General features: G+C 48.0%; 5 protein-coding genes and 1 non-coding gene across 9 annotated transcripts; 2 read left to right on the forward strand and 4 right to left on the reverse strand.

The window, feature by feature from the left end:
- Positions 1 to 402: 402 nt before the first annotated feature.
- On the reverse strand, positions 403 to 8,231 carry BSPH1 (binder of sperm protein homolog 1). Its single transcript, XM_068993103.1, has 5 exons — positions 8,144 to 8,231; positions 7,823 to 7,930; positions 1,981 to 2,010; positions 948 to 1,079; positions 403 to 545 (listed from the first exon to the last, which is right to left on the reverse strand). Exons 1-5 carry the CDS (start codon positions 8,229 to 8,231, stop codon positions 403 to 405), a joined length of 501 nt encoding a protein of 166 aa, XP_068849204.1.
- A 12,310-nt stretch (positions 8,232 to 20,541) lies between these two features.
- Positions 20,542 to 30,967, forward strand: ELSPBP1 (epididymal sperm binding protein 1). Its single transcript, XM_068993454.1, has 6 exons — positions 20,542 to 20,600; positions 21,001 to 21,089; positions 26,331 to 26,468; positions 28,352 to 28,498; positions 29,546 to 29,704; positions 30,810 to 30,967. The coding sequence occupies exons 2-6, from the start codon at positions 21,020 to 21,022 to the stop codon at positions 30,965 to 30,967; spliced, it is 672 nt and encodes a 223-aa protein (XP_068849555.1). The 5' UTR covers positions 20,542 to 20,600; positions 21,001 to 21,019.
- Positions 30,968 to 37,532: 6,565 nt separating this feature from the next.
- Positions 37,533 to 45,755, reverse strand: CABP5 (calcium binding protein 5). 2 transcript variants are annotated; one of them, XM_068992750.1, is made up of 7 exons: positions 45,693 to 45,743; positions 45,074 to 45,076; positions 43,959 to 43,989; positions 43,312 to 43,455; positions 42,291 to 42,400; positions 39,664 to 39,811; positions 37,533 to 37,558 (listed from the first exon to the last, which is right to left on the reverse strand). In XM_068992750.1, the coding sequence occupies exons 1-7, from the start codon at positions 45,741 to 45,743 to the stop codon at positions 37,533 to 37,535; spliced, it is 513 nt and encodes a 170-aa protein (XP_068848851.1). The 2 variants fall into 2 exon arrangements, with proteins under 2 accessions (XP_068848851.1, XP_068848850.1); XM_068992749.1 differs by lacking the exon at positions 45,074 to 45,076 and having other exon boundaries at positions 45,693 to 45,755.
- Positions 45,756 to 49,721: 3,966 nt separating this feature from the next.
- Positions 49,722 to 75,975, reverse strand: LIG1 (DNA ligase 1). Of its 3 annotated transcripts, none has more exons than XM_068991767.1 (28): positions 75,900 to 75,975; positions 73,007 to 73,074; positions 71,635 to 71,724; positions 70,284 to 70,422; positions 69,081 to 69,207; positions 67,985 to 68,080; positions 66,455 to 66,559; positions 65,917 to 66,033; positions 65,627 to 65,699; positions 62,969 to 63,049; positions 62,614 to 62,670; positions 61,659 to 61,831; positions 60,870 to 61,036; positions 60,398 to 60,474; positions 59,629 to 59,720; positions 59,328 to 59,427; positions 58,722 to 58,807; positions 58,040 to 58,155; positions 56,964 to 57,059; positions 54,683 to 54,793; positions 54,103 to 54,174; positions 53,570 to 53,714; positions 53,323 to 53,405; positions 52,464 to 52,616; positions 52,301 to 52,354; positions 51,587 to 51,730; positions 50,053 to 50,145; positions 49,722 to 49,895 (listed from the first exon to the last, which is right to left on the reverse strand). In XM_068991767.1, the coding sequence occupies exons 2-28, from the start codon at positions 73,021 to 73,023 to the stop codon at positions 49,812 to 49,814; spliced, it is 2,748 nt and encodes a 915-aa protein (XP_068847868.1). In that variant the 5' UTR covers positions 73,024 to 73,074; positions 75,900 to 75,975; the 3' UTR covers positions 49,722 to 49,811. The 3 variants fall into 3 exon arrangements, with proteins under 3 accessions (XP_068847868.1, XP_068847867.1, XP_068847865.1); XM_068991766.1 differs by lacking the exon at positions 75,900 to 75,975 and adding an exon at positions 74,098 to 74,218 and having other exon boundaries at positions 65,917 to 66,030; XM_068991764.1 differs by lacking the exon at positions 75,900 to 75,975 and adding an exon at positions 74,098 to 74,218.
- On the reverse strand, positions 72,226 to 72,298 carry TRNAC-GCA (transfer RNA cysteine (anticodon GCA)). The gene has a single exon. It is a non-coding gene; the product is annotated as a tRNA-Cys (tRNA).
- Positions 75,976 to 76,885: 910 nt separating the features above from the next.
- ZSWIM9 (zinc finger SWIM-type containing 9) lies at positions 76,886 to 98,241 on the forward strand. The gene is made up of 4 exons (XM_068993104.1): positions 76,886 to 77,070; positions 77,444 to 77,719; positions 84,468 to 84,780; positions 95,897 to 98,241. Exons 1-4 carry the CDS (start codon positions 76,886 to 76,888, stop codon positions 98,078 to 98,080), a joined length of 2,958 nt encoding a protein of 985 aa, XP_068849205.1. The 3' UTR covers positions 98,081 to 98,241.
- Positions 98,242 to 141,593: the final 43,352 nt, after the last annotated feature.

Below are 141,593 nucleotides of genomic sequence, written 5' to 3' on the forward strand. Positions count from 1 at the left end.
AGGTGTACAGAAAAATTGAGCAGAAGATACAGAGATTTCTCATATAACCCACACCCCCTTACATGAACAGCCTCCCCATAATCAAAATTTCCCAACATTGGTTCTAATCTATGGACCCACATTGACACATCATTATCACCCAGAGTCCATACACTTTTTTAAAAGGACCCAGTTTTACACAATCAGCAAGTTAAAGTGCTGAGGCTGGAATATATGTATCAAAACCTTATGGTCCATAATCAAAATCCCAATTTATTTACAGCCAATCACCTTCCATTCGTATCTCAGATTAAAATTCTTTTAATGAGAGTTTTACATGCTCCTTTCCCAATCAAAATTGTAACGTCTTTCCCATGAGAACTATTAAACGTCTTCATGCCCTCCCCTAAATAAATCTCACTATCAGTCACAGTATTTCCAAACCCTGTCCTTGTTATAATTCCGGGTCAGTGAACACCATGCTTTCCCAAACGAATCCCCGTCCTCGGTACATTCCCAGTAAATGAGGCGTCTGTACCAGAAGGGAAACACACATTTTGCAAAGTCTACAGAGAAGAGAGAATCAATCAAAATAAGAACTCTTTTTATTTTGTACCTGTCTCTGCCATCACACACACACACACACACACACACACACACACACGTGCATGCACAGACGTTCCCACTCTGATCTGCTCTACTCTGTTCCACCATAAGCATATGCAAAACAGTATTGGTGAGGGATTGAGGTTCTGCTGAAAGGTTTCTTTTCAAGGTAACATGGTTGAAGCACTCAGATGCTTGGTGCAATGTGATTTTTCTGACCGTCAGAGAACAATGCATCCCTTATTTCACAATTTAATTGACTGTGAATTCCCTTTGCAGAACCCTCTTGTGATCTCACCCACCCCCTGCCCACGTCCCCAAGACCAATATCACCACCTTGAATTCCAAGTCAAGACTCTCACCTTCTTCAGAACAGTACTTCCAATATCCTTCATAAGTTTCATTCAAGGAACACCACTTGTGTTTTACCTTGAACTGGACACAGTCATAGAAGATTCCATCTCTATAGCGGAATGGAAAGAAACACTTGCCCTCTAGAGAAAACAAAGATTCAGGTCATCCCTTTCTGGGATTGTTCATTGAGAGGTTACATTACTTTCCTGCTGGTGGCTGGAAGGGGGTTTGTACTCAGAATTCAGAATCAGGACCCAATTTTATTGAACATTTATTGAGTCACACAATATAGCGGAGCTGTGGGAACTCTACTAATAAAGGTTTTTTGTTTGCTTGTTTGTTTCATACTCCTACATCTGTCCCACTATTTTCTATGGCATCAACAGTCTTGAAATTTTGCTCAGCATTTAACCCCAGTTCCAGAAATATACCTTAAGCTTAGAAACATAACTGTGGGCATCTATCTATTAAATGATTACCACCACCTCCTGCCATATCTCTTTTCTTCACCCTCTTTCACCATCGTACACCCTCATCCTCACGCGCACACATAGGCACGAACACACACAGCTATTTATACTATTATATTTGTGGTTTATTTCCATACTTGATAATGTCAATACGAGGTATTTCTCACCCCAGCACTATTTTTGTTTATAATATTCCTAATTACTACTGGACATTTTTTTTCTACATGAACTTTAAAATCAGGTATTTTTGTATTAGACTGGCAGAAATTAAAGAGTAGAAACAGGTAGTGCCAGTGAAATTTCAGAGTGGCTTCTCCATCTTGTTTTTGTTTTGTTTCTTGGCTGCACCATGTGGGATCTAAGCTCCCCAACCAGGGATCGAACCCCAGTCACCTGCACTGCAAGGCAGATTCTTAATCAATAGACCACCAGGGAAGTCCCTATATTACACTTTATGAAAGGAGGAAAAAGATTATTTTTTTTAACCGGGAAAATATCCCACTGATTTCCCCATTTTTACAATTTTTTTTTAAAAACATGCTTTTTAGCAGAAGTTTTCCGATCAACTTACCTTTGACTTCTGGGAGATGAGTTATAGTTTCTGCAAAATAAATTTGAAGTCGACAGTTACTTCATTATTCTCACATCTTCCATCCAAGAACACGGCATGATCGTCTACTTTTTCAGGGATGTGGTTTCTGTTCTTCAATATGATTATATCATTTGCTTTATATAAGTCCTGCATATTTCTTGCTGATGTAACCCCAAAACATTTTGTGATATTGATATAAAACAGAATGACTTCATTTTCTATCAGTGTCTAGTTGGTTCTTACCAGTTTAGAGAAAAACTACTGATTAATGGATTAATATGTCTATCTGCAATTCAGTCATATAGCCTGATTCTCTTTCTAAAGCTAGTCACCTACCAGTCTTCCTAAGGACTTTAAGTATACAAGCATGAAATAATTTTGCCTGTTATGTTCTGTAGGCTTACAGATAAGTTCCTTTTGAAAATTGCGCATACATGAGGACCACCTCTTTCCAATGATTTTCATCGGTTCTATTTACAATAGACACCTCAGTGGTTTCCTGGTTTTACTTGGAATGACATTAGGATTAAGGATGTTCATTTCAGCATGGCTCATAACAGTAAAAGAAAAGAGAAAAGAATCCAAAACTATCAATCACTGAGGGAATTTTAAAACAAAATACAGCTTTATAATATCATACAGGCATCAGAAAAGATGAGCATATACATAGATATGGAAACATTTATACTTTGTTTTCAGATGACAAAGGGCATTTTCTGTTTTATTTCATTCTGTAAGATGCTATTTTTGCAAAAATGAAATCATGTTATAAAATTATATGTAATGAAGATATTTGATGATCTAAAAATATTATCAGCAAAGTGTCCAGTAAAATTATGATTTTTCTCTTTTTTTTCCTTAGCTATTTTTAACATGGAATGTCCTTTATCTTATACACAAGCACATAATAAAGCAGTTTCATGAAAAATATGATTTCTTACCAGGAAAAGAAGTACAGTATTCAATTGCTTCACATTTTATTGCAAAATTTTAAAAGACTTTTCAACTCACCCATAGTTGGTAAATATGTATCTGAAAGACACAATTTTAAACAAATTTTCATTTCACTAGAGTTAGCCTTTAAAATAAAATAAAATAAATACTTTACCAAATTATTCTAGTAAAAATAATATTTTAAAGGTAAAAATTCAATGTTTATTTCCAGTGGTGTTATTGTGGGTGACTTCTAATTTTTCCTTTTGCTTTAACTGTACTTTCCAAATTTTGTGAGTGAATAAGGCACAAATTAAAGTTATTTTTGAAACAAAGACATTCAGCAGCAGGCAAAAGTGAAGGATTTACTTTTTCCACCTTCTCTACAAAATAAATCACACAATAATAGGAAAAAATGTATTTTATCATTTCACCATTATTTCTTGTTTTGTTTTATTCTATTTCTTTTCAGTACTGTCAGCAAAGTACAGTTTGAAGCAACCATTTACTTAACTGTCTTGAAATGAGGTCCAATTAGTTTTAGTGTCTATTAAAAAAGGATCTTTTCAACAATTTCTTGGGTTTATTTGAGGATTAAATCAAAAACATATGTTTTGGGCTCTGCCCAGTACAGAGCAGTTAGCAAGCTCTTCGAATATGGTAGCAATTGTACTGCAACATCCTGATTATTTTCTACCATCAAGTGGAAAACTTATTCAAGCTTGCGATGGGATGTGCTTAGTCGCTTCATTCGTGTCTAACTCTTTGCAACCCCATGGACTGCAGCAGGCCAGGCTTTCAGGTCCATACATTCAGTATGCCATCCAACCATGTCATCCTCTGTCGTCCCCTTCTCCTCCTGCCTTCAGTCTTTCCCAGCATCAGGGTCTTTTCCAAAGAGTCAGTTCTTCGCATCAGGTGGCCAAAGTATTGGAGCTTCAGCCTCAGCATCAGTCCTTCCAATGAGTATTCGGGGTTGATTTCCTTTAGGACTGACTGGTTTGATCTCCTTGAAGTCCAAGGGACTCTCAAGAGTCTTCTTCAACACCACAGTTCAAAAGCATCAATTCTTTGGCACTCAGCTTTCTTTATAGTCCAACTCTCACACCCACACATGACTACTGGAAAAACCATAGTTTGACTAGACGGACTTTGTCAGCAAAGTGATGTCTCTGCTTTTTAATACGCTGTCTAGGTTGGTCATAGCTTTTCTTCCAAAGAGCAAGTGTCTTTTAATTTCACGGCTGCAGTCACCATCTGCAATGATTTTAGAGCCCAAGAAAATAAAGTCAGTCACTATTTCCAACCACAGTGCCTCAGACTTTCTTCTATAAAATGAAGACCAAAACTTTACCTACCCCAGGGGACTGTTAAGGGGGTGGCAGAGGGTGAGATGGTTGGATGGCATCATTGACTCCCTGGACATGAGTCTGAGGAAACTCCCAGAGATAGCGAAGGACAGGGGAGCCTGGTGGGCTTCAGTCCATGGGGTTGCAAAGAATGGGACATGACTGAGCCATTGAACAACAAGGAACTGTTAGGAGGAACAGATTATTACGCATATAAAGTACTTAGAATAGTGCCTGAAACAAAGAACTTAATAGCTTGTAATTGCTATTGTTACCCAGAATGTTATAACTATTGAAATATTATCACCATCATCATCATCACCATCATTTCATCACAACTGTCATCATTAATAAGATTCAAGCCAGTGTACAAGACATTGGGTTGGCCAAAAGATTTCATTTCAGGTTTTTGCATAATATCTTACGGGAAAACCCGAGCAGACTTTTGTGGCCAACCCAATACTGGTTTCACAGTATCACCTGTGCTATATAAAAGTTTAATGTGAGCCTCACTGCTTAACGCTAGAAATGTTTTCTTCCACTCACGCAGAAGGGAGAGCACTAGACAATTCGGAAATGCTCGCACGACACAAAGATTTTAAATATTTTTAAAAGGAAACCTGACCTAATCACAACAGCAAAGAATTACGCAGCATTCGTGGTAGGAATGTAAAATAGTACAGCCCCTAAGAAGTTTCTCAAAAGATTCAAAATAGGATTGGCATAGGATCCAGTAACCCCACATCTGGGTATTTATCTGAGAGAACTGAAGCCAGGATCTTGAAGAGATCTTCACTAGCATATCATATCATCGCAGCACTATTTACAGTAGCCGAGAAGGCAACGGCACCCCACTCGAGTACTCTTGCCTGGAAAATCCATGGACAGAGGAGCCTGGAAGGCTGCAGTCCATGGGGTCGCTGAGGGTCAGACACGACTGAGTGACTTCTCTTTCACTTTTCACTTTCATGCGTTGGAGAAGGAAATGGCAACCCACTCCAGAGTTCTTGCCTGGAGCATCCCAGGGACGGGGGAGCCTGGTGGGCTTCCATCTATGAGGTCGCACAGAGTCGGACACGACTGAAGTGACTTAGCAGCAGCAGCAAGACACGGAAGCAACCTAAATGTCCATCGATGATGAATGGGTAAAGACATGGTTTATATACACAACAGAATATTTTTCAGCCTTAAAAGGAAGGAAATCCAGACATGGGCAAAGATGTGGATGAACCTGGAGGGCATATTATGCCAAAAGAAATAAACTAGACCTAGGAGAAAAAACACTGCCTGATTCTACTTTATATGAAGCATCTAAACCAGTCAAACTCATTCTGTGAATGTTGTCACTAACGTTTACTTGCTAAGTTATGTTCTACTCTTTTGTGACCCCGAGGACTGTAGCCACCCACCCTGGAGAGGGAAATGGCACCCCACTCCAGTATTCTTGCCTGGAAAATTCCATGGACAGAGGAGCTTGGTGGGCTACTGTCCGTGGGATTGCAAAGAGTCAGACACGACTGAGCGACTAACACTTTGCTGAAGTTTAACTATTAGTGTTAGCCCGTGGGCGGTCCAACCCCACAGGAGACAGAAATGGTAACAGGCAACAGATGACAATCCCAGAACCCTGGGTTCACATGGCATGTCAGGGTCTGCCCGCCTGGACTGTCCTTCCTGAAAGTGACCCCACTGTCATGGGATCCCTGAGTACTCCTCAAAGCTTGTTCTAGTGGAGAAATTATGCTTTGGCCATGGCAAATTTTTCACCCTGGAACAAGATCAATCGGATGAGCCTTCTGTGAAGTCTGGCCAGGTCAGTCACATGTCCAACTTCAGGACAGACAGACAGGTGATTTAGGTTGTTGTTGGTGGTCAGTTCATGTCCAACTCTTTGCGACCCCATGGACTGTAGCCTGCCAGGCTCCTCTGTCTATGGGGTCCTTCAGGCAAGAATACTGGAGTGGGCAGCCATTCTCTTCTCCAGGGGATCTTCCCAACCCAGGGATCGAACCTGGGTCTTCTGCTTTGCAGGCAAATTCTTTACCATACAGGATCCAAAACCTACTATCTCATCGCTCCTAAGATGCTAAAATACTTGGCTTTTCATGTTCGAACATTTCCAATATCAGAATGCCCCCTTACACATGCTGGCATCTTATTATCTGCAGATCAGGTTGCTATGGAGATGTGATGGTTATGCCTGCACTAAAGATGACGGTCTTCAAGAAGTCAGCGTCAAAACGAGTAGTACGGATGTCTGTGGCTCAAAAGAGAAATCCTCGGAGGCAAGAATAGGCTTTGTTAACTTCTGGGTTACAAGAGGAGAGGGAGGCAGTGAATAAGCAACAGTTTCAAAGATTCAAAGCAGATCACCACTACCTACTTGTTAAGACCGGCTCACTGCCCAGGACCAATGAGTTTTAATTGTTTTATGCATTGTTTCAAGAAATGCTGCCATCACTGAGATTCTGCGCAGCCAAAAGATAATGTTATATGGAAAAATATGACTTTAATAATTCAGAAGGCCAGTCACAACAAGTAGAGAAATTTTAGGAACAGCTTAACTAGCTTCTCTCATGTGTAATTTCCTTCTCATGAATGTACAAAAGTGACATCTTGTAAAAAACCTATGTACAAGCAAAAGTGTTGTTTTTCTACAAGTGTGAAAAATCTAACTGAGAAGGCAGTAGTAGTCATGGTTATACCAAGAGCATCTTTTCCTTTTTTAAAAACATTTTAATCAATCCTATGTTTGACTTGTCTTTCCATGCAAAGATGACCTGAAGAATACTTGAAAATAGTTCGTGCAAGATCATAGTTTTTTGCCACTCCATAAAAAAGTTATTTTGACAACTCTATGTACGTCTCTTCAGACATGTAAGAAATGCACCCATAATGAAATCCCTTCTTTTATTGTCACTTTATAACAGTTGAATGCAACATGATTTTGGTAAAAAGAATTAAATAGTCTTTCCAAAAATTAGTTCCATTTTCAAAAACCTCTCCATAAGGCATTTAAAATATATTAGCATGGGAATTCCCTGGTGGACCGGTAATTAGAACTCCTGTTTTCACTGCCAAGGGCCCAGGGAACTAAGATTTCACAAGCCTCACTGTGTAGCCAAACCCCCCAACCGCCCCCCCTCCAAAAAAAAAAAGCAAGACAAAAGTACACAAACAAAATATATGAGCATGAAAGAAGACACATGGTCATCAAGGAACATGACTTCTGTCAACAAAATTTTCTAATTCACGTTCCGGCTCTTTGTCGAATCATCTTATTAGGAAAAAAAAAAAAAAACAACACCCTAGGGCTTCCCTGGTGGTCCAGTGGTTAAGACTGCATGCTGACAATGCAGAGGTCATGGGCTCAATCCCTGGTCAGGGAGCTAAGATTCCACATGCTGAAAGGATTTTTTTTAACATTAAAAAAAAATACGTTCATCAGTGGATTGTGTCTATTTTATTTTCCAAAAAAAAAAAAAAATACAGAGTATCTTTTTCTTTCTGAGGGAACGTGAGATAAAGATGGCCCTTACCCTTCCTGGCGCCTCTGATTTGATTACACATGGCAGGAGAGGTTTTCAAACATCCAGCCCCAGGCACTGTCACATCGCTGCTCACCTCCATGTTGGAGACCGGCCGCACTGTGGAACCAGTAGACCGAAACCGACAGAAGCCCCACGGGCAGTGCCATGCCCCTCCTCCAAGGAGCAGCCCACCAGGAGTGGACCCTCCCGGGTTTATAGCCACACCGCCCCGTCTCCTTCCTGTCCCCTCCCCTTCGTCCTGCCTCCTCTTTCTCCTTCTTCTGTTTTCGCATCAACCCCCGTCCCCTCCTTCCCCCGTCCTCTTCTCACCTGTCTTCTCTGCCTTCACCTCCTCCTCTTTCTTCACCTTCCTCTTCTCTCTCTCTCGGCCCCAAAGCCAGACCTCCTCCTTTTTCATAGGAAGATACACACACGGACACACAAATAATAATAAGCTGGCACTCAATAAGACAAGGATTAGAAGTCATCACAAGGCATTTCCAGTTGTTTCCATGACAACAAGGATCACGGGAGCAGTCAGAGATTCATCCGAGTCTTGGACCTTACCAGTCTTTGCAAGCCAGGGCTGAAGAATCCCCTGCAGGATGCCAGAGAGGCTGCCTGGGGAAGCAGGTTTGCTTCAGGAATACAAACATCTCAGTGTACACTCCGTGAACCTTCGGTGTGAACCACTGTTCTCTCGTGGCCCTTGACAACCTAGCTAATGAGTCACAGGTGACCTCGCAGTTCTGGGAACAAGCAATACACCGTTTATGGTCACTTACATCCCACAACTCTGAGAAGTACGGTTAATGGTCAGTTATGCAGCGAGCAGTACAAACTTGGACTCGGTTATAGTAATTGTTGCTTTCTCTTCTTGTTCGTTAAAAAAAACAAACAAACTACCGGCAGCGCTAGTGGTAAAGAATCTGCCTGCCGGCGCAGGAGGTGCAAAACACTCGGGTTTGATCCCTGGGTCGGAAAGATCCCCATGACTAGGAAGTGGCAACCCACTCCAGTATTCTTGCCTGGAAAATTCCATGGAGAGAGGAGCCTGGCGGCTACAGCCCATGGGGTTGCAAAGTGTCGGACACAACTGAGTGCGTGTGCATGCGTGCGCGCACACACACACACACTTCCCTTCATTCTAGAAAATTCTCAGGCTCTAGGAGTTTCATTGCCCAGCTGAAACCTGTCCACTTCCTTGTAGCTCCAGGAACTCTGCCTCATCTGTTCATTAATATTCTTGTCTATGATCCCAGCCCCCGCAAGACCCCATTAATATATCCATGATTGAATTTTATGAGCCTCATAGATATGCATGAGATCCCCTTGGGACATCATTAACCATGCAGTTATCCCACCCAAACTCCCCCTGATTGTAACCACTTACAGAGAACCCTCCTCGGGGGAACTGCAGTCTCATCCTACAGACGGGTTGGAGCCAAAACAATCGGGCCAGTCCCCAGATAATCCAGCGATTTTGGAAGCAAAACCTTACAGAAGGCTTGGAAGACAGCTAGGGCGGAAAACGACTCTCTTAAAGGTAAACATCAACCTAGAAACCCAGGAGGGTGTGAGAATCTGGACCTGGGGGCCCCCGCAGCAAGGAAGGGAGGCGTCTAGAGCCACGCTGTCCACTGCGAGAAATATGATGTGAGCTGTTTGTATCATGGTGGTCACACTGATAATAAGAAAAAGAAGAAACAGCGCCATTTAAACAATAATATATTTTGTTGAACCATGATATCTAAAATATCACCTTAACATGTCTTCAACATAATATTGATGAGATACTTTACGTTTTTTTTCACCCTGCATCTTCAGAGTCCAGTATTTTATGCTTACAACCTGTGACGATTTGAACTAGCTGCATTCCAAATGCTAACGGGCCACAAGTGGCCACCAGATTGGACAACGCGGCTCTAGAGCTCTGGAAATGAAAAGCCAGAGAAAGTGGGGGCGGGAGCCTTGAGGGCGGGTGGGGAGTGGGTGAAATCCCAGTGTGTGAACAATGTCGGGCTAAGGAAGGCTGCCTTCCTCCTGACTTTGGGGGAAAGAGACGGAAGAAAAGGAAACTAGCCCGGACAGATTGCCTGCTGAGTTCCTGCTGGTGGACGAATAGCTTCACGGGTCTGTGAAGCTTGGCATTCACGCCTCTAAGGTAAGGTTCACTCTTTCCGTTTGTTGAGGGAGGAAGCTGAGATTCAGAGAGATCTTCCCGAGGTCCTATTTGCCTCTCTCCAAAGGCAGCCTGGATCCGTAATAGAAGAGGGGTGTGTGTGTCTGGGAGGGAGTCTTACGTGGAGGTTTTATTTGCTGCTGAGGAGCGGAAGGACTCGGCATTTTGAAGGTAGTCCATACTCCAGTGGCTTTATGCCCATGAGCTCCCTTAATCCTCACAATAGCTGTCGTAGTTGGGTTATTATCTCCACTTGACAGACGAGAACATTGACAACTGGAAGTCAGAGAGGTGAAATGACCTTTCCAAGGCTACCCAGCAGACAAATGGAAGAGGTGGGCTCTGAGCCCTGATTGGTTGGGTGCCATTCTTTTCTCATTGCTCCACTGTGATATTTTTGGCTTAAGAAAACCAGAGAGTGGAGGCTGTAGGCTAGACTGTTCCCTGGCCTCCCACCCAGCACCTTAATACTACCTGGTGAGGCTATTCTTGTTCTCTACCTTGGGTGATAGATGCAGATGTCTCAGATCTGACTGTTGAAGTCAAAAATGGTGTACAGTTCCTTTTGGTAGTTGCCAAATAAACAATATAAATAGTAGGGTTGTGGAATACTTATTAAATGAATAGATAAAAGGATGGATGAAGAAAAGATGGGGAGATGGAAGGATGGATAATGGACAGAAGAACTGAAGGATGCACGGATGGGAGGAAGGATGGGGAGATGGATGGAAGGATGGATGATGGATAGATGGACAGAAGGACCGAAGGAAGTATGAATGGATGAATAGATGAATGGAAACAGGTGAGCAGAGATTAAGAACACAGACTATCATTAAGTAGGGGAAGCATTTGCTAGACAGTAACATTCTCTGATGGTGACTGCAGCCATGAAATTAAAAGACACTTACTCCTTGGAAGGAAAGTTATGACCAACCTAGACAGCATATTAAAAAGCAGAGATATTACTTTGCCAACAAAGGTCCATCTAGTCAAGGCTACGGTTTTTCCAGTGGTCATGTATGGATGTGAGAGTTGGACTGTGAAGAAAGCTGAGCGCCAAAGAATTGATGCTTTTGAACTGTGATGTTGGAGAAGACTCTTGAGAGTCCCTTGGACTGCAAGGAGATCCAACCGGTCCATTCTGAAGGAGATCAGCCCTGGGTGTTCATTGGAACGACTGATGCTGAGGCTAAAACTCCAATACTTTGGCTACCTCATGTGAAGAGTTGACTCGTTGGAAAAGACCCTGATGCTGGGAGGGACTGGGGGCAGGAGGAGAAGGGGACAACAGAGGATGAGACGGATGGATGGCATCACCAACTCGATGGACGTGAGTCTGAGAGAACTCCGGGAGATGGTGATGGACAGGGAGGCCTGGCATGCTGCGATTCATGGGGTCGCAAAGTCAGACACAACTGAGTGACTGAACTGAGCTGAACATTCTCTGAAAAGTTTGGGAGACAATAAATAACAAAAAGTGAAAGAGAGGAAAGTCATAAAATATTCCCAAAGTAAGTTTGCCTAGTTAACTGATTGTAGCAGGAGTCACTCTGCCAGAGGTCAGTGAAGCGTCCACACGGTCTCTTAATCGCTATGAAATGCTGGCTCTGGAGAAGACGCAGGCGTTGTGCTTTGCCCTATAGATGTTCCGTAAATTTGGTCCCTAAGAGCTACTTTATAAAGTTAATCCACCCTTAAGCCAGCTATCCATGTAGATTTGAAATTTTGCCATTTTAAATTTGTAATTTTGTAGTTTTGCTTTTCTGCAAAGGCTCTTCTATGTTTTCCCTCCCAGTCTTAATTATTTGTGTGTCTGTGTATATATGCACATCCAACATGTATGTATTTGTGTAAATGCATTTAAATATCTATCATGCGTCTGCCTGCAATGCAGGAGACACAGGAGATGCGAGTTTGATCCCTGGGCCAGGAAGGTCCCCTGGAGGAGGGCACGGCAACCGATTCCAGTATTCTTGCCTGGGAAGTCCTATGGACGCAGGAGCCTGGTGGGCTGCAGTTCATGGGGCCGCAGAGTCAGACATGACTGAGCGTGCACAGTGAACGACACAGACTGTGTGTGTGTGCGTGCATACAGCTATATTGTATATGCATACAGATACAACATGCACAATTCTCGTTTTTAATTGAGAAAACCATGTACGTGGCAGATGTACCATATACATCTAAGGTACCAATTTACGTGGGAAAAGTCTCATGTGTCCCCTGGGTTGTTCATTTCCACTTCTCAGAGGTGACCAGTATTAACTGCTTTCTCACGTGTCCACTCAGGAGAATTTTCTGTGCAAGTCCGTGCAAAACACTATTGCAGTGTCTCGTGGAGAACCACAAGGCCCTCCGTGGCCGATGCGCTTTCCTTCCCTCGGCACTCAGAGTGGCCTGGCCGCGTGGACCTCCTTCTGCACCCTAGGAGGGCCCTCTCTGCTGTCTTTGCTCTTACTGTCCCCTCGCCTGGAATGCTCGTCCCCACGACTGTGTAGCTGACTCCAACCTCACCTTGGCTGTGCTCCGAGGGGACATCCCTGATCGCCTAAAGCAGACACCTGTCAGGCACCATCTACCACAGCTCCCTGTTTACTGTCTTCATTGCACTTATTCTGAAATGATTTTGATGATTTTTTTTTAATTGTGGTAAACTGCGGAGAAGGCAATGGCACCCCACTCCAGTACTCTTGCCTGGAAAATCCCATGGACAGAGGAGCCTGGTAGGCTGCACTCCATGGGGTTGCTAAGAGTCGGACACGACTGAGCAACTTCACTTTGACTTTTCACTTTCATGCATTGGAGAAGGAAATAACAACCCACTCCAGTGTTCTTGCCTGGAGAATCCCAGGGATGGGGGAGCCCGGTGGGCTACCGTCTATGGGGTAGAGTCGGACACGACTGAAGCGACTTAGCAGCAGCAGCAGCAGTACATAACCTATAACGAACCTTTTTTTCTGGATGCACCATATGGCTTGAGAGAATCTCAGTTCCCCCACCAGGGATAAAACCTAGCCCTGTGAGTGAAAGGGTGGAGTCCTAACCACTCCGTGTGGACATCCGGAGAATTCCCTACAATGGACCATTTTAAAATGGACCGGTCACTGGCATTAAGTACATTCCCAATAATGTGGAACCACGACTCCCATCTCATCCTAGGACTGGTTTATCATCCCAGACGGAACCTCTATTCCTTTTTTCTCTCTCCCCATCCCAGTAAAATACTAGCCTTTAAAAAAAAGAATCTATGTATTTACAGTATGGGCTTCGCTGGGTCTGTACTGCTTTGCATGGACTTTCTCTAGTCCGGGTGAGAGGGGACTACTCTTTTGGGTGGTTCCTCTTGTTCCACAGGCTCTAGGGCACATGGGCTTCAGTACCCGCACTTCAAGAGCACAGGCTCAGTAGTAGCGGCACTTGGGCTTAGTTGCTCTGCAGTGTGTGGGATCTTCCTGGACCAGGGATCGACCCCGCGTCCCCTGCATTGGCAGGTGGATTCTCATCCACTGTGCCACCAGGGAAGTCTAAAATATCAGCCTTATATGAGCCAGAACTTCACTTGTCCACGTCCCTGACAACCCCGTATAGAGGATGCATAGCAAATGTGTAACAAATGAGTAAATGAACATCTGAATGGATCAAAAAGTGGATACAGAAGTTTCTACATACACTTGGAATCACACTGTCCATTCTTGTCTAGAACTTGCGCTTTTCACTTAAGAGTTTTTATAGCAGAACATACACACCCAACTCATTCTGTTTAAAAGTATCACGGGGTTAGTCCATGTGGGCAAATCAGAATCCACTGTACCAGTTCTCCCACGTTCACTATTCACCTTGTTTCCAGTCGTTGCTATTAGACAAAGTCCAGATGTTTTTGACCATTATGGGCTCCTGTAATTGACGCTTCTCCAGCAAGCTTAGTGAAATGTGACCCTTATTTGAGGAACGAGAGCCAGATTCACAAAAGAATTTGGAGGGATGGTAGGGCTGGGGAAGCTGACAATATTTGAAAGGTCGGAGGTGTGTTGGTTTGGCAGCTGACAACGTCAAAAATAAGAGGGCGTAAGAGGAAGCAAGGTGTAGATTAAGAACAAACAGTTCAATGTGTGATTGAAATCGTAGCTTTGAAGTCAGACTTTGAGCTGCACAGAGAGAGTCGTGATGGTTAGGGCGAGCACCTCTTTGCATCCTCATTTCTTACCCAACCTAAGGTGGTACTCCATTCTCAGACTTGTTTCCCTTCTGCTCAAAGCTGGGCAGTCAGTCTTTCTGGGCTCCAGGCAGAGTGGTTAGTAACAGTCACAAGTACGGTACCTTAAAGTTAAGAGAGTCTTAAAGTCCGAAGTTGCATTGAATCCTCTCAAGAAACTTGGCTCTGAGATAAGTAATAAAACTGGTAATAAGCTTATCTCACAGTTGATAAGAAAGTTATCACTCCCTGACATTATATATGATTTGAGCTCTGGGCAATTTGGAAGAGTTAGGTTTGTGTCTTTATGGCAGTACTTTTATTAGAAAAGAGTCCATTGGCCTTTTACAGGGTATGAATCCCTTTGTCATCTGCCATCGATGCCTTATGGGTTTGGGGGTCTCATTTAAAAACCTTTTCCTGATGCATGACAAGTGTCATTGGTACCCGCTCATTTATTTGTTTGTATTTAGTTTTGCTGCACTATTTAATTATTTTCCCAGCATTTTTTCCCTCCGTACGATTATAATATTCTTTAGTATTAAGCCAAGGCATTGATCATGTATCTGTCTCTATAATGAATTAATAAACTATTTTCCAAAGAGAAAAAAAAAAAAGGAGAAACTTGGCTCTGTAGAAATTCATCCCGTTTGGTTTGACGATGAAGAGCATAGCCTCTTTGCATTGCCTGGTTTGAGTTTTGTGTCTACCGTTATAGGCCATCACCGTATATTTCCATGTCTATTTTTCTATCACACAAAGTAATAATAGTTCCGGCCTCCTGGGGTTTTTAATCGAGTTTTTTACAATTTATTTCTTTATGTATTTTTGGCTGCACTGGGTCTTTGCTGCTGTGCTCGGGCTTTCTCTAGTTGCAGCGAGCGGGGGGCTATGCTTCGTTGTGGCTCATGGGCTTCTCATTGCAGTGGCTTCTCTTGCTGTGGAGCACGGGCCCTAGAGCTCAGGGCTCGGTAGCTGTGGTGCACCAGCCTCGTTACCCAAGGGGTGTGGGATCTTCCTGGCCCAGGGATCGAACCCGTATCCCCTACATTGGCAGGCAGAGTCTTAACCACTGGACCACCAGGGAAGTCCCACCTCATAGGGTTTTGTAATAATTAAACGCTAATTAAACAAAGCACCCAAAGTTACGCTTTGCACACAAGTGCCCAGCACATGTTGACCTCTGTTATTTATTGGGCTCCCATCATGTAACAAGAATTCTGCTTAGGTGGTCTCATCTCATTCTGAAAACAATCCAATGGGGTAGATTTCAGTCGTCCCATATATAGACCAAGACCCTGAATGTCAGTCACTACCCATATCACGCCCAAGATCCCCTGGATAAGCTGGAATTCACGTCTGGACCATCCTTTGTCAAAGCCACAATGATAAATAAATTTAGCGGTTGTTAAAACAGATATCATGAGAGGTGAAATGCTCAGAGTCACAAAGCCAGCTTAGGAGAAGGACTAGGGTTGGAAATGATCTTTCCTGGACATCTTCCAGTATGACTGACTCAGATGGGAACACTGATGATGAAAATGATAACGACTCATGTTTACCAAGCACATTTTATGGGCCAGGTGGTGTTCAAAGCCTTTTGGGTCTGCATTAGTCCCCTGGGGCTGCTGTAAAAAAAAATTTATCCGGCTGAAAACAACGCAGATCTAGTCTCTTACGCTCTGTAGGTCAGAAGACTTGCTGGGCTGTAATCAGGGTGTTGGCAGGGCTGTGTGCCTTCTGGAAGTTCTAGGGGAGAAGCCATTTCCCAGCTTTTCCAGCTTCTAAAGACTTGCCCCTCTGTGGGACTTCCCTGGCGGTCTAGTGGTTAAGATCTTGCCTTCCAATGCAGGGGGGGGTGCAGGTTTGATCTCTGCCTGGGAAAACAAGATTGCACATGCCTGGGGGCCAAAAACCCAAGACACAAAACAGAAGCAATGTTGTAACAAACTCCACAAAGATGATCTGCATTCCTTGGTTCATGGCCCCTTCCTGATGTCACTTGAACCTCTGCCTCCACTGTTCCATCTGATTTCCTGCCTCTCCTACCTCCCTTAAAAAAAAACTTCTTTATTTTTGGCTGCACCGGGTCTTCATTGCTCTACGAGGGCTTTCTCTGGCTGCAGTGAGCAGGGGCTACTCTCTAGCTGCAGTACGCCGGCTTCTCACTGCAGTGGCTTCTCTGGTTCCGGAGGGCGGGGTCTAGACACAGGGGCTTCAGCAGTTGCAGCTCTCCATGCCAGGACCCTTGACTCTAGTGGCTGGGCTCAGCAGTGTGGTGCACAGCCCTAGTTGCTCCACGTGCCGCGGAATCTTCCCGGACCAGGGATCGAGCCCATGTCGCCTGCCTTGGCAGGCAGATTCTTATCCCCTTGCGCCACCAGAGAGGTCCCCGCCTCTCTCTTATAAGGACTCTTACACTTACTGTGAGCCCACCCAGATCATCCAGGGTAATCTCCCCATCCAACGATCCTTAACATAATCAAAATCCCCACTGCAACATATTCACGGGTTCCGGGGATTAGGGCGTGGACATCTCTGGCGATGATGAGTACCTGGGTATTAGCATCTACTAACTACCTCACCCTGACTTTCGGAGGCAGCAGCAATTACCGTCATTGTCTGCATTTTACAGATGAAGAACTGAGCCCCAGGGCCCTGCACAGCTTTCTTTTTCAATTGATTGGGGTATAGTTGCTTCACAGTGCTGTGTTAGCTCTGCTGCACAGTGAAGTGAACCAGCCATGTGTATTTACAATAACAGGAAACAGAAGCAACCTAAATGTCCACTGAAATGGCAACCCACTCCAGTATTCTTGCCTGGAGAATCCCGTGGACGGAAAAGCCTGGGAGGCTACAGTCCGCGGGGTCGCAAAGAGTCGGACACGACTGAGCGACTTCACTTCCCTTCAAATGTCCACTGACAGATGAATGGATGAAGAAGGTCTGATGCGTAAACGCAACGAATAACTTTCTTAACATCGTAAAGGTTCTGAGAGGCAAAGCTTTCACACCAAGTTCAGGCCTTTCACAGCATTCCACATTCTGCCTTTGGGGATATCTTAGTGTATAGGCCAAAAATGATTAATTAAATTTGAACATTGGGAAGGGGGTTTGAAAGGAAAACTCGAGGTGAATGAATTAATGAAGGTATTGTAGGGAACAAGGTATAAAGAAGGTTGAGAAGTGCTTGCAAACGAGACTCTCAACCAGGGCTGAACATTCTTGCAAACGAGATGTTCTGCCCAGTGTAGGGAACTAGGTTTAAGGAAGGTTGAGAAGTGCTTGCAAACGAGACTCTCAACCAGGGCTGAACATTCTTGCAAACGAGATGTTCAGCTAAGAATCCTGTTTGTTCCCGTGGGAAAAGAACATTTCTTGCACACAAGGATGTTTCTCTGATTCCTCAAAAGGAACAGACCCTGGGACAAAACGGATTCTAAGTTGATAAGGAAGTTCCCCAAAACAAAGTCTTAGCTGCAGTAAATAAGTCAAGGTAAAGGGTATCTCGCCCTGCGCCTGCGCACTGTATAGTCTCTGAATCCTAGTGCTTGGCAGCTTGCCCTGTAGGTTGTTGTGCAAGGGATATAAAATAAAGCAGCTGTAAGAAGCAAGTGTTAAAATATAAAGATTTAAACCACTCTGCAGTGTTGGTGTTTCATTCCGTCGCCGGCAGGTATAGATATCGGAGGGTATGGTGAAGCAGAGATATAAGCATGAAATTGTAGGCGGTAAAGAGTTAGAAGAAGTGGTTCAATCTGTCTCTCCCCCATATTCACAAAGGGGATTATCTAGCTTGTACACCCTCCATCATTTGCAAAGTACTTTCCAACATCTATGGCTCTTATCATAAGGTCCTGCGGTGGCTTTCATTCTCCCTCACTTGATGACTGGGAAAACTGCACCCAAGCCAGACTGTGGGTTGACTCCAAGACGCCAGCAGCTCGCATCCCTACCAGCCAACAGTGTGCTGACAGTGGCAGGATGCCAGCCCCAACCACCCCACGGCCCAGGACAAAGTGACCTCCAACGCGTTTGAACGTGCGGGTGCTTGAGGAATCATTTGGTCCTAACCTGAATGTTCCAGACGTTCAGCTATTAAGACTCACTTTATAGCCCATTCCTTGCCTTGAACCACCCCCAACCTATTTCCTATTAATATCCACGACTTGATCCAAGTAGACTCGTTAACCTTCCAGAATGGCAGTCCATATCAACTCCTCGAGTCCACACAAAAATCCTTTATGACACACATGTCTGGTGTCCCATGCAAATGTCTGGTCTGAGTGGGGGCTGGGGGCGGAGCACCCAGGGGAAGAGAAGAGCAAGACCCTGAAGCATGAGCAAGCTCAGCTAGTTTATGCAAGAAACAGCAAAAAGACTAGTGTAGTCTGAAAAGATCAAAGGAGGGGAGGCGAGATAAGGAATGAGCTTTGAGGGGAGCGCTTGGACTGTGAATTAAGTTATGATAAACGTGGTGAAGAATTCTGAATTAATGAATGCTGCTTCTCCCCATTTTAATCCCTCCAGTGGCTTTCAGTTGCATTTTTAAAATAATTTATTCTATGTTGGCTGGGTCTTTGTTGCTGTGTGGGCTTTCTCTGGTTGCAGCGAGCAGGCTTCTCGTTGCAGTGGCTTCTCTTCTTGTGAAGCACGGGCTCCAGGGCATGTGGCCGCAGCAGCTGCAATTCCCCAGCTCTCGAGCACAGGCTCAATAGCTGTGGGGCAGGGGCTTAGTTGCTCCGAGGCCTGTGAGATCTTCCCTGACCGGGAATCGAACTTGTTTCTCTTTCGTTGGCCAGCAGATTGTTTGTACCACTGAGTCAACAGGGAAGCCATCCAGTTGCATGTTTTAAAAATATGTATTTATTTATTTACTTGGCTGTATTAGGTCTTAGTTGCTCCACAGCATCTTTAGTTGCTGCAAGTGAACACTTAATTGAGGCATATGGGATCTACTTCCCTGACCAGGGATCAAACCTGGATCCTTCTCTGCATTGGGAGCTTAGGTCTTAGCCACTGCGCCACCAGAGAAGTCCCAAACTTGCATTTAGAAAACAAGGAAGGCTTTGCAGGGTCCTCTCTATTCACCTCACCAAGCATTCATAGCCAAAGATGTGAGTCGTATCTAGTGACACCACTATATCCCGCTGGCGTGATACAGTTCCAGCTCGTCTTGTTCCTTGAACGCATCTAGCTCTTTTCCACCTTAAGCCTTTTGTCACTTCCTGCTGTCTCTGCCTAGACGAGCCGCAGACACGCAGCCTGGCTCCGCTCATGTCTATTCATTGTTCCCTTCCTCCGGGTCTCAGTTTTCATGTCATTTTATCTGAAGAGACTTCCTCACAGTCAAAACTAACCTTGCCCTGGTTAGTCTTTATCACAGCCTCTGTTCTCCCACCCAACTGCTGTTCTTTGTCACTGCATGTTCTCATTCCTCTGATCCTGAACCATCAAGCCAGACTTTCTGAAACTCAAAAGATGTTCAGGAGACTGAGAAGTTCTTCGGGAATGTGAAGGGGGTCTGCTACACAGAAGAGCCTGTCTGGGGATTGCTCACTTTCAGCCTCCCCTTTTCTTTGTCACTCCTCAAATCTGAGGGGAGTACAGAGGTGGAAAATGGGGTGGGGTGGGGGGAATGGAATAAAGTTTGAATAGAGGAGTTAATGTTAAAGTCAGCAGGGGAATTCGATTCACCAGCCTTGTATACCAGACCGGGAGAGACTGGAGGCCAGTGTATCATCAAGGGGAACACAAGACGTGTTCAGGAGAGAGGAAGTAAAACCCAGACTGTGATCAGTAACGGTAGGGACAGAGAGAGAGGGGTGGACACAGGAGCTATTCAAAAAGTAGAATCACCTGGGTTTGATGACTGATAGGATGTAGGGAGGAGATGGGAAGAGCAAAAGTTTACTCTTGGGGGAATAACTCACGAGACTGGGAAGAATACTGACAGCCGTTGAACCTGCTATCTGTCCCTTACCATCTGTAGTCTTTGGATAAGTTATGCAACCTCCCAAATTCCAGTCTCCTTCTGCAAAATGGAGATGATCACCATGCTGGCTCCTCCGCTTGCTAGAAGGAGTAAAATGGATACAAAGCCGAGAACACCTAGCATACGAGAGGCACCCAGTAACTGGGAGCCAGTGGCAGACATGGCAATAGTAGCCTCAAAGGAAACCCAGCCTGCCAAGGCTAAGACCGGCAGTGTCGTTTCTGCTGAGAATGGCGTATTTTTATGTCATTGAGGAAATGGCATAGAGGCAACCAGAGCCAGTAGAAATTGTGATTGACAGGGATAGAAATGCTTGCTTACTACTGTTAAGGAACTTTTAATAGCCAGCCGAGGAGATGGGTGTGGGGCATGAGAACCTCGTGGCAACAGGAATGTTGAGCATCTAGCCTGGAATACAGTAAGCGCTCAACAAATGCTTCATCTTTCCTTTCCATCACACGCTCCCCTCTATAACGACAGAATCTGTATATGTATATATCTGTCTGCAATGCGGGAGACCTGGGTTCGATCCCTGGGTCGGGAAGATCCCCTGGAGAAGGGAATGGCTACCCACTCCAGTATTCTTGCCTGAAGAATCCCATGGACGGAGGAGCCTGGTGGGCTACAGTTTATGGGATCACAAAGAGTTGGGCACGACTGAATGACTAACGCTTTCACTTTTCACTTTGTAAGAATAAGCCATTTTTTCTTACCCCCTGGGGATAGAGGGAAAATAGCCTGCGTGACATCAAACCTGGGAGTTAGTGGAAGAGGAAGGAAACCCGTGAGAGCCAAATTTTTGTCTTCCTTCAATCCAGAAAGAAGAAGCCAGCCGAGATGAATGGACGGCCCAGTTACCTGCTGGGGTGGATGGCCTTCCTACTCTACTCCTACGAAACAACCGGAAGTGAGTATACTGGGAGGCAGTGGGGGGGGGGGGGGGTGGGACCTGGAAAGGATGAATGAAGTAAAGAGGACTGGGTCCAAGCAGGGAGAAGGTAGCCTAGTAGAAATCTCAGACCGACGGCGGGTGTGGCCCCTGGCTCTGCCGCTTTTTCTCTGCGTGACCTTGGTCATGCCCTGTAACCTCTCTGAAGTCAGTCCTCAGCCTTGAAAGAGGAAAAATGGCATTCACGTCATGGGACGATGTTGAAGCATAAAGAAAATAACAGACACGAGCATCTTTCATAGGCTCAGCACAGGGTAGTGAGGTCGCTCAGTCGTGTCCGACTCTCTGTGACCCCACGGACTGTAGCCCACCAGACTCCTCCATCCATGGCATTTCCCAGGCAAGAATGCTGGAGTGGGTTGCCATTTCCTTCCTCAGGGGATCTTCCCGATCCAGGGATCAAACCCGGGCCTCCCGCATTGCAGGCAGACTCTTTACCATCTGAGCCACCAGGGGAATCAGCGCATGGTAAGGGGGATATAAATATTTTCATATAAAGGGGGGGCGCTCTATGATTCCAGTACCCTGAAAGCGCAGAATCCCTTACTTGAACATTCCCTTTATACTCATTAAAAAAAAAAAAAAAAATTGTAGGGCTTCCTTTTTGGCTCAATGGTAAAGAATCTGCCTGCCAGTGCAGGAGACACAGGTTCAACTCCTGGTCCAGGAAGACCCCACATGCACATGTCTATAGATTAATTTATTCAATACACATTATTATATTTATTTGGCTGTGACAGATCTTAGTCACAGCACTCGGGATCTTTCAGTTATAGCAAGTGAACTCTGAATTGCAGCCTGTGGGCTCTAGTTGCCCAGCAGGGATCGAACCCTGGACCCCTTGCACTGGAAGGGTGGAATCTTAGCCACTGGACCACCGGGGAAGTCCTTTCATTACATGTATGTTGAGTGACTCCGAAGTGCCTGGATTTGTGCTTTGGTCCAGAAACATAACAGTAAACAAAACTCACACCCTACACTCAGAGTGTTTACGATGAATGGAAGTGAGAGAGACATAAACTGATAATATTATCTTAAAAACTGGTGAGTATGGCACTGCTCTATTTAAGATGCTTCACCCACAGGGACCTACTGCAAAGCACAGGGAACTCGGCTCATGCGGGGAGGGGAGTTTGGGGGAGAGTGGATACATGTATATGGATGTCTGAGTTCCTTTGCTGTCCACCTGAATCTCCCACAACATTGTTAGTTGGATATAACAATATGAAATAAAAAGTTTTTGAAAAATGGTAAGTACACTTACCAAGATTGGCCCAGAGTATTATAAGAGCAAGCAAGCGTGTTAATCCAGGCTGAACCAGGTCTTGAGGAATGAGCAGCAGAGAGCAAAGTCGTTCTGGGCAGGATGAAGGACATGAGCAAAACTCCAAAGACAAAGAACATGGAGGAAGGTCAAGGGAATGTTGATCGCAGAGTGAGAACAGAGAGGTCAGCAAGTCTCGGATTATGGAGGGTTTTAACCCAGTTAAGAAGATTAGACCATCTGCTGGACTACTTTACAGATGGCTAATAGTATCTATTAGTGTTGATTTTTGCTAACAGCTCCCAAGGATAAACTTAGTTCTATGTACGCAGGGTACCAGCCTGCCCTCCCCACCACCACCAGCATCCTGTATACTCAGGGGTGTTCCTGGGTGAGGACAATCATTGATGATGATGACAATTAACTTTTGTTGAGTAGTTTCTGCCTGCCATGCAGGAGATGTGGGTTCAATCCCTGGGTGGGGAATATCCCCTGGAGAAGGGAATGACAACCCACTCCAGTATTCTTGCCTGGAGAATCCCATGGACAGAGGAGCCTGCCGGGCTTCAGTGCATGGGGTCGCAAAGAGTCGGACAAGACTTAGCAACTAAACAACAATATCCTTACCATGGTCCGGTGGTTAAGAATCAGCCTACTGGTGCAGGGGACACCGGTTCAATTCCTAGTCCGGGAAGATTCCACATGCCAGGGAACAACTAAGTCCGTTTACACCACAACAACTGAAGCCCTCTCACCCTAGAGCCCCTGCTCTGCAATAAGAGAAGCCACCATGATGAGAAGCCCGTCACCACAACTAGAGAGTGGCCCCCACTCGCCACAGCTAGAGAAAGTCCACGCATAGCAATAAACACACAGCATAAGACAATGATGCATTTTAAGAAGATGTTTAGCAGTATCCTGGGCTTCTACCCAGTAGCTACCAGTAGCACAGCTACCAGTTCCTCCCTCTCCCTCTTGTAACAACCAGAAACGTCTCCAAACATTGTCTGATGTCCCCTGGAGTGGGGGAGGTCATAATTGCCCCTTCTCCATTGAGATCCACCATTCTATGCCCAGCTGGCAGACAGAGAAACAAAGAAGTGTGGAGGGTTGATTGGAAATTTTTTTTGTTGAGCCAGGAAATGATAACATCATTTTAATCCACATTTTATGAGTCATAACTTAGTCCATGGCCCCAGCTAACTGTAAGAGAAGCTGCAGACCCTTCTCCAGCAGTTCGGTGATTAGGGGGTATGGGTTTGATCCCTGATCGGGGTGCTAAGATCCCACATGCTTTTCAGCCACAAAACCAAAACATAAAACGGAAGCAATACAATAACAAATTCAATAAAGACTGTAAAAAACATGGGCCACATCAAAAAATCTTTAAAGAGAGAGAGATAGCAAAATGGATTCTAGCTATGAGCTCAGAAAGAGAAGGAAGCTGGGTTTGGCGAATATATGGAAGCTTTGCCTCACCATCTTTGTAACATGAGCTAACACACAAGCACACACATGCAGGAAGACAGGCATGTACATACCTGCACACACATGCATGCACATATGTGTGTGCACACACATAACCTATCAGAGCATCTCACTCATAGTGACCTATCCGAGCATCTCACTCATAGTGACCTATCCGAGCATCTCACTCATAGTGACCTATCCGAGCATCTCACTCATAGTAACCCATCATTATATCTTTGAGGAAGGGAAAGAGGAATGTGGAGGAGACAGCATAATGAGAGCAAGGGCCGTTCTGATCCTGCTGAAAAAAAAAAAATCCAAGTTCTCATTTTAATCATTGTTGTTCAGTCACTAAGTTGTGTCCGACTCTTTGTGACCTCATGGACTGTAGCCTGCCAGGGTCCTCTGTCCATGGTATTTCCCAAACAAGAATACTGGAGTGGGTTGCCATTTCCTTCTCTAGGGAATCTTACCAGAGCAGGGATTGAACCCATGTCTCCTGCATTAGCAGGTGGATTCCTTACCACTGAGCCACCAGGGAAGCCCACTGTCATTCTACTGCTGCTAAGTCACTTCAATCGTGTCCGACTCTGTGGGACCCCATAGATGGCAGCCCACCAGGCTCCCCCGTCCTGGGGATTCTCCAGGCAAGAACACTGGAGTGGGTTGCCATTTCCTTCTCCAATGCATGAGAGTGAAAAGTGAAAGTGAAGTCACTCAGTCATATCCAGCTGTTGGCAACCCCATGGACTGCAGCCTACCAGGCTCCTCCATCCATGTGATTTTCCAGGCAAGAGTACTGGAGTGGGTGCCACTGCCTTCTCCAGTCACTCTACTAGTTCTGCTCAAAAAAAAAAAAAAAAGGTATTAACTTTAAATCACCCCTTGTATGGGTCCTCATTTCCTTCTCTATGAAACGAAGAATTGGGTTAGCCTAGCATTTCATTTTTATAAGGTGGTTTTTTTTTTTTTTTTGGATGTGGATCATTTTAAAGTCTTTATTGAATTTGTTACAATATTATTTCTGCTTTATGTTTCTTTTTTCTTTTTTTTGGCCTCGAGGCATGTGGGCTCTTAACTTCCCGACCAGGGATCGAACCTGCACCCCCCATGTTAGAAGGCAAAGTCTTAACCATTGGACCACCAGGGAAGTCCCAGAACAGCATTTCTTAAAATGTGTTTCAGGGACTACTCATCGCTAGCACTATTGAGTAATGGGGAAAAAAATTTAAAGGACAACTCGATATACTCTGTTTCACTCTTGTTAATTCAATCCTCATTTGCATATGAACTTTTGTGATGAACCCCATCACTGAAGAAACCTGTTTAACACTATTTCACGTGGTGTTTCCCAAATTAATTTTATTCTGTCAGTTATTTTTTGAGCATCTGCTATGATCAAGTCCCTCTTCTAGGTTCTGAGTATACCTGGTGTAAAAGATAAAGTCCCCATCTTGGTACAGAAGGATAGAAAGGTCGAGAGTTGTGCTTCCTAAACTTTACTCATTCAAGTTCACCCCCTCCATACCCGCCACCACCTGCATGCCATCTAAAGTATTCTGTACTCAACATTTTTCTTTCAACGTGCTTACTCTTCCTGAATACATTTATTTTAAACAAATTGTTAGCATCAGCCCTGTAATCTATAAAAGCACTGCTACTTGACATAAATAGGAAGTACCAATAAAAATAAATACTATGAGAGCAAAAGCCTGTTATTAAATTCTACCAGATACTATTGTCCTAATAGGGTTTTGAGCCCGAGTCCTGCTCTCTCTCTCTTTTTTTTTTTTTTTGTTAAAAAGGGAGATTATTAAGTATTAGAGATATGGTAGCGAAATACTGGCATTAAATTGAAGCTTTTTCTTTTATGTCATCAGGATGGAAAAAGCATTGGAAAACAAAATGTTTTTTAGTCTGAGATTCAAAATTATTTCATGTGTGTCTTTTCATGACCTGATGGAATCTTGTAATTTACCAAATCTTTTTTCAAAGATTTTTTGACTCGGACCATTTTTTTTTTTAAAGTCTTTATTGAATATGTTACAATATTGACTCTGTGTTTTATATATATATATATATATATATGGGCTGCCAGGCATGTGAGATCTTAGCTCCTCAACCAAGGATCGAACCCCCACACCAGTGAACCTACATCCCCTGCATTGGAACATGAAGTCTTACCTACAGGACCCCCAGGGAACCCCCTCACCAAAAGTGTCTTGTGTGACATGTGTGGTAGCCATGCTGGTTTGGAGACATATCTTGGTTGCCTTCATTGTTGGTGAAACTCATCCCTACTACTCTGGGTCCAAACATAAGCTGGAAATGTTCTTGTATGTCATTAGGAAATTAGATGCAAAGGCTATACCTGCAGACTTCAGGCCATCATATGAAGCAGACAGAGTGTCATCCTTGGCTCCTTCTTTGGGACTAATCCCCTACTTTGTCCATCTGTCCTTCAGATAAGAAAGATTCATGCATCTTTCCCTTCACCTACAAGGGTTCTACTTACTTCTCCTGCACCAGAGCCAATAGCATATCCCCTTGGTGTGCGACCACAGCCGTTTACGACGGACGGTGGAGACACTGCTTGACGGAAGGTGAGTGGCGCCATGCCGTCCGGTCGGCAGGCGCCTTCAGCAGATGGACTACAAAAGAGCATGCGCGGGCGTGGACAATGTGATCTTGTTTCTGGCAGACCAAACACGGAGTGTTAATAATGGGTAATAATGCTAAGGATCATAGAGTGAGGAGCTTCCCGGCGGTCTAGTGGTTAGGACTCGGCACTTTCACTGCCGAGGGCCCAGGTTCAATCCTTGGTCAGGAAACTAAGATTCCACAAGCCACATGACATGGCAAAAAAAAAAAAAAAAGAGAAAAGATAATGGTGTTAAAAATAGTGCTTTCCAAGACATGGAAGCAAACTAAATGTCCATCGACAGATGAATCGATAAAGATGATGTGAGATATACACACGCGTGCACGCACACACACACACACGCATGCACACACAATGGAATATTACTCCATCATTAAAAGGAATGAAATAATGCCATTTGCAGCAACGTGGATGGACCTGGAGATTATCACACTAAGTAAATCAGAGAAAGACAAGTATCTCGTGGTGTCATTTATAAGTGACATCTAGAAAATGATACAAATGGACTTACTTATAAGATAGAAACGACCCACAGACACAGAAAACAAACATACAGTTAACAGCAGGGAAACACTGCAAATATTGCAATAACGTGAGTCATATGAATTTTTTTTTGCTTTCCCAGGACATTTAAACGATATGTCACACCGTACTGCAGTCTAAATGTGCAATGGCATTGTATGTCTTTAAAAAAATTACATACCCTTAATTTAAAAACTATCTCATTGCTCAAAAATGCTAACCATCCTCTGAATCTTCAGTGAGTTGCAATCTTTTTGCTGGTGGAGCAAAAGATGTTACCTTGATGTTGATGGTTGCTGGCTGATCAGGGTAGTGGGTGCTGAAGGTTGGGGTGGCTGGCAGTTTCTTAAGACAACAAAGAGGTTTGCGGTATCTATGAACGCATCCTTTCATGAACAATTTCTCTGTAGCCTGCAGTGCTGTTTGATAGCATTTTACCTATAGTAGAATGTCTTTCAAAAGTGGAGTCAGTCCTCTCAAACCCTGCTGATGCTTTATCAACTAACTTCATATAGTATTCCGTATCTTTTGTTGTGTTAACACTCTTCACAGCATCTTCACCAGGAGTAGTTTTCATCTCAGGAAAATACTTCCTTTTCTTGTCCGTTAGAAGCAACTTCTTATCCATAGGTTATGTGTTTCATGGTGCCTCAAAATAATTACATTCACCACATCAAAGATCATTAATTGGGTTTCCCTGGTGGCTCAGTGGTAAAGAATCCACCTGCTCATGCAGGAGACATGGGTTTGATACCTGGTCCTGGAAGATCCCACATACCTCAGAGCAACTAAGCCTATATAATAATAAGAAAAAAAAGAAATCACTGATCCACCATAACAAATACAATAATAATTTCAAAGTGTGGCATATTGGGAGAATTACCAAAAAGTAACACAGAGACACACAGTGAGCCAACGCTATTGGGAAAATGGCACCGACAGACTTGTTCAAGGCAGGGTTGCCACACACCTTCAACCTGTGAAAAATGCAATCTCTGCGGAGCGCAATAAAGCAAAGTGACTAAAAACAAGCTGAGCCTGCACTGCCTCTGGTGCAAAGTCCTCCGCGGTGCAAACAAATCAGGATCAACCGGTTGAAACTGAACTGGAAACTTACAAGTTAATTCTGGAAAAGAGGTCCCCAGGGTCTTCCCTGGTGGTCCAGCGATTAGGACTCCGCACTTCCAATGCAGGGGGCACAGGTTCGATCCCTGGTTGGGGAACTAAGATATTGTGAGTCTTGCAGCCAAAAGTGAATGACCAGCGCAAGGTCACAGCACTCATGGACTTCCTTCTGCGCAGATTACCCACGCTGTGTCTTTCCCTTCATCTACCGGGGAAAGCCCCATAATGGCTGCATCACGGATGGCAGTTTATTCGGAAGGCAGTGGTGCTCAGTGACTTCCAGCTTTGATGAGAAGCAGCAGTGGAAATACTGCGAAACCAACGGTGAGGCGCTGCCGCAAGGAGGGTGTGTTTGGTGGGGGAGGGGACGGCGGCCAGCAATGACTCTCTCGAGGCCATGGGCACCAGGCAGTGGGCACGCGCGCTCCGTCGCTCAGGCGTGTCCGACTCCTTGTCACCTCGTGAGCTATGGCCCGCCTGGCTCCTCTGTCCATGGGCTCCTCCAGGCAAGAATACTGGAGCGGGTTGCCGTTTCCTTCTCCAGGGGATCTTCCCGACCCAGGGATCCGTGCAGGGTCTCCTGCCTTACAAGTCCCCAAGGCCAGCGTGAAAAACCACTTGTGCTGAGGACCAAATCCATGGGCTGTAGTTCTGAGACTGGTTTTCAAGGAGTTCTATTTCTAGAATCGACAATGATGAGTTTCACCCAATGCCACACCCAAACTGCATTTCAAAGCGCCTTACCGTTCGCTCTTACTTCTAGGCCTACTCTTAACTGAATAACAACCTCCATTCATTCTAGTGCCTTCTCTGTGTTAGACCCTGATCCAGAAGCTCTCTATATAATAACCCACTGAATCTTCCCATGGAAGCTGTACCAGATGCTATTTTTCCCCACTATTCAGTAAATGGTCCCAATAAAATGATGGCCCAAGGTGACGTCAGAGTTAAAATTTGAATTCAAGTCCCTTTGACTCTAAAGCCTGTGCCTTTTTACCTTCTCACGAAGCACTGTTGCCTGTAGAGATGAAAATGCATACAAGGAAGGTACCTATCTACGAGTACACTTATTCCTACATAAGATTCTGGATGTGTGTGCTAAGTCGCTTCAGTCCTGTTTGACTCTTTGCAACCCTATGGACTGTGGCCCTCCAGGCGCCTCTGCCCATGGGATTCTCCAGGCAAGAATACTGGAGTGGGTTGCCATGCCCTCCTCCAAGGGATCTTCCCGACCCAGAGATTGAATTCGAATCTCTTATGTCTCCTGCATTGGGAGGCGGGTTTTTTTTCTTCTTCTTCTTTTTTTTCAACCACTAGCGCCACCTGGGAACATAAGGTTCTAATTTTGTTCATTTCCATCATTATTTTCAGAGTACGGGGGAAACTCTTTCAGCAAGCCCTGCATCTTCCCTGCCACCTACAGAAATAATGTGATCTCTGAATGCCTTGAGGATGAAAACAACAAGCTCTGGTGTCCAACCACGGAGAACATGGATAAGGACGGGAAGTGGAGTCTTTGCGCAGACACCAGTACTATGGGGAAGGGGGCTGGGCGGGCACGGGGTGGGGGGAGGCCTTCATTCATTCACTCACCAAACGCCTATCCCAGCCCTACTGTGTGCCGGACCCTCAGAGATCTGATGAACAAATGGCATAAAGAATGCCATAATGTGACAGGCAAAAATGTGGTCTCCTTAAGATCCAAGTGAAAGGGGCCAATATAAAATTTGTGAAACATTAAATACCCAACACTCAAATGACGAGTATGCTGTATGATAAGGTTTTGAAAAATCTGTTACTAATGGAGCTGGAAAGATGGTGAAGCCAATTCAAAGGACTTACAAGAAGCATCCATTGATGCTCAAGTCCTTTATATCAAATGATGTAGAAGAGTTGAAAGTGAAAGCTGCTCAGTCGTGTCTGACTCTTTGCAATCCCATGGACTGTAGCCTGCCAGGCTCCTCTGTCCATAGAATTCTCCAGGCAAGATACTGGAGTGGGTAGCTTATCCTTTCTCCAGGTCATCTTCCCAACCTCAGTATTTGTGGGTTCTGGAGCCACAGATTCACCAACTAGATATTGCATTCCTCAAGTGGAATATTTGAATCCTCAGAGAACCTGTGACTACTGAGGGTTGACTGTACATAGTCAGTGAAGAAAAGAATGCCAAGCTGAAGCGAGATTGCTAAATTAGATACAAGATCCATTAACATCTAAAAACAATCAAATCTTTGAGTTTATCTTGTCTACCGGATAGAGATGACTGGGCTCTCTCTTGAACAAGTTGGGCTTCCCAGGTGGTGCAGTGGTAAAAAAAAAATCTGCCTGCCAATGCAGGGGTCCAGGAGACTCAGATTCCATCCCTGGGACAGGAAGGTCCCCTGGAAGAGGAAATGGCAACCCACTCCAGTATTCTTGCCTGGAGAATCCCATGGACAGAAGAGCCTGGCGGGCTACAGTCCACGGGGTTACAAAAGAGTCCGACACAGCTTAGCAACTGAACAACAACACATCACCCCTTCGGCAGGAGCCTCTGAGCAGAGCTCAAACAACGCAAGCTTAAGTAAGGATGAAGCCTTCACTGTAGCATAAAGACACAGGAGTAACCACCGTCTTATCTCCATTTCCTCCCTAGGAATTTCCTCTTTGGTTCCTGGCTTCCCTTGCCACTTCCCGTTCAACTACAAAAACAAGAATTATTTTAACTGCACCAATAAAGGATCAAAGGAGAACCTTTTATGGTGTGCAACCTCTTACAATTATGACCGGGACCGTACTTGGGTGTACTGCTGATGCAAAGGTGAGCTCTTTTCCTTCCAGCGTGATTTGCTGAGTTTTCCAGCAAGACGAGTTCTATTTCTCAGAGAAAAGGTGAACTTAGCGGGGGTGGGGGAGGCTGGGACAGCTTCCCAAAGTAGAAGACAAGAAGAAATCGGGATGTCTCTGAAAAGCAGAGGAGCAGGGTGAGGAGGCGAGCGAATGATTTCAGAACCAGAAAGGTGTCATTCCAAATTTTAGGTCTGGGAGGCTTTGGGTGTGAAAAATTCAGAAAGTGGAATTTTGTGAGTTGAGACTTTAAATGAAGGGACAAACTTGAAAGGAGATAACCAAGACCTCTCTGGTCCCCCTGATGACTCAGCAGTAAAGAATCCGCCTGCCAATGCAGGAGACACAGGTTCAATCCCTGGGTTGGGAAGATCCTGTGGAGAAGGAAATGGCAACCCACTCCAGTATGCTTGCCTGGGAAATCTCATGGACAGAGGAGCCTGGTGGACTATGCTCCATGGGGTTGCAAAGAGTCAGATGTGACTTTGTGACTGAGTACATACACACACACACACACACACACACGTCCCCAGAAACCTTGTTGTTGGTCCCTTACCTGCTTCACTGAGTAGCTAACCAAGGAAAAGTTTGGATTCACCTCTCACCCTCTCCCCAACCTCAGCACATACATCATCAACTGTCTCCACAGGACCAACCTCATCCTTCCTTTTCCCTATTCTTTTCCTTCCAGCTTCCATATTCTAAAGCCTATAACAATTCTCTCTGGACCTGACCTTGTCACACTGTAATTCTGGAATTTGAAAGTAAACAGAAGCCATCTCATCAGATATGTGACCATCCTGGTGATTCCAGCAGTATTTATCCTTGTGATTGCACGTGGGTTATAGAATCGAAATCAGTGACTCTTCCTGAAATTTAGTTTGATGGTGCAAATTATCTTCCATGTACAGAGGAAAGGCGAAGAAGTCGGTTTGGGACTCGACCATCTTAACAGTTGTTGATATTGTTGTTTGGTCGCCAAGTCGTGTCCGACTCTTTGCGACCCCATGAACTGTAGCCTGCCAGGTTCCTCTGTCCATGGGATTTCCCAGCAAGAATACTGAAGTGGGTTGCCATTTCCTTCTCCAGGGGATCTTCCCAACCCAGGGATGGAACCTATGTCTCCTGCACTGGCAGGTGGGTTCCTTGCCACTACACCACCTGAGAAGTCCCCATCTTAACAGGGTGAATACTAAAAAAGAAAAAAAAACACACCCACAGTGGTCCCAAATCTGTGGCTAAGTCTAAGAACATCTTTAGTCTCCAGCCTCAAATTTGTAACCATCAGAGAAAAACTATCTTGGGACTCCCCTGGCGGTCCACTGGTTAGAACTCCATGCTTCCACTACAGGGGCACAGGTTAGATCCCTGCTCGGGGAACTAAGATCCCCACATGCCATGCCACAAACACCAAAAACAAGCAAACAAATAAACAAAAAGAGCAGAACCATCTTCTTGCAAGTCCTGCTCCTACCGGACGTATTACAGCATAGGTGAGGTTGAGGTGCTTATTATTCACTGACTTGATCCCATGAGCCAGGTGAGGGGCAGGGGGTATCTAACTGCTCTTGGCTCAGCTGCATCACCTTATTCCCAACTGAATCTTAAAAATCAACATGAAGTCACTTTTTAATTCAGGTTACATTTGAGTCAGTGTGTGCCTGTTACCTGAACAATGGCTTTTGATTTTATTTTCAAGGGAGGGAGACACGTCTCCAGTGGAAGGCTGACATATTAAGTCTGGAACCTGCTTCACCTTTTTCGTCGAATCTTTCAAGCTTAGGTAATCGCCTTTAGAAAGAACCTCTTCACCGTCTTGCTTCATCACTTGGTCCTTTGTGAAGAACAGAGGGAAAATGTGGTCTAACCACCAAAAGGGAGCCCCACGTTAACTCTGGGGCTGCCTTTTCCACTTCCTAGAATGACAGATACGGTGAGAGAGCCAAAAGGGTGGGGAAGAAAATGCTGGTGAGTCGTATGGTGCAAAGATCAGATTCTCAGCCCAGGGACTCTAGGAAATGATTGCAGCCTGCTGTCTCTTTCTGGGAAGTTACAGACTTGGGTGGAGCATTTGTAGGTACTTATTAAATCATTAATAAATAAATTAGTACATCAATGGAGGGTAGAAAATTCATTGCAAGATGGCCTCAACTCTTCCCTTACGGTGCCCGTGACAGACATCAATAATCGATCGCAGAATCTGTTTCCTGCGAGCCCAGATGCAACGTCATGTTGTTGGTGTTCTTCTCTTCCCCTCCATCCTCTCCTTTCTTCTCCTCTTCCCTCTCCTCTTCCTCTTGTCCCTCCCTGTCCTCCTCCTGCTTCATAAAATCCCTCTCAGTGGACTTCCCCAGTGGTGCAGTGGATAAGTAGCCGCTTGCCCATGCAGGGGACATGGGTTGGATCCCTGGTCCGGGAAGACCCCAGATGCCGCAGAGCAACTACACCCCTTTGCCATAACTACTGAAGCCCGAGCTCCAGAGCCCGTGCTCTGCAACAAGAGAAGCCCCCGCAGTGAGAAGCCCGTGCACTGGGATGAAGAGTAGCCCCGGCTTGCCACAACTGGAGAAAGGCCACACACAGCAATGAAGATCTGTCGCCATCAAAAATAAATATTTAAAAACAAAACAGAAAAACCCTCTGAGCAACTATGACCATTGTCCCTCAACGCAGCCAGACATTAGGAATAGATTTCAGCCGTTCAGCCTCATTCACTACCAGTCTGATCATTAACATTCACATGATGTCGCATTGATGTGAGAGACACCTGAAAACTGAATGGTCGGTCTTTTTCACTTTAGTTTAACAGCCAGAGCCCAGATCCTCACTCAATCATGTAAAAACACTCTAGTAAGCGTAATCGCCCTGTTCCCAGATCTCACATCTCTGTCCCTTGTTTAGCACTTTCCCACATCTCATTTTCTACCTCTGCCCCCCCACCTCCTCGCTCACTACACTCAAACTGCTACTCTGTTCCTCGAACTCAGCAAGCTCACTCCAGCCTCTGTCTTGCTGGTGCTGGAGTTCTCTTCCCCTCTTGAGCTTCTGTCGCTCTCCTCCTCACCTTGTTCAGTCTCTGCTACAATGTCCCGTGATGGAGAGGGACGTGTGTCACCAGACCTGCAAAAGACTTGACGCCCACCTCTGGGGAGTGCTGTCTGCAGGCAGCCTTCAGCGGTCAAACCAGAATCAGGGATGTCCTCAGCTTCAGAGAGACCTCCCTTCCCCGAGCTCACGCCCTCCCCAGGACAGTCCATATCCAAGAATTGACCATAAGCAGATTTAAAGACCCAGCTGTTTCAACCCAAATGAGACAACTTGGAAGAGCTGGGTCAAGAGCGCCTGTGGACTCCGCTGAGATTGTTGACCTTGCACCATTGTTCAGCGTCTCCCTCTGCTCAATCCTAGTTCCTTCACAAGTACCAATCCCAAGGATACAGCTTGATAAACCTCCTTCATGCTCTCCTCCACTCTCAGAGAAACCCTGGGAACCCAACTGGAGACAGCTCGTCTCTAAGTGCCCTTTCTGACCTTTTCAGTAAATTAAGCCATCCTTGTGCCTTCCCTCCAATTCTCTTGGTATAACCACGCCACTTCCTCAAAGTATTCATCCCAGTCTGAACTTCTCTTAAATGATCATTTTTGTCTTCTTTCCTCACATCAGGCCATAAGCTCCAAGGAAGTAAAGACTTTAAACTATCTCCAGGACCTAGAATAATCCCAGGCTCATAGTGCAACATGCCCTGTCCACTGGGGCTTCCCTGGAAGCTCAGCTGGTGAAGAATCCACCTTCCATGCAGCAGACCCTGGTTCGACTCCTGGGTCGGCAAGATCCCCTGGAGAAGGGATAGGCTACCCACTCCAATATTTTTGCCTGGAGAATCCCACGGGCGGAGGAGCCTGGCGGGCTACCATCCATAGGGTTGTGAAGAGTCAGACTTGACTGAAGTGACTTAGCACAGCCACATGGAGCTATTTAAATTTAACAAGTAATTCATAAAACCAATAATGTATTAAGAAAATGTTATTAACTTACTGAAATTAAAATGACGCCCAGATTCTCACCTCACCACATCTAATACTCAGTAGTGACACATAGCTGGTGGCTACCATATTGGATGGTGCAGCAACTCAAGAATATTTCCATTATCACCAGGAGATCCCATTGGCTTGTGGGGCTCTAGACTACAAGCTTCTTGAGGTCAAGTAACTTATCCTTGCTCTATTTCCATCACTTGGAACAGTGCCAAGTGATATCAGGGACTCAGCAAGTAGTATGTCTGAGCAGGTGCAGGAATGATTGGATGGGTGAGTTGATGAGTGTAGAGATGGGCTGTGATGGGTAAGACAGGAGGTTGAAGTCATCTGTTAAATGGGTTATGGACTGTGTCACTTCTCTGCTCCAAACACTCCAAGGTCCTCAAAATAGCCTCTGAGAATGCATACTTCCATGAGTTGACTCCTGATCACTCAGACCCCAAACCATCTACTCCTCTCCAGCCACCCTGGTGTCCTTGCAATTCCTCCAGAACTCCAGGTGCAATTCCTGCCTCAGGGCCTTTGTATTTGCACTCTGTCAAGTCTGAATTGCCCTTTCCCAGACATGCCCCAAGGGCTCCATAAACTCCCAGCTGTGCCTACATAGAATGCAACCCCTCCCCACCTCCAGAACCTTCTCATCCTTCAACGCATTTCTGCTCCTTTTGCTCCACATCTCATCACCTTCTAACGTTCGAGATATGATTATATTTACTCATTTACTTTGTTCTGTGTCTATCTCCTCACATTATAATGGAAGCTTCTTGAGTCTAGAGTTTGGGGCTATTTTATTCACTGCTATAGCCTCATTTTTCCTCATGCTTGGAAAAATGTCTGGCACATAGCAGGCACTTCAGACGCTGCTGCTGAATAAATTAAAGGTGGAAGGGGGACAGAAGGAAAGGAAGAAAAGGAAAGGAAGGAATGAAGAAAATTAAAGAGAAAAACATAAAATAGTCGGGACAGTGAAGAATGGCAAAGCAGAATGGCTGCAGAGAGGTTAGGGAACATTTTTCTGATTCCATTTTTTTTAATTTAAATTAAAATTTTCTAAAAGGAGGCTATTGAACTAGGTGAACCATTCTCCAGGTCTATATTTAGGACTTTAAAGGTGAAAAAGAGGGACTTCCCAGGTGGATAAGGGGGCGTCCCAGGTGGCTCAGTGGTAAAAAGAAATCTGTCTCCCAATGCAGGAGACTCAGGAGACTCCTGTTCAAACCCTCAGTTGGGAAGATCCCCTGGAGAAGGAAATGGCAACCCACTCCAGTATTCTTACCTGTAAAATCCCATGGACAGAGAAGCCTGGCAGGCTACAGTCCATTGGGTCGCAAAGAACTGGACACGACTGAAGCAACTGAACACACACACAGAGGATAGGACTCCATGCTCCCAGTGCGGGGGACCCAGGTCCGATCCCCAGTCAGGAAACCAGATCCCACACGCTGCAACTAAAGATCTTTCGTGCCTCAACTAAGACCTGGCTCAGCCAATTAACTAAGAACAAATAATTGAAGAAGGTTTCAAATGAACTCTTTATTTGAAGGACCTTGGGGTTACTGAAGGCAGAGGTGAGGAGGAATATATCTTTCCAATTTCTAACACAGATCAGGGTCAGGGTATGAGGGAGAGAACTGAATTCCAGTCTAACAGAGGGACTGTCTCTGTATAGCCCAGGGCAGACGGATGCGGAGGCAGGGCGCTTCCAGGAATGGCTTCCTGGCGATCCGGCTGAGCCAAGGATTTGGAGGTGTCCATCCTCTCTCTCTTTGCATGATGTCGTTTCGAGGGGAGCTAATCCCCTGGGGGATCAGCTTGCTCTAAACCTTGATAATCCAGATTTGTGATTTAATTCGGTGACCGGAGTATCTGACACAAGGAGAAGGAAGTCGGGGGCTAGAGAGATGAAAAGAGACTGTGCTTCCAAGAAATCAAGTTGGGGGGCGGGTAGGTTCACGTGGACGCCTCTTTAGTTAACCCTTTCCAAACCCAGTCTCATCAAGAACCCTGTTTCTAGCCTCATGATAGACAAGCCTTCTTCAGCCGAGAGGAAGAAACTGAGGGGATTCAAGGCAGCTGAAGCAAGCAGGGGGAAAGGTAAACGCTGTGTTGAACTTTCTGAATCAAACAGGAGAAAAGACTATTTTCACCCAGAGGAAGTTGGGGAAGAGACCCTGCCAGGTTGGAAGGATTTAGGATTACGAGTTGAGAGATGTCATTAGTCTTTCTTTGGGATTTGGGGGAGTGGCAAGGAGACCCCAGTACTGTTCACACAGGCCTCTTCCTCCTCAATCTAGTTCCAGGGATGTAACACCACCCCATCTGGCCACAGCTATCGTTTCTAGGCTACCCTCAATCCATAGCGCTGCAATACCAGTCTCCACCCACCCGCCCACCCTCTCTCTCTGGAGGGCCCATGGGGCACGTGGTCCTCCCCTCCGCCACGACTTGATCCACGGTGAGCAGGTGGAGAGAGGCTGGGGATCCCAGGACCTCCTCAACGAGACATCATCTTCACAAACTCTGCAGAAACAAAATTTATGGTGAGGCAGAATCGGTATTTGTGTGGGTTTTTTTTTAATTGTTGAAGTATAGTTGATTTATGGAGAAGGTCATGGCAACCCTCTCCAGCATTCGTGCCTGGAGAATCCCCATGGGCAGAGGAGCCTGGTGGGCTCCAGCCCATGGGGTCACAAAGGGTCAGACACGAGTGAAGCGACTGAGCTCGCACACATGCAGGTGATTGACAATGTTGTTAGTTTCGGGTGTACAGCAAGGTGATTCAACTATCATTCCTTTTCAGATTCTTTACCCATACAGGTTACTACAGAATACTGAGTAGAGTTCCCTGTGCTCAACAGTAGGCCCTTATTGTTGATCTCTTTCCTATAGATTATATAGATTAGTGTGTATGTTAATCCCAAACTCCTAATTTATCCCTCCCTCACTAACTGAGGCACCTGTTTGTAAGAGCAGCTGTCATTAATTTTTTCAGCCCTTACTACATGTCAGAAACCACAAGATCTTTGGGAAATTAACGACTTGATCCCTCTACACCTCGATTTCTGCTCTTTACCTTATAAGATCTTTCAGATGGTTTAACAATATAATGCTTAGAAGACACAGTCAGAGTTCAGTAATTAGTCATTGTGAGTCTCTGATTTCATCTTTTCAGCCAATCCGGGGGAGTTAAATACCATTTTACAGATAAGCAAGCTGAGGCTGGTGAGGTTGGCCAGTGTGCCTGAGATCGTGTAGGTGGTGAATGGAGAATGGAAGGGACCCAGGTTGTACCTGACTTTGCTGTGACTCAATGTCAGGTGAACTTATTGGTCCCACCCAGGTCTCAAGGCACATCTGTCCTTCTCTTGCCTGTAGTTGACCTGAGGGTCAGGTTCCTCAAGAATTCTACCTCTTCCAGATTTTTCATTGATGTCTACTATGGGGCTTCATGGATGCATTTGAATACCAAACTAAGAATTTTAGACTTTTGCCTTATAGACAGCAGTCAGATGCTGAAATTTTTGCACCAGAGAATGTCACAGTGAGACCCTGGCATGCCCTATTTGCATCTCGCACAGAAATGGCCCCCATCCCTTCCTCTCAAGACGCCAATCTTTCTCATTTATTCAATCACTCAACGTGTGTATGTCCTCAGTCACTCAGTTGTGCCTGGCTCTTTCGTGACCCCATGGACTGTAGCCCAGCAGGCTCCTCTGGCAAGAATTTTCCAGGCAAGAATACTGGAGCGGCTTGCCATCTCCTCCTTCAGGAGTCTTCCTGACCCAGGGATAAAACCTGCATCTGCTGCGTTGGCAGGCGGGTTCTTTACCACCTGGAAAGCCCAATCACTCAATACACATGTTGAACTCTGTGCCAGGAACTGGGGGTATAATGATGAACCATTTCGTCTGTGGCCTCAGAAGGAAACAGGTAATCAACGATTGGAAGCTATCATGATGTCATGTGTCAGCATCACCGCAGAGGCGACTGTGGGTGTTATGGGAGCTCAGGGATGCTGAGCTTGGCAAGAAAGATGGGGAGGGGGGCACCAGCCAGGGGCATAACTGAGGTTTAACCAGTGAAAAGATGAAGGCTGCTCCAGAGAGCACACAAGCAGACGAGTCTGTAGTGCACAATTTCCTTTAGCTTTTTGCTAAAACTTTGGGAGAAAAGCGTCATCCTTACCCCCATTTTGCAGATGTGAAATCTGACACTGAAAGAAAGTGACTGGGATAAGACCACATCATTAGTAAAAGATGATCCTGAGCTTGAACCCCATGAATCTGACCCCAGCGTCCCAGCAACTAACTAGCCCACTCTCCTTTGGATGGGAGTTTCTGTTCCTAGGACAAAGGTGCCCAGGGAACAAGGAAGGGATGGGAAAGGTGGAGTCAGAATCAGCTTCTGGACAGGGTGTTCCAAGGAGTGGCCAAGTGCAGATATTAAAACAAGGAGAGGTGACAGGCATGAGCTTTTGGAAATGACATGGGCAGAAAGTGAGACAACGAACAGTTCCAAAATCTAACCCTGCCTCCTCCAACTTCAAACTGAGGGAGAATGAGAAGGAATGGCCAACTTGGAAAAAAAATCACCCTGGGGAGATGTCTGTCCCCACACAGCGTCACCTTCAAAGTCGACAGTGCCGTCTCCATTAATGTCGGCTTCCTGGACCACCTCGGAGATCTCCTGGGACGTGAGCTTGTCTCCCAGGAGCCTCTGCATGGCCTGCTGCAGCTCCACCAGTGTGATCTCCCCGTCCCCGTTGGCATCAAACTGAAGCGGAGCACAGGGAACAATATTAACCACAACCACCACAATAATAAGACAGTGTTTATTCATCACTTCCTGTGAGTCAAGAACTCAGCTGAAGACAAACAGCAAGGACCTACTGTACAGCACAAGAAACTCTACTCAACATCTTGTAATAACCTATAATGGAAGAGAATGTTTTTAAAAAGAATATATATATATATATATATATATATTTGTATAAGGTGGCTCAGATGGTAAAGAATCCACCTGAGGTTCAGGAGACCCGGGTTCGATCCCTGGGGCGGGAAGATCCCCTGGAGAAGGGCAAGGCTACCCACTCCAGTATTCTTGTCTGGGAAATCCCATGGACAGAGGAGCCTGGCAGGCTACAGTCCATGGAGTCGCAAAGAGTCAGACCTCACTGAGCAACAAACACACTCTAACTGAATGACTTGACTGTTCACAGAAACTAACACAACATTGTAAATTAATGATACTGCAATAAAAATTTTTTAAAAGAGAGAGAGATAGGCGTTTCCTGGTGGTTCCAGGGGTTAGGACTTGGTGCTTGGGGCTCAATCCCTGCTGGAGGAACTAAGATCCCTCAACTTGTGGCCAAAAAAAACCACTCAGTTAAGAGGTTTGGTACATCATCTGCTAAATGTCAGCTCCTTAAAGGCAGGTTCAAGGACTCCTGTTCCCTGTTCCATGCTTACCCCTTAGGATGCTGCACACCTTTTTAAAAAATAAATTTGGCTACACTGCACTGCCTGCAGGACTTGGGTTCCCCGACCGGAGATCGAACCTGCGCTGCCGGCAGTGGAAGCGCAGAGTAATGACCACCGGACCACCAGCGAAGTCCCTGCACACCTTTAACCTACTAGAAAGTCTTAGAATGTCAGTTCTATGTCCAAACATGTCTGGGAGCCAACTGTCCTCCGGCTACACCGATACTAACGGGGTTCAAACCACAACGCTCCCCTGCCTGGATCATGGCCAACAGCGTCCTGTCTGGTTCCAGCTGCCGCTGTGGTCCTACATAACCTGTTCTCTACCCGTCAGAATTTGACATTCGAGTTCATTTAAAACACCAGTCAGGGACTTCCCTGGAGATCCCGTGTTAGGACGCCACTCTTCCACTGCAGGGGGTCCGTGGGTTCGATCCCCAGTCAGGCACCAAGAGCCCAGGTGCCACGTGGTGTGGCCAAAAAAATAATTAAAATTATTAAAAACAAGAAACTCCAACTGGTCTAGTCCCTCCCTAGCTTAAAGTCCTCCGGTGGCTTCCTATCCCACTCAGAAGAAAATCCTGCCACCGCTCCACAACAGGCACGCCCCTACGGGGTGGGGACCTGCCTTCAGCACCTCTGAGACTTTGTTTATCTCAGCCTCCTCTCTCTCCGGCTCGCGCCTCTCCAAATAGGACAGGCTTCTTGCTCGTCCTCAGACTCGCCCTCCTGCCTTCCAGCGCCCCTACCTGCTGCTTCCTAATCCTGAGATCCGATTTCCCCTAGAGTAGTGCACTGTCCGGAAGAAATACGGGAACCTCGCCGGTAATTTCAAATTCTTCTGAGCAGCCGTTTCCTCACCACACACATTTTAAGGGAACAAGTGGAATTAATTTTTTATAATTGATTTTACTTTAAAATATCATTTCAGCATGTAATCAACTTTAAAAGTATTAACAGGGCCTTCCTGGGTGGTCCAGTGGTTAAGACACTGAGCTCCTACTGCAGGGGGCCTGGGTTTGAGCCCTGGCTGGAAACTTAAGATCCCACTTGCCCCACAGAATGGCCAAGTAAATAAATAAAACGTCTTTTAAAATTTATTAATGAGCTATTTTACATTCTTGTTTTTTTCTGGGATTAAACCATTTTATTGATGGGCTTCAGAGGAGGATCGAAGGGCTGGGAAGGCAATGAAATCAGATGTTTTTCTCCCTTTTGGAATCTCCCCAGCTTCATAGTTGCTGAAAAGCTGTTATATTCTTTCAGTGTTGTATTTCATAAGACTTAGTATAATAACCATACTGAATACTATGTCCTTAGCATGGCTAGTTAACACACCCAGCCCCCAAGGACACTTAAGCTAAAACACTAAACCTTAATCCAGCAGGTATCTTACACTCAGAGCACATCTCAATTCAGACACTAAATGTTGCAAGAAATACCTGATTTGTGTTTAAGTTTGGTAAAATTAATAGTTGAGAAGGTAGATTGGCATACCAAGTTGTTCCAAATCGAAGTTTTCCAATAATCACTATAAGTATTCATTTTCAGATTTCAATGAACTGAAATTATATTCCATTGAATAAAAATAGAAATGAAGAAATTAACCAAAAGTAAAGACAATTATATATATGTATATGGACATATTGCAAGTCTCATTCATTGACAGGTGAGTTCTTTACCACTGAGCCACTAGGGTTTTGTCCCCCATTAATGACTAATCATAGATCCCTGGGGTCTCCTCTCACTACCTCCAACATTAGGAAACTCACTTCCTTGAAGGCATCTCGCATCTCCTGGACACCAATCATCCCAGCCGTTTCTGCAAGCAATTTGGGGGTCATCAGCTCCACAAAGTCGTCAAAATCTACACGGCCACCCACTGGGGACAGAAGAGGCAGGTCTGGTGAGACTTCATACGCCCCTAACCTTCCATTCCCTCACTTTGCCCTTCGACTCTGTTCAATAGATCTGCTCCAATCTCTCTGCCTTCTAAGAGCTCCCTCTTTCAGCCAGCTCAAGCCCTCTTGTTCTTCTCATCTGAACAGGAGCGGGACGTACAGCGTACTAACTGTTGATGTGACCTTTAGGAAAAATCTCTTAATCGGTTCAGATCTATGCTCCCTCATCTGCAGATCTAGAGAAGAGACAGTATGAATTAAATAAGCACCAAATCCCTTCCAGAGGTGAATCTCCTTGAATTCAGTGTTGTCTAATCAGGAACATGCTCAGATGCAAACCGAGGAGCAATCTTATCAGTCAAAAAATCAACTCTGGTCTCCATCTAAAGACCCATCTTTTTTGTTACATTATTCAGCAACATTAGGCTCCAACTCCGAGTGTGTTTTCAGCATCAAATACAGGTCCAATCCTGCACTCCACTGATGAACCTTAGTGGAGATAGCAAAGACCTATATTTAATAAGCATTTACCTGTATTAACATCTTTATCCCTTCCTTTCTACAGTCTCACTAGGTAAGGAGTGATAACATCTTCACTGCATGGATGGGGAAACTGAGATTCAAGAGTGGGGGCTAACTCTGCTTCTCATAATGACTACAACTAGTAAACAACAGAACTGGAACTTGAACCCAAAATCTATCTTAAAAATCACCCTTTTAGCCACTTCAAATGCTCCCTCCCTAAGTACAGTCTGAGCTGTTTTCTTCCACACGTCTAGCCCTGATTTCCTCCTCCCCATCTCCAGCTCTACTCTCAACCTCCATATCCTTCCTGACTTCACTCTTAACCCTCCCCCAAGGCCCGGTCATTCTTCCCACCCCCAAGCCTCACAGTTCATCCGGATCTGCTGGCCCAGTTCAATCAGTTCCATCTCCGTGGGCATGTAACCCATTGTCCTCATGAGATTCCCCAAATCCTTACAAGAGATGAACCCATCTCGGTCTTTGTCAAACTCAAGAAATGCTTCCCGGAGCTCTGAAAGTTAAGAGACAAGAACTTTGGGGCAACTTGAAACAGTCACTGGGGGAAAGGAGCATCCCTTGAAACTGTCAATGAGGCACAAACTCAAGACTCCTCAAAAAAAAAAAAAATTATAAAAATGTCCAAAAGGAGAGATATATGAAGTGTGTTAGCAAGAGGCATAATTCTCGAGACCACCAAATGATAGCACTGAAGTCCTTCACATTGTTGGGTGAAGTAATGAGAAACTTCAAAACCACCAAGAAAAAAAAAGAACAATTTTGGACTTATCCTTAAAACTCAGGCATCATTCATGGGTCTCTGAGACACTTAGGGGTCAGGATGGCTTCTGAACACTTTGGGAAGTACTTAAACTGCCACAAAATCACAGTTGAGTGGGAAGAGAGAGTGATGTAAAATTTTTGTGCCAAGGGATTTATGCTGAAATGTACAAAGGAACAGAGGGCAGGTGAATGAGTGGATGGTGATACGGGGATGTCTGGGGGAGAAAGTGTTACCTTCAATCTCATCTGGTCCCAGTGGTCTTTCCTAGAAAGGAATGCGGGGGGTGGGGGCAGGATTTGGAAAGAGAATCAAGAGACCCACATTCACTTCTCCAAACACGTCTCATCCTCATCCTTTCCTGGTCCTTTCCGCTTCTCCCTCCCCTCCACCCTTCTCCCCTTCCTTCTCCCACCTCCTGACTCCCCTTCCCTGGCTATTTGCTCCTCCCACTCCTCCTCACCCCTTCTCATTTCCTCTCTCCCATCCGTGAACCTTGGTCTCTCTTCTCCTGCCTTTCCCCAGTGGACATCCATCCCATTGTGCCAAAACAGATCCTGGAGGCCATGAAATCCAATCTCCTCCAGATGAGGAAGAGTCAGACTTGGAATCAGTTAACATATTCAGAGTGCTAACTGTGCCGGGCTCCCACAATCATTTCATTTCAACTTCAGAACCACCCTGTGAGGTCGAGCCAAATACCATTCCCATCTTACTTAAGAGAAAGCTGAGGAACAGAGAGGTTAAGGAACCTGTCTGAGGTCACACAGCTCATAAGTGGCTGGGTGAGAATCCCTTGGTGTAAGAGCTGTGTTCAGTGGCTCCCAGGCAGGATGAACACCGCCAGCATGACCAATTTCTGAAACCCTTTCATATTGCTACTAGCCACGCCAGGACATACCTGAAGGGTCAGGCTTGAGCACGTAGCACCTCCCCAGGAAAATTCCATCAACCCCTGGCCTCTTTCACCCCCGATACCTCCCTTTACCCTTGGAGACTTTTTCCCACCTTCTCTCTTTTAGTATCCCCTTCCCCCCTCCAGCTGGGGCTTCCCTGGCAGCTCAGAAGGTAATCTGCCCGCAATGCAGGAGACTCAGGTTCAATCCCTGGGTCAGGAAGATCCCCTGGAGAAGAGAATGGCAACCCACTCCAGTATTCCTGTCTGGAGAATTCCATGGACAGAGGAGCCTGGCGGGCTACAGTTCATGGGTCGCAAAGAGTCAGACATGACGAAGCGACTAATACTTTCACTTTCCCCCCAGTTAGTTAAAGACTAACACTGAAAAGCATGCCCACTGGAATCAAACGGTTCTGGCCCTGCCATTTACTAATTGTCAAAGCTTAAAGCAACGGGCTTCATGACTCACAGCCTTACCTTCCACATCTATAAAATGGGAATGAAGGTATTACGGACCTCATGAGTCATTGATTGTGAGGATTAAATAATATCAAGAATGCAAAACCCTTTGCACAAGTCTGGGCACACAGCAGTGACTTAAGTGGCAACTACAGACTTCCCTGGTGATCCAGCGGCCAAGACTCCGTGCTACCGGTGCATGGGGGCCAGGTTCGATCCCTGGTCAGGGAACTAGATCCCACGTGCTACAACTAAGACCCAGCACCAATTAAAAAATAATAAACGGCGGCTACTGTTATCCCCACCACCACCACCGTCGCTGGCATCACTATGGGTGTCCGTAGAAAACAATGATGTTGGTCAACAGTGACGTCACCCCAGTTCCCCTTTGGTCTCCTCTTTCATCTTCCACCTTCCAGTCCTGACTTCCGAGTTCATCCTTCCCTCCCTGACCCATGTGTCCCCACCGTGCTCCCTGGGATTCTTTAACCTTCTCAGGTCATGCTCTACCCCCCTCTCGCCTCTTCCACCTACCGGTCACAGCCCTTCTCTTCCCTGCATCCCAGCTCCCTTCGCCCTTCCCACCGTCCTTCCCCGTCGCCCCCAGCCTCACCCGCTGTTTCTCCGCGATGCCTTTTCTTAGGAAGATGCAGGCAGGACCCATGGGAAACTGCATGGAGGGCGTCATGGTGGAGCTCATCAGGCTCCGATCTCAAGAGGCCGCACCCCCCCCCCCGCCGACTTCAGGTCCCCCTTTGGTGGCTCAGCCTCCTTTGCTTCTCCGCCAGTCCTCGGCCAACTCTGCCTGCCTCTGCCCCGGTCACCCTGGCTCCCTTGGGGCTGTGACAGCTGGGTGGGAAATCTCTTCTCAAGTTGGGGAGGGATCACAGCTGTTCCTGCCTCCCCATCTGGCTTGAGGGAGACTGGAGGGGGGAGGGGGGGAGCCAGTGTCAGGCTCTGACCTTTTATCCCCAGAATAGAATTGGAAGGGTAGTTGCAAAAACGAGGATTAGAGCGGAGGGCATCCATTCATACAACGTTCCAACAGGCACGTGGCGTGATCGGCCTGAGCCTGGCCTCTGCTGGCCTTTGTGCAAGTGAAGATGGAGAGCACACGGCCCCTGGCTTCCAGGAGCTCTGGAGTAAGCCAGGAACGTGAGTAAATGAGCAGAATGCGAACATCACGTGACAACCTGACTTTGGGAATAGGCATGTATAGTGGCTGGTTCAGTCGCCAAGTCGTGTCCGACTCTTCGAGACCCCCATGGACTACAGCACACCAGGCTTCCCTGTCCCTCACCATCTCCCAGAATTTGCCCAAGTTCACGTCCGTTGAATCGGTGATGCCATCCAATCATCTCATCCTCTGTTGCCCTCTTCACCTTCTGCCCTCAACCTTTCCCAGCACCAGGGTCTTTTCCAGTGAGCCAGGAGGGTGGTGTTTGCCCTTCCTCTGCTCATTTCTTCCCTTCCCTTCCTTTTTTCCTGAACATTTCAGGGCAGGAGGGGCAGGGTAGGCATCCACACTGATGTGGGTAGTCAGAGGCCACAGTGAAGCGATAGAGAGACTTCCCTGGTGGGGGAATTTAAGACTCTGTGCTTCCACTGCAGGGGGCGCAGGTTCAATCCTCGGTTGGGGAACTAAGATCCCAAGTGCCACGTGGTGTAGTCAAAAAAACAAAAAAGAAGTGGGTGGGTTTGGAGGCAATAAGGGTTGCGTGGCCCAGAGTGTTGGGGGCTGGGAAATTGAGGATGAACCCACGGAAGAGCAGCCTGGTACGGGATACTGGAGCATGAGCTGGGTGACGAGGTTTATCTACACGCGGGCATCACCTCATCTAGGGTAAGGGTTTGCACTCTGGGCAGAGTGAAGACATCCACTCATGGAGGTGGCGTGGTGCAGGGTGTTGAAGCCAGATCATGGCGGGCAAGGCGTCCCCACAGGAGCAGACAGCAAAGGAGAAGGGAGATTGCTTACACATGGGATTATACTAGGGATAAAGGGAATCGGGGTTCTCGCTGCTGGAAAAGGGAGTTTTTAATACAGAAAGGGGAAAAGTTAGAACGAGCTCTGTGGTGTTGGATTGGAACTGGAGGCACTGTTATGCACTCATGGACTTCAATATATAGGGAGGGATACACAAATAAACGGGCTTCCCAGGTGGCACGCTGGTGGTAAAAAGTGCCTGCGTTCCAAAGCAGATGTAAGAGACTCAGTTACAATCCCTGGGTCGGGAAGATCCCCCTGGAGGAGGGCACCACAACTCACTCCAGTAATCTTGCCTGGAGAATCCCCACAGACAGGGGAGCCTGGTAGGCTACAGTCTATGGGGTCGCAGAGAGTCGCGTACGACTGAAGCAACTCAGCACGCACACTTACAAATAAACACAGACATCACTGTGTGTGTAGGGACTCGGGAACATATATTCTCCAGCTAAGAGGACGCACCCTAGTATTAATGAACACTTCTAGCTTCCAGACTTTGACCAATCTTCACCAAATAGCAACCAAGACTCCTGGAAGCAATGGCTGATTTCAGGTCTGGAGCAAGACAAGTATTATAAGATAAGCCCAAAATGTATGTCTTCTCGTCCCATAAAGCAGGAATGTGCTCAGAGTTATGGGTCATGCCAAAAGAACACAAGAGCTTCCCTGGTGGCTCAGTGGTAAAGAAACTGCCTGCCAATGCAGGAGACCCAGGTTCCATCCCGACTGGAGAAGGAAACGGCAGTCTACTCCAGTATCCTTGCCTGGAGAATCCTGTGGACAGACGAGCTTGGTGGACTACAGTCCGTGGGGTCTCGAAAGAGCTGGACACGCCTTGGCAACTAAACAACAACAAAAGCTTGAAGAAGCTCCACTGGCCATTTGATGGGCAATTTGAAAATCAAAAGAATAACAAACTATGTCAGATAAATAGGGAACCGGGAGTCGGTACAAATATCAAAAGTTTGATAATACATAGATAGCTTAAAGCACCTCCACTCAAAATACTGGGCTTCCCAGGTGGCACTAGGGGTAAAGAACCCTCCTGCCGATGCAGGAGACAGAGACACGGGTTTGATCCCTGGGTTGGGAAGATCCCCTGGAGGAGGGCATGGCAACCCACTCCAGTATTCTTGCCTGGAGAATCCCCATGGACAGAGGAGCCTGGCAGGCTATAGTCCATTAGGGTAGCAGAGAGTCAGATGTGACTGAAGCGACTTTCCACACATACACGTACAAAATACTAATTTCAAAAGGGTCACTTTATAATGGAGAAACCCCGTAGATACCTTCTTAAATAAAATGAAGGTCATCAGTAATGTAGCAAGTCAAAATGATGCATTCCAACTTATATGAGATTATGATGAGCTTTTGTTCCTTCAAACCTCCCTGACTGCCCTCCCGCCGACTCTCCCCAGAGCCCAGCACTAAGCATCTTCTGATGGGTTCCAGCGATTTTTAGGAGGAATTGGATGTCACCAGAACATGGTCTCCACCACTCCCCTCAGCTCCAGGGTCATCTCTTCAGGGTCCGTGTACTCCAACGTGATCCTTTCACCCCTAGACCTTACCAGGTCCCTTCTCTGCCTGTGAGGTAAGGTTCCTCACCAGGCACTACAGTTGGGGGCTAAGTGCAGACTGCCCAGGCCAAACCCTGGCCCTCCATTCCCTCAATGGTAGACCTGGGGAAATAACTCATCCTGTGCCTCAGTGTTATCATCTGCTTAATGGGGATAATGAAAGCATCTCCCTAGCAGGGGTGTCATGAGGGTCACTAGTGAGTGAGAAGATCCCTGCCCAGACCTGGCAGAGGGACATGGACAGTCATGGGCGCCTGAGGAGTGTGTTCACGGGGGCCCTGCAGGGGTGTGTGGGGGGAGTGTCCTTGGTCCCAGCTTCCTCAGGAAGACCCGGTTCCATGCCTAAGGGAAGCTCAGGACTCCACGCAGAGATGGCCACTGGGATCCCCAGACATACAATATTTAACACTTGGGATTTTACTTGAACATGATAAATATGGAGGCACATGAATTTGCCAGTGCTTTAAGGTGGAACTCTCAACGATGAGAAACAAACCCCATTTGTACAGTGGTGTGATCACATGGAATTTAGTTATTTTTTTCTTCCACCCCACCCCATCCCCATGACAAGAAGTCCAGTGAGGCAGCTGCCGCCCTTGGTTCACTGGTTAAGAGTTGTCAGGGCGACTCTGACTCTCCTGGCTTGTTCCTCATGGTCACAAGGTGGCAGCCCCAGCTCCAGCCATCATACCCACAGCTGCACGTGCATGTGGGTTCAGTTGCTGAGTCGTGTCCGACACTTTGCAACCCTATTGACTGTAGCCCGCCAGGCTCCTCTGTCCATGGGATTCTCCAGGCAAGACTATTGGAGTGGGTTGCCATTTTCTTCTCCAGGTGACCTTCCTGATTCAGGGATCAAACCCAAGTTCTCCTGCACTGGCAGGTGGATTCTCTACTGTTAAGCCGCCAGGGGAGCCACACTGTTACACACTACCAGAATGTGACCTGTGAAGGCCACACCCCCAGGGCCCAGCAAGGACACAGAGCAGGTGTTCAATAATTATTTATTGAAAAAATGACTGAACCCCAGACCCCCACTGAAACCATCCCCTCACACACACCTGACTTTCAAAGCCCACGTGCACAGGGCAACACCAGCCGTGCTGAGCACTAGCAGCCACACCCCGGACCCCGGTGCCCCCAGCCTCCAGGGCGAGCAGACACTCTAGTAGAACTCTTCCTGCTCGGAGTCCAGCTCAGCACCCTGCTGGTTCTGAATCTGACTCTGCTTCTTGTACAGACCGGCCACCTGAGGTGAGAGGGTGGGTGGTGGGCAAGTCAGAAGCCCCAGGGCAGCCTCATTTTCTTCCCAGCCAAATCGGGCCAGAGCCCATGCTCTGAGAGGCTGGCCTGGTGAGGTGAGCCCACCCCTGGGCCAACACCCATCCCTCCATCACAGGCCTTACCTGGGCACTAGTAGTGGCCTGCTCCGGCTTCTTGTCCTCACGGACACGAATAAACCGGGGGAAGCGGAGGGAGATCCCCTTCTCGCTGTCCACCTGGGGAAGGCGCGGGGGAGCGGTAAGGAGAGCAGGCAGCATTCCCCACCCAAGGTCTCCTCCCTGCTCCTGTGCCTCTGGCCTCAGTCTCCTGATCCATACAATGGGACTGAGTGATGGGTCATTGTAAAAATCACATCAGGTAAATCGGCTGTACCGACTGTTGTAAGAACAGGGGGCTGCTGGGGCTTCTGTTGCCATTGTTAAGAGGGCTGAAAGGCAGAGGGCACAGAGCCAGAGGTGGACTCTAAAACCAGACTCCGGGGTTCAAAGCCCAGCTCCCGACTCAGAAGCCGAGTGAACCTGGGCCCATTATGTGCCCTGGGCCTCTATTTTCCCATCTGTGAAACGGGAAGGTCAGTGTTTTTGAGGATGAGTGTGAACAAGTGCCGTGCCTGCTTCACCTAAGTGTGTGATAAATACTGCTCCCATTGCTTGTTACCAGGGAACCCTGACTGCCCCAGGTGGAGCAGGAGTGAGAAATTTCAAGAAGGAAACAAGATAAATTGCCTTTTCGTAGAAGTCTGCTGCTAAGCAGAAATGCGCATGCCAGATTTTGAAGGATCAGAAGAAATCCCAAAGGGAGTATATTTTTAAGGTTTCCTGTTCTTCAGTTAACTAGACTTCAATTTTAAAAGATTATATCTCCTGTTCTTTGGAAGGAGGATGCTAAGAGCTGCCCTAGTGCCGGTCGGTGGCAGGGGGTGAGGGTCCCCCGGGACACGGACCCTTTGGCAGATGTGGAGAATGGAACCACTAGTGAGAGAAATTAGGCAAGGAGCCTTAAAACTTGGAACGTGAAAATGAACTACAGTTGCTAAAGAAACGCAGGAGTTTCTTTTTCTCGTAAATGGTCAGCAGGAAGTATCCTAAGTTTTTACTGAAAGGAACTGCTTTCAAAAATTACTTAAGAGCTGAGTGTGAGACTGTAAGAAAGTGATTTTCATTTAAGAAAGTGATTTTCAAAAAAAACAAAAGATACAAATGTGGGGTTCCCTGACGGCTCAGCAGGTAAAGAATCCACCTGCAGTGCAGGAGACACCGGTCCCATCCCATGGACAGGAGCCTGGCACGCCGCAAAGTCGGCTATGACTGGTGACTAAGCACAATTAACTGAATCACGTTGCTGCACGTCTGAAACTAACTAACTCTGCAAACCAACTATACTTCAGTAAGAACGACAGTTAAAGACAAAATTTAAAAATTTGACAGTCAAAGAAATCAATTTCATTGTTTTCTACTCCTGGGAAATTTTTCCTTTTTTTTTTTTTAAAGGAGACTTTGATCTCATTGTCTGAAACCCCAATAAAACGCCACTCCGGTCTTCCGAAGCATCGCCCCGGAAGCACAGACATGGGCCCCAGAATCCCCTCCCTGCTGCTCTCCAGCCACTCAGCTGGGATTCTTTCGGAGGTCTCCTCAGGGCCCCCCAGTTACTCACCAGGCCCCGGGCCGCAGGGTAGATGGGGGACAGGGAGAGGTCCGCGCACTTCACCTCCCACACGTCGCTGGGGTCCAGCCAGTGGTCGGGGGCCACCGCGCCGTCAGCCCGGACATAGGAGCGCGGGGTGGGCAGCACTAAGGCCTGCAGTCGTGCGAGGAGGAGGGAGAGGGTCTTGGATCTAAGTCAAGGCCGAGGGCTGGGGGAGGGAGGGCAGCGAGGAAAGAGGGAGGAAGGTGGGGAAGGGGAGACACAGACACCCCTCAAAGTAAAATGCTGGCAGGGGCGAGGGGTGATGAAAGAAACAGGAGAAGGAAGAAATAGAGACTCTGGGAGCCAAGACAAGAAATTAAAGGCAGAGAGAGAGGAGCAGAGACCCAGAGACGGGAGTCAGAGACCAAGAGAGACAGAACCCAGACGGGGACACACAGACCAGAGACACAAACACGCAGGAAACCGGAGCGCACCCCAGACGCCCAGCGCCGGGCCAGCAGCCACCCCAGCGACCAGAGGCTCCGCTGGCATCCTGAGGGCGAACTCGGGGAGCCAGCAACATGCCCTGCCCTAAGCCTGGCCCCGAGCGCGGCAGACAGGGCTCCCTGAGGCGTCTCAGGCCCAGAGCTGGCGGGGCTGGGACTTGAACTTGGACGTGCTGGGCTCCCCCGGCCAAGCCTCCCGCACGGCGAGAGCCCCGAGCGGGTGGGGAGGGCTCACCTGGAGCCTCTGGTGGTGCTCTTCCAGCTCCTCGTCACTGAAGCCAGTTCCGAGCTGCGAGGAGGACAGGGGTCAGTAGCTCTGCTTCCCCCCAGCTCCTGTGGGCCCAGGATGAGCTGGGTCTGCCCCTCCCTGGCCCCCGCCTCCGGGGTCCACCCAGTACCTTGCAGATGGCCTGGAACTCCTCGCTCTCCTCATCGTATGAGGCCAGCAAGAAGCCTCCGTACCGGCCGGCCCGTTTCCCCTTGCCCAGGTAGGCACCAATCACTACGAGGTCCAGGGTGTCGCCCACACCCTCGAGGTAGTCCTTCTTCAGCTAAGGGGAGAGAAGGCCGGAGATAAGGGTGGGGAGCTCAGGTGTGAACCCCCCTGCTGGTGTTGGGGGGCGCTGGGTGAGAAGACCCAGGACAGACGCTGGGAGGAGAGCGGACAACGGACAGGTTTCTCAGCTGAAAGGGCTGATGAGAAAGGGGCCACTCTGATGGGAGGAGAAGGTGGGATGGAGGGGACGGGTCAGGTGGGGAGACTTTGGGGGGTCACCCCAGATCCCCCTTCCTTTAGTACGGAGGGACATTCCACTCATTCACAGGGAGAACATCTATCCACTCATTCCAGAAACTAAATTAAGTGCCAACTGTGTGCCAGGCAGGAGCCTGTTCCTACCCCAGGGCCTCTGCACTTGCTGTGGCCCTGCCCCTGGCTTTACCCTGCTCGTTACTCCCCATTTGCGTCCTGGCTGACCTCCTGGTGGAGGGCAAGAACAGAGAGCTCCCCAGGCTCCCTCATCTTGCCACCTGGGGCGCCCAGACAGGCGGTTCTCCACCAGTCCTCGGTGAATTTGTTCACGGGGAGCAGTGCAGGCAGCAAGGCCGAGGCGGCTGCCGTGGGAGGCGGGAGGGAAGGAGCAAAGGGCCCCAGAGCTCAAATGGGGTGAGCTGGGGATGGGGAGTGGACCACCCAGCAGAGACAGACTTCTGGTCCCTGAGCTCAGAGAGCAGGCGGGGTGAGAGGGTGGGCGGCACCTTGAGCCAGTTGTGTGACCTCTTGGCGATCTCGTAGGTGGCGTCCACGTCCAGGGTCTTCACCATCAGCCCCTCGCAGGAGTCTAGGGAACACAGGAGAGGCACGTGAAGCCCCGGCTCACAGCCTCGCAACAGCTATGGGTGGGACTCTGGTCCCGTTGTCTAGGGTGGGGCCGGGGTGGGTGCAGATCACGGAGCGGGGAGGGACAGTTTGGAGGGGGGCACAGACCTTGTGGGACGCCCTCACCTTTCACCGACTGCTCCAGGAACTCAGCGATCTGCTCCGTGTCCTTGGTGTCCAGGGAGGTGGCAAAGACGAACTCGCCCTCCGTCTCTACGAAGTTCTCCCGGAGCAGCTGCCGGCGTCGGGAGAGGGGCTCACGTACCAGGGACTGCGGGGCGGGATGAGAGACAGACGTCACCGTGGAAATAAAGAGGAAAAGCCCGACGTCAGGCAAAGCGGGAAGCGGGTGGGTCACAGGTCACCCTGTGGCTGATGGAGATGAGTATGAAGAGGGGCGTCAGTTTTCATCTTAGGCAATTCTCTAGTGTCTGGCTTAATAGAGGCTGGATTCTCACGTCTGCTCCCGCCCTCAGGCCGCAGTGGGTTGTTCTCATTGCAGGACAGGCATACAGATGGGGAGTCGGAAAGGGGACGCCTCAGGGGCCATACTTTGAGACCCACTGCCTGAGCGTGGCCTCCCAGCTCAGCCCACTGGTTCCCAGGTTTACACACCCACTTCATCCCCCGACTACCCAGGACACAATGCTGGAACTCACCTCTCCGTTGAGGTAGATGAGGTCGAAGGCATACAGACACACCTGCACCTGGATCTCTGCCGCGTCCACCTCCTGGGTCAGGAGGGATGGAGACCCGGAGTGGGGGCGGGAAAAGGTGAGATGGGGCTGGGTGGGGGCCCTCCCATCACGCCCAAGGCAGATACCCAAGTCACCTGCCACTCTCCCCTTCTCCCCAGCCAAAAGGCTGCACGCCTATAAGCGCAGCAGTGATGCCGGCCGCTGGCACTGAATTACGGTAGCAGCCATCTCATTCCCCTCTGCTTGCCTGGCCTCCCTCGCAGCTAGTGAGGGTGACATGACAATTCTGGCCAATGAGAGTAAAGACGTTTTCTGGGGTGCAGGATGAGGGGGCTCCTGGAACAGATCTTTCATAATAAGAAAAGACCCCTTCCCTCCTTCCTATTTGGCATGCTGGGATGAGAACGTGATGGCCGGGGCTGTGGCAGCCATATTGTAAAAGGCTGAGTGAACTACATTCCAACTGACAACTCTGTCTCTCTGGGACAGGGCAGGATTGGGTGGAAGATGATGGCAGGTGCTGGAGTGGGGCAGAGGCTACCTTGCGTTTGCGGGTGGTGAGCACTTGGAATGGCTGGATCTGCTTCTTTTCCCGGTCCCAAGCCACAGCTTCTGTGTCTAGGATGAAGGATGTGACTGATGGGAGTTTAATCTGAAAGGTGAAAGGGGAAAACCCAGAGCATCATGAGAGGTGGTAGATGAGGCCAAAAGACAGATGGAGAGAAACCAGTTTATTTCCCGTCTACATGGAGAAGATCCAGTGACAAACGGATGCCAGCCTTAGAGACACGCGTGAACACAGACGCCTTCTGGTCCCCACTGAGAGGGGAAAAACTAAGTTTTCTGAGGACTTACTATGTGGTCCCACAAGCTGGAAACCCAGGAGCCTTTGTCATCTTCCTCTTCTGCTCATTTTACATTCAATTCAGCCATGAACTTGTCCATTTTCTCTCGGAAGTCTCTAAGCCGTCCACTTGCCACCACCTCGCCGAGCCCAGTCCAAGCCTAAGCTGCAGCATCCTACCAGTCTCCCTGCTCCTGCACTGACTCTGCCCAATACACTCTCCTCACCGCAGCCAGGCTGCTCTCAGCAAACCCCACATCTGCTTAGTGCTCATCCCTGCTGAAAACACACGGCTCCCCAAACCCTTGGAACCTCTCCTTGGCCAGCCCCCGCACCCCTTCACCTCACCTAGCCCCTCAGACTCACTCTCTGCACCCCCACACACAAGCCTTTCTGGTTCTTGAATGGACTGTGCCCCTCCGACCACAGGGCCTTTGCACACGCTCTGGACTTGAGAATCTGTATGGCTCCCGGGGCCATCCACACTGTATGCCCGGGCTGTGCTCGGTGATGGCCCTGTCTTCCTGACACCAAGGCTAGGTCTTACTCTGCTTAAGGCTCACAGGATGCTGGACCTTTTCTTCAGAGCCCAATCTCTGCGTACACCCAGAGGTAACAGCAGGGCTCTGATGAAGCCCTGCCTGCTCTGCCGTCTGGGTTAAAGTCGCAGCCTTCAGCACAGGGCTCAGCACAGAGCAGATGCCCAGTAAATACTTGACTGAACGGGTGAAATAAGCCAGATCCCACCGACCCTGTACTGTGACCGCCTACGTGAAGCTCTAGCACAGGCAAGATGAACTTACATCAGTGGTTGTTGCCGCAGGAGGTGGACGGTGGGGGTGGGGAGAGGGGCCTGCCTGGCACGGGGCATGAGCAAACACTCTGCAGTGATAAACACACAGAAATGTTTTATATGTCGATTACGTGGCTGGGTGACCTTGTCAAAAATCTTCAAACTCTAAGGTCAGAACCTTTTATGGAAACTACGCCTTAAGTTGGTTTTAAAAACAAACAGCACTTGGCACATCACAGGAGCTCAATGAATGCCTGCGTCGCACTGTCCCTCTGTCCTCGCTGCTCTAGGAAAGAGCAGACGCCCCCATTAATTACAGAAGACTAGTCCTCTCTGCGGGCTTCCCTGGTGGCTCAGTGGTAAAGAATCTGCCTGGACTTGGGTTTGAGCCCCGACTCAGAAGATCTCCTGGCAAAGGAAATGCCAACCCACTCCAGTCTTTTCGTCTGGGAAATCCCACGGACGCAAGGGCCTGGCAGGCTACAGTCTATGGGGTCACAAAGAGTCAGACACGACTTAGCAACCGAATAACAACAAAGTCCTCTTGGACTGAGAGCTCCTAAAGTAGGTCCACACGGCCCTTGGGAGCAGAGACAGCCTGGCTCCAGGGCCCTAGAGATCCAGCCCTATTTACAAACTGTGGGCCAGCGTGCAGGCTTCTTTCTCCTCCACCTTCATCCCAAACCCTCTCCCCAACAGAGTGTGATTCTGCCTTTCCTGGCCTCCGCTGCACCAGAGAGCCTGTGACCCGGTGCTGCACAGGGGAACCCCAAGCTGGGGTCAGCCGAGGGTGACAGGAGGTGCCTGGAAAAGCACTAACTTTCCTCATGGGTGCAGACAGCAGCTGGAATCCCTTTCCCACCCATCTTGTGTCTGGAAGTGTGGCAGCTACCTGGAGACCAAGGGGCCAGGCACAGGGATGAAAGGCAACGAGCCAAGGACAGCAGACCCAGCTGGGTTTGGAGAGACCTCGGTCCTCAGCTGAGCCAACCCACAGCCACCCGCCTTCAGATTTAAAGGGGAAAAAAAAATCTGCAGGCGTTCTATTATCTATAACCCAACACACCCCAATCTCCTTGCACTCACTCCCGCTGCACCGGGCCGGCCTGGCTGGCCCTCCGTTCCCCACTCCCCTACCAGCACCCCTCCCTGACCCCCCAGGTGGAGCTGGCGGCAGGCACTCACCTTGGGGATGCGGCTGATGATGTCAGGGTACCTTCCAGTATTGTCCTCCTGATTCCTGCTGAAGATCTTCACCTCCCCACCTTCCAGAACGTGAATCTGCCACCATGGGGGAGGGGAGAGGGACTCAGAGCCGGGCCCACCCCCGGGAGCCTGGACTTTCTCTTCTTGACCCCACTTCCATGAGCAGAAGGTTCCAGAAGCTCTGCAGGAGGAACTGGGGCAGAGACCTGAGCGAGTCCTCTCCTGGGTTCAGAGGGCGTGTCCCAGGCCTGTCTGTGGAGCCCCTGCCGCCTTGTCTTCATCTCCAGTCCACCCTCTCCTCCCCTGGCTAGCACAGGTGCTTTGCTGTGTGTGTGTGCGTGCCAATTTGTCTGGATGTTGTGATGCTATAAATAACATTCTGGTTTTTACGATTTAAACGTATTCATTTTAATACGTCTGGGTCACAGTCCTTGAGCAGAGCCATATATATGCCACCTAACATGCGTATTACCCCAAGAAACAGTAGTGTATGTGTGTATAACATGACTTTAAATATATATGTTTTTAAGTCACTATCACTATCAAGTCATAGTGATTTTCTGCTCAGCACTGTATTTCGAAGGTCCATCTATGCCGAGTCTATCCATTCTACTGTGTGTAGCTGCCTCAAGGCACCACAGGGAGGCGCCCACCGAGCTCGCTTACCTGTCCCCAGGGCGTGGCCCCACTCCCCCCAGGACAGAAGAGCCACAAGTATCCTCACAGCCCAGACCAAGGCCGTCTCCAGCCCTGGGAGCTGGGACACACGTCCAGGTAACCGCACCGGCTACATCAACACGCCCACCAGCAGGGCACGCATGCAGCCCACGCTTTCTGAGCTCCTACTGCCCTGGGTCAGGACTTGACGATGTTACCCAGTAAGATCTGTGTTCAGAGGAGCCAGTCAGGTGGCTGTGACCGCACCACTGGAGGTGGGAACTAAAGCCCCCAGGGCTGTGCGAGACCAGATGAGCAGTCATGGCGAGGCCAGCCGGCCCCATGCTCAGGTCTGAGGGACCGCACGCCCCAGCTCGACGGCGCGTCCACCCCCTTACCTGTGCCCTCTGCCCGTCGTATTTGTATTCACAGGTGAAAGCTGCCTCCTCAAAGCGCTTCAGGACCTCGCTGACACCCCGGGTGGGGTGGGCCAACATTGGTTTCAGGGGAACCCCTGGGAGGGGAAGACAGAGTGAATTCAGATAGAATTTACTGGGGGTGGGCAGTGAATTCACGGAGGCAGGGTGGAGACTGCTAATCGCCCTCAGAAGCGATGCGTGCAACACCTGGGTCTGTCATCACAGAGCCTGGCCGCCCCCTTCTCGAAAACTAAAACAGAAATGCGAGCGGTCTAGAAACTGGAGCGACAGCCTTGGAAAGACAAAGTGACAAGAGAAGGAACTCGGGGTGAGCCCCGGGGTGCAGCGCGGCCCCTCCCCTGCCGCCCGCCTCCCTCTAGGCCCTTCCACAGACAGAAGAACGAGATGCCGCCTGCCTGCCGCACTGCCTCTGGGGTATCTCGGGGACAGCAGCTCTAACACGGAAGCGGGAACTCCACGGAGACGAGGCACGGCTCAGGAGACAGGGTTGGCTCACGGGAGAGGGGGGTGCTCTCTGAGCAGGGGGCCCTGTGCTGGCCACCCCGGGGATGGAGTGGATGGGAGCCTGGTGGCAGCCAGCCCGGGGCGAGGCTGTGGATGAGTGGCAGCGGGCGGGGGCAGATCTCACGGAGGCGAGTACCTGGGCTCAGCCTGCAGTGCTCCGGGAGCCGCTCCAGGCCGTGTTCCAGCAGCACGGGGACGATCCGGTCCAGGTCAGGTACCTCACTGGGGCAGGGAGCAAGAACAAGGCGGGCGGGGGTGTCCTTCTAGAACCCTGCTCGCTGGCTGAGATCCGCCACTGCCTGCCTGTCACCCCTTCCCAGAGTCAGCTCCTGCCTCCCTCGACTCCCCTCGTCGCCCCGACTGTTGTGGTCCTTCATGTTTCTTCCAGGCTGGCCTCCCCCTCCCAATATTCCTGTTTAACAATGGTCTGGGGCCGGCCCGAGAGCGACAGTCTGCAGGTCTCCAGGCAGGGGCAGAGTCCTCTCCATGACCGTACGACCCTCACGGTGTGGCCGTCATCAGGCCCCTTCTGGGTTTCTCATGGCCTTTCCACATGCAGTCCTGCCTGGAACTCAGAAGCCTCTGCCTGCCTCTCCCCTTGGCTGTCAGGGTCTCCGCCTCTCCCCGTCCCTGTGTCCCTGACCCCTCGCTGTCAGCCGCCTCTCTGATCTTTGTCACCTCCCCGTGCCCAGCGCCCGTCTCGTCTGGATCCCCACCCAGGGCTCTGTCGCCCAGGTCTCACCAGAAGGTCTGCTTCAGGATCATGCCTTGCTCCTCCAGCCACATCTTTCTGGCTTCTGCTGTCTTGCCCTTCCCAGCGTCCACCACGGCGGGGGGGCATTCTAGGATGAACCCAAGAGGAAGGGGCTTTGGGAAGGGCCCGACCCGCCTCAGCCAGCCCCGGGTTCACACAGGGTGCTGGTGAGACGTTCCGCAGGGAGAGGGGCCTGGACGGGCAGAGGGAACCAGGTGGGGGTGGGGGTCAGGGGAAGGGTGGCCGGGTTAACTCGAGTGGCAGCGTGGGGCCGGCCCCCAGGGCTCACCTTGACCAGGGGGCGTGAGGCTCACGGCCTGGGCAAGGGCCGCCAGCACCGACTGCTCAGCCAGCCCGAGGCGCAGCCGTCCACTCAGGGCTCTGGGGAGACAGTGGGTAACGGGGATGAGTGCGCCTCGTCAGCCCCTTGCTCCTTCCTCCTCCAGTCTCCCCACCGCGACCCTCTCCTCTAAACCAGAGCAGCCTCCAGAGCTGAAAGGGACCTGTGATCACACAGCCCCACTTGACAGAGGCCAGCCACAAACCATCACGACCGCAGGCAGTGCCTACAGGCAGAACTAGGGGTCTGGCAAGGCCTCCGTCTCTCCTCAGCTGCCCTCTGACGAAGCAGTGATAGCAGTGATGGCAGTGATGGCAGGGGTGGGGCTGGGGCACGGCCGGGCCTGGAACAACCTGCCCAAGGGAGCCAGGGTGTGATGGCCAAGAACCTGTGCCCGCACAGGCCCTGCTTGAGACAGCGACCTCGGGCATGAGGCTGCACCTCCCTGTGTCTCCATCTCCCCTTCTCTAAATGGGGGTGAGGCTCACAGCCTCCCAGGGCTGCAGGGACGAGCTCATGGGAGAAAGCGCGAGGCACAGGCCAGGGCAGACATCACTAATCCACCGCGGCATGCTTCACCCATGAGCCCAGGCTTCTCCAGGCAGCACTGCTGAGAAGAGGAGCTCCAGTTCGCAGTGCTCCCATCCGAGGACGGCCAGGGCACCAGCAGTGATGCGCCTGCCAGGCCCCTCCCCACCTCACAGGCCCACACCCTCACCTGGCAATGAAACGCGCCTCTGAGTGACGGCAGGCCACAAAGAGGCCTTTGATGACATCCATCTTCTTGGTGGTGGACTGGAGAGAAGGGGGCAGGGCGGTCGGTGCCGGGGGTGAAGGGAGGGGGGCCATCCTCACTGCCTGGGGAGCTGCCGCCCTTGGAGACCTGCCCGCCTCCCAGCCCTGCTCCCCAGTCCCACGGCCCAGAGCACAGAGAACAGTGAGAAGCCTGTCCTCCTTCTGGCCTCCCACCCTGGCTCTGCTCAGCAGGTGTGCACGGAGCCCCATGGCCCCTATTACATTGGGGCTAGGATCTCAGGAGAAGAGTCCCGCAGTCTTGAGAGCAGCAGGAGGAGAGAAGTTCTGATCCCAAAAGCAGGACCGAGGTGACCCCGCCCTGAGCAGTCGAACCAGAGCCTTCCAGGTCCCCAGGAGGAGAGGGCCTGGGGAGGGCCAGCCGCCCGCCCACTCACAGCGCTGCCCGCCAGCTGCGCGATGTCCCGGAACTTGGCGAAGACGCCGGCGGCGGTGAGCGCAGGTGGGGGCAGCACGAGCCTCTGGGTGCTGCGGCTGCTCTCGGCCACCAGTCCCACATCACCCTTCTCGGCCACCTCGGCCCGGACGGACTCCAGCTGCCGACCTTGTGGGGTAGAGGGGGCAGCGGCTGAGCGCCAGGAGGGGTGTGGCCGCCGGGCTCCCCTCTCCAGAAGCCGGGATGATGAGCCCGTCTACACCAGAGGGGTTGTCTGGGGCGGCATCATCAGTACGGAGGTGGGATTTAAAGCCCTGGATCTCGGCCGACTTCCTCCCTGGCTTCCTGGTTTCCTGTCCGTCCTCCACGCGGGTCCAGGACTGACCCTGCCCCTTGCCTGCCTGGGACCTTTCCACGGCTCCCCAGCGCCCCCACGGAGCACCCCAGGCCCTGGGCAGGTGGGCAGGTCCCGCCCACTCAGCCAGCCCTTCCCGGACACAACCCCATTCTGTCCCCAGCTCCCCTCGTGGCTGTTGGCCAAAGCCCTTAAGGGCCTCTGCGACTCCCCGAGCCCCGACCCTCAGCCTTGCTCTGCGCCTGCGGCATCCCTCTCCCCCACCTGGTCTGGGTGCAGACCTGGTCCTGACTCCCCCCGCTCTCAGCCCATCAGTGGCCCCCTTCCCCACCCTCCACCTTCCCAGTCCCTCCCTGTCGTCTCCTGGGCTCCCCACGTGCTCCCTGGAAGACCCCCGACCACCCAGCCGGGCATCCACCACCACCCCCGCCTCACCCGTGGCCTGGGCCACTGCCTTGAGGAGGATGCCCTCTCCGATGCCGAGCTCCAGGCCCTGCTGGGGCGGCCCCAGGCGGTTGAGGCTGAGGTAGAGGACGGGTAGGAGGTCAGCAGGTGACAGGGCCACCACGGAGCGCAGCAGGTTGCTCAGCGTCTCCACCATCCGGAGCCTGGAGGAGGGGACAGGGGTGAGACCACCTGACATTTCAGTCAAGATGAGGTAGGGGAGTGTGGTGATAAAAGAAACGCAGGAAAGAGACGAGGAGGGGGCTCACAACCAGCGCCCGGTGTGTGACCCGAGCCACAGGCACCGCCACAGGCTGCCGGTGGGACAGGAACTCCACCTGATGAAGAAGGGGACGACCATCTACAGGGAACCAGCTGATGCGTGTGGACTGCTTTCCGGGTGCCAGGCCTTGGTATTAAGGCTTCAAAACGTTCTGACTCCCTGAATTTTCATAGCTGCCCTGACCTAGATGTTATGTCATTTTACAGGTGAAGAAACTGAGGCACGAAAGACTATGTAACTTGCCAAGGTCACAGAGCTAGCGAGTATCAGGCCGAGTCAGGGCTCTCGCCACAAACAAGACGTGGGCTTTCTCTAACACTGAGGATCGGGAGTATCAGCCAGGCGGCAGGTACTCTTGGTTACTTGAGCTTAGTATCCAGTTCCTGCCGCCAGGCGGTGGAGCCTCTCTCCCCACGCCAGGGATCACGGGGTCACCCTCCTGTCTTGCTCTGACCAACAAACCAGGCAGAAACGATGGCGTGGGCCTTCAGAGGCCTGTGGCCGCTCCTGTGGCCAGGCCTGTGGTCTGTGATCTCGTGCGTGAGGGTGCAGCTGAGCCAGGCGGGGGTTAAGAGGATTAAACAGCTGGAGGCACAGCCAGGGCCAGTGGGACAGAACCGCGAGAGCCCCCGCTGGCCCCGGCCAGGCGGCCTGGTTAATTACCGAGCAGAGACCTCCTCGATCTTCTCGAACGCCCGGGCCACAGCCAGATAAGGGACCCTGGGGGGGGAAGGAAAAACAGGAGCTGTGCGTACACCCACACTGCCTCTGCCCCAGCTCCCTGCCCCCACACACCTCCCAGTCAAAGACCTGCTGATCCCCAGGTGCTCGCAGGCAATCCGGACCCCTGCCTGGGGTTCTCTCTCCATCCCCTTCAGAGAGCCCAGTGGTCTCCCCAAAACACTGAGGGTTGTGGGGGTGGGGAGGATTGGCAAATCTCTCACTGAAGCCTCCGGAGACAGGGCCCCCCACCGTGCCAGGGACCAGAGGAGGGGTTCTGGGGAGGGCCACGCCTCACCTCTGGCCCGCCTTCCAGCAGGCATCCTCGATGGGGTGGTAGTTGTTCTTGGCAGGATTGTAGCTCGGTGGGTCCAGGTGTCTGTGGAGGGAAAGGGGAGGCTGCAGGGTAGATGCCTGGGTCGAGGAGAAGCCATTCCGCTGGCTGGCATTTACTGAGCATGTCCTAAGTGCCAGGTACTATGCCAGGCACAAGGGCATGGAAATGAACGAAAGCGAGTTTGCTAACCTGGAACTCATGTTCCAGTGTGAAAGTCAGCGGGGGGGGGGGACAAACAAGACCAAAAAGCAGAAGAGAATAAATCATTTTTCAGTATTAAAACATTTTTAAGACAAAAACCAGGTAGAGGGAGAAATCAGAAAGGCAGATGCTACTTCAGAGGACAGTTGGGGAAGGCCAGAGGAGACATCCGGGCAGAATGATGCCAGGGGTTAGCAGAGTGCGGAGCAGGGAGAAGAGCGTCCCAGAGGGGAGCTGCCAGTGCAAAGGCCCTGAGGCAGGGACACGCCTGGCCTGCTGGAGGGACAGGAAAGGGGTCAGTGTGGCTGAAGTGGAGCCATGTGATCCGAATATTGTTCAGTTCAGCCGCCCAGTTGTGTCTGACTCTTTGCGACCTCTTGGACTACATCTAGCCCGCCAGGCTCCTCTGTCCATGGGGTTTCCCAGGCATGAATACTGGAGTGGGTTGCCGTTTCCTCCTCCAGGGGATCTTCCCGACCCAGGGATTGAACCCACGTCTCCTGTACTGGCAGACGAATTCTTTACCACTGAGCCACCTGGGACACCCATGTTGATCAGAGTCCACTCCAAGAGGCAAGGACCCCTCTGGGTCAGACCCGCCCTCACTGTGGCTGGAACAGCAGGAGGAAGGTGCAGTCCCTGGGTGCCCCAAAGAGCCAGGCACCGTGCGAAGGGCACTCCATCTGCTAGCAAGTCAGTCCTGCAGGCACAGACTCACCTGCCCCCCGAGTCACATAAGGAAACTGGGCAGTGGTTAAGTAGCTCACCTGAGGCCACACAGCTAGTAAGCAGTACAGTTCTCAGACTATGTTCTAGGCCTCTACATCACCGTGCCTCGGGAAATGCCTCACACCCACCCCGTTAGAGCCTCGGCAGCGCAGACTCTGCAGTCACACTCCTTTGGGTTAAAATCGCTGCTCCATCAGTGACCAGCTGTGTCCTGGTGAGGAAGCAATTTCCCTCTGAACTAACCGTATGATGGAGCTACCCGGAGTCCCTGCCCTGACACGCCCTGAGGTTAAGGAAGAAATTAGGGGGAGAGTTCCCACTCCTTGGCGTGCTTTGTGGGGAGCATTTTTACAACACTGACTCCCCAGCCTCAGACCTATGTCTCTGCCAAATTTGGGGTGAGGGAGAAGACTGCCGACTGTTTACAGCTCTTCAGCTTTCCTGTGCAGACAGGGCTGAGGATGGCTGAGGCGGATGGAGCACGCGCAGTGAGTTGTATGGGCTCAGTATTTGATAAGGGGTCGCCACCTGGTTCTTCCTATTATATTAAAAGGAGAAACGGCAGAGCTGAGGGCCGTCACACTGCCTGGCTCAAATCCCAACTCTGGCACACTCCTCATCTGTGGACTAATCAAGGCAATCAAAATTTATAATAATAGCAGCTACTACTTGCCGAGTGTGGGCATGGCCAGACGCTAGTCTGCAACCCTCAGGGGGAAACTGGCCCAGAAAGGCTAAGTCGCTTGGCCAAGGTCATCCAGCTGACAAAGGCGGAGCTGGGACTTCCAAGCACTCCAGAGCACTGTCCTGCCTCCATGCCTCACTTTTCCCACCTGTGAAACGGGCGTCCCAACAGAGTCGACGCACAGGGTTGCTGTGAGGCTTCAATGCATCAGGATATGGAGGGCACAGTGTCTGGTGCGGGCACACCGTTTACAGTGGATAAAAGGGTGTGCTTTCTACCATTAACAAGTCCTCATATTAAAGGCGAGGAAATTGGAGGTCCTGACAGTTTGTCTGTCGCCTGGAGACGGCCATCAGTGATCAGGTTGAGAAGAGTCTAAGAAAAACGATCGCAGGATCCCAAGAAGTAAAAATCAGGACACAGAACTTCATGTCAGACACCAAGATGGACAAGTAATATAAGCATGGGCGTGTGCCCAGGGAGCAGGGCAGGGGTGCAGAGAAGAGGCCCGGCGTAGGAGCTAGGGCAACTCGGCTTCCAGGCCTGGCCTTACCCCCACCCTCCCTGTGTATCCCAGGGAAGATGGCCTAGCTGCTCTGGGCTAATTGGTTTCAATGCCTGGGAAATGGCTAAAACACCAGCTTCCTGCACAGGCCTACTGCAGAGATGAAGTAAAAAGGCATAAAAGAAACCTTTAGGACGTGACTTGACACAGAGGAGGCTCAAGAAAAGGAGCTGACCTTTCCTACATTGCAGTCACGTGCTGAAATGGGGCCACTTAATCTCACTAATAAGGTTGCGACTGGGGTACAAACTTGTCATTAAGAATCCCAGATTTTTTATTAGACTAATTAAACCTGAATCACAAAACTCTAATGCTGAAAGGCTATTTGGCGATTACCGGTCTCCGTTTTGGAGGCCCACCTACAATCAGATCAGGGAAACCTGGGGCTCACTGGCTTACTTTGTTTCATCTGCTGTTCTCTTCATGGATCCTGACTCACCCCTTGGTCTCGTCCTTTCTTAGAGCACCAGGTCCTTCTTTCGCTTCTTTTTTGACAGCTGGCTTCCGGGGGGCTGAGGAATGAAGCAGGGAAACAGTGGACCCTTTCTCCTTCCCACAGCCCCCACCTCCCAAGTTCTCTCCAGGTAGCATTGCCCCATGCTTGGGGGCGGGAACACAGCAGGAGGGGTGAGTTAGGCTTTCTCACCCACGGGAAGGCCCAGCTCCTTGGAGAAAGACCCACCTGCCTCTTCCCTGCGCAGCCCTGAGAGGTGACGGGGAGACACTCACAGAAGAAACTGCTGAGGGTCTTTGGAGCTTTGGGGGGCGGTTGAGCCTGGCCATCCTCCTGCGGTTCCTGCTTCACCGTCACCCCGGGCTCTGAAACGCTTTCTGTCGGGGACTCTGCTGAAAGTGAGAGAGGTCAGATGGTGATGCAAACTTTAAACGAATGTATTTCTTGGCCACGAGGCACGTGGGACCTAGTTCTCTGACCAAGGATGGAACCTGGGCCCCCTGCATTGGGAGCACAGAGTCCCAGCCACTGGACCCCCAGGAAGTCCCCAGTGCCTATGATTTCTGAAAGATAACTTGTTGGAGGATGACTGGCTCTTTTTTCCTCACATGTGTGGAGGAAAAATAACAAGAAAAATAACAATAGTAACAAAACCTACAGTTTCCCCTAGAATGTGCTTTTAGACAAGACATTGGAGAATCTTATTGAAGTCTTATCTAAGCCTTATTTACATTAACTGTCCTCTAAAGACATGGGACCACCCCCCCAAAACCAGAGAGAGGGCCCCAGGAAGAAAGAGGGTCGGACACTCACTGGAGGTCTGGGGCTCAGGGGGCGTCGTGGGCTGGTCCCCGCCTTCCACTTCCTCCTTGTCGCCCCCTTCAGGCTCTGGGAGGCTTTCTGTTGGTGTCTCTGCTTCTGAAGACAGACAAGGCAGATGCCAAGAAGTGTCACTGGGGACCCCTCCCCGAGGGCTTCTGCATTCCCAAGACACCCTGCCCGTTTTATCTTCGCTGTGCTGACCGCACGAGTGAAGTGACGGGAGGGGTGAGGGTGGGTCAGCCCTGGGCCACGCAGGGACCTTGAGGGAAGCCAACCCCAATGCTTGCTTGTGTAGCTGAGAAACGGAGAGGGCCAGACTTTTCTTATAAACCATTATTTTTGAATTATTCACAGTGAAATAAAACTGAAAAGGTTTCAAAATGCCAACGATAACTTGTCAGAGATAAAAATAAAGTTTTTTAAGCTGATTGAAAAATTAAAAAAAAAAAAAGAAAAAAACCACCTCCAGGGTAATAATAACTGCATCAACTGACTTGGGAATAATCTGCCTTAGTAGAGAGAAGTCATCCCCTGCCCTGACCCCCAAAACCCCTGGACACAGATAAGGGCTAAAACTTCATAATTTACAGTAAAATTTGTTAGACTAAAAATTGCCAACCAGAAATCAGACCTCCACCAAATTCAGACCTTCCCTGGAAAGGACAAACCCAATAAAGACCTCTTATTAAAACAAATGACGGAGACAAAGCCTGATTATCATAATCGTATAAAGGCCCCAAATGATCTGTAGATCAGATGTTTATGGCTCCATTTCCCAGGTAAGATATTTTACATTTTCAAGGGAAACGGGCTGGAGGCTGTGTGACCTACTAGCTTGCAGCATTTCACTTGTTATTATTAGATCACATTCTTGGTAATTCATGACATCAGCTTTCTGCAAAGCTGGGTACTCATGGGTGGTGCAATGAAAACCAAGTATTAAATGAAAATCAACATGAACAGGAAACAAGGGCAGCAGTTGTCAACTGGACTCCAAAGTCTGAGCAATTGTGCAGTGCCCAGGAGACTAACTGAACATTTAAGAATTAATTTTTTTCTCCTTTCAATGCTATGTATATTACTTTCTCAAATGCCCAAGCTGCTAGAACATAAATAGTTGTTTGGACATAACTCAACAAACTGAACAGTAAAGGCCTTGGGGCAATGAGGCAGTTATTAAGACACTACGGGTCCTGGAAGTTTGTACACTTCTTTGCTTTTTGGCAAAACTTACAATAAAAACAAATCATTTAGAGGAAAATATTTTCCATACGAGAAATAAAAAGAGAGAAAAATGGGAAACTATATATGAATTAAGATGGCCAAACTAACATATTCCAGAACGCGTTCATGACAAAATTCCCTGGGCAGTGTGGGATTCTGACGGAAACGCGTGGATTCCTGATCGAAGTGTCAAATCAAGTGGGGTCCCCACACCCTGTCCTCCCAGACAGGCCCCCACCACCACAGACACACAGAATGAGCCTCTCCCCGCTTCCTCCCTCCCGACCAGGGTCTCACCTCCTTCCTCCTTCTTCTTCTTAGTCTCCGGGTCCTCGTCCTCGCCCTGCTCTTTCAGGACATCTTGAAATGTCCGTTTGGGAAGCTGCTTCCGGGCTGGAAAGACAAAGGGCTCAGGGTGGCCTCCTTGCTGGCCCACTGGACCCGCCACAGTGGGCTCAGACCCCGTGGTGATGGCCCCCGAGACGGCTCTGGGGCCCTGCCCTTCTCCGCCTGCCCCCCAGCCACCACCCGGGTGTGGGCCACATCCTTCAGGCTTCTGCTTCCTGGCTGTGTGGCCACGGCAGGCAGGTCCCTAACCCTAACCCTTCACCTTGGGAGCCAGCAGCCGCCCCCTCTCTGCCTCACCTCTCGCCACACACTATCCTCAAGCCCTCGCTGCCCCCACATCACACCTTATCCTCAGAGACGCCGAGGCGTGTGGGGCTCCCCCACCTGCTGAGCTGTTCCCACCCCGAGGCCTTCACATATGCTCTGCTTGGCGGAAACTCTTCCCTGTCACCCTTTCTCAACAGAGCCAACCCCGACCAAGACCCTGATCCAAGACTCAGCCCAGACTGCAGCTCCTCTGGGCCCTGTCTCAATCCGCGCCACCCCCGTGCCTGCATGTCATTCCTTACAGCAGCACCGTCAGTGGAAATATACAGTGAGCCATGTGTGTCATCTGAAGCTTTCTAGTGGCTATACTGAGGAAAGGAAAAAGCACCAGGTGCATTTAAGTTTGGATAATCTTGTTTACTTGACCCAACATAACCAAAATATTATTCCAACATGTTTTGAATATGTAAAGTCAGTATCATTCTTTTTCCTATGCTAGGTCTTCAAAATCTGATGCACTTACAAACACATCTCAACTGCACAGTGAATTTTCATCAGAAACACTTGATGTGTTTAGATTTCATACGCTCTACCGGTGAGAAAGCCCAGAGAAGGGAAGTCATTTGCCCAAGGTCACACAGCCAGGGGCTGGTGGAACCGTGCTCTTAACCACAATGCTAAGAGCACAGCTGGCGGGGAGGGGGGGCGCTCAGTGGTGGAGAGATCCACCTGTGGACAAAGACAGGCGGCTGAAACAGCGTGGCCCGGGGGCCCTTACCCGTGCGACGCTTCGGGATCCCTGATGGGGGCGCAACCGCTGGGGAGGGGCTGGAGCGGGAAGGGCTGCTCTCAGGCAGTGTGACAGGACTGGGAGGTGAGGGCTGTGGAGAGTCTGAAGCAGGCTCCTGGAAAGGAAGAGAAAGAGCAACTCCTGAGTTGGGGGAGACGGAGGGAGCACCCAACTATATCAGTTTCCAAACACTCGGGAGAACAGGTGACTCAGCCCCAGTTCTGGCCTCTTACCTGGGCCATCACTCCACTCCCCTGTGTCATTTCACGGTCCCAGACTGTCCCTATTATGGACCACGGTAACAATTTTTTTCCTTAAGTGACAAGATCTTTGATTTTTAGCTAAGCATAATATGGCCCAACCAAAAAGTGGTGGCTCAGATGGTAAAGAATTTGCCTGCGATGCAGGAGACCTTGTAGGTCCCTGGGTTGGGAAGATCCCCTGGAGGAGGGCATGGCAACCCACTCCAATATTCTTGCCTGGAGAATCCCCACAGACAGAGGAGCCTGGTGGGCTACCGTCCACAGGGTCACAAAGAGCCAGACATGACTGAGCGACTAAGCACAGCACAGCACAGAACATGGCCCAACCAAACACTTCCCAGACTTCCTTGCAGCCAGGTGTGGTCAGGAGCCTAAGGACTACCCTTCCCAGACTCCCTTGCAGCTAGGTCAGAAGCCCCAGGTCTACACGATGCAGTGTAAGGGCAACTGGCGATGGAAGGGGGTGAGCAGTGGGCGAGACAGGATGTCGCTTCACCATCGGCAGACTGAGAAGCGCTGCACTTCGGATGCTACCTTCAGAGCAGCCAACAGGCAAGAAATGACTTAAATGAGGGGAGCAAGTGAGCCGACTTGGGGAAGACGGAAAGCCTTCGGTTCCATGGGTTCTGAGCCCTTCCTCCACAGCAGGCATTCTCTCCCATCACTGTGTAAATCAACTCACAGCACCTTCACGGCCACCCGTGATGAGGGAGACTACCCGAAGCTGCCCGAGCCACCTGAGGCTGCCTGCCAAGGCATCCCCAGGGCAGAGGCAGGGTTAGGTGCACAGAAACCAGGCCCAACAGCTGAACTCCTCTGCCCCCTGGGGCATCAGCTCCAGAATTCTCCTGAGCAGCTGCTGCACTCAGCTCCAAGGCCAATGGGAATGACGCTTCTGGTAAATGGGGGCAGGCTGCTGGGGCCCCACCTGGCTTCTGGGGGTGGTGGGGGCTTCCTCTTCCTCCTCCTCGCCCTCGCTGCCCAGGACCCTGGTTGCCTTCCTCCCCGGCCTCTTCACTGGAGAGTCACTGTCAGACACCACTCGATTCCGCTCCTTCAGTGCCACCCTGGAAGGTGAAAAAATGGAGGTTTTTCCAGCAGGCAGAGTGGGGACGCTGCCCTCAGACTCTCCAGCAATTTCATTATGTTTCATTCCCTTCCTTGACTTTCAAGCATGCAACAATTCCCAGAAGCCTCCTTGGCATGTATTTTTTTAGGCTATGTTGGGTCTTTGTTACTTTTCTCTACTTGTGGTGCGTGGGCTTCTCACTGTAGTGGCTTCTCCTGTCGCAGAGCATGGGACCTAGGGCACTCAAACTCAGTAGTTATGGCTTCCAGCCTTCACAGTGCTCAGGCTCCGTGATTATGGCACATGGGCTCAGCTGCTCTGCAGCCTGTGGGATCTCTCGGAACCAGGGATAGAACCCACTGCCTCCTGCATTGGCAGGCAGATTCTTTACCACTGAGCCGCCAGGGAAGCCTTCAGCATATACTCTGAAACACCCATCCCCCCGTCCCACTTCTCTGGGGGCTCCTGTGTGCCCACCCTGTGCTGGGTGACGCTGGAGGAACACACGAAGTCCCTACCGAGGGCAGACAATGGCCTCCAACACTCCTTTGGAGACTTTCTTTCAGTCAGTCATGGAAGACCCTGACCCCCTAGGGAGGGACTACACTTCCCAGCAACATAAAAACAAAAGGGGTGGATCTCAAAGTCAGAAGCGTTGATAAATCATGGCCTGGTCTTTATCACTGACTGAGCATCTTCTATGAAGCAGGCCCTGTTCTGTAAGTTGTTAGGGTGTTGACGCCTCAAGTCCACACTGAAAGCCTGATGCAGACCATGAAACCCTGTTACCCACGTGGAAACTGGGCACTGGAAGTAACGTTACTCTCCCCAGGCCCCAAACTGGGAAGGTGAGCTGAGTCTACCTTGAACGGTCCAGGGACAAGGTCTTCCCAAGAACTTATGACAAGGATGGTGGCGGAGAGAACACTGTTCTCTTCAGATGCAGCCAGTGGCAGGGTCCCTGACTTGCGGAGGAAGTCTGCTCCAGAATGAAGTCAAGACACTGGGCCAGAGTCCTGAAGACCACTCTGAGGTTCTGGATCCAGCTATACCTGAAGCTGACACTACCTTTAGCCTTTCAGGTTACAAGAATCAAAAATTTGCCCATGGAGGCCTGAGACATCCTGAGCCAAGTCTGTTAACACCTGCAGCCAACAGAGTCCCGACTGATGAAGGAACAGATTCACCACCTCCCAGCCCCAGAACGTACTTCGGAGGGGACTCAGTTTCTCTGATGCTGTTGGAGGTCTCCTTCTCTGGCTTCTTCACTTTGCCCTCTTTCTTGGGCTGGAAAAATGACCTGGAGGAGCAGAAGAGGGGGAAAAGAAGTGAATAATAACAGTAGCAATAACCCCTCTAACACATGCCACATCCCTCAGCTTCCGATGCCCGTCCCCATTTCTGGCACACCACAGGAGACTTTGAACAATCCCCTTATATGGATGAGGAAACTGAGGCTCAGACAGAGGAGGCAGCACTATGTGCTTTTCTGCCTCAGCTCTCCTCTCACGTGAGAGCCAGGACACATCCCAGTTTCCCTCCTACAAGTATTAACTGTGCACTTACTATGTGGCAGGGCCTGTCCTGGGAACCCAGGGGCACAGGAGCGGCCCAGACACAAAGTCCGTGCCCTCAAGGGGCTGACGCTCCAGGAGTAGGCAGACATTAAGTGAAAGTGAAATCGCTCAGTCGTGTCCGACTCTTTGCAACCCCATGGACTATAGCCCACCAGGCTCCTCCACCCATAGAATTTTCCAGGCAAGAGTACTAGAGTGGATTGCCATTTCGTTCTCCAGGGGATCTTCCTGACCCAGGGATCGAACCTGGGTCTCCTGCATTGCAGGCAGACGCTTTACCGTCTGAGCCACCAGGGAAGCATAAGCAATGTGTTCATTGCTTAGTTGTGTCTGGCTCTTTGCAACCCCATGGACTGCAGCCCACCAGGCTCCTCTGTCCATGGGGATTCTCCAGGCGAGAATACTGGAGTGGGTTGCCCTGCTCTCCCTCCAGGGAATCTTCCCAACCCAGGGTCTCGGTCTCCTGCATTGCAGGCAGATTCTTTACTGTTTGAGCCACCAGGGAAGCCAATAGCTAATATGAAATGTTCAGAAGCGTTATCTGCTCTGGAAAAGGTAAAGTAATAGGCCCTCCCTTCCACCCAGGCATTACCGGCCCTTTAGGCTGGATCATACTTTGTTGTGGGGGGCTATCTGGGGCACTGTAGGATGTTAACAGCCTGCCCCACCTTTACCCACCAGATGCTAAGGGAAGCCGCCTCTCCCCCCAAGTGGTGACAACCAAGAATGTCTGACATTCCCTGCTGGAGGGGGTTGGGGGGAGCTGGAAACTGCCCAAGATTGGGAACCACGGGGCTAGGGTCTCTGAACCTTGCAGCCACTAACATTCTCAGTTACTACCCCACCTGGTTTTCCAGTGCCCCTCCCCACTCTCCATACTGCTCAACTCCTGGAGATTCTACGTAAAGACTAACCCGAGTTCTTCTAAGATAAGGGCAGAGGTAGCGAGAGGAGCAGAGAATTTGGAGAACGCGAGCTGCTGGTGGGTGGGGTGGGGGCCCTTACCTGATGCTTCGCTGCATGATGGTATCAGAATTCTCTCCCCCCTCCTCCTCCTCTCTGGCCACCAGTTTCTGAAAAGAACATCCAAAAATACTTGATTAGGATACTCATTTTTGTGCAGAGATCAACACACAAAACACACTGATTGTGTGGAGATCGGAACACATACACCTCTGATAGGAGAGGAGAAACTTTCACAAATTGAGGTTTGGGGAAATCACCCTGAAATCTACATCATCGGGCTTGAACTTCACGCTGACAGGCCTGACATATGGGCTGTCAAACATAATAGGCAGCTGCTTTAACCAACGAAAGAAGAGAATGCATTTACCAGAAATGAAAAAAGTCTACTCTGAAGACAGGGCTAAAAGCCTTCCTTCCTATGAGCCCAGACCAGCAGCTCTTCAAAGACAAGTTTCCTTTCCCAGGTGCCCAGGCCATAATGACTCTGTGTGTACATGCTCATCTTTTTCTTCTTTTGGAAACCTTGAAAGAATGTGTCCCTGGTCGCATCTGATATACGTTCTTTACTCTGTTGTTTAGTCACTAAGATGTGTCTGACTCTTTTGCAACCCCACGGACTGCAGCCCGCCAGGCTCCTCTGTCCATGGGTTTCCCAGGCAAGAATACTGGAGTGGGTTGCCATTTCCTTCCCCAGGGGATCTTCCTAGCTCAGGGATCAACCAGCGCCTCCTGCACTGTGGGCAGATTCTTTAACACGGAGCCACCAGGGAGGCCCACTCTTTGTTCTAACAAGATATAAATCTGCTGAAAACCAGGCTTCACTGGGGCAGTTCCTCAGAACTGAAAGGCTTTCTCCTGGGCTAGAATCCTCCATTTGGCTCAAATAAAACTCTTTTTCCATTCCTATATTATTTCTATTCCAGCTTCAAATGTTCCCCAGTCCTTCCCTAAGTCTCCAAACCAGTCAATGCTCCCTCTTGTCACTGTCCTTCCCCATCACGTCCTCCCTTCCTTCCTTAACTCTGGCAGACTCCAGTACACCTTTCATCGCTCTCTGGGCCCTGCCTCCTGCCCTCCGTCTCACTGGGCAAAACCCCAAAGCTGTTGATTGAAGCCAACTTTCCACCCACCCTGTTCCTGCAACCGCAGAGTAGAGCGGGACTAGCCGCCAGGAGTCCTTCGGGTTGCGGTCCAAGCCTCTCCATTTCCCCAGAGCGTTCAATTCTCCAGCTCTCTCAGGCTGTACTTCAAAGCGGCTTCTTTAGTCGCCAACACCGACTCCACCCGCCGCCGCCGCCAAGAAAACGCAAGCAAATGCGAGAAAGGCAATTTCCCACCGCCTTATCTACCTCCTGCTGCACCTGCGCACTGCTCCGAATCCCAGCTGTAGGCACTTCGACCACCCCCAGCTGTACTCTCATCTGAGATCAGACACTTGACCTGCGCACCAGATCTCATGCCCTCTGACCTCCTCAAACCCCGTGCTCCAGTAAGTTCCTCCTTTCTCTCCTCTAGATCAGCTTTTCTCTCTCTACTAGACCATGCCTATCGATCTACAAATCGGCTGTGATTTGTCCCATCTTAAAAATCAAACAAAATCTCTTCTCTTGAGCCTACACGTTCCAGCAGCTATGGCTCAATCTCTCCTCCCCTTTTCAGAGACGTCATAGAAAGAACTGTCCCAAGGCATCATCTCCAGTCTCTCTCCTCCCATCCCTGCTTGAACCTTCAAGTTTCTCCACATCCCTCAGCTGGCCCTTCTCATCAAGGTGACAGGAACTCTGGGTTGCTAATTCCAGAAGTCACCTCCTGTTCCTCATCTTGGCCCATCAGCAGGATTAGAAACATCTGACTCCTTGCTCCATTGAAATTCTTTCTTCATACCACACCCTCATCTTGGTGTCCGTAAATAAATATTAAAAAAAAAAATTCAAGGACTCATATTGCTAGTTTTCTATGCTGATATCTCTACCTGGATATCTAACCAACATCTCAGACCAGCTCAAGAGCCTTCTCTCTTCCCTCCCCAAGCTCTTCTAGCCCTCCCTCCACCATCTTGGGCAATAAGCACAGTGCTGTGTGTGCTAAGTCGTTTCAGAGTTTTTGCGACCCTATGGACTGTAGGGATTTTCCTGGCAAGAATACTGGAGTGGGTTGCTATGCCCTCCAACAGAGGATCGATCTTCCAGACCCAGGGATCGAAGCTGTGTCTTTCAAGTCCCTTCATTGGCAGGCAGGTTCTTTACCACTAGCGCCACCTGAGAAGCCCACAATAAGCCCAGACCTTTCAGCTCCCCTCCCCTGGACCCCACACCTACACGTCTCTTCCCTTGACTCCGCCCCCTCATCAGGCATACACAAGGCCAGACCTCTCTCCATTCAGAAGGTTCTCGACCTTTCAAAAAGCCTTTGCTTTAGGCCTAGATCTTACCACTGACTTGCCCCGCCCCACCTCCATCTCCCTGGGCTCTCCCTTTAAAGCTGACCCTTCTCCTTCAACCTTTCCCCGGCCCCGCCCACTATTAAACTTTCCTCTAGACCACCCCCTTCCAGGTGGGCCTGCCTCCCCAGCCCTTCCAACTTCCGGGTGACCCCGCCCACCTAGAGCCTTTCCCCGCCCCCTCATCCCTATATAACCACGCCCCTTTCAGGTAGTCCCGTCCCTCCAGGCCTCTCGTCAGATCCTGTCCTGTGCAGTTTTCGGTCTTCGTCTACCTTCTACCTAATCCTGAACCTCTGACGGACGCCGTTCCGCCCCCTCCGGCGGCCCGCAGCCCGCGCACTCCCCTCCGCAGCGCGCTCCCGGCCACACCAGCCTGCCCCCATGTCCTCTCCTTTGCAGCCGACCTACTCGGCGAAAGCTGGAGCCCCGAGTTGCCGACACGCGCGCTGTTCAACAGCCCTGAAGCCCCGCAAGACTGGTGCCACTTGCCTCGCGCCAGGCCCGCGCGCCGCTGTGCTGAGCGTCTCGCCCGGAGCAACCCCGCAGTCCCAAATTCGCGCCACCGACTTCGCGCGCAGACTTCGGCGGGCGGGGGCGGGGCTGAGTCGAGGGGCGGGGCCGGGCGACGTCCGAGCCGCCGTCGCGAGGAGGACGCTGGGAGTTGTAGTCTCCCGGTCGTGAGACTCCCTGGAAAGGGGATGAAGTGGGGCGAGCCCTCCCGCAGAGCACGCTGGGAAACAGCCCCGAGCCTCTGTTGCTCTGGATTGAGGAGTGACCAGCGGGAAAACGGAGATTCGGTGGGAGTCGCCGCGCGAGGCACGGCGGGAAGAGAGGCGGGAGGCCGCGCGGGGCATCCCGGGAGCAAGGGCCGGGCCGGGCCACGGCGCGGGGCATTGTGGGAGGTGGACGCCGCTCCGGGGCGGGTAGGTGAGTGGGGAGGGGCGGGAAGGGTGCACATCTGGGGGAGGGGAGAGGCACAGCTGGGTGGGACAGCCGGGATGGGAGGTGCCGCGGCTGGCAGGGCTGGGAGGGGTTGTGGAGCCTGGAGCCGGCTGGGAGTGGCTCCAAGAGTGGGGGAGGCGCAGCTGGACGTGGGGGAGCATCTGGGGCGATGCAGCCCGTCTAACGACGACGGGCCACGTCTAGGGCGAGGACGCGAATCTGGGGGAGGATAATAGCTGGACGTGGGAGGAGGGGGCCACAGCTGGGCCGCGCGCTGCATCTGGCGACCGCAGATGAATATTGGTGACACTTTAGAGAATTGGCCATAAGTGAATGGGGCACACACCTGTACGTGAAGGGGCCATACTCGATGTGGGGAGGACGTCTGGATACGAGAGCATCTCTTGGAAGTAGGGGCACAGCTGCATGTGGCAACCCCTGGGGGCCCCATCTGGGAGAGGGGCAACAGTCGCCTAGTATCTGAGACACATGTGGGGAGGAGAAAGCCACAGGTGCATGAAGAATAAGACGGGATGAGCGATCCATGCCTGGAGGTGCGGAGCACATCCGGAGATCGAGCATCTTTAGACTGGCCGCAGGGTCGAGGGCGGGGGCGGGTCGCAGCTGGATGTGCGTTACAGCCCGCGTATGGGCACATGAAAGAGGACGTTCTAGATGACCGGAGGGAGGCTCTAGAGGTTACCGCCAAGTGCAGAAGGTACATCCGGAAGGGGAGGAAATCCTACCTGGAAGTTGGGAACACATTCGGGAAGGGGTCCACGACTGAGTTTTAAGAGTCATATTTTAAGAGAGGGACCGCAACTGTACTAGGGATCACGTATGTCTATGGAGGAGGAGACCAGACTGGAGTTAAAAGATCAGCCTGGCAGGTTCCAACTGTCCCAGGAATATAGCTGGGCGTAGGAGGAGGCCAAAGATGAGCTGGAGATTAACGGGAACACCCCGCTCCCCGCCCCCGCCCCCGGCCCCACCTGGAGAGAGGCGTCAGCTCTGAAGAGGCAGGCGGAGACTGGAGACCTCGGAGAGGATGGATCTGATATCCAGGTGTCCTCCCCACCCCTCCCACCCAGGCGCCCCAGGATGGAGCCTCCACCTGGCACAGCGGCGGGGCAGGAGGAGCAGGAGCTGCGGGAGAGGGCCTTCTTCTCGTGGGCCGAGTTCAGTCGCTTCTTCGACGCGTGGTGCCAGCAGCGGCTGGCACTCTTCTTCGTCAAGAGCTCCATGCACCTGGCGCGCTGCCGCTGGGCCAGCGCGCCCCCGCTCTACACGCTCATCGACGTACTCAAGTACAGCTACGTGCGGCTGGTGTGCAAGGACGTGCGCGCGCCCAGCCGGCCCGCCGTGGGGTGCGTGAGCCGGGCTGGGGGCTGACGGGGGGGTGGTGTGCGTCCCGGGGGAGGGGGAAGCAGCGAGCCCGCACCCGGGAGACCGGGAGGGGAGAGATGGCAACTGAAACCGCTAAACCTTGAAGAGAGACTAAAAGGATCAAGGAGGGAAGTTTCCTGAGACAGAGGCAGTTTGCTGGAGGGATGGAAAGCCACTTGCAAAGTGTGGCCTCCACTTAGAGATTTTATAAGAGACCCGTGGAGAGGCACAGTGCGAGACAGACACACACACCCAAGAGACATTAAAAAAGAAAATTCCAAAAACAGAGACATGGCACCAAAAACACCAGCCAGCCAGAAAAACAGGTGAGAGCCCAGATTTAGGACACCTACGAAGAGGCTAGCTGCAGAGAAAGCCACAGGACAAAAATAGCAACAGCAATAACAAAAAAAAATCCATGCATTCAGTAAATACAGGGCCAGGTCCCCTGCCAGGAGCTAGGGATGTTTCACTTGGGAGGAGGGGAGGGGAGGGGGGTCAGCAAGACAGACAAATTCCCAGCCCTTCTGCTTTCAAAAGGGACAGAAGAGTGACATGATATGAACAAGCTCACAGATAATAGTTCCCTCTAACTGTAGTACTTCAGAGGGCTTGAGGAATCCAAGAGGGCTAGGAGACACAACCAAGTGGCCAGGGGTATTTTAACTTACCCTAATTTTAAACCCTGCACATTCCCCATACAATGTTGGGCTTCCAGCTTCCCTTGCAACTCAGGAGGCGGCTGAGACCTTGTTCCTGTGTGGCAGGCAGCCACCCCAATCAGATGGGGCTTTAGCACTCAGGTTTGCCCCAGACCCCACCACTCTCTGCCACCTCCTCCTTTGCCACTTCCTTTGTCTGTCTGGCCCCTGTCCGTGTATGAGTTGGAGATCCTTGGGTGGGGAGCCAGGGACAGAGGGGTTCGCTTAAGAACACAGGCTCTGCCTGTAGGCTGCTTGAGACCGGCTCCACCGCTTCCTGGGTGGGTCTCTTTGGGCGGCGAACTTCACATCTCCAAGCCTCAGTTTTCTCATCTATGGAAAGGGCTGTTGTGAGCAGGAAGGCGGCTTTCCAGTGCCTGGAACACGGGGCAGCTCAATACATAAAAACTGTTACAGGAGTCACGTGCACAGAGCAGGAAGCTGGCAGCCTGGGGCCCACCATGGCTCCACTGCTCATCAGCCCATGACGCTGAGCTCGTGACATCCCCTTTCTGGGCCTCAGTTACCTCCCTGGGAAAATGGGAGAAGTAATATATTAATGGGCTTCCCAGCTGGCTCAGTGGTAAAGAATCCACCTGCAGTGCAAGAGATACAGGAGACGCTGGTTCAATCCCTGGGTCAGGAAGATCCCCTGGAGGAGAGCAGGGCAACCCACTCCAATATTCTTGCCTGGAGAATCCCATGGACAGAGGAGGAAGACAGAGGCTTCCTGGAAGAGGTGACCAGTAGGTGGTATTTTCTCTGTATGTTTGTGTTATGTATGTATGTGACTTAACAAACACATGGCACATACTACATGCAGGCACTGTCCCTCTACACATTTCAGAGGGACCCAGGGGGCAGGAGGGATGGGAGGAAGTGACAGGCCAGCAAGGGGCCGAGGACCGTGCCTTGGGCTGGGCCTGATGACTGGGTGGACAGTGGGATGGTCCCGGGATGCGGAGCCTGGGACTGGATGTGGTTGATGAACTGGATGTGGTGGCTGAGGACGTGGGGGCCCATCACTTCTGAGCCCCTGTATTCCCTCCAGCTGCTCAGGCAGGGCCTCTCCAGTGTCACCGTCCAGGGAACAAGGACAGAGTCTGGGGAATGAGTTCATGAGAAAGGCCAGGAGACATGGCTGGAATGGTGTCAGGCCTAGACCTGCAGGGCTGAGTCCAAGAGCTGGGACTTCATCCTGGTGCTCCCCGGGGCTGTGAGTAGGGTCAGCTCTAGGGGTAGGAAGACCCTCTGGGGCCTGACAGGGGATGGACTAGAAGTGGGAAACCAGAGGCCAGAAAGGCGGCTGGGGCTGAGGGTCCAGGGAGCACACAGAAGGGCCGTCTTTCTAGCCCATCCTTTCCAGGAGGTTGCACAGTGACCCCCAAATCGCCATTGGTGTGTCTCCCCCACTTTTCCCAGCTCTCACAGCACTCCCCTCTATAGAACAGAACTCCCAACCTTTCCCAACACACACCGGCCTTTGAAAACACAGATCTTGAGAACCTGAAAGATCCACAAGAATCGTGTGAGTGGAGTGAAGAACACAGCAGCGGTAGTTTTTTTGACGGCAAGACTTGCAGGATCTTACTTCCCCAACCAGGGATGGAACCTGCACCCTGGACAGCAAAAGTGCTGGACCACCAGGAAGTCCTAGGAAGGGTACTTTTAGAAGAAAAACAGATGTTTGAAAACAGCAGCTACTTTTTAATTAACTATTTATTTGATGTCAGCCCCCTTTCTCACCATATATTTTAATCATCTCACTGAATCCTCTCAACGACCCTGCAAGGTCAGTATTATTATTAGCTCCTATTTCCAGATGAGAAAACTGAGGCACAGAGAGGTTAAAAGACTTTCCCAAAATAACACAGCTGCTAAGAGGGAAAACCAGAATTTAGACCCACACAATTTGACCACAAAACCCAGGCTTTTAATTACCATCCTATCTCCCTCTTTTTCCTCTCATCTTTATTTCAATCATGGGTCATTAATGTGAGAGTTCAATGTGCTAACACCCTAAGGATATTTTGGTCCTAGGTACCGTGCATTTGTTCGTTTCATCAAGAGGGTTGTATTGAGCATCTAGTACATGCAGGGTGTGTGTGTTTTAGGTGCTGTGACTTCAGTGGGGAGTATTCATTGCAGATGTGCATCAATCAAATCATCACGCCAATATTGTGATGGAATCTGCCCAGGAGTGGTCAGGGAGGGCTTCCTGGAGGAGGTGGTGCTGGCTCTGCCTTGTGAAGGACGAGTAGGAGTTATCTAGATGAAAAGAAGGGAGAAGGATGTTACATGAAGAGGGAAAGAACTTATGGTAGGTTGGTTGCAATGGAAATGGGGGGGGTGGGGAATGAATGGTTTGGAGAGTTTAGAAGGCATGATAGGCAGGACTTGGTGGTGGGTGATTTTGGTGGGATGAGTAATAAGTGGTGTACCTGGGGTTCAGACAGTGGCGTGTAGTCATTCACTCATGTATTTACTGAGCACCTCCCAGGGGCTGGAGCTGTTCTAGGTGTTGCGGATCCAGCAGTAGACAAAACAGACTAAAATTCCTGCCCATGTGGAGCTGACAGTGAGAGGGGCTCATGGTAATATTCCCCCAATTAGGCGGAGAGAAGGGGCATTAGGCTGCCGTGGGCCATTGTGTGACATACTGGGACCCCACAGAGGGCACATGCCATTCTCTGGTACGTCCATTCTGGGCGCATGGCTTCCCCTGGAGTTGGGGCTTGTGCTAGGGGCCGAAACACCCAGGCCCAAAGAGGTCAGACCAGAGAGAAAGCCCATGAAGTTTTCTAGACAAATGTACTGGGTAGAACCCCATGAACTTGTCATTTGGTTAGATCCGAAGTGGCTGCATGTTGGAAATTCTTTTGAGCTTCATCTGATACCATCCTGGCGGCTCCACTGTGCTATGCTTAGTCACTCAGTCCTGTCTGACTCTTTGCCACCCCATGGACTGTAGCCCGCTAGACTCCTCTGTCCATGGGGATTCTCCAGGCAAGAATACTGGAATGGGTTGCCATGCCCTCCTCCAGAGGATTTTCGCAACCCAGGGATCAAACCCAGGTCTCCCACACTGCAAGCAGATTCTTCACCATCTGACCCACCAGGGAAGCCCCTCAGAGCGGCTTCACATTTTTTTTTTTAATTTAGAATGATTTGTACACTGAAGATTTTTCTAAATTTGCATTCTTTCTGTTACTTTAAGCAAAAGGTCTCAAATGCTTTTTGTGGATTTTTAAAATCTGTTAAACTCTTGGGTTTTACTTTGTGCACAGAGGGAAAAAAAGAATTGTCTTTGATTTAACAGAGACAATTCCAAGTATTTAGACTGGAGGTTTCTCTGTTGGATCCTGAGAAGGATCACCCTCCTCAAGGACTGTTTAGAAAAAATGTGGGAACCTTTAGGGGCCAGGGTGTGCTACTGGCATTTACCACCCGGGAGCCTTCTTAACTCTACCAGACCCCAGATGGTCTATGTTAGAAGGGTTGGCAGACTAGGAGCCCTGGGGCCAAATGCAACCTGCAGCTCATCCTTGTAAATAAAGTTTTATAGACACACAGACACACCCATTCAGTTACATATCATCCACGGCTGTGTCTACGGTATAGCAACAGGACCTGTAAATTTGCTGACCCCTGCTCTATAAATGTGAAATCTACCAAAAATGCCAATCTCACCTCCCCATGGAGAAACACGGTCCCCCTTTCGGACAACAGATGTCCATTTAAACATTATCAGAGAAATATATACTCTGATTTTTTCTCTTTTTTTGTACTCTGATTTTCTTTTCCCTTATTCTCTTTTTCACCGTGCTCTATGTCATTCCCTAAGTTGATGCCAGGTGATGGGCCATGCCCTGGAATTTGGAAACTACTGTCTGAGACAGGCTTTTGCTCGCACATAGAGATGTATAAGGGAGTGTTAGCTCACGTGTTGTCTGTAAGAAGGGAGAACTGGAGACAACCTAACAGCTGGCATAGTTGTGGAGTGGAATATTAGGCAGCAAACAGTGAAACAGAAAGTCTCGGAGAGCTAAGGAGTGAAAAAGCAAGCTACAAAAGGTTATATAGAGTGTGATGCTTGTATTAGTTTCTAGTTGCTGCTGTAACAAATCACCACAAACATCATGGCTTACCACACACATCATACAGATGTGTGATCTTACACTGCTGAAGGTCAGAAGTCCAACACGGGTCTCGGTGGGCTAAAGCAAGTTGTCTGCAGGGTTGTGCTTCTTCGGGAGGCTGCAGGGGAGAATCTGTTTCGTTGCCTTTTCCAGCTTCTAGAGCCCACCCCCATTCCTTGGTTTGCAGCCTCTTCCTCCATTTTCAAAGCCAACAGCATAGCATCTTTCAGTCTTTCTCTGACTTTGATGCTCCTCTTTCCTTTTTCCCCTTATTTAAGGACCCTTGTGATTCCACTGGGCCCGTCTGGATAACCTAGTATCATCTCCTCACCTCAAATCCGAATTTAATCATATTTGCAAAGTCTGTTTGCCCAGTACAATAACATCTGCACACCTCCTTCAACTAAGATGTGACTATCCTTGTGTGCATGTTTGCGTGCAAAGTTGCTTCAGTTGTGTCTGACTCTGCGACCCTGTGGACCATAGCCCACCAGGCTCCCTTGTCCATGGGATTTCCCAGGCAAGAATACTGGAGTGGGTTGCCATTTCCTTCTCCAGGGGATCTTCCCGAGCCAGGGATCAAACCCATGTGTCCTGCATTGCAGGCAGATTCTTTACCACTGAGCAACAGGGAAGACCATTTTATATATAGAAGTGTGTATATTTTAATCCCAAACTTCTAATTTATCCCACCCCCTTCTCCCTTTGGTAACCATAAGTTTGTTTTATATGTCTTTGAGTCTGTTTTGTGAGTAAGTTTATTTGTGTCATTTTTTTCCGTTCCATGTATAAGCAGTGTCGTATATTTGTCTTTGACTTAACATCACTTAGTATGGTAGTGTCTAAGTACATTCATATGGCTGCAAATGGCATTATTCTATTTTTATGGCTGAGTAATATTCTACCATATCTGTGTCTACATCTATATATAACACAGACATCTCATGGTAAGGTTTTGTGTTCCTTTGATACCTAATCAGTTTGAGCACCTTTTCATGTATACAAAGTTTTGAAACGTTGTAACATCATTTCCATTGCTTATGAATACATAAAAACACAAGTGGGAATGCTCAGTACCCCCTTTGGGGAGTGGCTACCTCTGGGGACAGAATGAGGGAGGGGATTTAGTTGGGACAGAGTTCACAGAAGGCCTCAGCTTGCAATGTTGTTATTGCGAAGTCAGAAGCGGATACAGGGGTATATGAGACGCTTTATTTCTTCAAATTGATTAAGGTAAGTGTGATAAACCATGCCTTCACTTTTAGTAGAGCTGGGGGTGGTGGATACATAATTCTAGCAAACATACAGTCCTCCCCCATGTTCCAGACACTATTTTCCAGTACTTTCCAGGTAGCAACTCTTTTAATCCTCGCAACAACCCTATGAGAAATGTATGATTGTTACCTCCCTTTTAAGAGGAAACTGAGGCCCAAAGACCTGAAGCAACCTGCCCAAGGTCACACAGCCAGCATAGTCTGAAGGCCCTCTACTCTTCTCTATGCCCCAAACAATTCTTTTCAAAACAATTTTATTGAAAGAGAGTTGATACAATGTTGTGTCAGTTCCAGGTGGGCAGCAAAGCAATTCGGTTAAGACATATGTTCTTTTCTTTAGATTCTTTTCCATTGTGGGTTATGACAGGGTATTGAGTATAGGTCCCCGCACTATACAGTAGGTCCTTGTTGGTTCTCTAGTTTATATATAGTAGTGTGTTTATTTTATGTTAGTAGTGTGTATGTTTTAATCCGGAACTCATAATGAATGGATCCCTCCCCCACCTTTAAACAATTCTTAATGTTAAAAACTAAGAATAAAGGAGAGAGAGGGAAGGCAGAAGAGGGCGGGCAGTGGGATGATGTGACTGGCGGCCGTGATCCTTCCTTCCGCAGACCCCCCCAGCCTGGCTGCCCGGCTTTCATCATTGTCAAGCTGAGTCCGCTGCGGGACCGCCTCGTGGTGACGGAGTGCCAGCTGACCCACTCGCACCCCGCCTGCCCGCTCGAGTTCGCCTACTACTTCCGCCCGGGCCACCTGCTGGCCAACGCCTGCCTACCTGTGCGCACCACCAACAAGATCTCCAAGCAGTTCGTGGCCCCAGCCGACGTGCGCCGCCTGCTCTCCTACTGCAAGGGCCGAGACCACGGCGTCCTGGACGCCCTGCACGTGCTCGAAGCGCTCTTCCGCACCGACCCCGAGGCCAAGGTAGGGTCTCGCGAGAGGCAGGCGGGGGGACGCGGGAGAGCCGTGCGCAAGTCTCACGGGTCTTTCATTCATTCGTCCATCCATCCTCCCATTCGTTCATTCTTGCCTTTCATTCATTCCTTTCCGCATTCATTCAGCACTTATGGAGGCATGCGATGGGGGTGAGAGGCAGCTGCCAGCAAGACACACACAGTCCCTCAGAGAACTCATCCTCCAGGACCGCGCCCTGCAGTAGAACTTTCTGCCCGGATGGGAATGCCTTGTGATCCCACGCCGCCCACTATGGTAGCCCCACAGCCACATGTGGTTGCTGGGTGCTTGTCATGTAGCCAGTCGGACTGAGGAACCCAATTTTCAAATATTACTTCGTTTTCATGAATTGAAATTTAAATAGCCACATGTGGCGACTGGCTACTACTACCCTGCAGTGGTTGCGGGAGAAACCACAGACAGGCGTGTCCAAATGTGATATCAGGTCAACAGAGTTGGGGCTAGGTAGAAAAGTATCCAGAGTGATGGACGGTGCTATTTTAAAAAAGTTTTTTAACTGAACTACACAAATAGAAAATGTGCAAATGATAAGTATGGAATTTGATGCGTGTTCACAAAATAAAAACACCCCGGTCAACCAGATCACATCTTAGTAGGTAGGGTACGCCATGACATAATGGGATGAATGGGGGTTGGGGGGGTAGGGAAAGAATCCTAAAGGAGAATAGGGCAAGAGTGTGGACAGGGACCATTGTGAGCGTGCTATTTTAATGTGAGTGGTTAGGGAAGGCCTCTATGAGGACATGATGGTGAAGCTGAGGAGACAGACTGAAGAGAGGGGACACCCCCCTCCCCCAGTCATTTTGTCTTTGAAAGGAAGTGATTCCAGGCAGAGGGGACAGTCATTGCAGAGGCTCTGAGGCTGGGGGGAGACCCAGGTGCTGGGAGAACGGTGAGAATACTGCTCCCCTGTGAGGAATCTTTCTGCTGGTTTGACCTGACTTCCGAGCCAGGGAGGACTTGAAGGGAAAGAAGGAAGGACGGGAGGGAGGAAGAGAAGGAGGGAGGAGAAAAAATTGGTTTCTCCTTTCTCCTGGCTGTGGTTTCATGCATGGAAGAGGTCCCAACTCAGGATAAAGATGAGGTGTGAACCTGTTCCCAACTCCAAGCTCACTCTGCTCGCTGCACGAGAAGCCAATAAACCCAAGGGCCGAGCTGTTGAAGGAAGGAATATGACTTTATGCAGGAAGCCAGCTGACCCAGAAGATGGCAGACTAATGTCTCCAAATAACCATCTTCTTGTTGCTGGGAGGAAGCCAATTCTGACTCCGTGTTGGACACTGTTTCTTTGACTTGCTTTTATTACTATAATCATACTCAATGGCTTGCCTGGAGGACCCTGCCCCTCTGCTTGACTGTAAACTAAAATGCCTTTGTTCAACTCCTGGAGAGAGAGTTTGTCCTTGCCCACCTGTGAATAAAGAGAGTAACACACCCCTTCTGAAGGCTGGACATTCCCTTGGAGATGTTTTGCAAGACTGAAGACCCTTTCACTACTTCCCCATCGCATCTCCTCTCTGTTCTGCCTTTTGGCTTGAGTTCCTCATTGCCTCTTTGTTTCTGATCTATAAAACAGCCTGGCGTCCAGACCCCAATAAGATGCGTATTTTGAGGTGCTAGCCTGCCATCTTCTTGGTCTGCCGGCTCCCCGATTGAAGTCTCTTCCTTGCCTCAACACCTCACCTCGTCTCTCGGATTCATTGGCCTATTGTGCAGCGAGCAGAGTGAGCTTGGACTCAGTAACATTCTCAGGGCCTGGATGCCAGGTTCTTTTATGGATAGGAGATGGAGGGAGATGAGAAAACAAGTTAAAAAGACCATTTAATTCTTGAAAATACCTCCTAGAATAGCAAGTCTCAGGCAGGGGAATGTGTTAATTTTTCTTTACAATCATTCATAGCTGGGTTGGGTCACATTATCTCCCTGTGAGCTAAACAAAGGCACTTTAGCTTAAGGGTCAGACAGAGGGGGCAGGGTTCTCTGAGGCAGGCCATCATGGATGATTATAACAACAAAAACAGCAAAAAAAAACCCAAAAAACCCGAGGGTTAAAGCCACAGAAACAGCAAGGAGCCAAAATTAACCCTTCCCAGTAACAAACCCACTCTAGAATCAAGTCCAGGCATTCTTCCCATCTCCACCTCGTGCCCAGTAACAAGCCCTCTTTCACACCCAGCCCTCTATCCACACGTAATATTGATAATTTCACTAACGTTTATCAGGCACTTACTATGTTCCAGGCACTACCCTAAGTGCTTTATAAATTGTAATTTGTTTAAAATCTCACCAGCACACTACAAGCAAGGAGTCCACCATTCTCATTTTCATTTTGCAAATAAGGAAGCTGAAGCACAGAGAGGGCAAGAAACTGGCTGGAAGTCACACAGCTACTTAGCAACAGAGCTGGACTTCAGACCCACACAGTCTGGATCCAAGGACATGCTCTTTTCCACTCTGTATATTCCTCAGTTTGAAAATGAGGTTCCTGCCCCTCCTTGTCAGTTCCAGCTCTTCCCTGGAAGCACTCTGCGTAGGGTCACCCCTGCAAGAAGCAGCATGTTCATATTGGAAAGACTCCAAAGTCAGTGGATCGTCCTTCTAGCTCCCAGTTTGGCGGCTGTCATGAAATCCAGCCTAAACTGAGGTTGGTCCTGGGTCTGTGACTTGCCCTACCTTCATTTTTTCAATTGAAGTATAGTTGATTTACAGTGTTGTGTTTCAAGTATACAGCAAAGTGATTCTGTTATGCATATATATACATTTGTTCCTTTTCCTTATAGGTTATTACAAAATGTAGAGTTTAGTTCCCCGTGCTATACTCAACTTTGGTGCTTGTCTGTTATATATAGTAATGTGCATATGTTCCTGGAGGAGAGCATGGCAGCCCACTCCAGTATTCTCACCTGGAGCGTCCCCATGGACAGAGGAGCCTGGTGGGCTACAGTCCATGGTGTCGCAGAGTCAGACACGACTGAGCGACTACGCACAGCCCAGCACAGTGTGTATATGTTCATCCCAAACTCTTAGTTTATCCCTCCCCCTGCCTTTGCCCTTTGGTAACCATAAATCTTTTTGTTTCTAAGTCTTTGAGTTTATGTCTGTTTTGTGAATAAGTTCGTTTGTATACTTTTTTCAGATTCCGCACATAAGCATTATCATATGATATTTGTCTTTCTCTGTCTGGCTTACTTCATTTAGGATGATAATCTCTAGGTCCATCTATGATGCTACAAATGGCGTTACTTCCTTCTTTTTCATGGCTGAGTAGTGTTCCAGTGTGTGTGTGTGTGTGTGTGTGTGTGTGTGTGTGTGTACGCCAAGTCACTTTGTCATGTCTGACTCTTTCCCACTCTATGGACTGTAGCCCATCAGGCTCCTCTGTCCATGGAATTCGCCAGGCAAGAGCACTGGAGTGGGTTGCTGTGCTCTCCTCCAGGGGATCTTCCCAACCCAGGGATTGAACCTGGGTATATTACATCTCCTGCATTGGCAGGCAGGTTCTTTACCACTGGTGCCACCTGGGAAACCCATTACATACACACACACACACACACACATATCTTCTTTGCCAATTCATCTTCTGTCCATGGACATTTAGGTTGCTTCCATGTCTTGGCTTTTGTGAATAGTGCTGCTGTGAACTTAAGGGTGCATGTATCTCTTCAAATTAAGAGTTTTCTTTGGATGTATGCCCAGGAGTGGGATTGCAGGATTATATATCGACTTGCCTTAATACTTTTGAAAGAAATGAAGAAGTTTCAGAAAACCAAGACACAGACTAGTGAAAGGGCTCTTCCTTTTAAAAAAAATTTTTTAAATACTGGTGTTTTGAATATGTAAGATGGTCACATGGTCCTAGATTCAAAAGGTACGAAGGGTATGTAGTGACAAGTCTGCTTGACATATCCGGTCCCTCGGGGCTCCTCCTCAGAGGCTGCTAGAGTATTCAGTGGCTTATCTGTCATTTGTATCTTTCTGTTTTATAGCCCAGTGCTGTCCAGCAGAACTTTCTGTGATGCTAGAAATGATTTGTGTCTTGCTGTTCAGTAGGCTAGCTCATGTGGCTATTGAGTGCTTGAAATATGGAAATATGGCCAGTCTGACTGAGGAACTGAATTATTTTATTTTATTTGGCTGTGCTGTGCCAGATTTTTAAGTTGTGACTTGCAGGATCTTCGTTCCCCCACCAAGGAATAAACCCATGCTCTGCTGGAGTGGAGGTGTGCAGTCTTAACCACTGGTCTGCCAGGGAAGTCCCTTGAATTCTTCACTGAATTACACTAACGGAAATTTCAGTAGCCCCATGTGGCTAGTGGCTTCTGTGCAGAATGGCACAGCTCTCTGCACAGATAACATTTGCATGTGTTTATTTTTAATCTTCTTTCCCCTCACCCCTCCCCCAGCAAGGCAGCACATCACACCCACTTCTCTGCATCTTGCTTTGTATGCTGGGACCTGCCAGACGTTAGCATCTTTTGTTCTTCCTCTGGGGCTGCTCAAATCCCCCTGAGAAAACTCCAACCACTTGGCTGGCTGGCGGGTAAAAAAGACAAGCATGGGGTTATAGAGCCTTTTCACTGAGGGTGTCCCAGAGCCCTGTCTGAATCTGGGGCTTGTGCACCCCCTGGTCTGTGGTTACTCTGGTCTCTCACGGCTCAGTCTCAGCCTTCCTGCCTCCTGTTGGCTCCCAAAGTGAATCTTCTCTGTGTCCTGTTTTTTACATCAGGCTAGTCATTTCGGAGGTGATATAGTAACAGCTAGAAATTTGCTTTTATGTGGACGTACACTAAAAACGTGATATACATTCTAGCTGTACCATTTTCTGGCTGGGGAACATCCAGTAAGTTGTGAACACAAGTTATACATAACCTCTTTGGACCTTGGTTTGTTCATCTGTAGAATGAAGATAATCAAAGATACTACTTCATAGGGTTTGGGGGCTTGGTTTAGGGTCTGGTGGCTCAGACCATAAAGAATTGCCTACAATGTGGGAGACCTGGGTTTGATCCCTGGATCAGGAAGATTCCCCTGGAGAAGGGAATGGCTGCCCACTCCAGTATTCTTGCCTGGAGAATCCCATGGACCGAGGAGCCTGGCGGGCTACAGTCCATGTGGTTGCAAAGAGTCGAACATGAGTGAGCGACTAACACTTTCATAGGGTTTAGGGTTGTTGTTTTTGTAGGTGTGTGTGTGTGTGTCTGTGTGTGTGTGTAAGGAACAGTGCCCAGAAAGTTGGAAGCTCTATATGATTTAGCTATTTAGCTATTATTTTTATTCCTTCATTTTTTGGGGGGTGGGGACAGTCTGGACACTTTCCGCATGTTATTCTGTTATTCTGTACATGTGAAAAAGGAGGCTGTGTGCCTGAATATAGGAAGATGTGTGGGTGGGGGGTGTTAAGTGGTATGGTTTCCGAAATTCACATCACATCCTGATGTGGAATCTGGTCTATGGATGGTGCATCCCAGGGCCGCCGATCTGTGGGTCTGAGATGGTACTCACGCTCATTCGCATCCTCCAAGCAGCTTCTCCCCCGGCCGCTCCATTCCTGCTTATGCCCCACCATCCACTGTGCACCTCACTCTGGAAGCCTGGGAGGCAGGCCCGATCACTTTTGTGAAGGGTCTAGTGGTCAGAAGCATGGACCCTGGGCCCAGAGTGCCTGAGTTCAAATCCCAGCTCTGCTGCTTACTACCTGTGTGACCCCAGACAAGCAACTGAACCGCTCTGTGCCTCAGTTTCCCCATGTGAAAAATGGGATGGTAATAACAGGCCCTGTTGTTCAGGATTCTTGTGGGGGTTGAAAGAGTTAATGCCACAGAACCGGGGAGATAGTTCTTCCCAGCACTTTTGCACGTGTGTGTTAAGTCGCTTCCCGTCAGTCATGTCCGACTCTTTGCCCCGCCGTGGACTGGTAGCCCGCCAGGCTTCCCTATCCATGGGATTCTCCAGGCAAGAATACTGGAGTGGGTTGCCGTACCCCCCTCCAGAGGATCCTCTCAACCCCGGTATCGAACCGACGTCTCCCACATCTCCAGCATGGGCAAGCGGGTCCTTTACCTGTAGTACCACCTGGGAAGCCCTTTGCTCTATTTGTTTTTCTCTTATTCTTTTTACAAGGAGAAAAAGATAAGAACTTACTTAATACGATGGAAACATGCAAGGTTGTTCTGGGGTGTTTTAACCCATTGTATCTATTAATATTTTCTTTTCATTTCTATTTTGTAACAGAAGTATGGTTGATTTGCAATGCTCTGTTACTTTCTGCTGTAGAGCAAAGTGATTCAGTTGTACCTGCATATACGTTCCTTTTTCCATTATTTCCACTCTGGTTTGTCACAGGATTTTGAATACAGTTTCCTGTGAGATACAGTGCTGTGCTTAATCACTCAGTCGTGTCTGACTCTTTGCGAGCCCCTGGACTGTAGCCCACCAGGCTCCTCTGTCCGTGGGGATTCTCTAGACAAGAATACTGGAGTGGGTTGCCATGCCCTCCTCCAGGGGATCTTCCCAACCCAGGGCTCTAACCCAGGTCTCCTGCATTGCAAGAGGACTCTTTACCGTCTGAGCCACCCAGGAAGCCCGTGCTGTACAGTAGGACCTTGTCATTTATCCTTTTTTTTTTTCTTTTTTTGAGATGTAATTGACATATAACATTCTGTTAGTTTCAGGTATACAACATAAGGTTTTTTTTTTTAATATTTACTTATTTTTATTTATTTACTTGGCTGTGTCTGGTCTTAGCTGTGGCAAATGCAAGATCTTCCATTGGGAACAATGACTCTCTAGTTGTGGCGCCCAGACTCCAGAGCATGTCGGGCTCAGAAGTTGCAGCACTGGGCTTAGTTGCTCCACAACATGTGGAATCTTAGTTCCCCAGTCAGGGACGGAACCCACATCCCCTGCCTTGCAAGGTGGGTTCTTAACCCCTGGACCACCAGGGAAGTCCCCATAATGGTTTTGATATTTGTATATATTGTGAAATGATCGCCTCAGTAAGTCTAGTTAGCATCTGACAACTTTTATCTTTACATTGGTTTCTACACCAGCTCCATCGAATAAGACTTTCTGTGTTGATGGAAATGTCCCATCAGCCCCAACCCACAGAGTAGACATTAACCTTGCGTGGCTGTTGAGCAGTGAAATATGACCGGTGTGACTGAGCAAGTTAATTTTTACATCTTTTTAAGTCTTCATTTAAATGTAAATTGCTGCTGTATTGAACAGAGCTGTCCTAGATGGAAACATCTGCTAAGATAAATTAAATCATAAGGTAATCGTAGGTATAAAAATTAATGATGGTTGAAAAACGTGATTGTGGTGCTGTAAGTGATTCAGAGGTAAGCCGACTAGGCTTTTCCATAAAAGGTATCGAATGCTTCTACTCCTTAAGATGCTGAATGTATAATTTTAGGGTGGGGAAGGCAATTTCTGTGTTCTTTTTGGACTCTCCTAGGACGGAGGAGCCTGGTGGCCTGCAGTCCATGGGGTCGCTGAGTCGGACACAACTGAGCGACTTCCCTTTCACTTTTCACTTTCATGCATCGGAGAAGGAAATGGCAACCCACTCCAGTGTTCTTGCCTGGAGAATCCCAGGGACGGGGGAGCCTCGTGGGCTGCCGTCTCTGGGGTCGCACAGAGTCGGCCACGACTGAAGCGACTTAGCACCAGCAGCAGCATGCCACTATATGGACATAGCACAGTGTGTTTAGGCATTCTCTTGTTAGTGGATGTTTGAGTTGTTTTCAGTGTGAGGCTTTCAGTGGGCTGAACATTTGTGTCCTCCCAATATTCTTAAGGGCTTCCCAGGTGGTGCTAGTGGTAAAGGACCTGCCTGCCAATGTAGGAGAGATAAGAGATGTGGGTTGGATCCCTGGGTTGGGAAGATACCCTGTAGAAGGGCATGGCAGCCCACTTTAGTACCCTTGCCTGGAGAATCCCAGGGATGGGGGAGCCTGGTGGGCTGCCGTCTATGGAGTCACACAGGGTCGGACATGACTGAAGTGACTTAGCAGCAGCAGCAGCAGACTTTTTTTTTAAATAGAATTTTGTTGTTGTTGTTATTATTTTGGTGTTTGTTTTTGTTTTTTTTCTTCTACTTTGAAAGTGGAGAACTGTGCATTGCTTTTTAACCCGTTTTGAGGGATGAGGTCAGATTATGGCAGAATAGTTTGTGGAGAGATCTATGCTTAAATTATATTCCAACCCTGATTCTTCGGCTATGGGTCAGCTCTGCAGGGCCTGGCTGAAACAGCCTAGCTGCCTGCCTGGTAGAAGGGACTTAAGCTCATTGCCACTAATCTCCCTACCCCATTAAGTGACTTTCATGCAAAAATAATGAGGCCAGAGTGGCTGAGGCCAAGGCAGATGAGAGGGATAGGAGATGAGGTCCAAGGGCCCGATCATCTAGCCAGATAGCTGTGGGGTGAACTCTGGATCTGACTTGAAGTTAATTTCTGGGAAAGGTTTTCAAGCAGAGGAGGGGGTGATCTGATCTTGAAAATGCCCCCTGGCAGCTCTGTGGGGGACTGGGAGAAACAGGGAGCCCAGTGGAAGTGGCTACAATAATCCAGGTGGGAAATGGTGCTGGTTCTGACCAGTGCCCATAGGTTGCGGAGATGGGGTCAGATCTTGGACTTATTTTGAAGGTTGCTGCTGGAATTTGGGGATGGGTCGAATTTTTAAAAATACATTTATTTGCTTGCACCAGGTCTTAGTTGCAGCATGTGAACTCTTAGTTGCAGCACGTGGGATCTAGCTCCCTGACCAGGGATCGAACCCGTGCCCCCTGCATCGAGAGCGAGGAGTCTTAGCCACTGGGCGCTCAGGGAAGTCCCTAGGGGATGAATTGCATCTGAGGGGTGAAGAAACAGAGGCGCTAAGAGTCAGTCTTGAGTGCTGGGGACTGAGCTATAAAGTGGATGGTGGATTCGAAACTAGGATTCAAAACCAGCATTCTCTGAACTTCCACTCCAGAGATAGTGGCAATCGCTACACACTCATGCATTCATTCACTCACTCACTCACTAGGGGTGTATTGAGCTGTGGCTCAGGCCAGGTGCCATTCAAAGCACCAAGGGCTCCAAAAGTGAAATGAAACAGTATCCTTGTGATGCTGACATCCTAGGGAGGGCAAACAGGCAATAAGCGAAACAGCAAATAGAAATGTAACACACTTCAGGGGGTAAGTGCCATGGCCAGAAGCGGCTGGAGAGAGATGGGTGTTGGCTTAGATGGGGGTGTTCAGAGAAGACCTTTGTGAGCACCTGGTCTTTAAGCATGGACGATAGTTATGATAATAAGAAACACTTCAAGAGCACTTACTGGTTATTGAGTGAGTATTGTTGAATAACAGTGATATTATTTGTCAGTGCTGCGTGCGTGCATGGTCAGTCACTAAGTCATGTCCGACTCTTTGCGACCCCATGGACTACTGGCCAGCCTCCTCTGTGCATGGGATTTCCCAGGGAAGAATACTGGAGTGAGTTGCCATTTCCTTCTCCAGTGGGTCTTCCTGACTCAGAGACTGAACCTGGATCTTCGGCATGGGCAGGTGGATTCTTTACCACTGAGCCACCAGGGAAAGCCATTTGTGCCCTGTGTTGTCCTAAAGACTTCCATTCATTTCATCTGCCCAATCACACACTCATCATCATCATCATTTTGCAAATGATAGAGGTCAGGGAAGTGGCCAGAAGCTACACACAGCCAGGAAGTGGGGGCTCCAGGGTCTCAGCTCAGGCCATCTGGCTCCAGACGCTATGCTAAACCTGACTATCCATGCATGAAGGACTGACTCATTTCCCAGAAGGGGGAATTGGGAAACGAGGAGGTTAAGGAGGAAGCTGAGGCACAGAGAGCCCAAGTCACAAGGTTAGAAAGTGGTAGTGTGGGGACTCAGAGCCAGGCAAATTGGCTCCATGGTTTATGCCCTTGAGTTCTAGACCAGTGGCTCGCAGACTTGAGCGTGCATGGGAACCCCAGATGCGTGCATGCCTGCTCAGTCGCTTCAGTCGTATCTGACTCTTTGTGACCCCATGGACTATATAGCCCACCAGGCTCCTCTGTCCATGCGATTCTCCAGGCAAGAATACTGGAGTGGGTTGCCATGCCCTCCTCCAGGGGATCTTCCCAACCCAGGGATCAAACCCATGTGTCCTGCATTACAGGCATATTCTTATACCACTGAGCCGCCAGGGAAGCCTTGGAAACCCCGGGAGAGCTTGTCAAGACAGGTTGCTGGGCCCCTCCCCATGAACTTCTGACTCAGCAGGGCTGCAGAGGGCCTGGGAATATGCATTTCTGTCAAGGACCCAATAGGTGATGCTGATGCTGCTGGTCCAAGACTTACACTTTGAGAACCACTACCCTAGACTGCCTTTGAGTGTAGGAAAGAATGAATACCCAGTTTCTAGTAGGGGGAACTGACATTCAGAGACACTGTCTAGCAAAACCCACACAGCTCTTAGATGATAATGCCAGCATTGCAAATCCAGGCAATCTGGCCTGCGAGCCCAGTGTCTCAATCGTGTCCCGTTCTGTGTGGCCCCATGGACTGTAGCCCGCCAGGCTCCTCTGACCATGGAATTTTCCAGGCAAGAATACTGGAGTGGTTTGCCATTTCCTACTCCAGGGGCTCTTCCCCATCCAGGGATCGAACCCCCATCTCTTGCATTTCCTGCACTGGCAGGCGGATTCTTTACCACGGCTCCACCTGGGAAGCCCCCAGACAATCTGGAGTTGGGTTTTAAACCATTCCCCTGCACTGCCTCCTGCTGGTCAAAGGGATAAACGCACGCACTAATGAATGAATGGTTGGATAGCATCACAGACTCAATGGACATGAATTAGAGCAAATTCCGGGAAACAGTGAAGGACAGGGAAGCCTGGAGTGCTACAGTCCATGGGGTCGCAAAGAATGGGACACGACTTGGCCACTGAACAAGAACAGCAACAATGAATGAATGAATGGAGTCCCAGTTCCCGCCGAGGGGGGAATCGTGGGCAGGGCGACGACCCCTGCGCCTCTTGACAGCTCTCCCTGCCCCTCCACCCCCGCCCGCAGGTGAAGCTGGTGTTCGTGGAGGACCAGGCAGTGGTGGAGACCGTGTTCTTCCTGACGTCACGCACCCGGGCGCTGCTGCGGCGCTTTCCACGCATGCTTCTGGTGGACCGGCTGCCAGGGCTGCAGGGCGCGCTGGATCTGCTGGCGGTGCTGTGCGTGGACGGCGCGGGCCGCGCGCGTCAGGCCGCCTGCTGCGTGGCGCGCCCGGGCACGCCGAGCCTGCTGCGCTTCGCGCTGGCCTCGTTGCTGCAGAGCGCGCCCGATGTCAAGGGCCGCGTGCGCTGCCTGACTGCCGGGCCCGAGGTGGCGGCGCAACTGCCCGCCGTGCGCCAGCTCCTGCCCGGCGCGCGCGTCCAGATCTGCAGGGCGCAGGGCCTGGAGACGCTCTTCAGCAAGGCGCAGGAGCTGGGCGGCGCTGGCCGCGAGGACCCGGGCCTGTGGCCCCGCCTGTGTCGCCTGGCGGGCGCGTCATCCCCCGCCGCCTACGCCGAGGCCCTGGCCGAGCTGCGGGCCCACGGCCCGGCCGCCTTCGTCGATTACTTTGAGCGCAACTGGGCGCCACGCCGGGACATGTGGGTGCGCTTCCGCGCCTTCGAAGCGGCCCGCGACCTGGACGCGTGCGCCTTGGTGCGCGGCCACCGCCGGCGTTTACTGCGCCGCCTGAGCCCCTCGCGCAGCGTAGCGCAGTGCCTGCGCGATCTGGTGGCCATGCAGTGGGCCGATGCGGCTGGGGAGGCGGCGCCCGACGTTTCCGACGACGCGGGCCCTTGGCTGGAGGGGGAGCCAGGGAGGGGAGCCCAGGTGGAGAACCAGAGGTTGAAGGGCCTAGAAACCGGAGACTGGGGAGGGGCACGGAAGGAGGGGAGTTTTTGGAGAGAAGCCCAGGTGGAGAAGGAGTGGGCCCGAGGGCTGGAGACCAGAGACCGGGGAGGGGCTCAGGTGGAAAGTGAGAAGGGGAGAGGGTTGCAAATCCGAGACTGGAGAGGAGTCCAGTTGGAAAACCAGGTGAGAGGGCTAGAGGGGAGTGTCTGGAGAGGGTCCCAGTTGGAGAAGGAGCGCTTGAAAGCTCCCGAGATCCGAGACTGGAGGGGGGGCCCGTTGGAGGGTGACAAAGATTGGGGGCTGGAAGGTTATATCTGGAGGGGGGCACAGGTGGAGGACCAGCGGTTGAGAGGACTGGAAGGGTATACCTGGAGGCTGGCGCAGCTGGAGGATCGAAGGGTTAGGGTGCTGGAGACAGCAGACGGGAGGGGGACCCAGTTTGATTGCGAGAGGGCCAGGAGTCATGATGGGAGCTCCTGGAGGGGGCCCAAGTTGCACGATGAGCAGGTAAGTGGCCTGAAAACCAGGGACTGGAAGGGGCTGCATTTGGAAGCCGAGAAGGAGAGGGGGCTGGAGGTCAGAAACTGGAGGGGGGTCCCTGTGGAGAAGGCCCTGGAACTGGTCCCCGAGAATGGAGACCCCAGGGGGCCCCAGTGGGGAGATGGGAGGCAGAGGGGGCCAGAGACTAGAGAAGGAGGAGCGAGGTTGGGTGTCAAAAGAAGAAGGGGCCTGGAGGATATAGTTCTGATCCAGCTGGGGGACCCAAGGGGGGCAGGCCTGGAGAATGGAGACGGAGGGGGTGCCCAGGCTGGCAGCCCCAAGAGCAGAGGTGGGCAGGGCAGGGAGTGTGGGGACCCAGGAGGGGGCTGTCTAGGGCTGGGGGATGGAGTCCCGCGCAGCGCCCCAGGGGGGACCGTGTCGGAGGGTGACCCAGAGCGGGCAGCGAGAAGGAGGAGGTACCCGGCCCCCGGGGGGAGCTCGCAGGAAGGAAGTGGAGGAGAAGGCCCAAGGGAACCAAAGAGGCCGTGCTGCCCCTCAGGGGACGAGGAGGTGGACTGGGAGCCGCTGGCCAAGTTCCGAGCAGCCTGCGGGCCAGAACTGGCGGAGCTGGTGGCCGAAGAGCTGGCTTTCGCCCGGCAGCACGGGACCCGCGGTTTCCACTGGACCGGGGCTGGCTTCGCCCTGCAGGACGGCACCTCGGACTTCTTCCTGGACGGAGCGCTGACGCGCTGCTCCTGCTCCATCCACGCGGCGCGCCGCCTGCCCTGCCGCCACGTGTTCGCCGCGCGCCTCCTCACCGGGGCAGCCTTATTCCACATGGACCTGCTCAGGGATTGCTGGGGGAGGGCCCCCGAGCCCTGAGCCTGCCGGCCCCTGCCCGTGACCCTCCACGGTGGGGGCGGGAGGGCACGCTTCGATCCCAAAGATAACAGGGCTGAGGCCAAGAGGGCCACCCCATCCTGTCCCCGGCCACCTCCTGGGGTACCCAGGGGCCCCATCTTGGCAGCTGGCCTCTCTGGATCCGAGGGGGAGCCGACAGTGTGATCTCTGAGGTCCCGTGGCGGATGGTGGTGGCCATGGGATTCTCCCTCGGAGAGGAAAGTTGGGGTGAGAGAGTGTAGACAGGGTCAGGTCGAGACAGGAGAAGGAAGGGGATAGAGCTGGGGGAGGGAGGACACCAGGATGTGGGGAGAGCCTGGCAGGAGGAGGGAGAAAAGCAGAGGAGGATGGAGAGGGGAGGGGGGCAGGACAAAGGAGACATGGAGAAGAGAGGACTAGGGAAGAGGCAGAAACGGAGACCAGCAGGAGGGTTGGCGAGGGTGGGGGAGGGGAGGAGGGTGTGAGGATGAAGCGGAGGGAAGGGGGAAAGGAACCCGCAAAAGAAAGGAAGGGGAGAAAAGAAATGGGAGGGCGTTGATCTGGGGATTTCTCTGAGGCCTGGAGTCTTGGATCGCTTTCGCCTACTGGTTGGTCATTCCTGGAAGAGACAGAATAACAGGGGGGCCCTGGGGGTCTGATGGGATGGGCTGGGGGCTCTCCAGCGCGGGAGGGGAACCGTCTGGACTCTGGCACTTCAAGATTGGAATAAAACAGTACTATTTTGGTTTTTGTGCTGAGTTCTTGGCTTGTTGGGGGTGGGTGGGAGGCCCAGACCCAGAGGACAGTTGAAAAGGTCCAGCATTCCTCCATTTTTTTTTTTTTTCTATCAACAGGCCCTACAGGGGCTTGATGAAATGTGGGGGCCCCAAATGAATCCATCTCCATGGCAGCTCAGGCCCCATCCTCCCTTGCCTGGACAGCTTGCCAACATCTGTGGATGCTTTCGTCCAGTGACTAGTCCTTGCCAATGATTGGTTTAAGATGGGGCGTGTGGCCTGATCCAGGCCAGTGGGTCTGCTTAGGGCAGGAGACTTCTAAAAGTTCCCTCAGTCCTAAGGAGAAGCCCCAGAATGAGATAGTTAGGCCTAGAGCTGCTTACTGCTGCTGCTAAGTTGCTTCAGTTGTGTCCGACTCTGTGCAACACCCTAGACGGCAGCCCACCAGGCTCCGCCACCCCTGGGATTCTCCAGGCAAGAATACTGGAGTGGGTTGCCATTTCCTTCTCCAGGGGGTCTTCCAATCCCGGGAGGCATCTCCTGCACTGGCAGGCAGAATCTTTACCACTGAGCCACCAGGGAAGCCTCCAAGATTGCATAAGGTTCTCCAATGATGCGGTTGCTGCTGGACTGTGGAGCACACTTTGAGTATTAACAAAGGAGCTTGATATAAAAGTGGTCCAGCCATTCACATCACTGGGAAATCAGAGGCTTCAAGTGCAGCTGAATCCGGGAGCTCAAATAATGCCAGGTTTCTCCCCTGTGCTTCTGCCTTTTGTGTATGGGTTCTTTCAAAAGAAGGCTATCTCCTTTGGCTGAGAAGATAGTGACTTGGAGCCCTAATCTCATATCCTCAGATTTTGATCCCCTTTCCATCAGCATCCCTGTATCAGGTCTCAAAGAAGAAACTGATTGGATGTACCAAGTGTATCAGTATCAGTTACCTATGGTTACATTAATGCTGTGTAACAACCATGACCATTCAGGTATGACCTAAATCAAATCCCTTATGATTATACAGTGGAAGTGAGAAATAGATTTAAGGGCCTAGATCTGATAGATAGAGTGCCTGATGAACTATGGAATGAGGTTCATGACATTGTACAGGAGACAAGGATCAGGACCATCCCCATGGAAAAGAAATGCAAAAAAGCAAAATGGCTGTCTGGGGAGGCCTTACAAATAGCTGTGAAAAGAAGAGAAGCGAAAAGCCAAGCAGAAAAGGAAAGATATAAGCATCTGAATGCAGAGTTCCAGAGAATAGCAAGAAGAGATAAGAAAGCCTTCTTCAGCGATCAATGCAAAGAAATAGAGGAAAACAACAGAATGGGAAAGACTAGAGATCTCTTCAAGAAAATTAGAGATACCAAGGGAACATTTCATGCAAAGATGGGCTCGATAAAGGACAGAAATGGTATGGAGTTAACAGAAGCAGAAGATATTAAAAAGAGGTGGCAAGAATACACAGAAGAACTGTACAAAAATATCTTCATGACCCGGATAATCACGATGGTGTGATCACTCATCTAGAGCCAGACATCCTGGAATGTGCAGTCAAGTGGACCTTAGAAAGCATCACTATGAACAAAGCTAGTGGAGGTGATGGAATTCCAGTTGAGCTATTTCAAATCCTGAAAGATGAGGCTCTGAAAGTGCTGCACTCAATATGCCAGCAAATTTGGAAAACTCAGCAGTGGCCACAGGACTGGAAAAGGTCAGCTTTCATTCCAATCCCAAAGAAAGGCAATGCCAAAGAATGCTCAAACTACCACACAATTGCACTCATCTCACACGCTAGTTAAATAATGCTCAAAATTCTCCAAGCCAGGCTTCAGCAATACATGAACCGTGAACTTCCTGATGTTCAAGCTGGTTTTAGAAAAGGCAGAGGAACCAGAGATCAAATTGTCAACATCCGCTGGATCATGGAAAAAGCAAGAGAGTTCCAGAAAAACATCTATTTCTGCTTTATTGACCATGCCAAAGCCTTTGTGTGGATCACAATAAACTGTGGAAAATTCTGAGAGAGATGGGAATACCAGACCACCTGACCTGTCTCTTGAGAAACCTGTATGCAGGTCAGGAAGCAACAGTTAGAACTGGACATGGAACAACAGACTGGTTCCAAATAGGAAAAGGAGTACGTCAAGGCTATATATTGTCACTCTGCTTATTTAACTTATATGCAGAGTACATCATGAGAAACGCTGGACTGGAAGAAGCACAAGCTGGAATCAAGATTGCCGGGAGAAATATCAATCACCTCAGATATGCAGATGACACCACCCTTATGGCAGAAAGTGAAGAGGAACTCAAAAGCCTCTTGATGAAAGTGAAAGAGGAGAGTGAAAAAGTTGGCTTAAAGCTCAACATTCAGAAAACGAAGATCATGGCATCCGGTCCCATCACTTCATGGGAAATAGATGGGGAAACAGTGGAAACAGTGTCAGACTTTATTTTGGGAGGCTCCAAAATCACTGCAGATGGTGACTGTAGCCATGAAATTAAAAGACGCTTACTCCTTGGAAGAAAAGTTATAACCAACTTAGATAGCATATTCAAAAGCAGAGACATTACTTTGCCAACTAAGGTCCATCTAGTCAAAGCTATGGTTTTTCCAGTGGTCATGTATGGATGTGAGAGTTGGACTGTGAAGAAGGCTGAGCACTGAAGAATTGATGCTTTTGAACTGTGGTGTTGGAGAAGACTCTTGAGAGTCCCTTGGACTGCAAGGAGATCCAACCAGTCCATTCTGAAGGAGATCAGCCCTGGGATTTCTTTAGAAGGAATGATGCTAAAGCTGAAACTCCAGTACTTTGGCCACCTCATGCGAAGAGTTGACTCACTGGAAAAGACTCTGATGCTGGGAGGGATTGGGGGCAGGAGGAGAAGGGAACGACCGAGGATGAGATGGCTGGATGGCATCACTGACTCGATGACCATGAGTCTGAGTGAACTCCAGGAGTTGGTGATGGACAGGGAGGCCTGGCGTGCTGTGATTCATGGAGCCGCAAAGAGTCGGACACGACTGAGCGACTGAACTGAACTGAACAACCATGACACTTCAAAGCTATTTAACGACTGGCATTGATGGTTTTTGTCTTTCATTGTGTCTTGTTTATGTGTTGCTCAAACTTGAGCAAGCCTCAGGAAATTGATTACCCAGAGATCTTGTTAAGACATAGACATCACCCTGAATTTCTGATTGAGTAGGTCTGAGGTAGGGCCTGAAAATTTACATGTCTAATGATGCTGATGCACCTGGTTTAAAGAGCATGCTTAGAGAATCACTGCTCTGATCAGTCAGCCTGGACATATGCCTATTCCTGTAATAGGACAATGGGGCAGACAGAATGTACAGGATCACAAAGAATGAGGAGTTTGGGGTATTTTTATATTTATTATTTATTTGGCTGTACTGGGTCTTCATGCAGCATGTGGGATCTAGTTCCCTGACCAGGGATTGAACCCAGGCCCCTTGCATTGGGAGCATGGAGTCTTAGCCACTGGACCACGTGGGAAGTTCCAAAGAGGGAGGGTTGTTCAAGAAAGGAGGCAGGAGGAATTCTGAGCAGGCAAACCCCACCGCAGTCCAGTGCACATCAATGTCCCAAACCTCCCCACTTAACTGTCTTATACTTAGATTCTTGGACATGGGTTAGGGAGAATCCTAGGAGGGAAAGAGCTCAGCTGTACTGTAAACTGAAAAAGGGCTAGTAGAAGAGGGTCAGGGTATGAGAAAGGGAGAGATGTGGATAGTGACATCAGGATCTTAAACATACAGGAGGAACAGGAGAAGATGAGTCTTTATTCTGGGAGCAGTGGGAAGCCATTCAGTTCTTCATGTTGGGGGGATGCTCCCTGGCAGTCCAGTTATTAAGAATCTGCTTTGCAATGCAGGGATGTGGGTTCCATCCCTGTTCGGGGGAACTAAGATCCCACATGCTAAGGAGAAGCTAAGCCCAGACGCCACAACTACTAAACCCAGACAGCACAACTAGAGAGTTGGTGCTCTGCAGTGAAAGATCCCACGTGACACAAGGAAGATCCTTTGTGCAGCAACTAAGACCTGATGCAGCAAAATAAATTAATTTTTTAAAAAGAGATGGGGTGAAATCTTACCAAAAAAAATTTTTTTTTTCACACAAGGGCATGGCTTGATGGGGCTCCCCTGGTGGTTCAGACAGTAAAGAATCTGCCTGCAATGCAGAAGATCCAGGTTCGATCCCTGGGTTGGGAAGATCCCCTTGAAGAAGGGAATGGCAATCCACTCCAGTATTCTTGCCTGGAGAATTCCATGGACAGAGGAGCCTGGCAGGCTACAGTCCATGGGGTCGCAAAGAATCGGACACAACTGAGTGAATGATACACACACCCATGGCTCGATTGGATGTCCAGAAATAAAATTACCCCGGCAGCTTTCTTGTGACAAATGGATCGGATGTGAGTGCAGAGGAAGAAGAGGTTTATGGCCAGCAAAACGGGACAGAGCAGAAGTTTCTTCAGAGAACTGGATCTTGAAGGATGCATTTGGCAGGGTAAGAATGGGGAAGTGCACTCTCTGCAGAGGGAACATCGTGTGGAACAGTTTGCCCTTGGGGAAGGCAGGAGAAAACTCTAAAGTTCAGTGACCCTTGCACCTCTACATGCTCTACAGGCCCAGCACAATCCCTTCAGGCCTCTGCTCAAATGTCACCTTCTTCTAAAAGCCATCCCTAAACTGTCCATTTAAAGAGCCATCCCACCCCCTTTCTCTGCTCTATTTTTCGCAAGCACTATCACTTCCTGAAAGTGCGCCACGCATCTCTACCAGGTCAGCACTGGTCTTGGTTCACATCCCAGCTCCACTCCTTGCCATGTGCCCTTCTGTTGCTTAATCTCTGTTTCTGTAGCTTAATCTCTGTTTGTTACTGATCGGGGATAACGGTACCTCTCTCACAGGGCTTTGTGAAATAGATGAATTAGGGTGTGTACGGATGTTCTCACATAATCTGCATTCCGTCTTCTCCCAAAGCCTCTCAACTACCTATTAACATACCGTTTGCTCTAGCGATTTTCTCTAACAATGTGTTCCTCCTTGTTATTAATAGTCCATCTTTCCCCGTCAAAGCAGAAGCTCCATTTTGTCTCCCACCGTATCGCCAGTGCTTAGAACAGTGTCCAGCGCAAAGTGAGCACCGAACAAGAAAGATGAATAAAAATGGCAGCCTGGCTTGCAGGGCTAGTACTTCATCCTGCCTCATTGTTGCTATGGTGACCTTGAGCCTGCCAGACGATTCGCAGCTTCAGTAACTGTTTTTATCCGGTTCACCCATTGGCCACCGGTGTCTCCGCTGTAACAGCCAGAAAACTACAACTCCCGGCAAGCTGAGCGCCTCAAGCCCCTACCGCTAAGCGTGGGCGCCTGCGCAGTAGAATCTGCAGCCCGGAGTTTTACTAGAGCGGGGCCGGGGGCAGGGCGCTGGGTCGGATGCGAGCAGAAGAATGGGGGGTGGAGTGGGGAGGGGGACGCTTTGCTCGCTGAGCATTGTGGGGCCCCCTAGTTTCTTCTGGCTCTCTCGGGTCTAAAGGGTCTGGGTCTCAGAACATCTCACCGTGAGGTGGGTGGAGAGACTGCTCCGGTTTCCATAGTGATGAGCCTGGCTAGGTGCGCGGAGGGTTGCTGCCCGGGACTGCGGGGAGACAGAGAGAGAGAGAGATCAGAGGCCAGCGTTGCCATGGCAACCCTGGGGCAGACGAGGATGGGGGTGAGATGAAGGGATTTAAGGGTTGTCATGGGAGAAAATTGAATAACACCCCGAGGAACTAACTGAGATGCTCGGAGGAACGGAGAGTGTGATGGGGAATCGGGTGTGAAATTGGGGGCGTTATGAGATACTAAGGGGTGGGGGTGGGAGTGTTTTAGCGAATTCGTATGTAAAAAGAACAGGAACGAGAATAGGGCTGTTTGTGCGGTTGTTACAGGATTCTTATACAGACGAGTGGAGGCTTGTAGGGAGCACTGGAATGTTTGGGGTTGGGGGGGGGTAGTTACAGGAAGAGTTTGATGTTGAGATGTAATCAGAAGTTGTATGGGCTTCAACCGGTGGCTCAAACGGTGAAGAATCTGCCTGCAGTGCAGGAGGCCCGGGTTGGATCCCCTTCCCGAGTCGGGAAGATCCCCTGGGGAAGAGAATGGCTACCACCCCCCCCCCCCCCGCCAGTATTCTTGCCTGGAGAATTCCATGGACAGAGGAGCCTGGCAGGTGACAGTCCATGGGATCACAAGAGTTCGACATGACTGAGCGGCTCCCACTGTACAGCTATGTTGTCCAGTATCCTAGCAGGTACCCGCCTGTGGCTAACTTACAGAGAAATAGAATTAAAAATTCGGTTCTTCAGCCACACTCACTCCATTGCAAATACTGTTTTGGATACTGATCATGTAGAACATTTCCATTATCAAAGAAAGTTCTGTTGACTGGCGCTGATATACAGGGTGAATTGGGATGTTAAAGGCAACTGGAGTTTCCTGACTCCTAACTGTCCGGACATATCTCTTTTGTCATTTGCCTCACCTACAGCTGGCTCCATCCCTTTGCAAAAACAGAACCAGCTTAATTCATTGTTTGCCCCTTCCAGTCCCTTTACCTGGATTGCTCATCCAACTCTTTGCCTTTCAGGCCTCCCAGGATAGGATGCCCTGGACAGCCCTATTTAAAGTAGCCACCACCCTCTTCCCACCACCAGCAACTATCCCATCTCCCTGTATTATTTCTTACAGAAAATTTATCAGAATCTTAAAAAAGTATATTGTTCATCATTTATCTTTTAATTGCTCATCTTCCCCACTAGGGGGAGGTCTTGTGTTGTTTACCATGAAAAATTCCAGCGCCCAGAAGAGTGCCTGGCACAGAGGGGACACTCCATAAATTTTGTCGATTAAATGAATGGAGGCGATTCAGAATTTGAGAGCTGTGGTATTACAGGGGAGATTAGGAGTGTTAGAGTCATAGTAGAGTTGGGGGACATACAAGAGGAACTGATACCAGAAATTCAAGTGATAGGGAATTGGGACATAAGTGTTACATTAGAAAACGAATGTGTGCTCCAATTAAAAAGTAAAAGTAAAAAACTTTTAAAAGAAAATGTATGAATAAAGCAAACAAACAAAAAGACACACAAATGTGGGGGTGGTAGAGGAGGACTTGGCGTGTTTCGTGGAACTCATTGCTATTTGCAGGATTATCAAATGCCCAGTGCCTCAGTCTCCTCATCTGTAAAATGGAAATAATAGTAGTATCCATCTGATAAGTTTGAAGAATAACTAAGGAATAATACATGCAATATGTTTGGAAGACTGCCTGTCATCATCAAAATTATTACTGAAGTTAAAGCAGGAGTTAGTATACACAGGGTCCTGCCCCCTTGCCCCACCCGCAAGCTTGGTCTCATGAACCTGGGAAGAACCCTAGGGTTCCAAAAATATGGTTTGAAACCCAGTCTGCTGAAGAAAGCCATTTGAGACTGTGGGCCTGTGTTCTCTGTAGTAAAGGGTGGCAGTAACTCTTCTCTGTGTAGATAGTACAGAACTCTCTTCACAGTTGGCCTTCTTCCCTCATCAAAATCTTATGCCTGCCGCCATGCCGGTATTTAATTAGCCCTCTACTACATTGTGCCAGGTGGTTTACCTACAAGATCACCCCTAACACTAAAGGAGGTGGCTATTGTGACGGTTTTCCAGCTGGGAAAATTAAATCAGAGAGGTTCCATGACTTTCCTAAGGACACACAGCAGAGAGGAGGGTAGTTTCCAGTTCAACTTCCGCCCCTGCACCTTCAGTGGCTCTCATTTTAGCAAAGAATGTCTGAATGGAGTCATACACAGCAGGCCACCAATACGGCTGTCACGCATTTGTTGAGGCTCCTTCTATGTGAGCCTCAGTTTCTTCATGTGGAAAATGGGGCTAATAGTAATGCACCAAGGCTGTTTTGAAAAATGAGAATGCTGTGCTTATATTTAGCAGATGTTAAGCACATCAGAAGAAGATTTGGAGAAGGAAATGACAACCCACTCCAGTGTTCTTGCCTGGAGAATCCCAGGGACGGGGGAGCCTGGTGAGCTGCCGTCTATGGGGTCGCACAGAGTCGGACACGACTGAAGCGACTTAGCAGCAGCAGCAAGCACATCAGTAATTGGTTATTACTATATATCTGCCCTCCCCGCTTCTTTTTGAGAGACTGAAGCAGTGGTTTGAAGCTAAGTGGAGATATAGTTAAGTTACAGAGGGAGAGAAAAACCCCTTGTCAACCTGATAAAAACCAGCCCCTGTCCCAGAAATGCACTACGCATGCGCATTCGGGTGGGGGATGGGCCGCTGCCTCCATTCCTATTGTGAATGCAGACTCCTGTGAATCCGCAATATACCTGAACCTAAAGGTGAGGCGACGAAGTTTGGGAAGATACGGGTCGAATCTGAAAGGCACTGGGGGAGCCAGAGCTCCACTCAGTCCTAGTTGAAGGGACTCCCTTTATACTTCGCACCCCGCCCCGCTCGGGTAATGGTCTCGCCCGATTCCCGTTCTCTTCCTCCACTCCAGGACATACCAAGTTTCCAGCAGAGGGGTGGGGTAGTAGACAGAGACCATTCAGCAGACGAGACCCTCGTCTCCGAGGTCAAGAAAAAATGGCGGGAGGGGGGAACGGGGGTCCGTACGGAGGAGGAGCGGGGGAGGCCTTCAGGAGACTGTGTCAAGGGGGCGGGGCCTCGAAGACCTTTGTCAACAAAAGCAGGCGGGGCCTCTGGATGGGCGAGTTTATTGGGTGCGAAGGTGGGCGTTGGAGTGGGCGAGTTCATTGTGTGTCCGAATGAGGGGGATGAATGGTTGGGAGAGACCATTGTTTGGAGAAATTTGGGCAATGTTTGGGAGTGACCTCTGCGTGTATGAATGGGAGGGTCAGGGTGAATGGATGCGCAGGTAACAGGTTTGAATTGTTCTTTGAGGGAGTTAAATTCTGACAGAGAACAGAGGCTCTGAGATGTAGGTGAACAACAGGTGCAAACGCCCCATTGACGGAAGAGTCAAGGACCTACTTGCAGGAGGGTCTGCCTGTTGGGATGTAAGGTCCGCGGGCAAACATATCGAGAGTGATGCTGGAGAGGATGCAGGGGACGTATCAGAGGGGCCTGGACCGCCAGGCTGAGGGCCCTGACGCCGTCCCGCGGTACTGCGGAGCCATTGGGCAGGTTGTGAGCCGGAGAGGGGCAACATCAGCTCTGGGTGTAGAAAGACCTGCCTGGGGCCGTGTGTGAGATGGACTGGAGAGGAGAGACTGGAGGCAGGGAGGCCCGGGAGGAGGCTGGGCGAGGACACCGGTTTCAGGGCTGGGGCGAGGGAGAGAGTACAGTGTGTAGTTGGTGGCAGAGGCCATGAGAATGTCTGCCATTGCTCTGAGGAGGGTCTTGGAGAGATGGCCTTCCTTGCCCCCCCCTCCCCAGGGTAGATGAGAACTCTTGAGCTTTCCCTTTCAACACCAGCGGCCTGGAGAAAACCCTCCCTGTCACCTCCCTTCTTTCTTCCTCAGCCCCCTTTGCCTCCTCACCACTAGGAGTTGACCTGTAGCAGCCCTGCCTCACCCTCACTTCAGCATCCAGAGCCCAAGAGCTGATCAGGGACAGACTCCACCTCATGAAGCTGGGAGATGGAGAAGTGGATCTCGGAGAACCCCCGGACTGTCTGGGGTTTGATCCATCTCACCTGAGGACACACCCTGAGGATGCTGAGGACCCAGAAGAAGAGGTGAGACCCCACCCCCCACCCCCTAGGGGCTGGGTCTTGGTCTGCATAGAGGTTCAAGCAGCTGTGAGTTTGATCCCCAGGTCTATCACCTCCTGGCTTGATGAGAAGGAAAGGTCTCCAGGAGAAGTGACATTTGACCAAAGACCCGATCAAGGTGAGGGAGGGGAAGAGGGTTCCAGGCACCAACTCCCTTGAGGAGGCTTTGGGTGTGGCCAGAGCCTAGTGAGCCTAGGGGAGACAGCGAGAGATGAGGTCAAAGGGGGAACGCAGGCGGGTCGTGCAGGGCCTCCTGGGTCTTGGTGAGGACTCGGGCTCTTTGAATTAGAGCGGAGCCGGGGGAGGGCACTGAGCGAGCGGAGAACCGACGTGAGCTCACGTAGGTGTTAACAGGCGCCCTCTGGCGGCCGCGTGGGGAACAGACCTGGGGATTGGGGTCTGAGGCAGGGAACCCAGAGAGCAAACAATTGCAGTAACCCGGGCAAGAGATGGGGCTTCCCAGGTGGCACCAGCGGTAAAGAACCCGCCTGCGAGTGCGGAAGACATAAGAGACGCGAGTTCGATCCCTGGGTCGGGAAGATCCCTTGGAGGAGGGCACGGCAACCCACTCCAGTATTCTTGCCAGGAGAATCCCATGGACAGAGAAGCCTGGCGGGCTACGGTCCATAGGGTCACAAAGAGTCGGACACGACTGAGCACGCCGCACGGGCAAGAGATGATTGGGCTCATAAGAGGGTGCTATCTGTGGAGGTGGTGAGATGTGGTCCGATTCTGGATGTATTTTCAAGTTGGCGCCAACAGGCTTAATAAGGGATTAGATGAAGGTGTGTGAGAAAGAGGTGGCAGGTTTTTGCCCCGAGCACTTGGAAGGAAAGAAGCTGCCTTTTCCTCAGATGAAGGCATCAGAAGGGGCAGGTATGGAGTGACAGGATTTCAATCATAACCCATTTGATCCGCATCACCGCCGCTCCAGGAGGGAGGTCCCGTTATCTGCCCATTTTGCAGATGAGACAGCTGCAGTTTCAAGCCACGGTCATGCCTAGGCAGCGGTGGAATCGGGGGCGGGGTGGGGGGCGGATGACCCGAGGACTGTGCCCTCTCTCCACTTCTCCCAGGCGCCCGGAGGAACCGAGGCGGAGGCGGGGACCCTGGTGCAGCTCATCGACGAGCACGGGGCGTACTCGACCGCGCGCCTGGTGCCCGACGGTTCCGCGGAGGAGCGCTCTGAGAAGATGGGGCCAGGCTTGCTCCGCGCCGGCTCTGAGGGCTGGGAGGGGCTGGCGCGGCCCAGGCGATTCAGCTGCGCCGCCTGCGGGAAGGCCTTCAAGCGCGCGTGGGAGCTGCTGAGCCACGAGGTGGTGCACACGGCCGCCCGGCCCTTCCGCTGTGGCCTGTGCGCGGCCGCCTTCAAACGCCCCTCGGACTGCAAGAGTCACCGGCTGGTGCACAGCGACGAGCGGCCGCACGGCTGCGACGCCTGCGGCAAACGCTTCAAGCGAGCCAGCAACCTACAGGTGCGGTCCGCGGGGCGGGGCCAAAAGAGGCGGGGCCTGAATAAAAGGGGTAGGGCTGAACCGGGGGCGTGTCCGGGGCCTTGTGAAGGGGCGGGGTCTGCGGAAAAGGGGCGGGGCGGGGCGTTGAACCAGGTGTTCAAACTTCAGCTGCTCAGTCGCGTCTGACTCTGCGACTCCATGGACTGCAGCACGCCAGGCTTCCCTGCCCTTCACTATCTTCCGGAGTTTGCTCAAACTTACGTCCATTGAGTCCAGGGACCCTGAAATTCTTTGCCCAAGGAGCCCTAAGGCTGCTTCCAGGGCTCTCTCCAGATCCACCATCCCCAGGGTGCACTTTGCCCCCTCTAGCAGGCATAACCCTCTAGCCTGGAAGGGAGGCTTGGGCATCTGGGCAGGGCTGTCCGTCTGTGGGTGCAATATCCCCTGAGGCCTGGGAAGCCTCTGCCAGCTGACCTGGGCCACCAAGTTCTAGTGTGCAATTCTGAGGATTCCAAAAATTGTGAATTCGAGCCTAGGCTTCTCGGTCATGGTGAAGGTCTATTTGTTAAGGAGAAGGAAGAATTTATTTTATTTGATAGTTTGATTTGTAGTTTTAAAAAATGCCTAAACAATTGGTATGTGTACCTTCGTGGGCTTCCCTGATGGCTCAGTGGTAAAGAATTCACCTGCCAAACAGGAGGCGCGAGTTCAATTGGGTTGGGAAGAGCCCCTGGAGAAGGGAATGGCAACCCACTCCAGTATGCTTGCCTGGGAAATCCGATGGATAGAGGAGCGTGCAGGCTACAGTCCATGGGGTCGCAAAAGAGCCGGGCATGACTCAGCGGCTAAACCACAACAAATATGTACTTTCACCTAGTCTGTTTCCCGGAGACCTACGAGGAGTAGGGGTGAATCTGTCTGGAGAGGAGTGTCGTGCAGAGATGCGTGCCCTCACTCCCTCTGCTGTCCCTGTCCCCAGGAGCACCGCCGCATCCACACGGGCGAGCGTCCCTTCCCCTGCCAGTCCTGCCCGAAGCGCTTCAAGACCCACTACGAGCTGCACCGCCACGAGCCACTGCACGCTCCCTCGCGGCCCTTCCCCTGCCCGGACTGTGGCAAGGCCTTCGCGGCAGGGCCGGCCCTGCTTCTCCACCGGCGGCAGCACTGCGTGGACAAGCTGCACGCGTGCGGGGTGTGCGGTAAGCGCTTCACCCACAGTCACAGCCTGCGCGTGCACGAGCGCGTGCACACGGGCGATCGGCCCTTCGTGTGCCCGCTGTGCGCCAAGGCCTTCAAGCAGTCCAACGCGCTGGCCTCTCACCACCGCGTGCATTCGGGGGAGCGGCCCTACAGGTGCACCACGTGCGGCAAGGCTTTCAAGCAATCGTCCTACCTGGCCATCCACCGGCGCACGCACACGGGCGAGCGGCCCTACCCCTGTGACGCCTGCGGCAAAGCCTTCTCCAGGCCCTCGCTGCTCCTACAGCATCGCCGGGTACACAGCCCCGTGCGCCCCCACGCATGTCGCTTCTGCCCCAAGCACCTCAAGGACCTGAACTACCACGCAGTCCACGAGAGGCTGCACACGGGAGACACGCCCTACAAGTGTGGTCTCTGTGGCAACGGCTTCGCGCATCCCAGCAACCTGCTGCAGCATCAGAGTGTGCATCCGGATGGATGAGGGTGGGGTGTGGGGCCGCGAGGAGGCCAACGAGGGCTCCGTGTCCCCAGAGCTGGAATGGGAGGGAACCCAGTCCAGTGGACGCCCAGTTTCAGACAGCGCCGTCCAATAGCATCTCTCCAGAAACACTCTGCATTTAGGCCGTCCAGTATCTTAGTGACCAGGCCCCTGTGGTTCCTTTGAGCGTTTGAAACATGGTTAGTGCCCCTGTGGAAGTGATTTTTTTGGGAGGGGTGTAACTTTTTAGTTAGCCGTTCTTTAAGACTCATGAGAAGTTGCAAAAATTAGCACAGAGCTTTCCCATGTACCCTTCACCCAGCTCCCCTCCATGGATACCTCTTAGCCTTCCTGGCACCATGTGCCTGCATGCATGCTCAGTCCTGTCCGATTCTTTTCAACCTCCTGGACTGTAGCCCGCCAGGCTCCTTTGTCCATAGGGTGTCCCAGGCAAGAATACTGAGTGGGTTTCCATTTTCTTCCCCAGGGGATCTTCCTGACCCAGAGATTGAACCTGCATCTCCTGCACTGGCAGGCGGGGTTTTTGTTTTTACCACTGAGCCACCTGGGAAGCCCCAGCCATACTGCCAATAACCAGGAAATTGACTCTGATAAGATTCTGTTAACTCAGGTACAGATCTTATTCAGAGTTCGCCAAAACATAAGTGACTATTTAAGCTCACTGAATTTAAATCAATTTCCATGTAAATAGCCACCAGTGTCTAGTTGCTGGCATCCTGGACAGTGTAAGTCTAAGGCCTGAAGGCATGAGGGATGCCGGGCAGTGGCTGTGACATTTGAAGAATTGCTGTACACGCCCATGTGAGCCACATAATATTCTTGAGAAGGACTTTGCAGAGGACCTTTAACAAAGCCTTTTTTTTTTTTTTTCCTTTCAAAGCCAAGAGGAAAGTTTATAAATCTCATTCCAGGGCAGAAAGTACACACATTGAAACCCAACACACTGCTATTATGTGGTGTAAATGTACATGGTAATAAATTTGCTCAAATCACAGCTGCTCCCAGGTGTAGCCTGTTAGGTGGCCCTTTGGCTGTTTCGGCTTTCCTTGTAACTAAAACATCAGTGTGGTGCTGAGGTTATGTGGCTATCTTGTGTCTTCCCGTGCATAAAAGAGCGCTGAATTCCTTCACTTGGAATATCTGGTTTTCCTTGATTAACAATAATCATTTGATGTTCTGACTACCTGCCCTGTGTTGCAAAACCTCTATATGACCTGCGTCGTCCCCTTGCCTCCTCAGAGCAGTTCTCTCAGGGTCATTTGAGATGCTGCCTCCCAGGCTTGACGTCCTAAGAATTCCCACCAAATAAAACATAACTGTCAGCTTTTAGGTGGTGACTATTTTTTTTTTAAGTCGACAATGCAATTGTCTATATAGTACTGTGCCGTAAGAGATCTATAATACTTTTCACACAAATAATACATTAAAAACCAGACAGTAAAAATAAAACATTTTTAATTTTAGAGAACCTCGAAAAGTACAGTAGTGCAGTACAGCAGCTGGCATACAGGGGCTGGCACCGAGTGAACAGGAGAGAAGAATCACTAACCGGAGGAGAGAGACGTGATGGGGGATGGCAGAGCTGAAGGGTCATCAGCAATAGGAGACAGAGGGCAAGCCACCAATTCACCCACTCCTGATGTCGATGACACAGATTCTGGTTCCTTGCTGGATTCAGTTTTTATCTAGTTCCGTGAAAAAACAATCTGGTGATGTCTGGTTCGTAGCTCTTTTTTTTTTTTTTTTCTCTCTCCTCATAGATGACACGGCAGTACTGGATTGCATTCTGAACGGCTGCCGCAACCTCCCTGTACCATTCTCCATTCAGATCCTGTGCTTCAAAACACAAACAGTGCCTCCTGGAATGAAGAAAATCCCCTTGCCCTGTCCTGCATCGTGAATCTCTTCGGTTCTTCTGTGAGTTCTTCTTCCTCTTGTCTCTCGTGGTCCTTTCTCCGGGCTTTTGATTCCATCAGGTCTTCATCAGTTTCATTAGTAAGCTCCTCGTTGCACACCAGAGAGGTCAATGAAGTCATCCTCTTGTAGATCTGGCTTGAAATAAAGGTACGGTACCACAGAACTCTACGTGGTACTGTCCAGTAAAGGATGCAGAACACAACCACTTATAGAGAATGCGTGGAGGGGACAATGTACTCCAGCTACGTTAACTAACTTATGTGGTCGGACATGATTGCAAACAACGTCCACATCTTTGAGAGTTCACAGCCTGCAGGTTTCGTATGTAGGCGACTTACTGAATTCCCAGAGTTGAGCGATTTAGCAGCCACATTTTCAATAGAGCAAAACCAAGCAGATAAAGTTAGTTTTAATCACATTGTATAACGTATTTTAACTCAAAATATTGTAAACAAGTAGTCAGTATGGAAATTATTAATTTCATATTGATGTGCTCTTTTTCATTATAAGACTTCCAATCTGTATGTATTTTTTCATGGAGAACTTGTCTCAATTCATACTCAGGCCCATTTCAGAGTTCAAGAGCCATACAGCACTTTTTTTTCTTCTTTCTGTAAATTATAGAGACTCTTTGGTTGTCACAGGAAGTTGTGGATATGAGACCATCTATTGAATATCTTTCAGGAAAAGATGATTCTCAGCTTGGAGAGGGAAGAAGTCAGTCTGGAAGTAATCTTACTGTTTTTCAGCAGCACAAAAGGGCAGACGGTTGGATAGCAGGATGAAAATATCCCAGTAATTCTCTTCAGTCTTGAATTTTTCTCAGGTTTATGAAACAAATAGAAGACAATGAAGTTGTTTGAGCAATGGAAGAAAACAAAGCAACTTACCAGCAAAAGAATCGTGTGGGTGGCTTTGATTTCAGGAGATGACTGAGGCGAGAGGCTGGGGCTGTGAATGTGCTGGGCCCTTTGGTGGTGTTTGTAGAGGAGATTCACAGTGTAGAGACTGGACCACACCATGAGGATCACAAAGAGGAGATCTCGAATTATTACGACACTTCCAAATGCAACCGAATGATTCTGTCTCAAGTGATTCGTTTGGCAGTGTAGTGTCGAATACTCCAAACCAACAATCGTGACATTGTGATCGGCTTCTACAGTTTCAACGATGTAGCTATAGCTGAGCATGTTGGTGATCCCGAAGAAAAGGAAAGAGGAGTTAAGGCAGATAGAGAGCTTAGATCTAAGCCACGCCCACCTCGAATGAACAGGACTGATGGTGATGGCTTGGTACCCGCTCAGGAGAGCAGTGGTACAGATGGAAAGACCCCGGGTAACTCTATATATGTACAAAGTGGCCTTACAACCAACATCATCCAGAAAATGTTTTATTCCAAAGGATGACACAATGTCTGGTATCAACTTGAACAAGATGGTCAAAGCATTGACCGAGGTCAGATGTATACAGATCAAATCTATCGGTTTTTTCAGATGATTTTTATCCAAGAAGATATACACACAAAGCATGAAAAGCAGTGAGCTCCCCATGAACCCAATACTAATTTGAAATATGAAGAAAAGTCCCCAAATCACTTCACGTGGAAACATTATGATGTTTTATACACTATAATGGGGTCAACCAGGTTTAAAATAAAATCAATTGTATTGTGAAGTTATGCATAATGGAGGATTGACAGTTCAGCGTCAAGGGAAGGGGTAGGAACGTTTAACTCTTCTGTATTTCAGGCCAAGGTGTGTCACTCCCAGACCCTCAATTCCAGGAATTCTTGAGAATCTCTGATATAGAATCAGGTTTCTAAAAAAGGGAGAATTCACAAATAATATTAGAATTTTAAAAATATTGCTAGGACGGAGAAGTTGACAAATATTAGAAAAATAACATGATACTACAATTATTGAGCCAACTCACTGGAAAAGACCCTGACACTGAGAAAAATTGAAAGCCAAAGAAGAGGGTGACAGGAAGAGATGGTTGGATGGCATCGCCGACTCGATGGACGTGAGTGTGAGCAAGCTCTGGGAGATGCTGAAGGACAGGGAAGCCTGACGTGCTGCAGTCCAGGAGGTCTCAAAGAGTCCAACGTGATTTAGCAACTGAACAACACCACCACCATTATCTACGCCAATAAATTTGGAAATTTAGGAGATTGGGGGACAAAACTCCAGAAGATTTTAACTTACCCCCCCCCAAATATATTGACATAATAGAAAGACATAAGTATATAAAGTTCCTCATGATAACACTGATCAGTAGGAAAAATTCATCCGGAAGCTATATCAAAGACTGTTTCGATGTTGAAGTGTGCCAAACACAGCAGATATAAATAACATCTATGAGCCACTGCTAAGGAGAGAATAACAGAATATTCCATCAATCATATTATGGGCTTAACATAACTTTGGAAGCAAAAAAATAACAAAGTATGACAAAGACAATGCCAACTCTATTTCATAAGCAAAAACGTTTTTAAAAAGTTACAGAATAACTGTAACATTATGTTTACAGTGCATAAAAACATCAAGCACTTAACCAAAGGTTTATCTGAACATAAAAGATAAGCCAAACAGTTGAAACTTCATCTGCATGATTGCCCAGCTGCTAAGTCGCTTCAGTCGTGTCCGACTCTGTGAGACCCCAAAGATGGCAGCCCACTAGGCTCCCCCGTCCCTGGGATTCTCCAGGCAAGAACACTGGAGTGGGTTGCCATTTCCTTCTCCAATGATTACCCAAACTAGTAGGCTAAAAGAACAAAAGTAGATGATCACTTTAATATGTGCAGAAGACCATATGATAAAATTTAGGATATTCAACATATATTTATGATAGAAATATTTAGGTATCAACAATGGAAAGGAATACTCTTACCCTGGCAAAAGCATCAACAATGAGAAGACTCCTAATTCAGGTTACACATGAAAAGCTTTACATTTGAGATCGGCACTAAGTAAAAATATTTTCTCTCACTCCTTCTATTCCTCATTTTTTCAGATTTCATAGCCTTTACTGTAAAGAAAGAAAGTGAAGAAGGAAGACTTTTTGTCATTGACAATACATAAATTTAAAGAAGGAAACCAATAGAATCATTGGTTGAATTATTGGACTATTTAAGAATGATTTTCAGGATTACTGAACGCAAAGTCAGTAAAAAAATTTTTTTTGGATTTCTATGTGCTAGCATAAAAATAGTTTTTAAGTGCAATTTAAAGTGCTATTAATATAGCATAAAATCTGTTAAATCTAGGAGTTAATGTATGATTAGAAATATGTAAAACCTCTAAGAGAAAACAATGGTATATATCTGTCTACATGTGATTAAAGCATTTTAATTGAAAATGATGTAAAATAATTTGAGATAAATGGCATTATCCATAAAAATACAATAACAAAAGGTATTATCTATTAAAAATAAAATCTTAACATAGAAAAACAAAAGTGAGACATACTGATGGCTGGGAAAGGAATGAAGTGAAACTAAGAGGCAAATTTTATCACATGTAAATTTATAACAACTAAATATAGAGAAGAGGCTTCCCCCCTGGTTCAGTAAAGAACCTGTCTGCAAATGCAGGAGACATGGAAGATGTGGGTTCGATCCCTGGGTTTGGGAAGATCTCCTGGAGGAAGGAAACGGCAACCCACTCCAGTATTCTTGCCTGGAGAATTCCAGGGACGGAGGAGTCTGGTGGGCTACAGTCCAACTGGTCTCATAGGGTTGGACACAACTGAGTGACGAAGCACAACCCAATTGCAGAGAATAAAGAAGAGACAAAAGGAAACATAAATAAAGCGTGATATTAGCTGATACATGGACCATGTGGAATTTTCAAATAGTTGCTAATAATACACTGAAAGTCAAAATACAATAAAGAAAATGTGATACGGTTTTAAATGGAAACAAAAAGAGGGACAGTTGAAACAGTATTGGAGAGCTATAAGTGATACTAATGAGTAAAAGAAATGAAAGAATGCAGAAAGTAAAGCAATAGAAAAGAGAACGAGGGAAATATTAGGAGAAAGAAGATAAAACACACTTCTATTGAACAGAAAATTAACTGAAAGCTAAGTCTGAAAAAAATGGCAGACTCCATAAGGAAGTTTTGGATGGGGAAAGGGAACACTGAAAAGGTCTCCATACCACTGTCCCTTTCTTGAGGCTGAGAGTCTCAGATCCTTAAGGAAAGCAGTCAGATTCCCCAAGAAGGTGGAAACATCTTGGACAGGCTGGGTCTGACCCACAAAGAGTGTATATGGGAGACCAAGTAGCAGGGCTTCTCCTCCCAGCGGACCCCCTTATCACCTGCCGTCTCCAGCACCGGGTTTGCTGGGGTCATCCTGACACACCCAGAGGGGCAGCAAATTGCTCTCCCAGATGCAAAGTGATTCTCATGGTAAACTTATTAGGTTTATTGACGAGGAGGCAAAGGCACCATCTGGGATGTACCTTTTCCCAGCAGATCTACCTCCTGAACTTCAGAATGGAGAGACGTGATCAAAGTCAGTTTTCACTTCGCTGATGGAAATTCCCCCAGGACTTGTTAAACTCTAACCTCAGAGCAGCTCCTCAGAAATCACGGTTCACTTTCCCTCTTTAGCCTTTTATGCCTCTTGCTTTTTTAAAAAAAATTAATTAATTAATTTTAACTGGAGGCTAATTACTTTATAATATTGTAGTGTTTTTTTTTTGCCATACATTGACATGAATCAGCTATGGGTGTACGTGTGTTCCCCATCCTGAACCCCCCTCCCACCTCCCTCCCCATCCCATCCCTCTGGGTCATCCCAGTGCACCAGCCCTGAGCACCCTGCCTCATGCATCGAACCTGGACCGGCGATCTATTTCACATATGATAATATACATGTTTCAATGCTATTCTCTCAAATCATCCCATCCTCGCCTTCTCCCACAGAGTCCCAAAGTCTGTTCTTTACATCTGTGTCTCTTTTGCTGTCTCATATATAGGGTCATCGTTACCATCTTTCTAAAGTCCACATATATTATGCCTCCTGCTTTTATTGTTAACTTTCCCCGCAGCTTTGTTGAGATAGAGTTGACATGTAACACTGTGTAAGTTTAAGGAGTATAATGTGGTGATCTGATACGCTGAACTACATGGGTTTGCAAATGAGTGGATCCACTTATACGTGGATCATTTTTCCCACTAAGTATGTACTGTAGTACTACACGATCCACGGTCGACTGACTTCACTGATCCAAGACCACAAATACAGAGGGCTCACTGGATTTTCAACTGTGCGGGCATCAGAGCCCCTAATCTTCATGCTGTTGGTCAACTGATATTGCGAAATGGCTACCATAATAAAGTCAATGTCTCAGTCATCTCACATAATTACCTGTGTGCCTGTGTCTCTCTCTGTGTGTAGAGCATTCAAGATCTACACTCCCGGTAACTCTCGAGTATAGAGTGCAGTATTGTTAATTAGTGTTAACTATAGTAACCAGGCTATTGACTAGAGTCCCAGACATTATTTGTTTTAGAAATGGCCGTTTGTGTCCTTTGACCAAGATCTCTCAATTTCCCCCATTGTCCAGCCCCTGACAATCACATTCTGCTGTCTGTTTCTAGGAGTCAGGCTTTCTTAATTTTCATTTAAAATTTTTAAATTATGATATCTTTTATTATTTTTAAAATGTTTATGGAAATTATGTTGTGTTTGTTTCAGGTGTACGGCAAGGTGATTCCATTATACATATACATAAATACACTCTTCTTTAGATTCTTTTCCCATATAGGCCATTAGAGTATTGAGTAGAGTTCCCTGGACTATAAGTAGGTCCTTATTAGTCATCTCTTTTATGTGCAGCATTGGGTATATGTCAATCCCAATCTCCCACATCTGTGATTCTGTTTCTATTTTGTAAACAAGTTCATTTGTACCACTTTCTTTGACACCACATATAAGCAACACCATTGGATATTTATCCTGAATCAGGCTTTCTTAGATTCCATATATAAATGAGGTCATGTGGCTTGTCTTTCTCTGTCTGACTTATCTCAAAAAGCATAATAATCCTCAGTTTCCCAAATTGTTCCAAATGGCAGGTTTTCCTTTAAAAAAATATATTTATTTTTATTTATTTTGGTTACACTGGATCTCAGTTGTGGCTCTTGGGACCTTTAGTTGGTGCATGTGGAATGATGGTCCCTGACCAGGGATCAAACCCGGGCCCCTGGCATTGGGCGCACAGTCTTAGCCACTGGACTGCCAGGCAAGTCCCACCTGTTTTTTTTTTCTTTTAATTGCATCCTATTGATATTCACCAATCCAAAAACCCAGCCATTCGTAGTTGCCCTATTTTATCCAGGCTTTGCCTATTAAAAGTTTTGTTTTTTTTTTTAACTGAAATATTGTTGCCGGACATTATGCCTGTTAAGGTTTTAGCATGCTAGTGGCTAGGCAAAAAATAAATCTTTTTCAAATGAAAGACAATTACACAAGAGAAAATAGTTTGATCTTGAAGAGTAATGGAGAGCGTGGCAACATTCGTTTGTTTATCACAATATTCCTTGGGGGTCTATATGGGCTAGACATGAATCCAGCCATCTAGGATACTGGCAATGACGAAGGAGACATATGCATTGCCCCTTCCCATACTGGACCAAAAAAATCACACCAAGAAACCCAAAGACTCTTCTCATCTGAACGATCAGACATTTACCTGGAAGCAGGACCAGGTATGCCAAGACCTGGAGATGCAAGTGTCCAGCGGCCCTGGAATGTGACTGCAGGCTTGAAGTTCCAACACATAGACAGGACCTAAGCAAGATGGTAGCCTGCCTGGGCAAGAGGAGATTCATCATGCAGGTGACCCTGAATCTCTGGACAGTATCGTGGGGCAGGAGATGAGATGACTTTGTGAAGATTCAGTAGAAGGATGACCAGTAGCTGAGGACCCCAAAATGACAGAGTCAGCTCCACCAACAGTGTGACAAAGTCACCCCATCCTAATGAAACACATCAGCACATACAGACAGAACTCAGTGAAAGAGTCAGAGATCATTTCATGATGTGGATTCTCCCACATTGCTTTCAACTACTCCACTCTTCCCAGGAGTTCAGTTGGTTTTATTTCTCCCCACTACATATAACAGTTCAGGGAATATCTTTCCATGTTCTTTCTCTGCGTATAGGTGCTCTTAAGTTATAGAATTGATTTCTAAAGGTGGCTTTTGGGGTCAAGGGACAATTCAAAATTTTAACCTATGTTTCCACACTATTCAAAAAGTTTAAGGCAGTTCATAGCTCCTCCACTAATTTCATCTTATAAAGTCTTATATAAATGGTTCTTTGCCTAATATTGCCCGAGGTGATGAATTTCTACTCTTGAAGACATTCCTTTCTGAGTTTTTATAAGTATCAAATAGAGAAAGTCCTTTACAAAAGATGTTGTATTACAGAATTTTTTTTTTATATCCAGCATCCAGGGATTTGATAACCTATAGATCTCTTGGCCTGTATCAGGGGGTATATCTCATTTTGATGAAATGATGTTTACGATGCTGAGTTTATGTAAATAGATAAAACATTTTATAAGAATAATCATCAGGTTGTCTGAAGGATATGACACCCTGGAATTAAGAAGGGTGACTGTGTATACATATTTTCATAAAAGTCATTTAGGATATTTTCTTTTTAAAAACTGTTTATTCATTTCCTTTCGACTGTGCTGAGTCTTCGTTGCTCCTAGGGCTTTTCTCTAGTTGTGGCGAACAGGGGCTCCTCTTTAATTGCAGTCCTTGGGCTTCTCATTGCAGAGACTTCTCTTGTTGCAGAGCATGGGTTTCTATGGCGCACAGGCTTCAGTACTTGTGGCTCAAGGGCTTAGTTGCTCCATGGGATGTGGGATCTTCCCAGACCAGGGATCAAACCCACGTCTCCTGAACTGGCAGGCAGATTTTTATCTGCTGTGCCACCAGGGAAGCCCAGGGTATTTTCTTGATATTCTAATTCAGTCTTTTTGTATGAGCCTTAATTTTGATGACAGATAAAATTTCATGGCAGGACCTATATGACTTCTAGGAATTTCCTACAATTTCTGGGACACTTATAACATACCTCTATAGACACATTGTTAATAAACTGTTAACGTTACTTATTTGACAATGCTTCCCATGTAATTTAATATATCAAATATACCTAGTTAGTTTAATCTCTTTTTTCTCAGTAAGGAGAGAAAACAAATCTTTGAGATATTTCAGGGGCCTCTGAATATCTTAAAGTTAGTCCAAAGTCAAAAAGACCTTGTTTAGAATTTAACTTAATGTTTTAAAAGTTTGTAAAAAATATTAAAGGGTTTTAAAACACTTAGTCAAATAGGTCAGTTGAAAACAATGTTTAGTTATCCATTTAACAAAACTTACAAAGATTTCGTAGGCAAATACAGAAGCCAAGAAAACGTAGATCTTTTAATGCTATTAAGACCAGATCTACTTAAAAACCAAAGACATGATGAAGATAACGTAGAACATATCTAATTATTTTGACATGGCACAAGATCTTTATTTATTTATGTAGGCAAATGACTTAAAGGTAAGGAAAAGGTTTTTTAGAAATCCTGGTGGCTCAAAATTCAACTGCCAGTGCAGGAGACACAGGTTTGACCCCTGGGTCAGGGAAGATCCCCTGGAGAAGGAAACGGCAACGTACTCCAGTATTCTTGCCTGGGAAATCCCACGGACAGAGGAGCCTGGCAGGTGACAGTCCATGGAATCAAAAAAAGTCAGATGGGACTTAGGGACTGAACAACAATCAAGTGCAGATCAATTTTTTTTTTTAATTGTCCTCTCAACAGATAGAAAACCAAATTCCAGTTTTGCATCAGCTTACTTTAGATATTGGGGGCTTCCCTGGTGGCTCAGAAGGTAAAGAGTCTGCCTGCAGTGCAGGAGACTCGGGTTTGATCCCTGGGCCAGGAAGATCCCCTGGAGAAGGAAATGGTAACCCACTCCAGTATTCTTGGCCTGAAGAATCCCATGGACAGAGGAGCCTGGCAGGCTGCAGTCCATGGGGTCAAAGAGAGTCAGACACGACTGAGTGACTGAACACCACCAGGGGTTAACACTCTGAGCTTCCACCGCAAGGGGCTCAGGCCCCATCCCTAACTGGGGAACTAAGATCCAACATGCAACATGGCCAAAAATAAATATTAAAATTTTAAAAGGAAACCTATAAGACCTTGGCTGGACCTTGAGAGCATTAAACGATGTGAGTTAGACAGTGAAGGACAAATGTATGATCTCACTTACAAGTGATATCTAAAACATCCAAACTCATAGAAACAGCAGAAGGGCAGCTGTCAGGGGCTGGGGTGTGGGGGGAATGGAGAGATCTTAGTCAAAGGCCATGCATCTCCAGTTCTAAGATAAACAGTTTGGAGGAATCTAAGGGACAGCACAATAAAATATACTTAACAATACTGTATTGTTCACTTGAAAGTTGCTAAGCAAGCTGATCTTAAATATATTCTTATCGCACAGAAAATGATGGTACTTATGTGAAGTATTGAGACGTTAACCAACTTTTATTGTAATAATCGCTTTGCAATATATACCTGCTTCAAATCATCACACCTTAAATTGACTCAATGTTATATATTGTGCTGCTGTGCTAAGGCAGCTCAGTCATGTGTGACTCTTTGGGACCCCATGGACGGTTGCCTGCCAGGCTTCACTGTCCATGGGATTCTCCAGGCAAGAATCCTGGAGTGGGTTGCCATGCCCTCCTCCAGGGGCTCTTCCCGACCCAGGGATCGAACCCGGGTCTCTTATGTCTCCTGCATTGGCAGGCGGGTTCTTTACCACTGGGGAAAGCTTCCTGGGGAAGCCCATGTTCTATATTGCTTTGTGTCAGAAAAGATGTTTTAAGAAACAAGCTTCAGAAGAGGAGGCTGAGTTGGAAAAGTGAACGTATCCTCTGAGACGCTGTTCTGAGGCAGGCTTTTATCAGGTGCTGGGGGAATTTCCATCAGGGAGTGGAGACTAACTTTGATCACTTGTCTAGATTCTGACGTTTACTTAATGATGTAGATCAACCTGGGAAAAGTACGTCCCCAGATCATGCCTTTGCCTTGTTGTCAATAAACCTAATAAGTTTACCAGGAGAATCATTCTGCATCTGCGAGAGCAACTTGCTGCCCCTCTGGGTGCATCAGGATGACCTCAGCAAACGGGTGCTGGAGACAGCAGGTGACAAGGGGACCCGCTGGGAGGAGACGCTCTGCCATCCCATCCCTCATATACAGTCTTTGCGGGTCAGACCCGGCCTTTCAGACCCGGCCTTTCCAAGATGCCTCACATTCTTGGGGAAGCCAGTTGCTTTCAGTAAGGATCTGAGACACTTCGGTTTGAGAGCCAGAAAGAGGTATAAAATCCTTTTTAATTTTCTTGAGGAGGAGGCGGAAGCCTAGTTCCACCGCCAGGAATCAAACCCATGCCCTCTGCAATGGGCAGCGCAGAGTCTTAACCACTGCACTACCAGGGAAGTCCCTAAAAATCTTTTCAATAGTTTCACTCCCAATCCCAAGCTCCCTTTCAGAGACTTCATTATTTGCTCAGATATAATCTGCCAATTTTTGGCTTGATATGAATATATTTATCTTCTTTCTCACAATATTGTCACGATTTCTTTTCCTTCAGGTATGTTGTTTTTTATACTTTATTCTGTTCCTTTTTTAGTATTTCTTAAATAATGTTTCTTAAATTTCTTAAATAATGAACAGCTGTTCATTACTCTTTCACTGTCTACAATTCATTTTCCTTTTAAAACTTTATCATATTTTCTACATTGTACTTTTGACTTGTTTCTTAAAAGCTATTTGAAATTCCAAACAATTTCACTTGACAAATACCTCCTCTTTTGTAATGCTTTTTTGGGTCTCTTTATTGTCTACACCCTAACTGATATTTATTTACATTTGATATAATGCAATGCCTCTCAGTTTCATTTAATTACTATTTTGTAATCTTATCTTTACTTTTGTTTATCCCAGCATCTTTCTATTTTTATGTATATAAGTTTTTATCTCAAATTGAATTACAGTAGACTCATTTTCATTTAAAAATGCTCGACAACATCATTTATCTTAAAGGCTTTACATATTTTCTATTAAATATATATTTATTCCTGGGTTCAGGAAATTTTTATGCTGTTGAGATGTATCATTCCTTAAATTTCATTTTAAAACAATTATCCTACTGGAATACAGAAATTCAGATGATTTTTGTACTGACTTTGCTTCCAGTAAACTTGTATGTCAGTTTTAAAAATTCTAAAAATGAAGCTGATGTTTCTATCAGTTTCCTTTTTAACATGTATAGATTCTGTTCATGATTAAAGATAGTGATAAAAAATTCTTTCTGATTTTTTTCTTACTTTATTACAAAGCCCAGGAAATCGGAAATCATGAAACTCCAAATTTCAAGAAACATGAATGAGGTAATAACCTTGTGAATTTGAACGTCAGCCTTAATGGAGGTCGTACCATTCTTACACTCTATCTGTAAGCTGACTAATTCTGGTTTTGTAACAAGCACATAAAATTGTTTACAAGAAGATATGGATTGGAGATATTTTGCAGTCAGCAATACATATGGAATATTGATTAGTTTGGGTTTTATCAGCCACAGTATGATTGCTATTTAAGGCTTAAAAAAAGTCCGTATTGTGGGAAGAGAGCCTTATATTGTAAAATGTTTAGCAGCACCCATTAGATGCCAAAACTCTGTAGTGCTTACTATTAAGAACAGAAAATGTCACTGAGAAATGCAATTGGCCTATGGGACAAAGGCAGCATAAGGCAAATTGTCCACTTGGAAAATTCTATATGAAATGATTCGTGTTGGGAGTGGGAAGCCACTCAGCACTGCATATAGGATCTTAGTTCCGGGACCAGGGATTGAACCTGCACCCCTTACATTGAAAGCACAGAGTGTTAACCACTGGAATGCCAGGGAAGACTCTGAGTTGAATTTTTAAGTGGTAATTGTCTTAGAAGTATTATATAATGTTAAAATTCTAAACACGAACTTCAAATATATATGATTCTCTTTAGGTTTTAGAAGTGTAACATTCTCTAGAAATGTCAGACTATTGAAACATATGGGTTCAGATACAAAATGCAATTCAATACTTTAGGAAAAAAATGTTTTCTTTTTTCAAGAAATATTTTATATATTTGTGCATATGTTTTCTTTTTTTAAGATTTGTTTTTGTGTGTGGACCATTCTTAAAGTCTTCACTGAATTTGTTATGACATTGCTTCTGTTTTATACTTCGGGGTTTTTTTGGCCGTTAGGCATGTGGGCTTTTAGCTCCCTGATCAGGGATCAAACCCCCACCTCCTGCACTGGAAGGTGAAGTTCTTTAACCACTGGACCACCAGGTAAGTCCCTGTGGATAGCACATTCATTATATTTGGTCAATTAAAAACAGAGAAAACTTGGAGAGTTAAAAATAATTCTTGAATCCCACTTCCTGGAGGGAATCTTTTTTAGCAGAGAAACGCTCCCTATACCTCTGGTTTTTTCTCTATGAGCGATTTCTCCCAAATTGGAACCAGTCTGTATACAGCTTTTCTGTCTTACCATTGTCTCTCATTTGCATTCCCCATACCATCTTTCAAACATTCTTTTTTCTGTTCTTTTCCATAATGGTTTAGCCCGGAATATTGAATATAGTTTCCTGTGCTATCCAGTAGGACCTTGTTGTTTATCCATCCACATATAGCAGTTTCCATCTGTTAATCTCAAACCCCCAATCCATTCCTCTCCCCCAGCCCTTGGCAAATACAAGCTGTTCTCTATGTCTCTGAGTTGGTGTATGTTTCATAGATAGATTGGATTTTGCATGTTTTAGATTCCACAGGTAAGTGATGTCATGTGGGATTTGTCTTTCTCTTTCTCACTTATTTCTCTAGGTCCATCCAGGTTGCTGCAATTCTTTTTCATGACTGAGTAGTATTCTACTGGGGCTTCCCAGGTGGCTCTGGTGGTAAAGAACCCACCTGCAATGCAAAAGACAAAGAGACACTGGTTCGATCCCTGGGTAGGGAAGATCCCCTGGAGTAGGGCATGGGCAACCCATTCCAGGTATTCTTGCCCGCAGAATCCCAAGGACAGAGAAACCTGGTGGGCTACAGTTCGTGGGGTGGCAAAGAGTCGGACTCGACTGAAGCTACTTAATATGCACACAAAAATAATTCTATTGAATATATGTACCAAAAATGCCTTCTAGAGACTTCCCTAGTGGTCCAGTGGCTAAGACTCCATGCTCCCAGTGCAGTGGGCCTGGGTTCAATCCCTGGTCAGGAAACTAGATCCCACGTGCCACAATTAAGATCCAGTGCAGCCAAGTAAATCAATGTTCTTTAAAATGCCTTCAAAGATGCAAATTATACTAGAATTAATGTTAGTATTTGAATTACACCCTCTTCATAAAACTGAATTCTGTACTCAAAAAATTCTCAAGAATCCTTGTAATCCAGTTCTGAAAGAGCCATATGTGGGTCTGAAATACAGAAAAGTTGAACAGACCCTATAATTTATAATTTCAGGATATAATCTATTTTGCTTTGTTTGAAGTCTGGTTGACCTAATAAAAGCCATAAAACAGGATTAAGATAATGCTTGCAAGTGATGCAATTTTTGAATTCTTCTTCATGTCTCAGATCTGTATTGGGCTCATGGGGAACTCGGTCCTCTTCAAGTTAAAAATGTGCACTTGCATAACTCAGCCTCACCTGAAAAAGCCCATTGATGTCATATTCATACACCTGACTTTGGTCAATGTCTTGACCATCACGTTCAAGTTGATACCAGATGTCATGTCATCCTTTGGAGTACGACATTTTCTAGACGATGTTGGTTGTAAAGCAACTTTGTTCACACACAGAGTTACCCGGGGTCTTTCCATCTGTACCACTGCTCTCCTGAGTGCCTATCAAGCCATCACCATCAGTCCTGTTCATTCCAAGTGGGCGTGTCTTAAATCGAAACTCTCTGCGTGTATTTACCCCTCTTTCCTTTTCTTCTGGGTCATCAACATGCTCGTCTATATCCACATCATCAAAACAGTAGTAGCCAATCTCAACTTCACAACTGTTGGTTCTGGGTATTCCACACTACATTGCCAAACTAACCAGTTGGAACACCACTACTATTCAATGGCGTTTTTGAGTGTCATCTTGATTCGAGATCTCCTCTTTGTGGGCCTCATGGCGTGTTCCAGTCTCTACATGGTGACCCTTCTCTACAAACACCGCTGGAGAGCCCTGCATATTCACAGCCCCACCCTCTCTCCCCGGCCGGCTCGTGAAATCCAAGCCACCCACATCATTCTTTGGCTAGTCAGTTGCTTTGTCGTCTTTTATTTCTCAGACAACTTCATTACCCTTTATCTGTTTTATAGACATGAGAAAAATTGGAGCCTGAAGAGAATGAACGGAATCTTTTCTTCCTGCTATCCGATGATCTGCCCTTTTGTGCTGATGAAAAATAACAAAATTGTTTCCAAATGCATTTCTTCCGTTTCAAAGATGAGAATGGCCTTTTCTCAAAGAACACTGAAGACATGACCTGAAGCCCACAGGCAATGTAGGGGTCTCTGGAATGACTTATATAAAGAAGAAAATGCCACGTGGCTCTTGAACCCTTAAAATGGGGCTAGTTGGCTAAAATGAGATGAAATGTAAATTAAAAATACACACAGATTTGAGTCTCAAAAGGGAGAAGAGTACATAAACATCCCATTAATAATTTTCCTAATTCATATTGATTACTTGCTTCTATTATAATAATTTGGATTAAGCGAAACGTAGTATAGTCATATCATTAAATAATCTGCTTTGTTTTACTCTTTTTTTTTTTAAACTGCGGCTACTAGAAGATTTAAAATTACATTTGGGACCCACCTTATATTTCTCTTAATGTGCACTGCTCTAGGGAAAGTCATTTATCTATTTAACAAATAGATATAACATGTTTAGGCATTAGACATGTTCTAAGCTCTCAAAAGAGTGGGGCATGCATGGGTGATTAACACAGGCAAAATATAATTACCGGGGAGATCATATGTAATGTTCTCTAAAAAATGTAAATGCACATGATAGGGCTATAAATTATCCAAGCAGCTAACACAACATTGTAAGTAAACAATATTTCACTAAAATAAATCTTTCTTAAAAGGAAAGCAATAATTTGAGCAGGATAAGTGAATCGGGAGTGCTGGGGCTGTCACCCTTGTACACAGCGAACTGCAGGAGGTATCTTTCAATGTCTGTGTGAATCTATCCGTGATAATAATCCCACGAATGCTGTGCTCATATATTTGCAATTTTCAATACGCTATGTGATGATAATGTCAATGAAATGTGTCCCTCCATTTTCAATAATTCTTTATTAAACACAGCCTGACACGTTCCTATCTACTCTGCTGCAACATTTGCTTGAAATAGATGGAATTTGCACATTTCTTTGTTCTGCACCATTTTTCTTCATCTTCAGCTTGTGTTGTTTTGAAGCCTTTGTTCGGTCAATTCATTCTTTGCTTTAAGTCTTCAGGGTTATGATGAAAGTGACATAGAGCAATCTGAGCAATCTTTGCTCAGAATGTTTGATGTATTCTGCTTTGCCCAGGCATAGGATTATGGGCTTAACCCATAATAGTTCACTTTCCCCCTGACTTCCAATTTTCCCTGGTGCAAATGAAATGAGTGATTCTTTTCCTTTGAAGAAATTTCATTTTCTCCATGAGCTTTTAAAATTGAACTTTAACATAGAAATAAAACTTATGATTACCAAAGGGGAGGGAGAGGGTGGATAAATTAGGAGAATGGGATCAACATATGCACACTACTATGTATAAGACAGAGGGCTTCCCAGGGTAATGACAGTAGTAAAGAATCCACCTGCCAATGCAGGAGACGCAAGAGATGTGGGCTCAATCCCTAGGTCAGAAAGATTCCCTGGAGTAGGAAATGGCCACCCACTCCAGTAACCTTGCCTGGGAAATTCCATGGGCAGAGGAGCCTGGAGGGCTACAGTCCATAGGGTCTCAAAGAGTCACACTGAGTAAACAGGTACCACATAATACATTAACCCCACTTTGGGGTTTATTTTGAGGGAAATGAAATTACCATCTTTAAGAGATGTATGTACCCCATTTTTGTAGCATTATTCATATACCCAAGAGACTCTCGAAAAGCAAGGAGGAAAAAAAAAAAAAAAAAGAAAAGAAAAGCAAGGAGATCAAACCAGTCAATCCTAAAGGAAATCAGTCCTGAATATTCTTTGGAAGCACTGATACTGAAGCTGAAGCTCCGATATTTTGGCCACCTGGTGCAGAGTCAATTCACTGGAAAAAACCCTGATGCTGGAAAAGACTGAAGGCAGGAAGAGAAGGGAACAATAGAGGAGGAGATGATTGGATGGCACCCCTGACTTAATGGACGTGAGTTTGAGCAAACTCAGAGATAGTGAAGGACAGGGAAGCCTGGTGTGCTGCAGTCCATTGGGTCGAAAAGAGTCGTACAAGACTTAGCAACTGAACAAGATACCAAAACCAGCTCTGTGTTAATCGGTGGATGAATGTGTAAATAAAATGTGGTATGTATATATTTTTTCCTGTCTCTATATTGAACTATTATCAGTTATTAAAAACTGAAGAAGGGGAGGGATGAACTGACAGCTGGGGTTAGTAGGTGCAAACTATTACATAGAGCATGGGTAAACAATGTTCTATTGTAGACCACAGGGAACTGGATTCAATATCCTGGGATAAACCGTAATGGAAAACAACATATAAAAGAAAGTATGTATGTGTATAATGGAATCACTTTGCTATACACCAGAAATTAATGCAACATTGTAAATCAACTATACTTCAATAAAAAAAAATAAATTTTAAAAAATGAAGAAAATCTTGCCACAATGTGGATGGATCTTGACTGCATTATACTATGTGAAACAAACTAGGCAGAGAAAAACAAATACTGTATGATCTCACTTATATGTGGAATTTAAATATGCCGAACTCACAAAAGCAGAGATCAGATTGGTGGTTGTTTGGGGCTGGGGTGTGGGGGAAATGGGGATATCTGAGTTAAAGAATATGAGCTTCCATTTCTTAAATGAATAGATTCTGGGGATCTTAAAGGGCAGCACGGTTACTATAGTAGGTGTTGTTCAGTTGCTAAGTCATGTCCCACTCTCTGCAACCTCAGGGGCTGTAGCACACCAGGCTTCCCTGTCCTTCACTATGTCCTGGAGTTTGCTCAAACTCATGTCCATTGAGTTGATGATGCCATCCAACCAGCTCATCTCTATCGCCCCCTTCTTCTGGACTCAGTCTTTCCCAGCATCAGCGTCTTTTCCAATGAGTCGGCTCTTCCCATCAGGTGGCCAAAGTATTGGAGCTTACTTTAGTTAACAGTACTGTATTGTATATGTGAAAGTTGCTAAGAGAGTAGGTCTCCAATGTTCTCATTATTAACAGTATGCTAATTCTGTGAGGTATTGAGATGTCAGCTAACTTTATCATGGTAATCATTTTGCAATGAACACCCGCATCAAAACAACACACTGCAGATCTTAAACTTTTGTTGTTGTGTCCCTCTCTTCTCGACCCCGTGGACTGCAGACTTTACAGCCCTAAACTTACACAGTGTTATATGTCAATTACGCTTCCCAGGCGCTAGCAGCTCTTGGCGGGCAGAAAGCCCTAAAAGAGGAAGCACAGCAGGGGAACCGGAAAAGTGAACTTCCGCTCCGAAGAGCTGCTCTGAGGCCAGGTTTTAGCACGTCCTGGGGGAGTTTCTATCAGCGGAGTGGCAACTAACTTTGATTTCTAATTTTCTAAAGTTTGCTTTTTAATGTAGTTCAACTGGGGGGGCAATTACATCCTCAGATGATGACTTTGTCTCCTCATCAATAATCCTAATAAGTTTACCATGAGAATCATTTTGCATCTGGGAGAGCAATTTGCTGCCCCTCTGGGCACATCAGGATGACCCCAACACTGCTGGAGACAGCAGGTGACAAGGGGACCCCCTGGGAGGCTTTGTTGGTCAGACCCAGCCTTTCCAAGAAGCCTCTTTTTGGCAGAGGCCGGCTGCTTTTAATAAGGATCTGAGATACTCAGTTTTGAGAAGAGAGAGGTATGAAAATCTTTTCAAGATTCCCATTCCCCATCCTAAGCTTCCTTACAGAGACTTCCTTTCTTTTAAATTTCAAATTTAATCCTCCATCAATTTTCTGTTTGATATGATTGTATTTTATCTTCTTTCTCATGATATTGTCACTTTCTCCTTTCCTCCATAGATATTTTTTGTTTCTTCATTATTTTTCTCTAGTATTTCCTATTCCTGCCCTGTATTATTTTATTTTTCACAATATAGTTTACAAAACTCTATCTGTCACACTTCCTACATTGTGTTTTGACATTTTTCTTTTTAACAACTATTTGAAAATTCCAAACCATTCCATGTATTGGCTAATACTTCTCCTTATTTTATGCTTTACTTTCACTTTTCACCTTTATACTCTACACCTTAGTTGATATTTATTTGCATTTGATATCAGGTCAACCCACTCCAGTGTTCTTGCCTGGAGAATCCCAGGGACAGGGAAGCCTGGTGCGCTGCCGTCTATGGGGTCGCACAAAGTCGGACACGACTGAAGTGACTTAGCAACAACAGCCTGCCTCTCAGGTTCATTTAATTTCTCATTTTTACAATCTTATACGGTTATACTTGCTTTTGTTTTTCCCCGCATCACTCTATTTTTATAATATCCTTTGTTTCAAATTATAATATACAATATATTATTCATTATCTTATTCACAATATATAGTATTCTTGCCTGTGGATTCTCCAGGCAAGAACACTGGAGTGGGTTGACCTGATATCAAATGCAAATAAATATCAACTAAGGTGTAGAGTATAAAGGTGAAAAGTGAAAGTAAAGCATAAAATAAGGAGAAGTATTAGCCAATACATGGAATGGTTTGGAATTTTCAAATAGTTGTTAAAAAGAAAAATGTCAAAACACAATGTAGGAAGTGTGACAGATAGAGTTTTGTAAACTATATTGTGAAAAATAAAATAATACAGGGCAGGAATAGGAAATAATATTATTTTTAGAGTACTTGAGTCACATTTACCTTAATTGATAACATCATTTCTTCTTAGAGGTTTTGTACATTTCTTGTTTAGTCGCTAAGCCATGCTAACTCATGGGCAATAGCCTGCCAGACTCCTCTGTCCATGGGATTTCCCAGGCAAGAATACTGAAGTGGGTTACCATTTCCTTCTCTAGTACATTTCTTATTATATACTAATTCCTAGGTTCAACAAATTTTAATGGTTTGTAAAAGATGCTGTTTTTTATATTGCATTAAAAAATTTTTCATGCTGGCATATAGAAATCCAAATGATTTTTGTTCTGACTCTTCAGAACTCTTGAAAACTGTTCTTAAAAATTCTAATCATTTAACCAATGATTCTATCAGTTCCCTTCTTAAGATTTATGGAATCTTTTAATGATAAAAGATAGTGGTAAGTAATTCTTTCTAATTTTTTGCTTCTTTCTTTACTATAAAGGCCAGGGAGGGACTTCCCTAGTGGTCCAGGGGTTAGGACTCTGCTTCCATGGCTGGGGCATGGATTTGATCCTTGGTCAGAGAACTAAGATCTCAAAAGCCATGCTGCTGGGCAAAAAAAAAAAAAAGAGTTCAGGGAATCTGAAAACATGAAAAATAGAAGTGATGAAGCATATATTTTTACTCACAGCCAATCTCAAAGGAAAAGCTTTCAGTATTCAGCCTTTAATATACTACTACTGCCACTGTTAGATAGCATCACCAACTCAATGGACATGAATTTGAGCAAACTCCAGGAAATAGTAAAGGATAGAGGAGCCTGGTGTGCTGCAGTCCATGGGGTCACAAAGAGTGTGACATGACTTAGCAACTGAACAACGGCCGTAGTAAATATTTTTGTCTGGGTACAAGATCATTCCTTCCTAGTGCTACATAACTAACCATTTTTATCATAAGTACATAGTGAATTTTGTCACACGATTTTTTTGCATACACTGAAGTGACAATATATTTTTGTTCCTTGTGAGCAATCATACAGATGAAGTTTCAAATGTTAAAATTAGCTTCCAGTTAAGGCCAAGTGCTTGATTCTTTTTGCATATTGTGGACTCAATTTTTACAATCATTTTGATGGATTGCTTTTCATTTGGTTCCTGAAATAATCTCATATTATTGTCCTTTTCATTATAAGTTTTGCTACCAAGGTCATGCTAATCTCATAATGTGACTAATGGAATGTTCTCCCTTTTTCTATCCTCAGCAGTTGTTTGTATATATTATTTGTTTCTGAAGTGTTTGCCATACTTCACCATTAAGCATTCTTTAGAATTTCTTATGAAATGATTTTTACCCACTCTTCAATTTGATCATGAGGAGTATTGTCTATGTATGACCTTCTATGACACAAATATCTTTCTTTTGGTAAGTTAACTCTTAGGTATTTGTCCATATCTCCCAAATTTCCAAATTTATTGACAGAGTTAATCATACTTTCATATTATTTTCTAGTATTTGCAGCTTCTGTGTTGCTATCCGTTTAATGTTTTAAATCTCGATAGTACTTGTGCTTACCTTGAGGAAAGTGGAACAGTCTCACTGAAAAGTGAAAAGGGTTAGTCACTCAGTCATGTCTGACTCTTTGTAACCCCATGGACTATAGCTGGTCAGGCTCCTCTGTCCAAGGAATTCTCCAGGCAAGAATACTGGAGTGGGTTGCCATTCCCTTCTCCAGAGGATCTTCCTGCCCCAAGGATCGAACCTGGGTCTTCTGCATTGCAGGCAAATTCTTTGCCATCGAGCCACCAGGGAAGCCCATATGGCCTTGTGCTTACATTTTTACATTTATGTATGTACTGTATGGGGCTTCCCAGATGGCACTAGTGGAAAAGAACCCACCCGCCAGCGCAGGAGGCATAAGGGATGGAGATTCAGTCCCTGGATCGGAAAGATCCCCTGGAGAAGGATATGATAACCCATTCCAGGATTCTTGCCCGGAGAAGCCCATTGGACAGAGGAGCCTGGTGGGCTACAGTCCATGGGGTTGCATAGAGTCAGACACAACTGAAATGAGTTAGCACACCCACATGTACTATATGTACACACAATTCTTTTTATGTGCCAGAACTGTTGAATACCGTGTTCTACAGAAAATTTAGAATGTTAAAACATATAGATCCAGATATTAAAATGCAATCTAGGGACATCTGGTCAACCAGGTCAGTTTGTGAAGCGGTAACTTGTGGAGATATCTATGTGTGTGTGTGTGTTAGTCAGTCCTGTCCAAGTCTTTGGGACCCCATGGACTGTAGCCTGCCAAGCTCCTCTGTCTATGGAATTCTCTAGGCAAGGATACTGAAGTGGGTTGCCATTTCCTTCTCCAGGGGATGTCTGTGGAGTCTGCCAAACCTGAGGAAGCTGAAGCCAAGTGCATGGTTGTTGGCTTGTGGCCATTTGGGGGGATAAACAAGCTGGGATCTAATACTCTTAAGAAAAAATGCCCCCTAACATGCAAATTTCATATAGGCCCAACACGTCCTAGGTAACATACTACATAAGTTTTTCTTTATTATTATTTTAACCTTTTGGCTGCACCACGCAGTATGTGGGGTCTTAGTTCTCTGACCAGGGGTTGAACCCGTGCCCCCTGCATTGGCAGCATGGAATCTTAACCACTGCACCACCAGGGAAGTCCCAATATGCTAGAAATAGGGAGTAAGTATTTGAATTCTACCTTCTTCAGAAAACCTGATTCTCTACTCTAGATTCTCAAGAATTCTCAAGAATCCAGTCTCTGAAAGTTCCATATGGGGGCCTGAAATACAGAAGAGTGGAACATTTCGCACCCTCTCCTCCTACTGAACTGTCAATCATTAATTTCTTTAACAAGCTCCATTATAATTTCCCAGTATACTCTATTTCGTTTCATTACAAAGCAGGTAAACCTAATTAATATATCTAAAATCAATAAGATATGTTTACAAGTGATGAAGTTTTGGGGTTTTTCCATATGTTTCAAATTTGTGTCGGGTTCATGGGAAATTCATTGCTTTTCACGTTCACCTTCTTAACTCATTATCACATGAAAAATCCAATAGATTTGATATTCACACACTTGACCTTGGTCAACATTTTGAATATCATGTTTAACTTTGATACCACATTTCATGTCATCCTTTGGAGACAGATATTTTCTGGACAATATAGGTTGTAAAAGCAGCTTTGTATACATACAGAGTTACCCGGGGTCTTTTCGTCTGTACCACCGTTCTCCTGAGTGCCTACCAAGCCATCACCACGAGTCCTATTCATTCTAATTGGGCATAGCTTAAATCAAAACCCTCTATGTGTGTTTACCCCTCTTTCCTTTTCTTCTGGGTCATCAACATGCTCACCTATATCCACATCATTAAAGCTGTAGAAGCCAGACGCAATTTCGCAATAGTTGGCTCTTGGCAATCTCAGATACGCTGTCAAACTGTGCAGGCCACACCACACAATTCAGTGGAATTTTTGAGCGTCATGGTGATTTGAGGTCTCCTCTTCGTGTTCCTCCTGATATGCTCCAGTCTCTACACGTCTCTACCATCATCTCTAGTAACCAGTGCAGGAAGCCAACAATAAACTCTGGAATAATTGGCCCCAAACTGCCAGGATTTGATTAATAATTTGATCATTTTTGCCCTGACTTCCCACTTTAGTGCCAACTGGAGAAAGCCAGACATTCACACACACCCCTTCTAGTTCACCTGCTGACCCATTTTAGTGCCCCAGGCCAACATCCTCCCATCATGGCTTACCTGAAGCCTTCCTTATTTTTCTTTTAGGGAGCTCTCCCACTCTGTGTGCCTTTGAGTCTCTGCTAAATGCAGGTGATGGTGGCTGACTCCCTTGCTAGAGCCAGCTCTGAACAATAGCCTTTCCTTGTTCTCCTTCTGGGTTTCTCTTTTGATTTCCATGTTGTCTCAATCCTCTGTTCAAACCCACAAGAGTTTCCTTCACATGAATGAAGCTCTCCATGGTTGTTTTCATAATATCCTATGTCCCTCTCACAGCATAACTCATGCTTCAATTTCTGTCTCCATACTCTCTGGCCAGTCATAAGGAAGCACTCAGTGTTGACAAAAACAGACTATGTGATTTCCCATTTTGGCATCTTTGCACATTTGTCCTTCACATAGCACTGATTCTCTGTCTGAAAAATAAAAATCTCAACCCAAATGCTATCTTCTTTGTTTCCAGATCTTCATAGCTGTGTGTTTCTATCTCTTCTTGCCACTTTAAACTATTTTGCATTTTGCTCTCTGCAATGAACTACCCACCTTCGATAAAAGGTGATTCTGAGATCACCATTGGATGACATGATAATAAAATGGAAGTACATTCTTAAGTAGTCCATTTTCACTTATCGTGTTTTTATTGTTGGCAGCCAAGTAAATGGTACTCCAGTTTCCAGCCCACTAAAATGAACATTTATATTGACTCATATTAGGAAACCCTTTGCTCTGTGCACACTTCTTTGCAGGAAACTCCCCAACCCCAACCATAGAATAAGAAAAGACTTTGTTTCATTGCATTGCTCAGGAGCAAAGCTAAAAATACAACAAGGATCATGAAATTAAGGAAGATTCTACACTTATATGTAGAATGGAATTTGCGTGCATGCATGCTCAGTTGTGTCCAACTCTTTGCAACACTACAAACCACAACCCACTAGGCTCCTTTGTCTATGGGATTTTCCAAGCAAGAATACTGGAGTGGGTTGCCATTTCCTTCTCCATGGAATCTTTCTGACCCAGGGATTAAACCTATGTCTCCTGCATTGGCAGGCAGATTCTTTACCGCTAAGCCACCAGGGATGCTGCTATAGGATAAAAGATTGTGGGTTAGTGGCTTACCATCACCACTTACTGTGATGAAAGTGAAAGTGAAAGTCGCTCAGTCATGTCTGACTCTTTGTGACCCAATGGACTATACACTCCATGGAATTCTCCAGGCCAGAATACTGGAGTGGGTAGCCTTTCCCTTCTCCAGAGGATCTTCCCAACCCAGGGATCAAAGCCAGGTCTCCCTCATTGCAGGCAGATTCTTTACCAGCTGAGCCACCAGGAAAGCCCAAGAATACTGGAGTGGGTAGCCTATCCCTTCTCCAGCGGATCTTCCTGACCCAGGAATCAAACCTGGGTCTTACCAACTGAGCTACTAGGGAAGCCATGATGAGCTCAGTCACAAATCCAGTGCTTTGATTTTTGCCATAGAGGCAAGTCAAGATAAAACTTTGAATTTTATACCCAACACCACACACACATACACCTGCATGTCCACAGCAGAAAGTACCACATATATTTAAACAGTTGCCTCTCCAAGGGCCCACATATTCCTTTCCAGGTCTATGTCTCCTTCATCTTGGGCAGCACAGATCAGGCCTAATGCAAGAGTCAAAAGTAGAACATCCATCCTGATGTAAATTATTCCTCACTTTTCTTCAGCATCTGTGAATTTGTTGTTAACTGGTAGAAAACCTGACTCCCTGACTTGTTTTTATAAGAATTGTGTGTTGATGTGGCATATTATGACTGGCTTGTATGTACCTGCTTATAAGTCATCTTCAGTCAGTCAGTCAGTTCAGTCTCTCAGTCGTATCTGACTCTCTGTGACCCCATGAATCGCAGCCCGCCAGGCCTCCCTGTCCATCACCAACTCCCGGAGTTCACTCAAACTCATGTCCATCGAGTCGGTGATGCCATCCAGCCATCTCATCCTCTGTCATCCCCGTCTCCTCCTGCCCCCAGTCCCTCCCAGAATCCGAGTCTTTTCCAATGAGTCAACTCTTCGCATGAGGTGGCCAAAGTATTGGAGTTTCAGCTTTAGCAGCAGTCCTTCCAAAGAACACCCAGGACTGGTCTCCTTTAGGATGGACTGGTTGGATCTCTTGCAGTCCAAGGGACTCTCAAGAGTCTTCTCCAACACCACAGTTCAAAAGCATCAATTCTTTAGCGCTCAGCTTTCTTCACAGTCCAACTCTCGCATCCATACCTGACCACTGGAAAAACCAGAGCCTTGACTAGATGGACATTTATTGGCAAAGTAATGTCTCTGCTTTTTAATATGCTATCTAGGTTGGTCATAACTTTCCTTCCAAGGAGTAAGCGTCTTTTAATTTCATGGCTGCAGTCACCATCTGCAGTGATTTTGGAGCCCCTCAAAATAAAGTCTGACACTGTTTCCACTGTTTCCCCATCTATTTCCCATGAAGTGATGGGACCGGATGCCATGATCTTCGTTTTCTGAATGTTGAGCTTTAAGCCAGCTTTTTCACTCTCCTCTTTCACTTTCATCAGGAAGCTTTTTAGTTCCTCTTCACTTTCTGCCATAAGGGTAGTGTCATCTGCATATCTGAGGTGATTGATATTTCTCCCAGCAATCTTGATTCCAGCTTGTGCTTCTTCCAGTCCAGCGTTTCTCATGATGTACTCTGCATAGAAGTTAAATAAGCAGGGTGACAATATACAGCCCTGACGTACTCCTTTTCCTATTTGGAACCAGTCTGTTGTTCCATGTCCAGTTCTAACTGTTGCTTCCTGACCTGCATACAGGTTTCTCAAGAGGCAGGTTAGGTGGTCTGGTATTCCCATCTCTTTCAGCGTTTTCCACAGTTTATTGTGATCCTCACAGTCAAAGGCTTCTTACAAATAAACAAATAAACCAATTAAAAAATGGGCAGAGGGCCTCAACAGACATCTTTCCAAAGAAGACATGCACATGCCAACAGGAACAAGAAAATGTACTCAACATCACTAACCATCAGGAAAATGCCAATCAAAACCACAATGAGCTATCAGCTGACACCTCTGAGGATAGCCATTATCAGATGGTCAGAGATAAGAAGGATTATTGATGGGGTGGAGGAACGGAGACCTTTGCACACAGTCTGTGGGTTGGCAGCTGTGAATCTGAAAGTAACAATCTAGAAATGGGTCCAATTTTGTTGCTGGATTCTAAAGTGAGCCATGTATACCAATTAACAAATGAGATGTTAAGAACAATGATATTTTCAGTTATCCTCAACATTTAGTATTTGGAAAATCAACATAAAGAATGTAGCTAACCATCTCTGTGTTCTTTCTTTAGTTTGGTCAAATGATCTATTTATATTTCCTTTTAAATTATTTGGTTTCTAGATATCTGCCAGTGGGCTTCCCTGATGGCTCAACAGGTGAAGAATCCACCTGCAATGCAGGAGACGTGGGTTTGATCCCTAGGTCACAAAGATCCCCTGGAGAAGGAAGGGCATGGCAGCCCACTCCAGTATTCTTGCCTGGAAAATTCCATAGACAAAGGAGCCTAGTGGGCTGCAGTTCACAATGTTGCAAAAAGTTGGACACGACTGAGTGACTAAGCACAGCACAGCAATGTTCGAATGTACAGTATAATCTTATTGATAAGAGTTGCCAGGCTGTACTACATGACATCCCTAGGATATATATTTACTTTATAGCTAGAAGTTTCTACCTCTCATCCATCCACCCATCAAGAGCCAAGAAAGATCTTGATCAAAATGGGAAATATTACGAAGAATAAACAGCAACCTCAACTAAATAGAGTCGGGGGACCTGAAGGGGGCTCTCTCACACCCTAAAAAGATAGCAGAGCCCAATGAGGAATAAAAGGTAAAGACTCAGCCAATGAAAGCAGCAGTCTTTGTTGACTGTAGCCCACCCCCGCCCCCCACACCGACTTCTTTTTCCTCTCTAGAAAGTACTCTACTTTCCCTGCCATTCGAGAACTTATCATGACTCGCCATGGTTGCATGGTCCCAAATTAATCCATATTTGCTGGAGAAACAAATGCCGCCTAGTCTATTTGTCATGTCATGAGTAGTCTACACCAAAAAAAAAAAAAAATAGTTTGCACCAACAGGTAAAATATAGAAGTCCATCCATGAAAATATTTACTTTCACGGCACCACTAATAAGAAATCAGAAGTGAATAATGGCTGGATAATAGTGGGCTGCTTACAACAGATTTAAAGTTTTCTCTCTGCAACATCTTATGCCCCACCAAATGAAAACACTAAATGCCAAAATGTTTACTTTACTTGTGTTATTTGTCCATTAGAAAGATATGTTTAATACTATTTTTTGGTGTTGCTGATTTAAAATAGTTTTGTTTGAGATTAATAGTCTCATTTTAAGAAAATAGATTTATTTAGACAGTGTATTGAGACAAAAATGTATATGCCACCAAAGTTTTCTGTATTATTTATGTTATCTGTATTTTTAACGCATACATAATTGATACCTTCCAGCTGTAAGGTGTGATATGATTTTTTACTTAATTTTTGTTTTGCTTTGGAGATAGCTGATTTACAATACTATGTTTAAGGTGTTAACAGCAAAGTGATTCAGTTATATATATATATATACATGTATGTATGTATACTAGAGTTAATGTTCTATACAATAGGTCCTTGTTGATTTCCATTTGATGTAGAGTGGTGTATGTATGCTAATCTCAACACCCTGATTTATCCCTCCCCCTGCCTTTCCCCTTGGGTAACAGAAGTTTGCTTTCTATGTCTGTGAATCTGTTTCTCTTTTGTAAATGAGTTCATTTGCATCACTTTTTTTAGATTCCACATATAAGTGATATCATATGCTATTTGTCTTTGTTTGACTTTACTCACTTAGCGGATATAATTTAAGTGAGCCAAGAAAATATAAACAAAAAATTATTTTAGTTGTACACAACTTTGCCGCTTTT

Source organism: Capricornis sumatraensis, chromosome 20 (genome assembly GCF_032405125.1).
Source record: "Capricornis sumatraensis isolate serow.1 chromosome 20, serow.2, whole genome shotgun sequence".
NCBI lineage: Eukaryota > Metazoa > Chordata > Mammalia > Artiodactyla > Bovidae > Capricornis > Capricornis sumatraensis.

What these genes read in the sequence shown, in the direction of transcription:
- BSPH1 (XM_068993103.1), bottom strand. Translation starts at nt 8,231, where the DNA reads ATGAAAAAGGAGGAGGTCTGGCTTTGGGGCCGAGAGAGAGAGAAGAGG. An exon ending in GGTGAAGGCAGAGAAGACAG is followed by an intron (nt 7,931 to 8,143) that starts GTGAGAAGAGGA and finishes CTGGTTCCACAG; the next exon opens with TGCGGCCGGTCTCCAACATG. An exon ending in GAAGTACTGTTCTGAAGAAG is followed by an intron (nt 546 to 947) that starts GTGAGAGTCTTG and finishes TCTTCTCTGTAG; the next exon opens with ACTTTGCAAAATGTGTGTTT.
- ZSWIM9 (XM_068993104.1), top strand. Translation starts at nt 76,886, where the DNA reads ATGAGCGATCCATGCCTGGAGGTGCGGAGCACATCCGGAGATCGAGCA. An exon ending in GTTACCGCCAAGTGCAGAAG is followed by an intron (nt 77,071 to 77,443) that starts GTACATCCGGAA and finishes CCTCCCACCCAG; the next exon opens with GCGCCCCAGGATGGAGCCTC. An exon ending in CCCAGCCGGCCCGCCGTGGG is followed by an intron (nt 77,720 to 84,467) that starts GTGCGTGAGCCG and finishes TTCCTTCCGCAG; the next exon opens with ACCCCCCCAGCCTGGCTGCC.
- LIG1 (XM_068991764.1), bottom strand. Translation starts at nt 74,172, where the DNA reads ATGGAGAGGCTTGGACCGCAACCCGAAGGACTCCTGGCGGCTAGTCCC. An exon ending in GACCCTCAGCAGTTTCTTCT is followed by an intron (nt 65,700 to 65,916) that starts GTGAGTGTCTCC and finishes TTCATTCCTCAG; the next exon opens with CCCCCCGGAAGCCAGCTGTC. An exon ending in AGGCCACTACTAGTGCCCAG is followed by an intron (nt 49,896 to 50,052) that starts GTAAGGCCTGTG and finishes CTCTCACCTCAG; the next exon opens with GTGGCCGGTCTGTACAAGAA.
- ELSPBP1 (XM_068993454.1), top strand. Translation starts at nt 21,020, where the DNA reads ATGAATGGACGGCCCAGTTACCTGCTGGGGTGGATGGCCTTCCTACTC. An exon ending in CTCCTACGAAACAACCGGAA is followed by an intron (nt 21,090 to 26,330) that starts GTGAGTATACTG and finishes TCTGTCCTTCAG; the next exon opens with ATAAGAAAGATTCATGCATC. An exon ending in GAGTCTTTGCGCAGACACCA is followed by an intron (nt 29,705 to 30,809) that starts GTACTATGGGGA and finishes TTTCCTCCCTAG; the next exon opens with GAATTTCCTCTTTGGTTCCT.
- CABP5 (XM_068992749.1), bottom strand. Translation starts at nt 45,755, where the DNA reads ATGCAGTTTCCCATGGGTCCTGCCTGCATCTTCCTAAGAAAAGGCATC. An exon ending in GGGACCAGATGAGATTGAAG is followed by an intron (nt 43,456 to 43,958) that starts GTAACACTTTCT and finishes CTTAACTTTCAG; the next exon opens with AGCTCCGGGAAGCATTTCTT. An exon ending in TGCGAGATGCCTTCAAGGAA is followed by an intron (nt 39,812 to 42,290) that starts GTGAGTTTCCTA and finishes GCTCCGCTTCAG; the next exon opens with TTTGATGCCAACGGGGACGG.